The 121896-nt window shown below is 37.6% G+C and overlaps 4 protein-coding genes and 1 long non-coding RNA gene across 9 annotated transcripts; 3 read left to right on the forward strand and 2 right to left on the reverse strand.

Annotated features, from left to right (window-relative positions):
• Positions 1–22520: 22520 nt before the first annotated feature.
• Positions 22521–25235, forward strand: LOC137036128 (uncharacterized). Its single transcript, XR_010897141.1, has 4 exons — positions 22521–22671; positions 23276–23392; positions 23522–23592; positions 23804–25235. It is a non-coding gene; the product is annotated as an uncharacterized lncRNA (long non-coding RNA).
• A 656-nt stretch (positions 25236–25891) lies between these two features.
• gtf2f2b (general transcription factor IIF, polypeptide 2b) lies at positions 25892–51479 on the reverse strand. The gene is made up of 8 exons (XM_067410176.1): positions 51411–51479; positions 48925–48998; positions 48825–48843; positions 48503–48644; positions 28860–28941; positions 28680–28779; positions 28132–28275; positions 25892–26023 (listed from the first exon to the last, which is right to left on the reverse strand). The coding sequence occupies exons 1-8, from the start codon at positions 51477–51479 to the stop codon at positions 25892–25894; spliced, it is 762 nt and encodes a 253-aa protein (XP_067266277.1).
• Positions 34041–34817, forward strand: kctd4 (potassium channel tetramerization domain containing 4). The gene has a single exon (XM_067410175.1). The coding sequence runs from the start codon at positions 34041–34043 to the stop codon at positions 34815–34817; it is 777 nt and encodes a 258-aa protein (XP_067266276.1).
• Positions 51480–57713: 6234 nt separating the features above from the next.
• tsc22d1 (TSC22 domain family, member 1) lies at positions 57714–115429 on the forward strand. 5 transcript variants are annotated; one of them, XM_067408593.1, is made up of 3 exons: positions 57714–60841; positions 113137–113188; positions 113786–115429. In XM_067408593.1, exons 1-3 carry the CDS (start codon positions 58224–58226, stop codon positions 114044–114046), a joined length of 2931 nt encoding a protein of 976 aa, XP_067264694.1. In that variant the 5' UTR covers positions 57714–58223; the 3' UTR covers positions 114047–115429. The 5 variants fall into 5 exon arrangements, with proteins under 5 accessions (XP_067264694.1, XP_067264695.1, XP_067264696.1 ...); XM_067408596.1 differs by lacking the exon at positions 57714–60841 and adding an exon at positions 107214–107368 and having other exon boundaries at positions 113786–115161; XM_067408597.1 differs by lacking the exon at positions 57714–60841 and adding an exon at positions 112359–112687 and having other exon boundaries at positions 113786–115139.
• Positions 115430–117223: 1794 nt separating this feature from the next.
• On the reverse strand, positions 117224–121088 carry serp2 (stress-associated endoplasmic reticulum protein family member 2). The gene is made up of 3 exons (XM_067410439.1): positions 121005–121088; positions 117350–117422; positions 117224–117264 (listed from the first exon to the last, which is right to left on the reverse strand). The coding sequence occupies exons 1-3, from the start codon at positions 121086–121088 to the stop codon at positions 117224–117226; spliced, it is 198 nt and encodes a 65-aa protein (XP_067266540.1).
• Between the last annotated feature and the right edge of the window lie 808 nt (positions 121089–121896).

Below are 121896 nucleotides of genomic sequence, written 5' to 3' on the forward strand. Positions count from 1 at the left end.
TTTTTAAATATATACTTCGGGAATACCTCATTATGTATTTGTAGCCTACTTAGTCATTTTGATAGTAGGCTAATATAGCTAATATACACTTACAGCCTGTGTTGCCTTCATATAAGGCTTGTATAAGGCTTTTAATTTTTTTGCGGCTCCAGACAGATTTGTTTTTTGTTTTTTTTGGTCCAATATGGCTCTTTGAACATTTTGGGTTGCCGACCCCTGATCTGGGGAAACAATCTGTCATTTTCCAAAAAACAAAAAACAAAAAAACATTTATGTTCCTTTTAACCTCAAATGCTCATCTTGCACTGCTGTGCGATGCGCCATGCATGACGTAATCATGTTGGAAAGGTCACGCCTGATGTAGGCGGAAGTACCGATCCAGTGTCTACGTGCAAGGTCAAGCGCCCCTTAAAAAAAAAAAGGTAAAACAACGATATTTTGGCGATTTTGAAGTTGGAGGAGAAAATGATTTGGAGTTTTTCACACTACCATGGTACTTCTGGCTACTTCAAACGCAACCTTCCCAATGTGATTACACATCGCAGAGCTAGTGCAAGATGAGCATTTATGGTTAAAAAGTATATAAATGTTTATTTTCTTAGAAAATGGCCAATCGATTCTCTAGACAAGACCCTTATTCCTCGGTTGGGATCGTGTAGAGCCCTTTGAAGCTGCACTGAAACTCCAATTTGGACCTTCATCCCGTTGTACCCCATTGAAGTCCACTATAAGGAGAATAATCCTGGAATGTTTTTCCCCAAAACCCTTCATTTCTTTTCAAATGAAGAAAGAAAGACATGGGTGTGAGTAAATTATCAGGAAAATTTCATTCTGAAGTGAACTAATCCTTTAATGTGATGAGTATTTCACATATATGTATCACCTCATGGAGAAAGAAATGCTGATGACGTGCAAGATGTGACAAATGTTATCATTATTAGACAGTTTGTATGTCTATGATTTGAATCATGTACGCCACTTACATCAGCAAGTGTCTGATTTTGGTTCTTACTTAAACCAGGTACCCTAATAATGCAGCTCCTATAAAATAACCATCAGGCAAGTCAATCCATTTTATCTACTCACCAAAGCCATTTTTACTCACAAAACAGGAAATTCCATAAAATAAAATCCCACGTACATGTAAAACTTAAGACGGTACTTGACATGGGAGTTTAGGATAGACAGGAGTGCCAGACAGGCATCTGAAATAATTTAGAGGTCGTGGCTGAGCAGCACTGAGGTATGTAGCTGCCAGAGGAATGCTGCATTGACTTTGACCGCACTGTCTCACATAAAACAAACACATGTAATGACTCAACGCAGGTAAGAAGGAAGAGTGCACCAGCCAGAGTTGTAATATTCAAGCCAGTCATTCATCATTGGCCTGTAATATGCAGCCCAGTCATTCATCACTAGCTTCCTTAAGACCTCCAAGGGAAAGAGGCTGAGACCATTGCCCAGGCCATGCTAGATTACAGCAGCTTTAAGGTACAAGCAGCATGACAAATAAATGAAGCCCAGCAGAACACATATCTCATTCAGATGGCAATGACGTGAACTATCGGCATGAATTGCTTCACCTGTTGATGGACTGTTTTACTGGAATAAGTCAGCACTGCTCACATTTCACTATGTTGAATATAAAACAAAAGCATGAGAGTATAGTAAACCCTTACGATGGCCAAATGTTAAATGGAAGATATTGTGTCACATTCTTCATACACCCAAATCTAAATATTTTGTCACAATTTACAATCAAAGCAAATGGGAACTGATGCTGTAAAGCTCCAAAATAACAAAAATCACCATTATATAATATTACTTGTGCTGGAAAAAGTCAGTCATTTTTGGGTGAACTATTCCTTCAATTAAAAGTGTTGGAAAGATACTATGCCCGTGTCAGTGTCGTGTTGGGTTGGTGTTGGGGGGTGTTCTCTTGTCCTCCCCTTGTCATTGACCTGCTGGTTTCTGACGGCCCCCTGTAGATCCGAATCAGCCTAAATCTACAAACTGCCAATGCACTCTCACAGTGGTCCCACACTCCACCCTATCCCTACAAACACGGCCATTGTCAACTAACTGAGTTAGAACAGACGCTAAGGTTCATGCAGGAAGTGATCCGTCAAAATCCTGTCTTGTCCCCAATTAGGCTCATCAACTGGACCGGCCTTTAGCAATTCAACTTTGCAATTTAATAATGCACAGCATCTACTGCATGTGCTGTTCATCTGTTCTGATATACTTCGGACCAAGACTCTGGCATAGGCTCTAGCATCCCCATGAGTGCTGCAGGGAGGACATATTTTTGTAGGCCAATACCCAGAAAGGAGTTAGCATTTTAGCACTTCCGTTTCCATCATCCTGAAGTCAATGGGTTTTTGTCTAAATTCCTGAAATAAGGCATGTGGTGAACACAAGCTCAAGATATTATGTTTTATGACACAAAATGAATACTTGGCTAAGTGGCTAAATAGGACTACAGAGGCTATTAGAAACATTAAACGGCATCATAACAAACAGGAAAACTCAACTACTCACAAGTCTGTTTTTCACAAAATCACTGTGTTTAAAATATTCTAACTCAGACTTTCACACTCTTAGCCCGGATTTTATATTTACTTAAAAATATAATTACAATATACTTAAAATATTTAAGTTTGGTTGCATTACTTATAAAATATAAGTAAATTCTACTAATTTGTGGGTGTATTTGAATGTGTTAATAAATGTAAGTTAAATGCACTTGAATTATGAAGTTTTTCTCCTGACCACGCCTCCTTCACACTGGTTTGCGGCAGACGCCATTTTGTCGTGGTGTGTATGAATTCAAGGAGCTGTTGATGAGCAGTTGGAACATTTGTTTTGGCTGTTCTACAGACATTTTTTCCTAACATTTACCTTTTTATAGTTTTTCACCAAAGGAGAAAATCACAATTTTTAAGTTACCATCATCGAGGGTCAGGGTTTGTTTTAGTTGAGCTCTTGACCCTTGACTTTTTAATATTAGATTTTGTTTGGGCAGTTTTAACTGCATTAAAACCAACCAAACAAGCAAAGTTAAAAGATGATCAGGTGATGTTGGTTATGTTTTCACATAATCATTATTTGATCTGAATCACTGAACTCATTTAGAGCCCAATCTCTGAGTTAGATTTACATTATTGATTACAGAAGCACTGTGATTCTACAGCGGAGGATCAACTTCTACAATACATTTTTTTATTTTTTTTTAAAGTTGTCCTTATTACAAAAAAATAAATAAATATATATATATATATTTCAGGCACACACAGACATCAAGAATCAGTCTGTGAATCTCAATGACGGTGACAAGCAACATGTTCTGATAAACAGATCAACTCTGAACATTAGAAAACAAGCTACTAAAAAGTCACAGAAAAACAGCAAAATTTAAATAGTTAGAATAAAGAAAATTACTAAGACAATTCAGCTCATAATTTATTCATGCAGCAATGCATGATGGGAGGCATGGATGAATTTTGATTGGTGGCAAGTTAACTTGCTTAGTACATTGAACTTAAATATACTAGTTGTAATAACTACAAAATAATTAATATTACAAAACATTTTAAGTTAAATGAACTTGAATTATTAAGTTCACATTACTTAATCATTACTTAATTTTTTTAGGGCAACCAGTTTCCTCAAATTTTTTAAGTAAATTCAACTTATCCGGGCTAACAGTGCAGCGAAAATGCAATCATGTTGTAGTTTGTTCACAGCTTACATTTAGCTTTTCACTTCTGCCGACTGTTGTGTTCACTTGTGAAGATTATCAAAACATGTAAGAATCAATAGCTTTGCCTGGTCAAAGAGCTTGTTTTCTGCAATAATCCAAAAGGCAATTAGTTCACTTTAAATGAAAATTACACCAAGCTTTACTCACCCTCAAGCAATCCTAGGTGTATATATGACTTTCTTGTGAACAAAATTGGAGTTATATTGATAAATATCCTGATGCATCCAAGCTTTATAATGGCAGTGAGTGGGACCATTGAGTATGAAAGAAAGTGCATCCATCATAAATGTACTCCACACGGTTCCAGGGGGTTAATAAAGGCCTTCTGAAGTGAAGAGATGTGTTTGTGTAAGAAAAATATCCATATTTAAGTAAGAAAGGAGTAGGATGTAGCGTAAGCGCTTTGAACTGCGAGAGTTTTACACTTGTAAGTTAAATATGGAAGGCGGTCTGGAGGAAGCTAGATATTTTACTTTATAACTTGTTAAATATGGATATTTTTCTTACACAAATGCATCGCTTCACTTCAGGAGGCCTTTACTAACCCCCCGGAGCTGTGTGGAGTATGTTTATGATGGATGAATGCACTTTCTTGAGCTTCAAACTCATTGGTCCCGTTCACTGCCATTATAAAGCTATCAATATAAATCTGAATGTGTTCATCAGAAAGAATAAAGTCATATACTCCTAGGATGGCTTGACATTGAGTAAAGCTTGGGTTAATTTTCATTTCAAAGTGAACTAATCCTTTAACCTACACCTTCAATGGAATATAATTCACTATGACTAACAGTGTCTGCCAAATGCATAACATTGAAAAATAATACATTACTGGGCTTTGTTTCCCAAAAGCACTGTAAGCCCAAGAACATCATAGAAACCATTGGCACCAGTGGTCTAGTTATCCTTATGGTGAACGTGATTTCACCAAGTACAACATGTTCCTGGATCAACATCTTTGTTGACCCTGGAACAACATTCCAATCAACCAATCAGATTTGAGGGACAAGTTTAGCATTTATGACAAGTTTAGGCTTACAACCTGGGTTAGGTGCGTCTACAACAGTGTTATTCAACTATCATTTCCCTCTGATTTTAGGGATAAGTTATGGGTAGGTTTCGGTTTAGGGGTTGGGAAAAGATTAGGACTAAATTTTCGGATAGGAATGTTGTTCCAGAATCAACAATATATGTGGATCCAGGAACACGTCTTACTGTGACCTTATAGGGACAATGATTTTGGGAAACAGCCCTGGTGTGGTCGTCCTTGTTCATCACCTCATTCATGTAACTAAGTACACTGATATTTACTCACTTCATAACCCATGCTGCCACCTGCACTCATTAACACAGTCAGGAGGGCCAGGGGAGGGAAGACATGACAGGAAGGAGGCACCTCACATATGTCAAATGTCTTCATGAAGCCTAGGCCCCTTAAACAAGTGTCAATCAGTTGCTCTAGGAGCCAAGAGGAAGTTGAGTTGCGGAGGTGGGTGCGTGTAGAGCTGGGCCGGGGCTCCTGTCGCTCACTCTAAGACAAGCCCGGCAGGGAATCTGATCCAGACCCTACCTCAACCCAGCAGGCTGGGCAAACTAGGAACAAGCTCTCTGTGGGTAGGCCAAGCCCTAAACAAGCAAACCTGCCAGGACCCTAAGAGAGCAACCCTGTTGCTGTCGAGGACTGAAGCTGGATGGCAAGACAATGCCTGGGCGAATACAGGACAATGGAATTAGCTCCCAATTTGTATCACTTCCCCGAAGGATTGAGATGTCTTATCCTGTTAGGAGCTCCTCTCTGCTGAGCGACACATCCTTGCTTTGAAGCATGAGAGGGATAAGCAGGCTAAAGCCCTTGTTATCCCACTTTTTCCTCAAAGAGATTACAATCTTAGCTGCGGTGCGGCTTTTGGGTGGCGTGCGCACATCGACTGGTGCTTCCCACGCTTGACTGACACCGTGCCCCGGGAGGCGTCATCCCTTCAGGACACATCAGCTGTCATGGCACTTTGAGAGAGCGCAACTCTCTTCAGGTGCCGAGCGCTCTTTGCGACACCCAGGAACCGCCGATTTCCGGCAGCTTCTGTCCCGTTTCTTGCGCGACAGCTGGAGGCAGGTGTAATAAAGAAGGGCCGAGAGAGATCGGCCCCACTCAAGGAGAGGGTGAATGGAGGGGAATGCACTCTCTTGTGCATCAGGGGGCAGTATGAGTGGAATGTGTGAGTGATAAAGACTCTTGGCGGGTTGGTTCTGTTCGGCTCATGCCACAATGGCGTCTTTGACAGCTGAGAGAACAGCGCTTTTGTGGAGCCCTTCCAGTGACACTACACATTGTTGTGAATGCTCCGCATAGCCGGCATTCTCCATCATGCCTTCCTCTGTGCTCAAGGCTTATCAAGAATTCTTTCTTCTTTCTCTCTCGCACTTCTTTTTGTGAGTCTGTACATTGTGTTGCCAGCTACTGTGGAGGCTGAAGGACGAGCACAGAATGCCAGCTCCTGCTGATGACCTCATTCACACATGAACAGTATACAGTAAAAGACTGGCTAATATGCTGCCATTCCACATCTCAGATGCTATGTCCAACAAACTAAAGACAAATTAACAAGTTAAATTTGATCTTAATCCGCTCTAGAACAGGGTGTCCTGAAGTACTTGACAACAGAAGTGTTTCTTTTAACTGAAATTACTCTTAGCATGTTATTAAATAAATAAATAAATAAATAATTAAAAGGAAATAATTAAATTAATACATTTCCTGTGTGTATATTGTCAGCCACACTAATGGAACTAATACTATTATTATTATTATTATTAATTTATTTATTTATATAACCCATTGTGATGTTAATTACAAAAAACACATGATTCTTTTTTTTTTATCTCTTGACCACCCAAATTTTTTAATAACATATTAATATTTTAAAAAGTAATTTTTATAGGGGTAACAAAGCAAAAACAGCAATCTTTCAAATTACCCACAAGTCTACATATACCCTTGGATGATAATCACAGCTTGGAAACGGATGAAATGCTTTTAATTCAGAGAAACTTAGCTCAGCTACAGATGCATGCTGCATGCATCTGTGATCCACAGCTGCTGAACGGGAAAAACAGGATGAGTAATAAAAAAGAGGATAGGTTTATACTAGTCTACCAAAATGAAGCACAACACTGGAAAGTAGTAAAAAAACACTTCAGTGTTCTTCTTTTATAATATCTCTGGATGTTTCTGATTAGAAGTAGATCCTCAGTGCAACCACAAGGGTCAAAGCTAATTGAGTTTCCATCTTATGTCTTCTGAGTGGATTTGATCACACACACAGGTTTGTTTTGCTATCAAAGTGAGGACATTCCATAGGCTTAATGGTTTTTATACTGTACAAACTATACATTCAATACCCCTACTCCTAAACCTACCCATCACATTGTCTAGTATGTTTTTAAAGCTATTTTAAATGTGAGGACTCATGTTTACGTCGTAATACCAGTGTAATACCCATGTCATTATACAAATTTGTGTCCTCATAAATCATAAACACACACACACACACACACACACACACACACAAAATGTCCCCACACAGACAAGGATTTTGGATAATGGCATCTTTGTCCCCATAACATTGGGTATACCTGAACTGCACACATACACACACACACTTGGGATGATTTAACATTGGTTCCTGATAACATTTAAAATAAATGATGCCTAAAGTCATGCTCTGTGCACGTAAATATTGTGCATAAGTGTGATGTTTCTTACATTTTAAAATATAATTTTTGCAAAGAACATGTGTTACTAAGAGTTTAAATGATAGCACTTGCAACATTTGCATTTTGGGTAAAGGCAATTAAATGAATCAACAAGTGCTTCAGTTTTTAAAAGCATTACAGTCATTAAGGGACAAACAAATTTTGTTTGTATGTGGAAGACATGTCGTGAGATGCTTAATCTAAAACTGTAAAAAAAAAAATAAAAAAAAAAGTTATAATGTATACAGCTCTTATATTATGCCAAATGCTTATACTGAGAGACATGCTGTAGAATACTTAAAATGAGAATACTTAAAGTTCCATATTAAAATATTATTTTTCACACTGCAGAACCATTTAAAAATAACTAATGAAGGCAAAAGGCTGGCCAGTAACAGGACTTAAAATACACACTTTCTCTATTCAGTGATATATTTCAAAGTCTTGATGCTGATAAGAGCAAGTCTACAGACAAATTATATTCAAATTATCTTGTTTAACTAACAGATATCACTACTTTCCCCAGTTGATTAATCATTAAGTCGTTTGTTTTGTATTATAATTTTTCTGAAATGCTGTTTAAATGTGCAAATAATATAAAAATATACCGTATCTACTTTAAAAATGCACTAATTTGCATACATTTCCAGAACAAAAATATGAATATTGGCCAGGTTTAATTTTTTTTCTCTCATTTCTTTGGATATATTTTTTTGTATTACTCAGTAAATCAGAAAATACTGTCAACAGCCAGACAAAAATAAATAAATAAATAAATCTGCATATTTTTAGAAATAGAATGGATATGAAAAACCTGTAAAACAACAACAACAAAACTTCAGAATAGCCTATAAGAATAAAACTTTAAAGTTTGGTGTGTGTGAGTGCTACTGAAGTAGAGATTTGGCTCAGTACATGAGAAAAAAACTAATCTTGACAAAACATCCTGTAAAGATATGTATTGTAATGGAGAACTAAAGACGCAAATAAATTATCCCCCTGTTTCACAGTATAGTCCCAGACTGAAATACATTAACTGAAAGCAACTTGTACTGGCAAATCTTAAAATATGACAGTACCATTGTTTTGTCTCAAGATGCACATCAGTAATGTTTTTTTTTTTTTAAAATGCCCTAATTGAACTAAGGCCTAATCTTGGCTCAATCTAAGCCCTTTCTGTGAAACCAGGCCAAAGTTTAATAAAATAAACATTTAAATGTGTTTGATGTTTCTTTTTCCACTGGTCTGAAAGTTAATGAAGCAAAATAGCCCTAAATCTCAAAATTATCCAATAATGGAAAAAACAATGATTTTGCCTGCATGTATTTTGTCTTTAAAGCACTTAATAGACAGAATCAAACAAATGTGTTTATATAAGGAACCCACAACTGTCCCACAAAGCTCCTCTGATTCTTGTTTAAATACTTTGACGAAAGTCTCTGAATACAGTCTAAATGCAAGTTGGTAGTGAACAGACATGGCCCTGCTGTTGTGAGGAGTCACACTGTGCAAATTGAAGCTTTGCCAACAAAGCTGACATTATAGTAGTCTGAACCCTATCCAAAAGAGCATAATGAGGCTGGAATTGGGCCGGCTTCATGTCCTTTCACCATGCGACAGAAAACAAGGGATTTTATTAAGAGAAACATCATTCTTTGCCATGTTCCAGGACTCCTCCCTTTCTCATGTTGGATAGCTCAAACTATAGCCTGTGTATGACACCCACATGTGTGCTTTCTCTCTCTCTCTCTCTCTCTCTCTCTCTCTGGTGTACAGCTATGAGGATGCTGAACTTTCTGATGTCATGTTCACAGCACTTCTGTTAATGTGCTTGGAGCAAACGCACCATATTCTCTAAATTAGGAACTAATGAGATTCTGCACATTAGAGAATAAAATACATAAAATGGTGACAATATCAACGGATAATTAACATGATGCTCAGTACACACATAAAGTGCTAACAAATGTTTTCAAACACAAGCAATCATGCTCAAGCCTGGCAAACATACATCTCCAGCTGCTGGGGTTTGACCCCTTTGCCAGCTTGCTGATAGGCACATTGTTTGATCTTTTCGATTGCACAGCTGTAACCTGAATCTGCTCTTATTTAGTGTGTTTATGTCTCATTCACATGCGTTCCCTGATATATGGTACAGATGTGACAGATAAAGCACATCAAAGACTTTGTGCAATGCCAGTAATAATACTGCACTAAAAGAGACACCCAGAGTGCAATGTTCTTCCTTTTAAACTTGGTTCTCCAAACCAGATCACTTCTGAGGGGATCTAATTAAAACTTTTATATTTTTGTATACTTTCAAAACAAGATTTTGCATTAAACATGTTCTTAACCTTTGTACTAATGATGTGGTGCTATAATTGTTAACGGGAACTCACTAATAAAGCCATAAACTAGTATTAGTATTCATAGCATTCTCAATGTTAGTGGCTCGGCTGGCACATGCGATTTTAATTTTGACATCTTTGCTCATGTGCAATCAGTTTTATAGTTTTTCTTTGGTCAGCCAATCATTGAGCTTACTAATAAAACATATTATGTATAGGCAAGCAGATGAACCCAAAATATATGAATGCAATGCACAAAACGAGTTCTTGCACCATAAATAATAGCCCAACAGTGGAAGAAAGGTGGGGGTCTTGGAGGTGGACAAGGTAGAGCTGGTAGAGGACAGGACCCTTGGGAAGCCGGCGGAGGAAGAACCGATGGTGGAGCTGATGGAGGGAGGAACCAGGGTGAAGCCTTGGGGGATGGTCTGGGTGGAAGCTGGGGACAGACTAACGGAAGTGGACCTGGGTGAGGTGAACACCCAGATGGAGCCGAAGGCCCAGGGTGACGGCGCTGGTCTGGAAGGCCTAGGTGGAGCTGTTGGTTTACAGGACTGAGGTGGACCTGGTGGCTTGGAAGACTGGGTCAGCGTCGTAGGGAGCAAGGATCAAGGTGGAGCCGCAGGGAAAAAAGGAGAGCAGTGGAGCTGAAGGGTTGGAGGGCTGAGGTGCTGCCGGAGGCACTGAAGTCCACGGCGGAACCATGACGATGATTGACCAAGGCAGAGCCGAGGATCGAGGGAGCCCGGTGGAGCCTGAGGGAGGACGGACCTCAGTGGAGCCAAGAGAGCACAGAGCCAAGGCGAAGTCTGGAGGCCTGAGGTGAAGCCAGGGGATCCGTCTCACATGGCCGAGCTGGTGGTGGATCAGCAGCAAGAGTGGAGCTGAGGACATGAGCGACACAAGCAGAGCAAGGGTGAATCCAGGGATGCAGACAGAGTCAGCGAAGAGGACAGGAACACTGGAGGAAGAAGAACTCTGGGCAGAACCAAATCATCCAAATAGAGGGACCTCAGAGAAGGAGAGAGTTCAAGGGTGGGGACAAAGGTGGGACCTGGGTCCACGGACCACAAATCAATAAGGTAGTGGCCTGTTCCTGGCTCGGGGATGGACTGGGCCGCAAGCGTCATTATAGTATGACTGCGTAGTGAACATATAAACCTAACTTTTATATTTAAACTATCAATTATCACTTTGTTTTACACATATCCTTACAAGTACAATTTTGGCTGTATTATTTGTGTCCCCTTCAAAAACTGTCTTGAGAAATGTTATGTTTATTGTACCCCCCAACTGTTAGATTAGATTTATGCCCATGAATCACAATGATAGAGAACCCACTCCACAAATTCGATGAAGGTGCCTCGAGGACCTATTCCGGGCAGGTGTGCCTTGGACCACTTTTTGAGGCTGGCATGGTAGCACACAGATAGTGTGGTCAGGGTAGTGTGTAAGGCATGCCCGTTCTAAAAAATCCCTTCCGTGGTCCTCGAGGGAACAATCCTCTTGATTGATGAGGAGGAGATCTTTTTTTCTTTTCTTTTTGTGGTCGTTTATTCTGTCAGCATGTGGTCAGCATGCATGAAGAAGAGGGAATATCCAGAAACAAAACAGTATTCATTTAAATTCAACTAGGAAGACATGAGATTGCAGGATTAATAATAGTCAACATAACCACAAAAAGCAAAGACGATAATCAACAAGCTAGGACTGCAAACTGAGGGCTATAAATATACATGATAAACATGAGAACTAAACACTTTTGAGGACATAATCAGAAACTAAGGAAACTGAAACTAAACAGAGTGGCAAAACAGGAACTAAAGGAAATGGAACAGAATGTTAAAATAGAAGTAAACTGAATAGAACATAACTATGATACCCTTGTTTTTTATTTTAAATACTGTGCCATGTGCTGTACATGGTTAACAAGTGCCCAGCACTTTGTGGCTTAAAACCAACAAGTTCTCCAACCAATACGACCATACAGGTCGTTTGTCACTTCCACAAAGTGGCGCCCCTATCGACAACAGAACACTTTCATTTTAATTCATGAAATACGACCCATAGGAGCGTTTGCTAAAGTTGCGCCCCATCTACAACAGGACACTTTCATTTTAATGCATTGTTCCCTTTTATCTGCATCATATTTCAGGTTTTGTGTAGCTCAATTGGCAGAGCATTGCAATAACAATGTGATCGTGAGTTCGATCCCAGGGAACGCATGTGCTCATAAAGTGTATATGAACTATAAATCATTAAGGTTAGGTTTAGGGATGGGGGGGGTGTAGTTGTTAATAAAAACATTTTGCTAAATGGAAATAGGAGAAATTGTGTAAAAAGTCCACACATTGCATTTAAATGAACATGCATTTTGATTGGTAATGACAGTCATACGTTATTTCATGACGACAGACGTAACACGACACTGTCATTATTTTTACGCCAGCTAGAAGGCGCATGACTTTAAAACGTAATAGGTCATAATTAGGTGCTTGAAAAACGACCTATAGGGTCGTTTTTTTTTTTTTTGGTTTGTTTTTTGGAGGACAATCTCCTTTAAACAGATGGAACATCGACAGGCCTGTGTTTTTTTGTTTTATTGATGTTTTACCCTCCAAAACTCCACGCCAGTCATGTGACAATTATGAATTACGCACACAGTCCTTTATTAGAAACTATCCAGAGCTGAAAGTAGACAGGGAAAATAAGTATTTTTCATGATTTTAAGAGCCCTCTCAAAAATTGGGCACTGGTAAACATCTAATATGATATAATTACTTGAAAAAAGAAAAATATTTGCTACTGCTGCTTTTGAATGAATGATGTAGAAGTCTACTTTTAGCAGGGGATAACTGGACCATACTAATAAGTTATGTTTTTGCCATACTGTAGGTAAGTGGTTCTTAAGAGGTTTCTTAGGTCCTTTAAATAAAAAGTCAAAGTGGTACCTTCAAAGTGGTAGTTGCATATCTGACAGAAATCGCTCAGATTTCATCAAAAAGATCTTAATTTGTCAAGGATGAACGAAGGTCTTACAGGTTTGGAATGACATGAGGGTGAGTAATTAATGACAGAATTTTCATTTTTGGGTGAACTAACCTTGTAAGGGCAGGAACACACCAAGCCAACGGTCAGCCGGCGGGCAGTTTTTACTCGTCAGCCAACTAAGTTTTCTCATGTGTTCCGCACCGTCAGCTGAAGTTGGTCCTTGTCTGCTTTTTTCAGCCGATTCCACATGTTGAATCGGCGTCGGAGCTCATCGGTCCATCGTGCCATCTGATCATTGTGATTGTGTTTTTCAGCTACTGCCACCTGCTGGCTCGGAAAGGCATTTCATCTTACGCACTCGCAGAATGGACGTGCTACTTGGCTGTTGGCTGTCGAGCGTCGGTTTGGTGTGTCAGGGCAACTTTGGACCCAGATACTGCCGCCGTTAGCCAACACTGCAGTCTGCTTTCATCACCAGTTTGTCGGTTTGGTGTGTTCCTGCCTTTAGTCTTACTTAAGTGGGTAAAAAAAAAACACTTTAACATTCAATAATTGCATTTAATAAAAACGTAAAATATTACTTTTTTTTATTTAATTGCAGTTAACAAGCAATGAAGTGTCCAGTTCATTTAAGTGTTAAGTTCTTTTTGACTGTACTTCTTTTTTACAAGGAACAGCTTTCAACAAAGCGTCTGTTAGCCTACCATTAGACATCCACAAGTTTATTTCTCCCTTACCTCAGCTACGGTGCTGGAATTTATTTCTTTGATTGCAATGCAGTTTTTTATTTTAATGCCCACTACAAACACCCAGCAGCATGTGATTACCTTGACATCACATCCTCCCAGATACACTGTGGTGATGATAATGTGTTAATGTCCCACTCCTTTCTCATCCTCCAATAGCTGGATGGCCCTTACCAAAGATAAGAGCATGCACGCTTCATTAAACCTTAGGGCTACCCTGGGAGATTCTGGAATAGTTTCAAGACGACTTAAATTTATAACTCCCTGCAATGGGAATAAAATAATGAAAGGAATTAACTGTTATTGTCCTCCTGGGATTTGGCTTGTAAGGCAGAGTGTCTGTTTCTGCATGGGTGACTTTTTATTTGCAGTAAGACATGTTAGGCAGTTTACGGAGCAAAGGGAAATGGTCTTTAAAGACATGTTTTGAAGAAAGAGATAAAAGGAGGTGCTTTGCTGCGGCTGCCTACGTGGATAGTTCACTTTAGTATTATCATAGAATAGTCAGTATCTTAAATTTAGTTTTTTTCCTCATAACAAGCTTTGCAGAAGTCATGGAATATAGCATATGGACTACTTTTATGGTACTTTAATGGTGCTTTTATGGTCCACATTGACTTTTGACAAATATTGTTTAAAAAATATATTTTATATATATATCATGATAATTCTTAGAGTGTTTGGCATTGGTATGAGCATGTTGATATGTTTTGTTTGGCAGAATAGATCTGCTACGCTGCTGTTGCTGTTATTGCTGCTGCCTCAGAACAAGTACAGGACTTGCGACTGCCAATACATTCACGACACGCTGCTATGAGCAAGTAAGACACACTGCTGCTGCTGTACAATATAGCGTACATGAATTACCCGTAGCAGATCTATACAGGTGGAGCTGGGGAAGGTGGAGGGCGCGCTGCACTGCTAAGGCAAATGCTACCCATGTAAATGTGTGTTCACGCTATATCGTAATTACTGTATCAGTGAGATTCTGGATCATAAAAAGCATTCACATCCTCGTAGAGCTCGTAATTACAGTTTGTAAGCTGTGAGTTTTCTGAAAGCTCCTATGTGTACCAAGTGGCCGCTGTACCACCTGACCGCTGTATATTCATTTAGGCGTTGATAGTGGTGCCACAGAAACGCATAATTCCCAGTCCGAGGACGTGAACAGCTCTGAATATAACGTCATATATTGTCATATCAAGATTACGGTAATTACGCATATTATTTGAAGTTTAAGTACACAAGCTCATTGGTTACTAATACAGCAAGAACCAATCAGCAAGAACCTATGGATAATGATGTGATTACGAGTAGGTTGAGTTAAAGGACCTAATAGCCTGCGCCATCTAAAGTTTCTTGACAGAACTTTGTATAGTAGTGGCCAAAAGTGGTATCTGGAGGGGATGTTTGTTTTTAATGACCCTGCAAGTTATATTAAACCATCAAATTCAGAAAAAATACTTTATACTTAACTTGGTTAAGGTATTTGACAAAAATATTTGGCAAGAAATGGCAAACTGCAGTTACAGGTTGGTTTTGTTGGTTCGCTCTTGTTTTTGCATGTTCCTAGTCTCTTTGTGACAACCTGGCCAAAAATGTCAGCACAATTTTGCGTGTTTCATTGTATTATATATATATATATAAAAAAAAACAAAAAACATGAGACCATATACAACTACTCAACATGCTAACAAAATAAAAATAAATATTAAACGGTGAAGATGTCAATTTTCCTATAGGTCAAACATCAAACATCATTATTGCAAAGTATCATTGAGTTGATTATATTTGTTTTATATAACTAGCAGTTATTAAGCCCTTTATTAAGAAACCACAATTAGATCAAAAATGTATTAGCAAATTACAGACCCATGTCTAAATTACTAGAAAAAGTTGTGTCGGCCCAAATGTGCTCCTTCTTGTAAAAAAACGCTATCTATGAAAATTTCAGTCAGGATTCAGGCCTCATCATAGCACATAAACTGCGCTCGTTAAAATTACAAATGACTTCTAGCATCTGCCCAAGGCTGTATCTCAATACTAGTTTGACTTTATCTTAGTGCTGCGTTCGACACTATAGATCATAAAATACTCCTAGATCGACTACAAAATTACACTGGTATTCAGGGCCAGGCATTAAGGTGGTTTAGGTCGTACCTATCAGACCGTCACAATTTTTTCTATTTAAAACGGAAAAATCTACGATAACGGATTACGGAGTGCTGCAAGGATCTGTGTTAGGCCCTCTGCTATTTTCAATATATATAATTAGTTTCCACTGCTATGCCGATGATACTCAGTTATATATTTAATAATGACTAGATTAAATCTGTAAATTATCCAAATTGACAGAGTGTGTTAAAGAAGTAAAACATTGGATGACCAGTAGTTTCTTCTATTAAATACAAATAAGACTGAAGTATTACTTATTGGACCAAAAACTTGTACACAGAATCTCTCAGAATACAATCTGCATTTAGAAGGATGTACTTTTACTCCATCCTCGACAGTTAAAGACCTGGGTGTTATATTAGACAGCAACTTGTCCTTTGAAAATCATATTTCATGTGTTACAAAAACAGCCTTCTTCCACCTCAGAAACATTGCTAAGATACGGAATATGTTATCTATTTCTGATGCAGAAAAATTAATTTATGCATTCATGTCCTCCTGCTTCCTCAATAAACAAGCTACAATTAGTCCAAAATGCAGCAGCTAGAGTTCTTACCAGGTCAAGAAAATATGATCACACAACACCAATCTTATCATCTCTACACTGGTAACCTATTAAGTTCCGTATCGATTATAAAGTATTGCTAATGACCTATAAGGCTCTAAATGGTTTAGCTCCTGTGTACTTAACTGATCTTCTATTGCCCTACAATCCTTCACGCTCTTTAACATCACAAAACTCTGGACTTCTGGTTGTACCTAGGATATCGAAGTCCACTAAAGGAGGGAGAGCGTTTATACATTTGGCTCCGAAACTCTGGAATAGCCTTCCAGATAATGTTCGGGGCTCAGACTCGCTTACCCAGTTTAAATCTAGATTAAAGACACATCTCTTTAGCCAAGGGTTCACATAATGCATCTCATATCAGATCAATTGCACATTAATGTTATAAACAGCAGCTACGCTAATTATTCTCCATTTGCTTTTTTGTTTTATCTCGAGACGCCCATCCTGAGGTAACTAGAGACTGCATCTGCTTCAGTTTGGATCCAGCCTTCCCAGACAGCAACATAATGTGGACCAGATCCGGCCTACATCTGGTACATGTGGATTACACACAGACCAGATGCGGGCCGGATCTGGGCCGACACTATGTTGCTGTCAGGGTCTTATGAAGACTTCAGATGACCAACACCTTGGAAGAGACGGCGCAAACTCCTGACTTCAGATGACTCTGGATCAACATAATTATTGTTATCATGTAATCAATACTTCCACAAGCACATTGTTTCTAGGCTAAATGAATTTGCTAACAGTGATTGTAAATTCAATTATTACATTCTTAGCTAACTGTGTGATTATATATGTACATTTCTGAAATTACATAATTTGGACAGTCAACTCTGATAACAGATCGCTCTAAATTATAATGTTGACATGTATTCTCTGTAAAGCTGCTTTAAAACGATATGTATTGTGAAATAAATGTGAATTAAATTGAATATCCTGTAGGTTTTTGGAAACAAAAGAAATATTTATCCAAATATCCCAAATCTTTGTACATATATCATATATAATTTCTTTTTGGTTCAGTATCTTCTTTGTGAAAATCATCATACAGGTTTTGAGTAACATGAGGGGGAGTAAATGATGACAGAAGTTTCATTTACGAGTGACTTATCCCTTCAAGATTGCAGTGGGAGAAGCTGAAGACTGTATCTCCATTAGTGTCGACACTTTGCCAAAGGGCATCGTAAAGCAATGGTCCTGCAACAAGAACATCAGCAGCACTGTCCTCCCTTCAACAGAAAAAGGAGCTGTCATCAAATGATGGACCTAAGCGTTTAGATTCACAATATTGCTCAACTGTGATAAAGGCTATTCTTAGAAGTGTTTTTCCGTATTGCATACTCCTCATGACTGTGTAGATGTGGTGGGAGGAGAAGGATGAAGATCAGCGGTACCTGCCTCCTGTCTGTCTGGGTGTCCCTGAGAACCCTGCTATCCGGCCCGGTTGACTCCAAACACAGCGCTGGCCCTGAGCCTGCTACACATTCCACAACTTCCAGACAGCTCCAACTTTATTTTCAGGCAAAACGGCATCAGCGCTCTCACATGACATTCCCAAAAAAGGCACTGCGGCCCCAGACTACTCCGATTCTCAATATGACTTAACCATCGAGGAATTAAAACAACATGAGTTATGTCAAAACCAATAGAGGAGAGTGACCAAAGTCTCCAGTGTACTAATAATACGTTGATGAAGCTAAAAGATTGAGTTAGTCTGGGGCCACTATTTTGCATATATATTCACAAAATTCCATTTTTAAAGTCTAACAATTTTGCCTTTCTATGGGCACTTTATAATTCTGTGATTAAAATCACATTTTCTGACTGTCCCTTACAGCTTAGGGGTATAAATACACATTAAAATATTCATATTCCAATTAAATACAGTAAAATTACTGCCATAAATATAACCTGACAGCGTGCATGAACAGCCAATAAATGGTCAAAGTAAATCTTTGAAACCTTTAATATTTAAAAACTTTAATTTCCCAAAATCTGCATGAACGTGGCCATTGGTTTCCCCAAAGAGGCGAGATTTTATGCCATCAGACGAACGTTTGAGTTTTAAGCAGGATATTGACTGGTTTGCACGATATATCAGTTTATATGAAGGGGTTAAAGGTCTAAAAACTGGAAAGAGGCTTATTTTGATAAATCACTTGCGGTCTCATCCCCATTTTGAAGACTTTAATTGCACTGGGCATTTATGACCCACTGCATCTCTTTAAGCAGCTCATCTACATATCTCTGAGGATGCACAAACCAACACTGATTGAGGGACAGTGATTTTCAGCCCAGAGTGTAAGCATTTTATTGTAATTGAGTCACTGAGTGCTGTATCAAGGGGCGACAGATAATTGGACAGTCAGCTAAACATGGGAAGTTGTTGGTAATTTGAGAATTTGATTGCTTTTTCTTGTTATCTCTCAAGTGAGGTGCCATGAAACAAATGGCACAAATTGTCAGCGGTTGTATTATCACCAATCACTGCTGCAGGACATTGCAAATCAATTATAAGTGAAAAGAAACTACATCGAATAAAAAGCAGGTACTGAAACATTATAATACTTTAAATTAGCATGCTAGTCTTTCTTTCTGAAGATCTCATTTAAAGGTAATGGTCTTTCTATCCATATTTTAAGGGATTTCATAAGTTCTAAATGCATTAGTTCCAGAAGTAAAATCTTTCATAAAGTGTGAAATGTAGCTGTACTCTGCCTCTCTGTAAGTTCAGACAGTAATGTACTACTGCCCTCATCTGGATATCAGTGCTTACTGTATGTACAAGTTTTCCTAGTGCTTTGTTATCTGTAGGCAATGAACAACACACTCATATGGCAATACCTCGCCTTAAAACAGAAAAGCAGATTTTTTTCCATACAAAATAAGGTTTACTTTATCTATATCCCGAGGGAAAATGAAATCAGTTGCAAATGGCTTTATTTTGCCCAGACACTAATTAGACAAAAAGGGGCAGCATTAATCATCTGTCTGTGCTCAAAAAGCCCCCTAAGCAAAGTCTCAGCATTAGATTAGATTGTGTTTACCCTAGTTCTTAAATTGTTTCAGTATTATGCGGGCGGTTGATGATCAACATTAATGAAATTAGTTGGAGGCTGAAGGTCTAACTATAGGACGGACTTCTTCTTTGAGTTAGACCTTTTTCACAGCAGCGCCATCTTGGATTTTTAAAGGGAGTGAAAGCGAGGCTGTGAGGGATACTATCTCTAAAGTGGGTTATTTAATGTGTTTTGGATTGTTCTGCTGGCGAACATTGGAAAAAAAAAATATTTATATATATTTCAGTAGATAAAAAAACCAAACAACATGAGCTGTGGAAAATTATAAGGAGCTTATACAGCTTTATACAGCGAATGATATTATCGCTCTCATACCTGTCATGGCGCCGCTCTGAATAAGGTCTATGCTATGTTCAATGATCGTATGGCTTGTTGAATAGCACCACCTGCTGAAACTGAGAGCTCAGGCAGGACTCTAGACACAAGGAGCCTGAATTATAAAAAGCAAGATTATGTGATTAAACATACATATTACCAATGAGAATTATGTGATATTTAATGACTTGAGATTTACAAAGCCATATGAACACAGTGGCCAATGGCCATAGTCTTTTTGCAAATAGAAAGTAGTAAAATGTGTAGCTGCTTTCAAAACAGTGGCTTAATTTCCGCTAAATGCGAATTTATTAAATAGATTAATAGATACTCGGTTTAGGAGTTTTCTGATTATTACTCATCCTAAAGCTTTCAAGTTTCATCAAATACCTTCACAATTGTCCTATTTAGGAATAGTTATGTCAGGATAAAGCCTTGAACCACCTAGATATTGCTGAACATTTTTTAATACTTGTCTCACTGAAATAAGCAATAAGCCCCAAGAAGCTGTGGTTTACAGTGAATTTATAACAGCTAAGGGGCATTGTTGGGCACGAAGCAGGGCGAAAATCCCCTTAGTTGTTAATAAATTCACTGTAAACATTATTGCTTTTAGAAAACAGTTACCACACAATACAAATATTAAAGCCAAAAAATATGTATAAATGCAACTTTCTTGAAGTAAAATTACTAAAAGCCTTCCTTCCGCTGGAAAAAAAATAGTCTCCAACTGTGAACAGCAACAGACGTTACATTATTATACCTAGATGCTAGCAAAGATTCTCTTTATAAGCGAGCCACTCAGTTGCAAAGCCTTTTATATTGAAACTTGTTGTGAACACGGAACAAGATGCAAATGACAAAAGCTTTGACTAGCGCTGTCAGTGTCAGCTAGACTTGTGCCGATATTCGTTAATGTGATATATCATATATGATCACATAACATCACATATATGACGATATTGTTACCGTGGGCACCTCAAAATACAGTGAATAATTATTTATTACGAATAATTTCAATTTTTATATTACATTTTAAGAATACTTTACCCATCAAACGTATAAAATCCACAACACCGCTGTATGTGGCGTCAAAGAGACACGCGCACTATGTAAACAAATCCAACGTGCATGAGAAGCACATGGCAGAAAGAGTGAAAGAGACGCACTGAATAAACAGCAGAAAGGGTGCTGATGGAACAGCAGAAATACAGTGGTTACCCCGGAAACATAGCAACTGCGCTACTGAAGTTTTTAAAATGCTTCAAACAGCCATTCAGTTTTTTGTTTTCGCAATGTTGTCCATCACAGCATAAAATACTTAATACTTGAAGACTTAACTGGTTTTCAAACTTAAACATTTTATATTTTAATATGGACTACAACATGCCCTATAATGGTTGAACATTTTCTGATTATTTGTTATTGTTCAGTAAAACTTAGTGACATACGGCTTTATTAGTTAACATGTTGATTAATTATTACCAAACTGACATTGAAAAATACTTTTATTATAGCATTTATTAGCATTTAAAATAGCATTTATTAATCTTAGTTAATGTAAATTTCTAGTTGATGATTATTAAAATTAAATTAAATCAAAAGTTGTAATTAATTGACCTAAAACTAACAATGATCAGTTGTATTTTTAACTAACATTAACAAAAAATAAAAAAGTGTAAGCTATGTAGCTATTTCTCATTCTTAATCTTAGTTAATACATTAACTAACGTTAAATAATGAGACCTCATTGTAAAGTGTTACCTGTTTCTTTATAATTCTTTTGCACTTTAATCAGTTTAATCAGAAACATTTTACTTTATAATTTGTGTAGGCTACTGTGTTATTGTAGCTATTTAAATGTTCAGAGTTAATTTTGTTACAAGAAAAGGAGTTCTTAAACCTGTTATAGTATGACAACACTTTTTTGCAACTTATTTCAATATCGTGATAATACCGTATAACGCATATACTTAATTATCGCAACATGAAAATGTGATATACCGTCACATGCCTAGTGTCGGGCATGGGAAAAACCCATTAACTGTTAAAAGGACAAGATCGCAGCTAAATCACTAATAGTTACCATCTCTCTCACAATACTCTTCTACATAATACAGTAAGCTTCAATGAACAATATCACATGAGAACAAACACTGAGGGTGTTGTACAGTGATACATAGAACCGTTGTATTTAGAACTTTTTTTAATAAATAATAAACGAGTTACTTTGTAATGAGGTCACAGGTGTATGTTTGTAGAGTAATTTACAACGGCTTTGAACACAGCTCAACCAATCAGAATCAAGGGCCGGAACTATCCGTTTTATAAAAATAAATAAACAACAAAACAACAACTTTAATTTACTGTTAATGTTTTTTGGTGATTTTTTTATAAAGTCTTTAGCAGTGTTATTTTCATTACTTTTTTTATCAATATCTTGAATTCGTTTTTATTTATTTTTTTCATTTTAGATGTTTTTTTTTATTATTTATCTATACAGTTTTTATTCATTATTATTTTAGTTTTATTTTTTTTAACAGACCTACATCAAAACTAAATGAGAAATGTTGGCAAGTAACTCAAATAAAATAAACAGTTTTTTTATTATTATTTTATTTTAATAAATTAGAGATAAAATTTATTTTATTTCAAATGACACGTTTTTTTAATGGTTTCAGCTTATAATTTAGAATATTATAAGTTTAAAACCTCCAATAGAGGGCGCACACGTCCAGTCGATGGGCGGAGAGTGGCGAGTGATGCATTTCCTGCCGCTTTTAAACCCCGGTAGCGTGAATATTCTCCCCCTTTTTCGAAGAAATAGCAGAAGAAGCAGAGGCGGCTGAAGCAGTGGAGTCTCAAGTCTTATAATATCAGTGACCGAAATTACAGTCCGCTACAATGATTCACCAACACGTCATACCAGGTAACTTGAACTTTAACAACAATCTCAAATGCACACATATTTGGAGGTGACCAACAGACGGTTTTGGTGATCCACACTGTTCAGACTCAGTGGTGGCCTACGGAACACGTGTTCACCATCATGCCCTGGCCATTATGAACAACTTTATTTATTGTAATATTATAAGTTACAAACCCATTTTGTGCATTTTTATATATAAATGTTTAAGCTGAAATATCTGATTTAAAAACACTAAGGCTAATATTTTCTCTTGGTATAATCGGGCCAAGGGTGCACGTGACAAGTCTTTAGAAGTGTAATGATTAAGTGTATAAACCGTTTTCTATACATAACCGTTAAAAAGGCACTTGCAACTTTACACGTGTGTACACTATCTTCAAATTTTTAGTTTTGTCATCTGAAAACAAGCTCACTAAACATGTTTATTGAAGTTTTGTTTGTATGAATCGCGTATTTTTGAATTACTGACATAAGTTTAACTTCCCTGACCCATAATCATTTCTTTGAGTGATCATTCATTTGAGAGTAGATTATGGGGAATTACTGATTGAATGAATTAAGTTATGAAATGACTAATTGACACACTCCTCTTTTCCCTCACTAGATGGGCTGCAGCACATGGGATATGTGCCGCTCTCTCACACGGGGGTCCAAACGCCAATTGAGAGCAGAGGGAAGGTGCCCATTAAATGAAAACGTTTAATCTGCAGGAGGCTGTCAGGTACTGCATTAAGCATAGGAGTGCTCACTGTCAAAAGCCCTCCTGCCTCATGAATATGCATTAAAACTGATATTATACCAGTTTGACTTGTATGAGGAATGAGCTTTTTTTCTTCTCTTTGGTTTACAGCATTAAAGCCAAGATGAAATCAAACTATGAATGGCACAAAGGAAATATTAAATAATGCAAAGGATTGTAAGGTATGACGCTTCAAACTATCTTAAATGCACCTTTATGGCAAATAGTTTAGCAACATGAAATGCATTAAGATGTGCAATGATGACTAGAAATTGTTGAGGTCACGACCAGTGAAACTGCATAATAGCATGTATTACCTGAGCACATTTTCTATGCAGGTTTGAATGCTTTAAGGTTCAAGGGCTCTGTTTTTAACTCCTCTTCTTTTGCCAGTTTTTCCACAGGCATAACTATATAAATCCAGATGGCACAGTGGATCAGCCCAAGCTGAAGAAAAATAACAGTGGAGGGCTGAAAAAAATGTATGAAGGTGGTGATAGAATAAGAATTTCACACCTCCAGTATACCACACTTGGCTTTAGCACATCAGATAGGGCTTGGAGAGAAAGCACAGATGAACACAAATGTAAATGTAGTATACAAGACATTAGGTAATGTTATTGTCTAATGCTTTCCACTATATTTCTTCCCATTTCATAATAAACATTTAAACAAAGCATGCTGCAGTTGTTTAATGCTCATTGTAATGACAAAACGAGTCTGCCTTCATCTTAATAACTGTAGCTCATTATTGAATGGCTGTAATTTAGAAAATCCATTAATACACTATTGTTGAACAGGTTTTTTTTTTTAATACTTTATTTATTTGATCAAAAGTGACAGTAAAAATGCATGTTACAAAAGTTTACTATTTCAAATCAGTTCTGTTCTATGTATAAAAGAATCCTGAACAATGTTTCACCAGTGTCACACAAATATTAAGCAGCACAACTGTTTTCAACATTGATAAATGTTTGTTGTGCACCAAATCATAGTACGACGTCTGAATGATCACGTGACGCTGAAAATGAGTAATGATGCTGAAAATTCAGCTTTGCATCTCTGGAATAAATTACCTTTTTTTTATTACAATTGTAAACTTATTTAAATTGTAGTAATACTGTTTTTACTGAATTTTTCATCAAATAAATGCAGCCTTGGGGAGTGCAAGAGACTTCAAAAATCTCAAATTAGCAGTTTTTGAATGGTAGACTGTGTTTTCTATGTTCTTGTAAATGTGACCAACCGTAAATGCATTTATTTAAAAGTGCCCGTTTTGGTGATTTATCTAATAGTAATTTGGGTGTTGAGGAAAAACACTTTATAAAGTAAGAGGAAACTTGCAGATTTTACTGGGTGAAAGATATTTTGCTTTTGGAAAATGTTTACAATTTTCATGATATCTCCGTTTATATGTAGAGTCTCTGTTGTGTTGCCTTCATGTTTATTTAAATTATATGGTAATGATTTTAGGGGGCAATGTGCTTAAATATAAAGATTATGTAACCAATTGAAAGGCCTTTAAACTTGCAGTGCAAAATCCAGTTTTTCATTCAGTTTTGTGAATTGTGACCTGGGGGGTACTCCAGAAAGCGAGGTTAACTTACCGTCACATATACCCTGAACTCTCGATTGATTAACCCAAACCTCACTTAAATCGAGGTATGCTGGTTCCAAAAACACGTCTGGGAGTAAGATCAGCCAACTTCAGCCATATGTTCCCTATTAACACATAAGACATTCTCAATAGAGCAATAATTCACCATGGAAACAGACGTTGAGAAAATGCGTGCCATTCTACTACTTGTATATATATATATATAAAAAATACACAGAGAGAGTAGTCAACATCTGAAGTGGATCAAAACCTTCTAAGGACAACTTTGAACTTTTTTGATCCACTTCAAATGTTGACATCTATATATATATATATATATATATATATATATATATATATATATATAATGTGTAACTAACACATTTAGAAACATTAATATAACTATATTAATTTTATAACATCTGAATACCTCTTAAGCAAACTAACCCTGGTCTTGTGCAATTTACTTTTGTTTGTGATTATTCCTGCCCAAGACGCATCGGTTTATTAGCACAGCCTCTGAAGTGTTACTGACAAGAGTTATGTAAACTATTAAACTAATGGGGAAAAAGTCCAAAGGGTCTCTGTGTTTTCATTAATGTTATTAATATGCTTCTGTAATCATAAATCATAAGTGCTCTTAACTCAGAAGAATGCAAGAGTCATATGCAAATTACAGTATTCGTTTCATAATGCTCTTAGAGAAACACTTTATGTAACCCAAGAAAACAAAACAAAAGCATATCTTCATTTCTTTTCTACTGACATTCATTCCACCTGGGAGAGAACAAGGCCCATGATACAAGAGACCAAAACAAATCTGGCACAGAAAGAAACAACAGTTACATGAAACAAAACAGACCCCCAAGCTTATGTAAACCGGATTACTCCATTTTTTCCTCCTCCTCTTGTCCTTCCTCGTAGTGGCGATATTCAGGTTTCAGCTCCCAGGTGCTCTTATGAGGCCCTCTGGAATTGTACACGCAGATCTCCCTGAGAATCTCCTTCAGGTAAATCTAGAGGAAAAGTAGATCGGCAGGGTGAACACATGCTGCTAAAATCCAATCATGCATGCAACTCTTAAGACTCAGACAACTTTGTGAAAAGTATTACATTCTTTATTTAGCCTCACTGGTGTAATATACCTACTAAATGGCAAAACCACTGTGGGAAGTTATTTTCTTCCTCAGTTTAGTTTCTTTTTAGTTATGACTCATCTAACTTCAATCACATTTATATTTCTCCAATCCTTCAGGGAGACAGAGGCATTAGTCAAGTGGCATTTATTCATAGGAGCTCACTTATGTATGATAATATAATCAAGACCAAGTCCATGTTAAATATTTGTGATTTCATTAATCACTCTCATGTACATTTTCTGATTAAACAGAAAAAAAGAGAAGATTTAAAATTCAAAACTGCCATCATTAACATCAGAAAAAAAACCTTTTGAAAAAGTCCCTCCAAGTATATAAAAAATACTTGTAGAATTAAAGGTAGGCTAGGCAATTTTTTTCATAAACACTTTTTGTTATACTGGTTGAAACTCCCTTTACATCCTGATAGTAATCAATAATAGAAGTGGACTAAATATTTAAAGGTGCCCTAGAACCAGTTTTTACAAGATGTAATATAAGTCTAAGGTGTCCCCTGAATGTGTTTGAAGTTTCAGCTCAAAATACCCCATAGATTTTTTTAAATAAATTTTTTTAACTGCCTATTTTGGGGCATCATTAACTATGCACCGGTTCAGCGCGCGACCCCTTTAAATCGCGCGCTCCCATGTAGTTTCAAACGAGGAAAGACGTCAATACAGACCATTTTTCAAGTTCAAGTCCACAAGTCCTGACTGCTTTGTCGGACAAAATGGAGGATTCAGCGTTATGATTGGTTAGATCGCTTATCAATCAAACTCCTGCCGAAAGGTCAATTGAAGTCCACTATAAGGAGAATAATACTGGAATGTTTTCATCAAAACCTTAATTTCTTTTCGACTGAAGAAAGAAGGACATCTTGGATGACATGGGAGTGAATAAATAATTTTTATTTGAAAGTGAACTAATCCTTTAAGGCTATGCAGAGTTGTAGACAGACAGTCGCCAAGCACTGCAAACAAACAGCAAGCTTATGTTGTATTCACGTCAAGCAGTAACCATCATTATGTGATGGCAACCCGTGACGTACCCATAGTCATTCACTTCCAAAGACTCATTTATGCTTTTATATATCAACACTATCAATTTAACGCCGTCCCTCATGACGCTTTGCAGACTCTGCTCTGGCTGTGCGCGTTCATGTGTATTGAAGGAGGCGTGGCTTTGGAGATGCTCTGAAGGGAGGGTGGGATCTTATGCTTTCAAAGCTAGCTTGCTATTGCTAGCCTCTCTGAAATTGCCTACCCTATCTTTAAAAAGAGCACACATTCATGACTATGTTTCTTATGTAATAATTAAGACAGCTAGCAGATGGGTACTGCAGTCCAAATTCAAAATATTAGAGAGAACTGTTTCCCCCTCCCCCGGGAAGGGTCTGTCTGCATCCTGAGTTTACAAACCTAGGGTTTGTAACCTATGATTTCTCATGGTGGAATACGGGATGAGATGGAAAGTATATTTTAGTTTGAAATTATTATTTTAATATTAATTATATTAAATTATATTAATTTATATTAATTATTTTGTTTTACTAATATTTTAGTTTGCTTGTCAGTACACTTTAACCATATTTCAAAGACAACAGAATTACGTAATATATAAAGATGTACTTCAGTCCTACTGTGGTTCATAAAAAGTGGTTCATAAAAAGAACAGCCAAGTTCAGCTAATTGCATTTATTATAAATGTTAATGTATATTTTTAATATTTTAATACATTTTATATAATTTAATTTGTTTAATATAAATTTAAACTGTAGTATTTAATTGCAATTAGCATCCAAAAACATTATATTCAACTTGCATTTTTAATATATTCTTTTTAAAAGCATATTACTTAAAAAAAAAAAAAAAAAAAAAAAAAAAAAAAAGTTTGCAAAAGTGTTCTTTCTTTTCAACAGCAGAGGCACTAGCTCTTGTTCCTATGGCACAGTGTTTGCACGTTCAGTCGTCTTGAGTTGAACAACTCACCACCGGTTGTTTTGTGATGTCCACCAGGTCTCTGATGTTGTAGTACTGGTGCTTCTCAAAAGCAGAGAAGAGCATTTCCAGAACTTTCTGTTTGTCAGCTCTTGCACGCTTGCCTTCCTCTTTCTTTCTCTTCTCATATTCCACCTGAACAGAAGCATTAGCAAAACAGAGCATTCATTCATTCTCTCTCACACTCACACACTTGTACATCTATCTTTGTGAGGACATTCATTGACACAATGCAATCTCTAGCTCCTATACTAACCCTACCCATCACAACTAAGTGCCTAACCTGAACCCTTACCCTAAACCAACCCTTAACCTAACTATAACCTTATCCCTAAAACCAAGTCTTGACCCTCAAACAGCCTTTAAAGGGGTCTCAAAATGTGAGGACCAGTTCAAATGTCCTCACTTTACTCTCTTTGTCCTCACTCCGAAGGTCTAAATCTTGTGTCCACACAAGGTTTTTGGTATTGCCATCCTTGTAGGGACATTTTATCCCCATAACGTAGGGGAATACCTGAATTGCACACAAACACACTTACATTATGGCTGTGGTTGGACACAGGTTTGTAATTTGTTGTGATGGCTTTCTCAAGCTTTTGAGAAAAACGAAGAGGTTTGGTGGATTCTTCAATCTGCAGCCTGTGAATAAAACACATCTCCAGATGATCAGATGAAATGCATTTGACAGGATTAAAGTGTTCTGAATAACTCTGACTTACTTCTTTAATTTCATGTAGCTCTCACTGACCGCAGGTCTGCATTCAGCTCGCTGCACAACCATGCCTTCAAGAGCCAGCTTGTCTTAAAAACAAGGACATTCGACTTGGTATTAAAGAATAGTTCACTAAAAAATGACTTTTTTGTCATCATTTACACACTTAGTGAATAAATTATACAAGTTTTTGATAAATGTATCCATTTTTAAACATTGCACAGCCATGTTCATACACCATGTGTCATGCATTACACTCTATGAGTACAAAGGAACAAAGGTGAACAAAATGACACTCGTTTTTTGACAAATCATTCTTTTGAATGTTCCTACAGCATGTGTCATGCATTACACACTCATACAAAGGACGAACAAATCTAATTAAAAATGTTTGACAACTAATGGCCTTTACTTTGTACTAAAACATTAACATACTTCAACAGCAAGCGCTCTCTAATAAGCGTTGGCACAAAACCCCTCTTTTAAGGTGACAATTGAAATACTGTGATTCAACCAGGTGGTTTTATGGCACTATTCTGAAGTGTTCGACTCTTATATGAAAAGCGACATGGTCAACCAGTCATGAGTGATGATTTTAATCAGACCCCAAATAGCCTCCCTCCTGCAGAACATCATTGTGTTGCACCGCTGTCATTTGTTGGTGCACCGTGAAGCCAGTCTAATGGTTCAGCATGCTTCTATTGATTGTATTAATTGTACAGCGGTGCCTGTAATACCTTGTGGTTACTGTCCCACAGGCCTTTTTAAAGGGCAGAAATATTTCACTCACAAAATCCATCAGAGCAGCACTAATGCGCACAATTATTGGCAATTATTGCCAGATGAGTGTTAGAGCACTTGTTGGAGTAACTCCATAAAAACGCCCACTTGTGTTTCAAAACTTCAACAAAGCATCCATTTTCCTCGCAATTACCCGAAGGCTATGAAGAGGGGTCAGGGCAAAACAAGACCTCGAGGTTCACATCTCTTCTGCGCGGTCCCTCCCCGAACGTCACATGACTCTCGCATCTTACGAGGCCAGCAACGTTACATAAGTATTTCCACACAGGAATCATATTTAAATCAGCCGGAGATGCATTAACGCTGGCTCTGAATGGAGTAGGACTGTGTTTGGGGGTGGCGTGAGTTGCTCAACCAGTTGGTGGGCAGAAGATCTGATGCTGAGATGATAGCGAGGTTACGGGGTTCGGTCTTCCACCTCCTCGCAAGATCCCACCAGTTTGACTTCCTCTGAGAGCAATAACATCCCAAGCCCTCAGCAGGACACAGCCTCTCTACCTCCACTCACACACCCACCTGCAGGCAGATCTTCAATCTCCTCATGTCTGTTCATCAGCATTCAGCAGCAGAGAAAGAAGCCTTTCAAATGCCTCAAGGTCTCTTAAACTCACTCATCGCTGGCTCGCCGCCTGTTGGTTTTGAAATGCGTCTAGCATTGAGCACTGTCCAAATACTGCATTTTATGACACTGTAGCATTTAATTTATGTGTTTCAATTAAGATTTTTCATAAGGTATCGCTTCCCGACGGACTTTCAGCCTAGTTCTTTTCAACACTGAAATTTGTGAAGTGCCATAACACTGAGAAGATTTGCCAAAGCACAATAACAGTTGTAATCTTTTTAAAGGACACTGAGGGAGTAGAGGGAGATATTTTGGGACAAGATATGACAGTAAAATAATAATAAGGCTCTTAATCATATGCCTCTGAGGCTTTTTAAATCACGTCTGTGGCACAATTTCTCCCGATCTAACTCTGCTGGTTCCATTTCGGTTTTGAAATACTGTGCACTTGATAATTGTGTGTCTGCAAGCACTACTACACAAACATCAAGCAATTGTACTTTTTTCTCATGGATGCCAATTTCACACAATAGTATCCAAATGTATTTTGGCACTTAATTCACAATTAAAAATGCATGAATTTCCCTGCATTAGTTATAAAAATGTTTCCCCTTTTCACAACTGGTCTCAAGATGATGCTAATATCCGAAGGGCAGATCATTTGAAGCGAGCGCAGGGCATTACTGTCTCATACAGTATGTGGCCATTTGGAACAGCCATAAATCACTACCACTTTATTTTGAATCAGAATGTTTCCATGACAACAACATAAAAGCAAAATTCATACTTAAGAAAATTCAGATGTTCAGACTGTGGTAGAAAATAAACAAACAGAAAATGAATAAACAAGGAATATTTCACATTGCTTCAATTCCAAGGTAACTTGATGAATAAATGACCTCAGTGTTCAAAATGAATTGTAAGGATGCACCACTCAGGATAATGCGATCATAAACATAAAATTGCTTTCTTTCCTGAAGAGATTTGGTTCAACCAAAAATGAAAATTCTGTCATCATTTACTCACAGTTGTTCCAAACCTGTATAAATTTGTTGTTCTGCTGAACACAATAGATATTTGTAAGAATGTTTGTAACCAAGCAGATCTCGCCCCCACTGACTACCATAGTATTTTCAGTAGTCAGTGGGGGGGGGTGAGATCTGCTTGGTTAAAAACATACTTACAAATCTTCCTTTGTGTTCAGCAGAACAACGAATTTATACAGGTTTGGAACAACTGTTATATGGTAGGGGGCCCTATTATGCATCTTCTGAAAGAGTAGTGAATCTCCGGATCAAAACACGCAAAAGAAAAGGAGCAGAAACAAGCAATAAAAGCATTGCTTATGCACGTTTTAGTCTTTGGAAGAAAAAAATAAATGCGATTTTTGCAGCTTTTTGTTCAAAATGTTGCTTTTTTATGAAACTTACAATTAAGTGTTGATAAAAAAAAATGCATGAAGCTAAAATAAAACAGTTTGTTTAAAAGCAGAGGCTCTGTTCTTTCTTTTTTGATATATTGCATGTTCAGATATTCATACAACAAATATTCTGCGGGCCATGAAGTCTTTGTGAAAATTATCAAAAACGCTGCTGGCAACATTTTTTGTTAAAAAATGCTGGATTGGAAAGAGTTAACTATAAACATTAAAACATTTGACAACCACATAGTGGTTGTCAAACCACAGCATCAGTTTTTTTTTCATTTGCATGTCATGTGTTCCATACAGAATATCTATAATTTAAAGTTTCCACATTTAAAGCCACTCAGTTGCTATTTTGTTTGACTTAAGCATTCAAATAGTTTTGGCTACCGTAGTTTCATGAATATGGATAACAAATTATGAATCTGGCCACAAAACACAGCATTTGCTCCACTTTGCCGTCATTCATTTTTTCTGTGTTTGTCAAGACTTCATATTCTTCTGCACAGTTTAACTAGAATAGCTCCTATCCAAGGGCTCTGATCTACATTTGCCTGCTTGTGCCAGTCCGTCACTGATGGACTAAACTCAATTTGGGCCTATTCAAGTTGAACAAACAAGTGCACTAATTAAAACAAAAAGATAGATGAGAAAAAGCAGGTCAGCCACCCACTATTTTCTCTGGCATAGTTAAATCCTGTTTGCAATTCAAATGTAGATGAATAAACCCAGTAATCACAGGATGATTAAACCATGGCCGAGCCATCATCTATAACAACTATAATCAGTCATATATGACCATAATGAACTGTCACTGCATCTGTAATCAGATAGCTATATGCATGGGCGGCATGGTTAAAAAAAGTGATGAGGACTGTGGCGGCGGTGCCGGGGGTTGCACAGACGTGCCGCACATTTGTGACATCACAACATGGAGAAGGCTTCTGAATATTAATTAGGTGTGTAATCAATACAAATGTGACATCTGACATTAATTTAGAGATCTAGTTAGCTATAACGATTTGACACGACCCTTAGATTGTGCCTGTGTCCAAGAATCTTAGCAGTGATTCACTGACTTAAAACTCAAGTGATTTAATAAACCAAAATACCAGCTGTCAATGGAGGTATATCAGAAGCAAGGTCAAATTTGTTTGAAAAATGTAAATTAGATTTAAAATATTCCTTCAGTGAACAAAATGAGGAGTCTGTGTGAAAACATCCAATTTAAACCATCTGATGAATATGTAAAGCCAAATTGACCCCCAGTGCTCGGACAGCGAATTAGCCTCCACCCCGTCTCAACTGCTAATGACGTACATGGCACAAAACGTAGCTCAGAAGGGTCCATCTCTCCTGTCCTGGGGCTACAGCAGAGTTGACGTTATTCAAGAATGATTGACAGGTTGTCATCTCTTAGGGACATCACTGAAAAAGATGTCATCAATTCTGCTGGTGTTTAAGGGCATATCTTCTTTGAGACAGACGAAGGTTTGAGCTCTTTGTTACCAACAATATTATAAGGAATAATATTGGGAATATCGATTTCAGGTTCTCTTCTCTGGGTGGTTTAGTTGATGAAACAGCACGATACATCTTTGTTGCATGTACAACACCCTTAAAGATGGCTTGGGGCCAATTACGGGCTCAGACCCCACGACTTCAAGCAAAGACACAGGCTTCCTTATCAAAGGCTCCTTCTTGGCTTTGCCGTTAACTGGGTCACAGAGAGTGCCTCAAAGCGAACCCAGCCTCTCAGAAAAAGCGAGAAGGTTTCAATGCATTCATCCCTTTTGATATGAAGACTAACAAATAATTTACATAACTACACCTACACTCTACTCGATGTGGCTCGTTTGGCGATAAAGCTGGCAGTTGTCGGCACATCACACAGACGGCTTTTCAAAGCAACGACTTAACACGATAGACGCGAACGCATTAACATCTCGCTCTTCTCGCACTTTCATTGGGGGGAGTTCATTATGTGGGATCCCTGTGATTTGGCCCTCTCGGTGAGTTCACGTGCCGCCACCCAACCGAGGACTCCTTTCATCACAGGGCAGCGACGCTAATTGCCGAGCCAGAGCCAGAGAAGCGCTGAAGTGGAAAGGTGATTAAATTCAGCCTTTAGAGCGGAGGGCAGCGAGCAAAGCACTCGTTCTTTCCGAGCCCACACCGCTGACGCAGTAGAGCCCACCCTTAACACCCCTCCTCCCACTGCGAGTGTATGCGCGCACACATATATTGTGTTTGCGTGGCTGTGAAAGGCTCAGACATTGTTGGCAGCGCACACTGCTCCCGCGCTTCATGCCAGCGCCGCTCAGCTGCGCTCCTATTTGTCCACCCGCCCGCTCACGCGCACGCTCCCCACACACTCCGCCAGGCTGGGTGTGAGGAACGGCATGGAATGGAATCTCAGAAGGATGGAGAGCGAACTGAGACAGATCAATCCTGACTTGCTGCAGCCCAGCAAGAGCTTTAAGAAACCTTCCTCCGGCACAATCACCATCAACGTGGGGGGCTACCTGTACGCCGCACAGCGCCAGACCCTGGCCAAGCACCCCGGCTCCCTGCTGGAGGAGATGGTAACCGGGAAGAAGCCCGTACTCCACGTGGACTCCATGGGTAACACCTTCATCGACCGTGACGGGCCCATCTTCCGGCACGTGTTGAACTTCTTGCGCATGGGCGAGCTGGTGCTGCCCGAGGACTTCAAGGAAGCCGAGCTGCTCCGCCGCGAGGCCGATTTCTATCGGCTGAGTGAGCTGGCGCAAGCCCTGCAGGACTGGGAGCAGCAGCAGGCCGGTCAGCGCGAGCCCGCTTTCCTGGAGGTGACGGACAGCCACGAGCGCTCGCAGGGTCTGAAGGTCTACTGCAGCGACAGCAGCTTCATAGAGAAGGTGAAAAACCGCCTAGTGCAGATCTCCAAAAGTCGCTTGGATGGCTTTCCGGAGGAGTTCGAGGTGTCATCAAACATCATCCAGTTCCGGCATTTCATCAAGTCGGAGCAGGGCTCTCGGCTTGTGCTGAAGCAGGACAGCACATTTTTGTGTACACTAGAGTGTCTGAAGCTGGAGACGGTGATGCTGGCACTCAAAGGAGGTTTTCGCCTGCTCACCAGCCTAGACAGCAGTCGCGGATCAGTGGTTCAGTGCGAGGCTCTGCATTTTGTCAAGTGACCCGAGCAGAACTGTCACCACTAACCACATGACCTGCTGAAAACCATCTTGCATCAACAAACACCAGCGCCCTCAACCGAAAACCTGTTCTGGAATATTCTGCTAATCTGCTTCTACATGACACACTCCAACACGGACTGCCTTGAGAAACAAGAGAGATGATATGTACTGTGATGTGGGGTTTTGTTTGGTTTGTGTATGTAGTTGTCTTCTGTTTACAGTTGTTTTTACAGGAAGAGCAACAGTTTATGCAGTGTAGATGATGATGATAATGATAATGAATCTGAATTGCAGAGTACTGTGGAATTAAAAGGCTGAGTGTGATGATCATTACATTTGTGAGCAAGTTTTGTGATTTCTGGTAATGTGAGCACATGTAGTAAACAACAGGTTGTAATTTTGAGTCTGTGAATGTTTTGCACAATAAAGCCTCATTATAATTTATTCAAAGCACTGTTGAAATGTTTATAAATGAGACTGTGGTTCATCTTCAAGGTGAAATATACACTGACAAACACCGCATATGGTTTTGTCTGTGAACTGTGGAATGTACGCTGACAAATTACAGTGTGCTGTATAAATATAGCTTTATTTTTTTCTGATTTGCAGTGATAGGCTTGTAAGAAAGATACTCTGTCCTAAATTGAAGGTTTGCTACATTATGCAGCAAAATGTGACCTACAATTAAATTTCCTCCAGCATTGATCCAAATTCGAATGGGTTTGATCATTTTTAGAGCACATGGCATACATACACAGATATTCCAGTATGTGTGCACTGATTCATAAACAACATCTGATGCAATTCTTCTGTATTCCCAGAAAACTAGGTGAACTCATTTAGCACAGTAAAAAAAAAAAAAAACTTGTCAACTTAAGAAAATATATTTTAAGTATTCAAAATCTCGCAGTAACATTAGTCAGAGTCAAGAACATTAACGTGGGAAAATATCAAGTTCAAAATAGATCAATCACCTTGTGAATGTTGCGACAAAAAACATTCAGAGCGCAGTCAAGAGCGCTGAGTAATCTGCTCAACACATCTAAATTCAGTTACAGTCCAAGTCGGCCGTTTCAAAGAAAGGCAAAGGCAGACATATGGTTACACTCACTTTGGATTAGCCGACATCTCCACTCACTACTATCCATCTGTTTCCATCGAATCTGTCATGCACTCTCATGCAATCTCCCACTAAAATGAGTCAGAAGCACATTTCTGACACAGGGAAAAAAGAAACCATTTCAATCTCCACAGTCTGTCATGTGGACATCAAAACAGGGTTCTTTTTAATTGCAGATATCAGTCATTCATATTTGATGAGACACGGCAGGGCTTATTAGCCGTCGTCACTGGCTGATGTGTTTCTAAATCGCTGCCAGCAGGGGACTGGAAACCTGCGGGAGGGTGCTGGTAAGCAGGAGCATTTATTTCAAATGGAAGAAATCCATTAACAGCTGAAATATTCATGGATTAGTCTCACATCCAATTGTTGCCAGGCAAATAAGACTCCTACATAACAAAAAAGAAGCCAAAGATTCTCATCATGTGGTCCCAAGGAGGCATGACTAATGGCTCCCTCTCAATTTGATCAAAATTAATGGTCAGGCGAACATGTGACTTCAAGGACTCATATGCCCTTAAGAGACCAATTTCTCAGCCACACAGAGAGTGAATGGAGTGAGAGCAAAGAATATTGTACTTTTCAAAGTCTGAGCTTGAATAGAGGCACATCGCCATGTTAGAACAACGTGAAATGGGCAATAGTCAAGGCCATCTGTAAAAGAAAAGCACAAATCAAAGCAAAGAGTTGGAATAAGAAAAATGCAAGTTTCAAATGCTTAGAGAAACAAAGTCTGCATATCTTCATGCTGACTTTTGATATTCAACAAATATTCAAAAAACCATCCATTATTACTAATACTCAGATTAAGAAACTATGGATTTTAAAATAAACCCCCTGTAATCAAGAATGTGCCAGCTAAATGCAACAAACATGTTTACTGTGTATATCTAGAAAAAATTACCTTCTCAACCCCCAACATCCAGCCTTGATTACCACAGTCACATGACTCTTTTGTGCAAGCTGACAAGTGACATCTCTATTTCAAGCTGCAGATGGAAATCTGTGCCGCTGCGTGAACAGAAAAAGGCTTTCACGACTTTCAAAAGAATAGCACACACGTGTGTGCAAGTGTCCAACTCTTTGAGTCTAACTTTAACCTGGCAACAGGCTTTAAGTGCCCATGTCAATCAATTCAAGCTGCCTCTTCAACCTATCCTTGTGAAGGACTTAATAAGTAAGAAAAAAAATGTTCGACCCTGACAGCTTAAAGTCTCAGCAGCTCCTCCGCACACCGCTGCACCTGGTCCATACATGCGCTGCTGCTTTCTGACAGAACGACTGCTCACAGAAGAGCATGCACATTGCACAATTCTCTGAAAAGCTTTTACAGACCAAGACTTTCTCTCAAAATGAGGTTATATAATAATAAAAACATTTACTATTTACCAATGATAACCCAAACTCTGCTGATACATTTCTGTGCAGAACACAAGGCTATGTGCATCTTAAAGTGATAGTTCACCAAAAAAAACTTACTGACTCTCGTCATTCCAAACCACTAAGACTTTTGTTCATCGTTGAATCTGAGAGATTTCATTAAAAACAGAGCATTCAAATAAACTGAAAATCTCAACTGCACGTGCTTGATATGCGAGAATGGACCTTATTGGTTCTTTCGCCTCAAGCAATCATGTTTGAGGCAAATTTACAAAACATTTACCACACTTACCAAATTTGAGTTTTCTATGTACATTCGATGATTTTTATATGTGTATAAAAGCCTAAATGAAATCTCTTCATCACATAAAGTGATCGTGTCTCTTCAGAAGACTTGGCTTAAACTGCTTCATTCATATGGATTTATTTTACGGTCTCTTCATGAATGTTTTGAGTTTTGGGTGAACAGACTTCAATGGAGGGAAAGACATCTCTCTGATTTCATTAAAAATATCTTCATTTGTGTTTTGAAGATAAACAAAAGTCTTAAGGGTTTGTATTTTGGAAAAACATGAGGGTGAGTAAATGATTACTACATCTATACTATACTATATTACTATATAGATATTTTTTATCAAATCCGATGGCTCAGTGAGGCCTCCATTTCCAGCAAGATAATTTACACTTTCAGATTCCCAGAACTAAAGACATATTTAAAACCGTCCATGTGACTACAGTGGTTCAACCTTTAAAGGTGCTAAAGAGGATGTTTTGTTTTATACATTTTTGCAATATTACTTGAAACTGTCTTTACTAACTGATAAAAGACTATTTATTAGGTGCACTGAAAGTAATAATATTAATATACATCATCTGTGCACAAGTTAGGGCCTTAAAAACATCAGCCAATCGTTTACGCGTTCATCACGTAAACGATTGGCCCTCTGGCTTGTCAATCACTGCCATGACGTTCCTTGTGAGAGACGTGCGCGGCTGCGCGCTCCAGTAACTTTCCACACTCCACAGGCGTCGCATGCAATGTTTTTGTCAGGAGACAGGAGTAACAACTGCAGATTATGAGTTACCTGCGGTGAGTCCGACATAATGAATCCACTAACCCGACACAGCGAATGCCGATGGTAAACACTCGTGTTCCAATATTCGTGCACGAGTTTTGGGAGGCGTTCGGGTTGTTCTTACGCATGCGCTCATTTCACTAACAGTCTTTGGTTTCTCAGTCGACGAAAAGATCCTCTTTAGCACCTTTAAGATGCAATATGTAATATTTTTGCAGTAAAATATCCAAAAACCACTAGGCCAGTGTTATATATTTTGTTCACCTGAGTACTTACAATATCTGAAATGTTTCCAACTATTTGTAAATCGTGAGAAAAATGCAATTTTAACCAAGGCTCCGGGACGTGTGAGGAGTCGCCTGTCAATTGTGTCATACCCGCGTTACCCTCGGGTCCGGTTATATTTTGTAGAAACCATGGAAACACCAAAGACGCTTTAATATATTACACGTTTTAATAGACAAGGGAACAACTGTTTTGATATATTTATAGACAGAAAACTATTTGTTGTTATATAGCTCAACACGTTTAGTCTTATTGTTCAAATCTAATTTTCTTGATTTTTTGCGAGTACCATGCTTTACCATGTCTCAGAGAAAAACACTATTTTGTCAATTAGCTAACATAGCATAATCAGATGCAACTTTATTTTTAGTAACAGTAATACAGCATTTTCTCCATCATACAATATGTTTTAAAATTAATTACATGCCATTTATCAACACAAGACATCCAATATTTAATATGATATTCTTAAATCGATCTATCTTACTGCAGTGTGTAACAGTGTCTCACAGCAGCCGTCGAGCGAACGCACAGATTAACGTTATAACATCATTTTCAACACGATGAAATGTATCTAATATGATAAACAGAGCTGTGTTACCTCATACTCATGACCAGAAAAGTGGAAGCAGCGCCGGCGACTGTGACATAATAAAAGTTCAGCTGCTCGCGGTGTGTTGCGCAATCGCTCCAGCGGCCTCATTCAGCTCCTACAACACTCGGTCCTGCTCTGCTTCTTACTACAATAATGTTAATAATTGCATCCATGAACATGATGTCTTCCCGACTCCAATCCCTATTCTTTTGCACCGTCCATTGAGATGGAGACCACATGTCCCAAGATTCTGCGCTCAAACTTGGCATCAACAAGCTACGCTTTTGTTTTGAATAGGCCTCTAGTGACCTTTAGCGGACAGAATTCTTACATACTGCACCTTTAATGTTATGAAGTGACAAAACTGCCAAAGTCATGTGATTTCAGTAAGCAAGGCTTTGTTACATCATAAGTGTTTCGAAATTTCAATGGTTCACCACTGGGGGGCGTGACTTTGGCAGTTTGATACACGCTCCGAAAAACTGATTCGAAACAAAAGATTTGTAAAGCTTCGAAGCTTCATGAAGCAGTGTTTTAAAATCACCCATCACTAGATATTGTTGTATAAAGTCGTTATTTTGTTTTTTTGGCACACAAAAAGTATTCTCATCGCTTCATAACATTAAGGTTGAACCACTGTAGTCACATGAACTGTTTTAAATATATCTTTAGTAGCTCTCTGTGTATCTGAAGGTGTTAATTATCTTGCAATGCAGGCCTCACTGAGCCATCTGATTTTATCAAAAATATCTTTAATTGTGTTCTGAAGATGAATGAAGGTCTTACAGGTGTGGAACGACATGAGGGTGAGTAATAAATGAGAGAATTTTAATTTTTGGGTGAACTAACCCTTTAATTACTCACTCTTGTGTCGTTCCAAACCAGTAAGACCTTCGTTCGTCTTCAGAACCCAACTTAAGATATTTTTGATGAAATCCATGAGCTTTATGTTCTCCGATAGACTGCAACGCAATTACCACTTTCAAGGCCCAGAAAGGTAGTAAAGACATGGTTAAAATAGACATAACACCATTACGTAGAACACATCACTTGTCTTAAACCAGCTGTTCACACAGAATGCATAGCGCCTTGTTTTTAAAATGCCTTTTCATGCTGCAGAAACGCGAGTAGCAAGTGCGACCACCAAACACATCTGTCAAGAGAATGCTGACATAGAAAACAATGGAAAAACAGCTCAGTGGAGTGTAAAAACCTGTCAAGAACTACTACAGTATGTTTGATACTTCATGTTCACGTGATGATGACAGGCTGAATGGTTCGGTTATTTTCTGTTTTTTACAAAGCATTTGCTGTAATTTGCTGTTGACCTAAAACTCAATGTGTACTTTTTGGGTAATAAATGTTTAGCATTTTTCTTATTTTATATTATATTTGAGCACATAGGATATGTTTAAGATAAGTTTGTACAATATTTGCCTTCACATTTCATGCATATTTTCTGCAAAGATATTTGACAAATAAGTAATTTGTTTTACTTTTGCATGTGCACTTGGAATTTTTTTAACAAGATGGTTAATAAAGAGAATGTTACTTGAACCATATTGTTGTTACATTTTTAAGTTGACTAGTTAAACAATCATTCTGAAAATATAATATAGTCCATAAACTATTTTAACGATGTCTTTACTACTTTTATGAGCCTTGAAAGTGTAAATAACATTGCAGTCTATCGGAAGTCAGAAAGCTCTAGGATTTCATCAAAAATAACTTAATTTGTGTTCCGAAGATGAACAAAGGTCTCACGGGTTTGGAACGACATGATGATCAGTAAATTTTGACAGAATAATAATGACAGAAATTTCATTTTTGGGTGAACTAACCCTTTAAAGCCAAGGACACGTGTCTGAATCACATGCTTTATACCTAGGGTCACTACTATTAAAAACATAGATGTGCACTCACACCCTCGTTGTGGAGGTTTTATGTTGGCCTTTATTTCAGAGAATACAAAACCGTGATCTTTCTGCTACCTGATTACACAATGATGTATGACCTCCATCCCTCAAATAGCCCTCTCTGTCCTCTTCAACACCAAAAAAGAAACTTATACCAAAGAAGAGTGTTTATGCTTCGCATTAGCCAATAGAGAGCTTTTCATTCCCTGAACCATTTCAATTCATAACTTACTGAGAAAAAGACACTGTTACCCTTCCACCCCCAGAAAAAGCTTTTAACTGTCCAAGTAGAGCCTCTATTCATTGCCAACTTCTGTGGCCAACCTGTTGCTTAGCAACCACTTAATCAATACCTGGGGCTTGTGAGCGCTAAGCAGACAACTGAAAAAAAAAACCATCATAAGTGAACAAAAGCGCACAACACAATGATTGCAATTCTGCACTTAGCCTTGTGTGATTTTCAGTAAGACTGCAATTATTAAGCTGTGCATACGGGCTGCACTGTTATATGGCGATCTTCAGTGCAGACACTTATTAAAGATCTATATCTGTCATATTGCAAATGTAAAGTAAGAGAATGGCCCTTCAAGTCCACAAGATTATACAGTGTACAATGATTCCTGTCCATAATGAATGATAAAATGCTGCATGGCATGATACAGTCACGGCCAAATACAATAAAAACAGTAAAATTGTGAAATATTACTACAACTTTTTTATTTAAATATATTTTTGATAAAATATATTTAGAATATATTTCATTTATTACAGCAAAGCATCATTACTCCAGTCTTCAGTGTCACATGATCCTTCAGAAATCATTCGGTAACACTTTACAATAAGGTCTCATTCATTGACATTAGATAGTGCATCAACTAACATGGACTAATAAGCAATACATTTGTCATAGAATTTATTAATTATAGTTAATGTTTGTTACTAAAAATCCAGCAGTTCATTGTTTGTTCATGTTAGTTCAAATTGCATTAACTAAATGTTAACAAATACAACATTTGATTTTAATAATGTATTAGTAAATGTTGAATTTAACATTGACTAAGATGAATAAATGCTGCAGAATTATTGCTCATTGTTAGTTCATGTTAACTAAAGTAGTTACCTAATGTTAACTAATGAACCTTATTGTAAAGTGTTACCAAACACTATAATATTATGATTTATATTTCTTATTATTACAGATGTTAAAAAAAGTTGTTCTGAATTTTTTTTAGGATTATTTGATTAATAGAAAGTTCAAAAGAACAGCATTATAATTTATTTACTACAGCATTCATTTACTTTATAACATTACATTTACTTTGTAACATTATAAATGTCTTTACTGATCAATTTAATGGGTCTTTGTTGAATAAAAGTATTGATTTCTTTCACAAATGTTTGAATGTGTGCCTTTTATCATTTTTTTGCATCCTGTCAAGTTAAGCCGCACACACACTTAACGATTGTAAGGCCGATTATGAATGTAAATTGATACTTATGACTGATCGCGCTCAGTCAGCGCTCGTCCAGTCAGAGCCAGTTCCGTTCAGTCTGCGATTACAGTTGGTGTTCAAATTCCATGTGTAAGTATATAAATCTGCTTCAATCGCAGGAAACAATCGCTGTGTGTTGAGCACAGTCTCAGAATGTAATAGCTAGTCGTTAAATGTGTGCCTGGCTTTAAACACATTGTAAGGCTCCTAAAACTCCTACAGTTCTATATAAATTAGCTGTTGCCAACTGATTTGTTTTGGGTTTTTTTTATATTTAACCCTCAGGGGTCTGAGGCTGATTCGGGGCCTGGAGAAGTTTTGACATGCCCTGACATTTGTGCTTTTTTCAGTTGTTCATAAACATATTAATGGAAAAAGTGTCATTACACTGTATTCAGCACAAACTAGGCTACAATAATATGTAAGGAACATGTATGTACATGTTTGTTTTTAAGAAGGAATAACGTTTATGCGTGGTTATTGAAAAAACAAAAAAGTCACTGAAATAAAGCCAAAAAATATATATTAAATCTGTGTTCACAAGACTTCTGGGTATTGGAGGTTGTAGACTAGAGTTTTTGCTTCAAAATTATGTAAAAATTATCATTCCTACTCCTTCATATAAAATAATAGAGAGATTTAAATTTTCTAAAACATCTTTGGTCAAGAAACACAGTATGCGTGGAGGCGTGAATAATCATGAATAATGGATGATTCTCACCTGAGAAGACAAAAGAATTGCATAAAGAGCTCTAATGACCTGCATAAATAATGCGCTCTTTCAGTCAGATAGGCTGTGAAAAAACCCTCTGTTGATCATGTCTCAAAAATCATCATAATGGAGATCAAACATACAGAAAAAACAGCAATACTGTGAAATATTATTACAATTTAAAATAATGGTATTCTATTATTAAAATATAATGCATTTCTATGATACAAAGTGTCTGAACAGTTATGTTACCTCTATGGCATTTCATATAGGCTTTTAGCTTAAAAGCATGCACATTTGGAGAAATATTGATGGATTCTCATGTTTATGTCAATTTTCTATACAGAGGAGTATTTATTCATTATTTATTGTCATCTCTGTGAACGCTGGATACTGTTTTCAATTCATACTTGCAGCCAGACGGCACTCTGTGCACCTTTAGTCCACAAATGCCTGAGCACTAAAGAAGAATAGGCAATCCAGGAAATAACTGAACTAACAGAGGCCAGAGATCGCTAACTATGGCTATTCAAAACACTTTTCCAGACAATAAATACACAATTGAGATGATGTATGCATGTATTGACTGAATTTGCGTCTGAATAGCGCTCGCTCCTTGGGCGTGGCCGCATTAGCGGATAATGAGCTGAATCACGGACTTCTGACATGGCTCTCTTTTCATACAGATTAGATAAACACAGAATGTTTGTTTTCGATTTAACTTACACAATTTAAGACCTGACATTTCAACGTTTCTTTAGACACAAGTCTAATTTTTTTGTGATTAGTATTCACTAAGTTACAGTTCATTTTCTGAGAACTATCAGATTGGACTTCGTTCAGAGGGAGACGAGAGATCACGCATCATGTTAGTTTTCTTTATTTTACAAAAAGCACAACATTTTGTTGTTACTCTGAGTGTACACAAATAAAAGAAGATATTCCACAGATTAAAATGGTGTATAACTCTTAATTGTATGTGCAACATTGACGGAGTATTTTGAGTCTCTTTCACACTGGTTAGAAAAAAAACGCGGTGATCACGCCGGCGTGACCGCCGACCCAAGGGAATTAATAATATGTACAACAAAAAAAAAAGCGAAATAAATTAAGCAAGCAGATGTGTTAAAAAATAATTTTGCACATTAAAAATATTTTAAAATTATCCTTTAACAAGTCTGTTTTTAGATTTTAGAACTAACACTAGATTGTTTATATATATTATATATATATATATATATATATATATATATATATATATATATATACACACATTATAATATTTATATTATATATATATATTTATATTATATATATATATATATATATATATATATATATATATATATATATATATATATATATATATATATATATATATATATATATATATATATATATATATATATATATATATATATATATATCCTAGCATAAGTCCTAGCCGGATGCCCTTCTTGACTGCGAGTGGTGTGACACTCTCACACACATTCCTAGAGCCAATTTGACAAATCCAGTCCACCTGACCTGAACGTCTTTGGACTGTGTGGGGTAAACCGGAGCACCCGAAGGAAAACCCATTCCAACATACAAACTCCACACAGAAAGTACTCCTGGCTCAGGCGGGCTCAAACCATGGACCTTCTTGCTACCCACTGAGCCACCGCACCCTCACTAGATGGATGATTAATTCTGTTATTGTTTGATGGTGATAATCTCAACATCGCCAAATATCATCCAATTATTTGGACTGGCTGATGTACCGGCTTACTGGATATAAATACTTCAGACATATGGCTTCAGACTTATGACTGGATATAAATACTCTAGACTTATGTACCTCCAATGTACGCTTGTGGTGCCATCCCAAAGTGGCACAAAATCACTTTCACGGACCTTAACCTTGACTGTTCCCTGCTGGTGGAACGACCTGCCTGACTCAACCCGAGCTGCTGAGTCTTTTAGCCATTTTCAAGAAATGGCTGAAGGCGCATCTTTTTCGTCAATACTTGACCCATTAATACTAACACTTACTATCCTACTCTTTTTAAAAAACAACAACACCTGCTAGATGTACTGTGCTAGCCCAGTGCTTCTAAAACCCCACCACTGCACATTTAAAGTGGAGTCCGAAACCATAGTGGACGTTATTGAGGGCACTCATTCAATCCCATAATGCACTACAATAACAAGTGTGCAACCAATGTAAGCTCAAAGGCTAGCTAGAGAATACCCATTATGAACTATATTAGTGGAGTAATGTAGGGAATAGTGAATGAAGGTATAGGGGGTGATTTCAAACACATTTCTCCCTCATCTAACACACCTGATTTAACTCATCAGCTTATTAGTCGAGACTGCAAGACTTGCCCTGCGTCTCAAACAGCTCCCTAGGTCGTGAATCAGTATATCATGAAAATGAATGTGGCTGATTCTCTGATCAGTGCCCTGACTACTGAACTAGGGAGCTGATTGAGACGAACCCATCGGCTGTGTCTGAAATCGCCCCCTATACCCTCATTCACTATTCCCTACATTAGTCCCCTATTATTGTTATTTGAAGGAGTAAATGAAAACGAGCGAGTGAATTTGGACACTGAGTATGCCGGAAGGGCTGCGGCTTTTGCAAAGTTTGTGCTTGCTGTTTAATAATAATTTGAAACTTGGCAAACTTTCAGCTCCAGTAGTAATGAAAAGAACTCTGTCATGGAAACTAGCATGTATAAACCTTAATTAAACAATTTAATAATCAATTACAAAAGGAATTTATTACATTATTATCTTACGCTGTAGCCACATTGGACCAGCGGTTTGGAAAATGGATGGATGGATGGATGATTCAGCAGCAGGCGCCATCTTCTGACCAAATGCGAGAATTCATTTGGCACATGACTCTCACAATACTTTATGGGTATTCTCTAGCCGCTGAGCATACATCGATTGTACACTCATTATTGTAATGCATTGTGGGATTGAATGAGAGCACTCGATATCATCCACTATAGTTTTGGACACCACTACACAGGCTGTCCCCTCAAATAGAACCCTTTTTAAAGGTAAAGGGGGCGATTTCGGACACAACGATTCCGCTTTTCGCCAGAAGATGGCGCCCGCAGCTACATTTTGTTCATCCATCCATTTTCCAACCCGCTGATCAAATGTGGGTACAGAGTAATATCATACTGGTAGGGATGCACCGAAACCATTTAAGGACCGAGTACGAGTACCGATACTTTTTTTTACTATACTATTTATTAATTTCTCTCTCTCTCTTTTTTTTGGTGATGTGGCAGTTTTCCAAGCACAACACAGTGAGACTAATGAATGTAGGACAGCTTCCTTATTGTTACTCTAATGAAAAAAGTAATAATTTTTATGTGCTTGTCACAAACAAAAATTTCATAGTGTCCAATAACCTTCAAAGGGCAATATATACCAATATTACCAATATATATGTAATTGTTGTTATAAAAACAAATTTACAAACAAATTACAAACAATACAACAAATACTATAGAGATACAAATTAAATAAACTTGTTTTTCAGATACAGTAGGTTTTATTTACCATGAATACATTTATTTAACATAATTTGTTGTTTTATTAACATTAATGACAAATATTTAAGATCGAATCCATGGATACTACACATATCCTGTTTTCACCCAAATGTTTACGTCCACTTAAGCAATAACCGACTGTATTTACGTGAGATACTCCACACGATGGACATTTTGACAACTATGTGTGCATTTGACCATTCAGGCACAAGGAGAACTGATCGTGCGAGAGTACTGGGATCGAGAGCGTTTCTGGTCTGTGTCATTCAGCGCGATTACGCCTATCCCACCTTCACTAATCGATAAAGAATTGTGATTGAAAGCATGCTGTTTGCAATGTGTGGGTTGTCATCATTAATTTTTAAGTATTTCCACACCTCTGAAGCTGATGTTGTTTTTGCTGCTGCCGCCGGTGTCTCTGTGCACGGAAAATTCTGTCAGTTATGTCACTTGAGTAGGGCTGGGCGATATATCGCATGTGATTGTCACGCGCATTTCCTCAGTAAAGCCGGTTCCCTGATTACCGCTAAATCGCCATCACCTGCTTTCAAATGGAGCGGCGTTTAATAGACAGAGCCGTAGATCACTGACAAGCTACGCAATATCACGTTCATTATCGAAGGCGTTTCATCTACGATAATGAACGCAATATTGCGTAGCTTGTCAGTGAACTACGGCTCTGTCTATTAAATGCCGCTCCATTTGAAAGCAGGTGATGACGGTTTAGCGGTAACCAGGGAACGGGCTTTACTGACGAAATGCGCGTGACAATCGCATGCGATATATCGCCCAGCCCTACACTTGAGGTATCGGTCTTTGGTATCGGGGGTATTTTTACGAGTACAAGTACATGAGCTTGGTGTTGGGCCGATACTGGTATCGGTGCATCCCTACATACAGGTATACACTCCTTTTTAGTTGATTATTAAATTGTTTAATTAAAAGGACAGTTCACCCAAACATGAAATTTCTGTCATTAATTACTTACCCTCATGTCATTCCAAACCTGTAAGACCTTCGTTCATCTTCAAAACACAAATTAAAATATTTTTGATGAAATTCAAGAGTTTCTGAACCACACATAGGCAGCAACGTCATTGCACCTTTTGAGAACCCCTTCCAGAAAAGTAGTAAAGACATTGTTAAAATAGTCCACGTGACTACAGTGGTTCAACCTTAATGTTATGAAGCGACGAGAATACTTTTTGTGGTATGGGGGCGATTTCGGACACAGCCATGAATTGGGTATGTCAGATAAGGGAGTCAAACAAAATGTGCAATGCTGGGGGGGTCCCCAGGACAGGTTTTGAGAAGCATTCTGCTAGACTAACTGGGACTAGTCAAAACACTTTCATATTGTTGCTCCATTGTTGTTCGATTGCTTCTATTGTTCTCCTCATTTGTAAGTCACTTACAGATAAAAGTGTCTGCTATGTAAATAAAGAAGAACTGGCTACAGCTCTCACGTAACTGTTTATGTTGATCTTGGATAGAAAGGTGAGTAAACCAATTACTCCTCACAATATCAGAGGCCATCGTCATACTGACCTGAACTCTCAGTAAAGACAGCGAGGCTCTGACCTCCCACCGTCTGCATGGTGAAGGGATGTTCTCTAGGGCTGCGCACCGATGAAACCTTCTCCCCGGAGCACTCCACAACTGTCAGATCCTCGTTTAGATTGAAAGACACCTGAGGAAACAATCAATCAGTGTCTACATCAGCAACAGCACCATCATCAAATGTTCTCTCTCCCCAGCCCTGGGTCTGATCAAAGTAATTATGCAAATAAACGGTGACATCTGAATAAAAGATGAGGCGCAAACACTACCCCTCCACAGTGCATGTCTTTAAAACATTAATAAAACTTACCACAGTCTTTCCTTGAGCTCTAAAAGACAGAACAAAGCATGAGTGGAAAGATTTCAGAAAATAATTTCCATTTTGAATGGGGTTTTAAAATAGAGCATACTTCCCAATTTTAAGTTTGCCTACTTCTCCTCGCCCAGATGCTTTTGCCCATTGCTGAGAAAGATATTTGGGAACCTAAAGAAAAGACAATTTATCTATTGCTCCACTTTCCTCTTATTTGTCTGAGTATAACTAAATATTGCCTTAGTTTATTAATTCAACTATATGTTTCCATGTTTTGAAGCAAATGTTAGTGTAAATCTGCTACCACCATGATGATGCATGTAGTGTGAGGTTGCCATGGCATTGCTGTGTTGTTGCTAAGGTGGTTTATAGCACATCGCTGTATGGTTTTCAGGTTACTCGTCTAACAAGTTTAACAATTATTCAGGTCCCTGGATAAAGCTTGGGTCCATCCTTCAATGTTAATCTAAGACATCTGATCACTAGCATACCTCTTTCTTTAAAATGCCTCCCAATTTGAAGTTTTACTACCATAATTTTAAACAATTATACACGAGCTAATCACTGATGTATAAATATAAAAATTTTTTGAAACATCATCATTTTGAGATAAAAAAATATATAATGCATGTAAAATGACACAAGTCTATTTTGTTTTTTAAACTGTTAACCTGGGTTATGTATTTGTCATTTTTTTTCCCCAACTTGTTTGCTATTCTTAATTAAAATGTTTTCTGTTTGTTTGCTTTTTTAATTTAAACTGCTTAAAATCAAATGAGTGTAAATGAGGGTTGTACGAAAATAATTTCGAACTATTAAATCTTATTAACAAAATACTGAATTTAACTGATGTCTACAGTTGCATCTCAAATTAGAATGTCGAGGAAAAGTTCATTTATTTCAGTAATTCAATTGTGGAACTCGTATTTTAAATAAATTAAATGCACACGGACTGAAGTACTTTAAGTCTTTGGTTCTTTTAATTGTGATGATTTTGGCTCACATTTAACAAAAACCCACCAATTCACTATCTCAATAAATTAGAATACTTCATAAGATCAATAAAAAAAGGATATTTTAAACAGAAATGTTAGGCTTCTGAAAAGTATGTTCATTTCTATGCACTCAATACTTGGTTGGGCCTCCTTTTGCATGAATTACTGCATCAATGCAGCGTGGCATGGAGGCAATCAGCCTGTGGCACCGATCAGGTGTAATGGAAGCCCAGGTTGCTTTGATAGTGGCCTTCAGCTCATCTGCATTGTTGAGTCTGGTGTCTCTCATCTTCCTCTTGACAGTACCCCATAGATTCTCTATGGGGTTCAGGTCAGGAGCACAGTAATCAAGCACAGTAACACCATGGTCATTGAACCAGCTTTTGGTACCTTTGGCAGTGTGGGCAGGTGCCAAATCCTGCTGGAGAATGAAATCAGCATCTCCATAAAGCTTGTGAGCAGAAGGAAGCATGAAGTGCTCTAAAATTTCCTGGTAGATGGCTGCGTTGACTGTAGATTTCAGAAAACACAGTGGACCAACACCAGCAGATGACATGGCAGCCTAAATCATCACTGATTGTGGAAACTTCACACTGGACTTCAAGCAACATGGTTTCTGTACCTCTCCACTCTTCCTCCAGACTCTGAGACCTTGATTTCCAAATGAAATGCAAAATTTACTTTCATCTGAAAAGAGGACTTTGGACCTCCGAGCAACAGTCCAATTCTTTTTCTCCTTAGCCCAGGTAAGACGCTTCTGATGTTGTCTTTGGTTCAGAAGTGGCTTGGTACGTGGGATGTGACAGTTGTAGCCCATTTCCTGAAGACGTCTGTGTGTGGTGGCTCTTGATGCACTGATCTTCTCAAGCCTGTGGTCATTCCTTTCACTTGTACACCGTTTCCTACCACACTTTTTCCTTCCAGTCAACTTTCCATGAATATGCTTTGGCACAGCACTCTGTGAACAGCCAGCTCTTTCAGCAGTGACCCTCTGTGGCTTACCCTCGTTGTAAAGGGTCTTGATGATCGTCTTCTGGACAACTGTCAAGTCAGCATACTTCCCCATGACTGCTGTTGGGATTACTGACAACAAGCTGATTACTGTAACAAGCTGTAACAAGCTGTAATCATCAAAATGAAAACAAAAAAGTCTGGAAATATTTTACTTTATGTCTAATAAATCTAGAAGTTTTACTTTTTGAATTAAATTACGGAAAAAAAGAAAAAAAAAACTTTTCATGATATTCTAATTTATTGAGATGCACCTGTATATGTTTCTCTCAATCCTGCGGTTTACATCTCTCACCTGCTGACTACTAACTTCGGTTTGGGGAAGGTTTAAACAACAGCACTCTTTGTACTTGACATTAATTTAAACAGTTTAGGGATCCGTTGAAGACTTTCAAACATTTGAATTTAAAATTGGAGAAAATATATCAAAGTTTGTTACAAATGACGGCGCCTTCTATCATTTATGTCTACAGTATAAAGAGTTAGTTACGCGCCATAGTTCAATATTCCAGAGTTTGTTCAAATGTTCAGCTCCAGTGAAACTCAGAAAGCAACTTCTGACTGATAAATCACCAACCTTCACCAGCCAGACTCCAGTGTTTTGTTTGGCTCTAGTTAAATCGACGTCTTGTCCTTTGTCTGACATGACTGAAGGGCTTTGTGTTATGAACAAAAAGCTCTTACTGAAAATACGTCGTTAGTTTATGAAAGGCAAATCGCACTGTACATAGACAACACGAACACTCCAGTTCACAAGCTTGCTGAACACCTCAGAGACTTATATATCTATTTACCCCCATCTAGTGGCCATGCGAAGAAATTATATTTACTTTAGATTGCATCAATCTGAAGATAATCACAAAAACAGTTTTTGAGCGAGCTAGTGTAGTTTAGCCTGCCAAGTTTCATAAATAGTGAAATGAATTGAACTATAGACAATGTAGCATACAGAATATAAGTATGTTACTTCTCACTACTAATATTATAGGTTACACAAGGGTGCAAAGCTAATATGAATACATCACACATCCTCAAAAACCAATATGGAAATCTTTTTTGACACTTTTTTTTTTTATCTCTGAGTTTTCAAGGCAAGCAAATTGTCTTTATAATCTAAATATAAATGTTTTAATAATTTTTTTCACATTCTATTTATCCACACTGTCAAATGACTACACTAAATCTAATTAGTTATCTAATTAGAAGAAATATATACTTTCCTAAACAGCTAAATCGGTTGCAACTGTGGTTTCAACTGTGAACTGTGAAGGAAAATCTCATGAACATGGGAAATCTTATGTGAAGGAAAATTTCATGAAGTCGCCACTAGATGAAGCAGTTTGACTCTTTTGTTTCAATAGTCCTCAAATCCAGGGCCTGTTTCTAAAGGCGTGAGATCAACATAGCAAAGCAAACCGCATTCAGCATTTATTGGTCCATTCAAATATCATGTGAAGACATATTATAATAAAATACTTATAGTAATTAGAAAGTCTTAATAGTGACTACATTTGTATCATCTTAAATCTATATATATATATATATATATATATATATATATATATATATAAAAAAGATTATTTATACTAGTTATGAATATAATTCAACTAAAGAGAAGCTTAAAACATCAAACTGGCTCATTTACATTTTTTTTTTACCTCACACTTACTAATTATTACTAATATGCTATGTAAAATGTCTTAAAAATGTCTTTTTTAATTCCAATTCATTAAATCTGGTTTGAGAACGTAGTTTACCTTTGACACAGGTGGTTTACACAGAATATTTTCATTGGCCAAAATGCTTTCCTTTCACCACATGTTCATATTTCATGTGAATTCAAACCTTTTCTGAACAAGTAGCTTTGCAAAGATTATTCACATATTACAGAGTGCTGAAATGTTGTAGGCAGAGCCGTCCTTCCTGTCACTGTCAAGGACACCATCTCACCAGACTGGAATGAGATACATTCGTTTATCCATATGAAATTGTGCACACTCCGCATTTTAAGATACATGCAAGGTTATGATTAAAACAATGTGAATACATTATTCAAAAATGAAGATGCATATTACTCAGCAGGCCTCACAGAGTACAGAAGAAGAGTTTATCAGGCTTTCAAGCAAAATAATAATAATTTAATGCCTATAATCCTTCACTTGCCTTGCCTATTCACGTGCCCTATAAATAAACCGGCTTGTAAATCCTTGCTTGGGTATGTTGCATATTTATCACTAACTTTCAATGCAGTTAACAAACTAGTTAGATGATCATATTCATAATTGACTTTTTTTTTTTTTTTTTGCTTGGTTTGCTCATGCTTCCTTCAGTATTTTACAGCTTCCTGGGCCTCTAAGTATTGAATAGCATATTGTTTCGGATTTATGTCAGTGGTATTGTGTGTCTAGGATGCTTTGTCTTTAAAGTTCCTGAAGAAATGTATGAAACTACTTTAAAACAGTCGCATTTCCTCATAGAGGAGGTCAAATGCTTATGATTATTTTGCAAACGGAAGAGCAGCACTGTCAACTGTAAGTCAGCTAAGCATTTCCTTTCATTTAGAAAAAATAAGTCAAATCAAATCATAAACATTAAAATAACAGTGTTGCAAAATTAATCAGTTATGAAATTACTTAAATTTCAGCTGTAAAGCAAAAGAAGACAGAAGACAACAGTGTCATTATTCAGCTCAAGTCAGTTCAATGTTGATTCAGTTCAGTTCAATAATATCAATGATGCAAGGTTCATCAATTATGAAATTAGTTCAATTTAGCTATAAAGTAGCTCTACAGAAGACGATATATCAAGTATTGATATCAAGTCACTTCAATGTTGATTCAGTTCAACACTCAACATTTATTAATAAGTTTAATTAATAATAATTAAACAATAAACATTTTGATTATGTTCACCTTTTGTTATTAGTATTGTTGCCACTAGTAATAATGAGTCGGATTTAATAGTTAAGTAAAACTGCCCAGCACGTTGGGCAAACATTTAACCCAATCGCTGGGTCCATTTTCAACCCAACTTGGGTTGTTTTTAACCCAGCATTTTTAGAGTGAATAATAACAGTATCAGTGTCGCAAGGTTAATCAATTATGAAATGAATTCAATTCAGCTATAAAGCATCTCTACAGAAAACAATAGTGCCATTATTCAGCTCAAGTTAGTTCAATGTTGATTCAGTTTAGTTCAATAGTGTCAAAGTTGATCAATTATGAAACAAATTCAATTCAGCTCTACAGAAGACAAAATAGTATCATTATTCAGCTCAAGTCATTTCGATGTTAATTCAGTTCAGTTCAACACTAAAAAATGCTGGGTTAAAAAAAAACCAAGTTGGGTTGAAAATGCAAAGTTGTTAAATGTTTTCCCAACTGCTGGGTAGTTTTATTTAACTCAACTATTTTTTTAAAATTGCTGTAGTTTTTGCTTAAAATGAACCCAAAGTATGTTGGAAATTAACATTTATTATTATGTTTAATAAATTAAAATGTATTAATAAGTTTAATGAATATTAATTAAACAATAATCATTTATTAAATTGCTTATTAATAAATGTTCACCTTTTGATTATTATTGTTGCCTCTTATGTGACAGATTTTTAATTTCCAACCTATACTCTAAAAACTGCTGGATTAAAAACAACCCAAGTTGGGTTAAAAATGGACAAACCCAGCGATTGGGTTGTTTTAACCCAGCGGTTGGGTTAAATGTTTGCCCAACCTGCTGGTTAGTTTTATTTAACCCAACTATTGTTTAAAAATGACTGGCTTAAAATTAACCCAAAATATGTTGGAAATTAAAAAATCATACACATAATTAATTACTAGAGGCAACAATAATAATCAAAAGTTGAAAATTTATTAATAAGCAATTTAATAAATGTTTAAATATTATTTATTAACCTTATTAATAAATGTTTGTTCATAGAACATATTAATAAATGTTAATTTCCAGTATATTTTGGGTTCATTTTAAGCAAGCAATACAGTAATTTTTAAAAATAGTTGAGTTAAATAAAACTACCCAGCAGGATGGGCAAACATTTAACCCAACCGCTGGGTCAAAACAACCCATTCGCTGAGTTTGTCCATTTTCAACCCAACATATTTTAGAGTGTATTTTGGGTTCATTTTAAGCCAACCATTTATTCATTTTCCTACAATAGTTGGGTGAAATAAAACTGCCCAGCAATCAATTAACCCAACTGCTGGGTCAAAACAACCCATTCGCTGAGTTTGTCCATTTTCAACCCAACTTGGGTTGTTTTTAACCCAACATATTTTAGAGTGTATTTTGGGTTCATTTTAAGCCACCCATTTATTCATTTTCCTACAATTGTTGGGTTAAATAAAACTGCCCAGCAATCAATTAACCCAACCACTGGGTTAAAACAACCCAATCACTGGGTTTGTCAATTTTCAACCCAGTGAATAATAACAGTATCAGTGTTGCAAAGTTCATCAATTATGAAATTAATTCAGTTCAGCCAAAACAGCTCTCCAGAAGACAATAGTGCCATTATTCAGCTCAAGTCAGTTCAGTGTTGATTCAGTTCAGTTCAATAACAGTGTCAATGCTGCAAAGTTCATCAATTACGGAACAAATTCAAAAGGAGCTCAACAAAAGACAGTTCAAGTTTTGTTATCATCTGAAAGTGTCAGTGCAGTCAAATCAATATTATTTCTGAATATTAAGTGTTTTGAACTCCAAGTGAGCAAGCCAAAGCCAACATAAAGAAAAAAGAAAAAAAAATCTTCAGTTGAAAGTCAGTAGTGGAGAAAAAAACCTTCATCACCTTTTAATTATCGCTATTTAAAAAAAGTTCATATCATACATGACTATTTTAAAGATCCGTCCTTTCACCCTTTATTAAACTGGTATGTAAACACCTTCTTCACATGCGAACTGAGCAACAGTGCTTTGGTTTGCTGTCATCTCCAGTAGCTATAATTTCCCTATCATTTAATAACAAACTTTCTGCAAGGCCTGAATTACATTGCATCAGATATCTAAAAAAAAAGAAAAAAAAACAATCCCACTTAAAATGTTCCACACAAACTGTTGAGATCAGACTGAAACGATCAGCAGCTAAAGTAAACCTCGGCCACCCTTTCCTAACACTGGCATACTCCAGAGGGATAAGCTTTCATTTCGGAGTTAAATTACACAGAACAATGGCAATTCTCATAGAGGATCCCTATTTTTTTCCTATATCACCAAAGATACCTGTTTTAATAAGTGTTTACAAAATGAAAGCAGACTCCAGTGTATAAATTGACCATTATTGTTCGGGAGCACAATAGCTCTCTGTGTTTTTTGTTGTGGAGTGCCAGTGTGATTTAAAGCTGCTGACAGCACCAGACGCTTACATTGCAATCAGCTCTCGCTGGCTCTCTCCCTCTGAAATTTGTATGGATGGGCACAGCCTGTCTGCTTGGTCTGTATATCAGGGCACACGCCCATTTTGGGACTGTCAGTCCCCATTTCCTCATACTTAATGTGTTACGCTATGATCACTCACTTGGGTCAATCCATTTCACATTCAAGTGCACGGGTTTGGCAAGGTCAATAGGATGTGTCAGCCTTTTCTAATGGGACACTCATAAATCGGCAATTTGATGTAATAAACAACAAGATGATATGCAAGACATTTGGTACCTTGTCATTATGTGACATCCACACATTTTATGTTAGTCTGTCAGCATTACTGAATATTATTGCATATCATATCAGCTTTTACACATTAAATACACATAATATTATAATAAATGGTACTTTAGGAATGAATCCTAAATTAACTTTCTTTTCAAATGTCAACTAAATATTAAACCTAATATTAAATATAAACTTTGAATATGTTCTCAGCATAATTTTTTATCTTAGTCATTACCCTTTTCTGCCAAAAAGAGAGATTTTTTAAATAGTAACTGGTTTATAAATCTCTACAGTTATTCACCCAGGAGCCGTGATGGCAAATCATCAGCGATATGCATATCTAGTGTTCATACTTTTGAAAATGTATCTTCTTCCACACAACAAAGATGCTATTCTCACTGTCACAGCTGAAAGCTAAATATAGTTGGATCAGCGCACATGAGATACATTCCTTGTTGTAATTTTATAACCGAGCTTTCGTTGTCTGAAATAAAACACATATTTTGCAATTAAATTATACAGGTTAAAAGTAAAACACATGAATAGTAGACACATAATGTATTCTGTGTAGGACCTAGAACTTTACTTCTCGTCCCTAAACAGAGGTGATCAACAAACAGCATTTGTAAAATAACTGTGTCAGTGCAGATGTGTTTTGGTTGTCTGTGGAAATATCTGGCTACTCTTTCAGACTAGCTGTTTTGTAAAAACAGAACAAATCTCTGTGTTGACAACGTAGATGTCACAGGGTCTGTTTACATCTTGTTGAAAACAAACACACAATAAATACTGCTGTTTAGCCTACTAAATCTTTCAGAGGTTCAAAATGTTTATTTTCTGAATAAACAAAATTGGTTTTTGTACATAAACCAATGTCAGCCAGAAATCCTTTCTCTTCCCTCCTTCAATGTCAAATAATAATAACCACAGCGGACAAAAGATGTTATTCTGAGTGTTTGCTGCCACAGTTACCGAAGGCTATAATAAGAAACATCCCTCACCAACACAGTTGGCTGCACTCGGCTTCGTTCGAGGTTTTTCGGAACTCTTCGCCAGCCGTCTCTAGGAAACCCCCCTCCCCCCCCTGCCCTCCGCCCATCATTGCCAGACTCTCTCGGCTTTATGTCTGGCCGCTGTGAACGTGAACTGCCATGCGCGGTCGCCATGTTATCGCGCTCTCCTCCCCCTTTCGGGGACTCGTCACAGGCTGATAGCACTAGCACAGGCTACATTACAAGGAGGCAGCTGGTGAATAGGACCAGAGTGGGAGAGAGACATAGCGCTAACACAGGACTAAAACAAAAGAAAGCACGGGATGGAATAAAGCAGGGCTGCGCTGAGTTGCTCGGTTTCTCTCTGTCATCTGACGTTGGCTGAAGGACTTTGTTTCGTGTGATTTCGTGCCCTGGTGACTGCGATACAACAATTGAAAATGCGCCTGGCAGCTTGAACTGTGATGGGGAGAGACACTGTCGTTGTAAGGTTGGATATCGATCTCCCTGGCCGTTTGTGTCGACTCATTCACGTTTAAACTTCACCGTTACGGTGTGCTGAATGGTTTTGCTAGGATACACGTTTGAAAACAACAACAGCTGAAGCGAATCCGTGTCAGCTAGCTCGCTAGCGACTGTTAACTTAGCATTGGCATTAGCCTGCTCCTCATGGTGGACATTTAAATACACCTCAAGTGGAATTATCGTGGCAGTTACTGGAAAGTGTTGGTTTTATGTGGAAATTACTCGAGCGGCTTCAAGTTGCTTCCCAAAAAGAGCTTGTTCTCTTGAGCTGTGTTTATAACTTTGTCAGAGACTATCCGTCAGAAATGAATCACCACGACCGAGCAGGAGACACCGGCAGCGCCCGAAAAATGGTGTACCCCATGAGTTTACCCAGACGGGAGAGCAGTAGCAGCACGGTGGGTGGATCCTCCTCATTGACAACTTCGGGAAGCACCAGCCTTAATAGCAACAACTTAATGCTGGGGGATGAATATTCACCACCGGTGCTGCTTCAGTCTCAAACACCGGCCGCATCCTCGCTCGGGCCCCAGAACCCTCCTCAGAGCCTCAATATCCCTTTGCAGACCACCATTTTTCCCCAGGCTCTGCCCACTGCAGTGGCACAGATGAAGAAGAAGAGTGGCTTTCAGATAACCAGTGTTACCCCAGCTCAGACATCTGTCAGCACCAATAACAGCATTACAGAAGACACGGAGAGCTGTGACGACCTGGACGAGTCCCACACCGAGGACTTGTCATCCTCAGAAATCATGGACGTGTCGCTTTCCCAGCCCAACAATGCAGGAGGTCCAGAAAGGAGCTCCTCAGAGGAGACGCTGAATAACTTCCATGAGGCGGAGACCCCGGGGGCCGTGTCGCCCAACCAGCCACCCATCCTCACCCAAGCACACCTGCATGGCACTATGGTTAATGGGACAGTTCACCATCATCAACATAATCCTGCTTCCTCTAAAAAAGCCCAGCCTGCTGGTGGGACACAGATTGGAGTTCCTTTGGGAGTTGCAGTCACATCTGCAGTGACCTCAAGTTCTGGAGCTTTAGCCAGCACGGGCCAGAAAATGCCTTCAAATGTGGTAGGATTGATCGCGAATGCCTCTGTTGGCACAACCAGTGTCATCGGTCAGCCTTTGGCTACTGTCGCCTCAGGATCTGGAATGATCTCTGTGACTTCAGGTGCCACAATTAGTACTGGTAATGCTTTAACGAATAATGTTTGTATGTTAAATTCAACCAGTGTGCCTGCTGTGGGTGGCAAGAGTACCAATAGTAGCAGTGTAAACTACTCCCCTGCTTTGAATAGTATTAGTAACCAAACTGTAAACTTGACACACATTCCCAGTGGAATAATCGGCATGGGCATCACCGCTGCTACCACAGTTTCCGGTGGTGTTGCTCCAACAGGCGCAGGAGGGCAGGTGGGGTCAGCTGTCGTGGGCCAGCATGCGATGCCTGCTCCCTCTGCCCCAGTGATGAACGCTCAGCCTCAGCAGGCCCAAGTGCCTACTCCAGCCTCCACCAGCTCACGTTTCAGAGTGGTCAAATTGGACTCGACCTCTGAGCCTTTTAAGAAGGGTAGGTGGACGTGCACAGAGTATTACGACAAGGAGGCTCCGAGCGGCGCGGCATCCTCTGAAAATGCCCCCAGCACCAGAACGGTCGAAAGCATTCGCCAGTTTGTGCCTGAGAGTGTTGTGTGTCCGGACCGAGAGACTGTCAGCGGGAGTTCTGTCAGCAGCTCGGTTAGTCATTATACCGAAAGTCTGGGCAGTGGGGAGACGGGCGGCCCCTCAGCTGTGAAACAGACCTTCCAGCAGCCCGCTGCTCAAAAGCATGACTACTCATCTTCTAGCTTGCCCATGTCTCAGATGCAACCCCAGGACTTAGTTCACACTCATCTTAAGACTAATGCGGTAGCTCCAATGCCGGCAAGCATTCAGCCGCCGGCAACTATCGGAGGACTGCAGACCACAATCGGGCATTCGTCTGCAGCCGTGCCCACTCATATGCCCAAACTGACATATGCCCAGGCAGCACAATCGTCTCCTGCTCAAGCTCTGCCTGTGGTGACCCAGCAGCAGATGGGATACCCGCCCGCACCGCAACCAACTGCACCGGCCCAGGTAGCACCAGCACATGTTAACCCCTTAATCCAGGGAGGCAGCCTGCCACCTGACTTCCCTCAATCCAAGCCGATCATGAACACTGTGCCACCTGGGTCAACACAAACACTGCCCCACCTCTCCGCCCCTATCCCAGCGGTGGCAGCGAGCAGTCAGCTGATCACAACTTCACAGCAGCCTGTGGGCGCTGTGCAACCCCCTGCTGCTCAGCCTCTTCCGCAAGGGCTCTTGCAGCCACAACAGACACCCGCCCCGCAGATGGTCCAGGTCGTGCCGCAGCTGGTGCAGTCCGCCGGCACCGGTCTCATACAGCAGCAAACCCAGGGGCAGCAGCTCACCTCTCAACCCTCCATGGAGCAGCAGCAGTCACAGCTCGGCAGTCAAGGCCGCGGCACCCAGTTTGTCCCGGCCGTGACCTCATCAGGCGTGCCGCCTAAACTTCAGAGTGATCCCCAGTCCAGTTTGATCCAGAATGGCTCGAAAGAGACAGGGCCGCAGCCTGCAGTTATGCCCACATCGTTGGAGGATGCCCAGCTCCTTCTGTTACAGCACCAGTCTCTGCTCATGCAACCCAAGCCAGCTGGTGGTGAATGTGCCTCCCAGACCGGCACCTCCCGTGGTCCAGAGGGAAGCAGTGGAGTCAGTGCCTTAACTGCCTCCGCCAGCCTGCTGAAGAGCTTACCTGTGGATGGAGAAGAAGATGGGTAAGCTTCTGTATTTTTTTTTATTTTCTTTATTGCATTGCTTGTTCAGTCTTGTTTCCAATTAATTTGCATTTGTAATTACAGTTAGAATAGCTTCATTAAAAGGCAGTGGGTGGTTATCAGCGGTATGACTTAATGTAGTGCTATAAACATAAAAGGTGGTGTTGTGCATTAAATATCACAGCAGGTAGGTTTAAAGCAGGGCTTTTAGGCTTCCAATATAGCGTAGCTAGAAGTGTTATTCCATATAACACACAACTGTTACTTTGGTATTACAGACAGAAAGGCAAATGCTTTGCTTTACAAAGTATCTCAGCCTGCCTTTAAAGACCCCATGAAATCACTTCACAGTGCAGTATTTTTGTACTGTTGACATTTACTTTTGAAACAGGAGCCAATAGCCTTTCGATTACATCATGACAACAAACGTTATTAATTTGTGCTTGAGTTTCTGTATTAGTGGGAGGTTCCTATTTATTCTAGAGAGAATTTGATTGGACAAAATGCGTGATGAGGCATTATTTTTGGTCCATTTTGGAAGAGAACGATTGGACATTTTAAATGTGTATTGTATTAGCTAAAAGTGAAATTTAAGTGTTTAACCGCTACTCTGGTATATAGGTGGCATTTAAAGGACTAAAAGCTGTAAATATGCTTTTTAGGACTCAGTACTGACTAAAAATTATTTTGCTGCAGATGCTTTTTGAATGATTATCCTTTGTGACTTATTTACTTCAAGCTGTAACACCGTTAAACCCAAAATAGATCAAGGAAGTGTGTCTGTTTAAACTTAGGTTTTCTCAATATTTTTTTTTTTTTTTGCATACAGATAGTCTGCTCTTTTAGTAGACCTCCAGCCTTTTTAAAAGTCAAACTAGCTTCAGTTTGTTTTGTCTTACTACAAGGGCAAAAATGTAACCTACATATGAAAGCAAGTTCTGCATGCCATACTTAATAATCTAGGTTGCAATGCATATACATACTTTTAAACATACTGCTAAGGCTGTGTGACATATGTTTGCATTTGTCTTAAGCTGTTCAGAAGAAACAGGCATGCGTGTTTATACTGTGCTATGTTTATGAGTTGTTCATAAGTAAAGTTTCCTGTGCTTGACAGAGCTTGTCTAACAGATGTCCTAGGGATGACAGAGTGCTCTGTAATCTAACACTCCTTATTGAAACAGACAGTTTTGACACATATAATTTTCTTTCAGGTGTTAGTCATAATCTTGCTTAAAGCTTTAATTGTCTGGCTTTACTATATAACAGTGTCAGATAGCAGACCAGATCTTTCAGATCTATGTTCAGACACAATGTAAAATTTGGTGGTCTCAAAACAGTAGACCCTCACTGGGATTGAGATCACACTTGTGTTGCACTTGATGGACTTATAAATTGTTGCTCAGCAGCACTTATTGTCAGCTACAACTAGATGGTCCTCTGCATTTTTCCTGTCTGGCTAATATATCTAAATTGGTGGCATATTTTTAAGATTTTTAGCGAGATTCAGTATATATTTATGTATTTGCTTTCAAATGACTTTAAATGTTTTTTTTTTTCATAGTAATGCAAACAATCCATTCAGTCAGTTTTGAGTTGATAGATAGAAACATGCAGTTTGAATATTCAGCGAATTTATAAACTCTTAATGTTAAATTGGATGCTATTAAATGGGGCTGCAATCGCGATTAATCGCGATTAATCGTTTGCAAAATAAAAGTCTGTTACGTAATATGTGTGTTCTGTGTATATTATGTAAATACATGCACATACATGTATATATTTAAGAGAAAATTATATATATAAAATATTTATATAATCTAAAATGTATATAAATATGTATATTTATTTATACATGTATATATGTTTTTAAATTTATACATGTATGTGCATGTATTTATATATACATAATTATTATACACAGAACACACATTACGTAAACAGACTTTTGCAAAAGATTAATCGCGATTAATCGTTGTGCAGCCCTACTATTAAACATCTGTATAAACAATCTAATGCTTAAGTATTCTGAAACTAATCTAATGAAACACTCTTCATGAAACTTAATGGCCGTATTAAAATCATATGGTAACACTTTATTCTGATGGCTCACTTTTTTTTTAACTACATGTCAACCAAATCTCATAACATCTCATTATTAGTAGACTGTCTGCTTAATATCTGGTAACACTTTATTTTGAACAGATATTCTGATTGTAAGTAACTTTGCAGCTACATGTCAGCTTATTCTACTAACCTGAACAGCACTTAAGGTGATGATACACAGGGCAACTTTTTGAGCAATGTTGCTGGGCAATGTTGCCGTCAACGGGCAACCTGATGAGACACAGGGCAACTAATTAGGGAAACAGACAGTTGGTAGCAACCAATCAGAGAGGGGCAAATCTATTGCCAACTCAATAAATACTTTATTATAAACACTTATTAGGCACTTTATTTCAACTTTTCAAATATTTTCTTCATTTTTATTAAAAATAAATTCCTTTCGATCTGATTTGTGACAGGAAAAGGGAGAAGAGCGAGTTCGGCAAAAGGCGGATTCGAACCCGCGTCGATCGCATCAAAAGCTATTCAAATGTCAAACGCCCTACAGCCTACGCTACTACAGACGTTGAAAAATACCGTCATTTTAGTATTTAACTGAAATCATTCAATAGCTTCATTACAGCATACACACATTACTTTCGGACAGTTGTTGGTATTTTAAGCAATATATGAGGTAAATTCCCTGTTTTGGGTTGACGCATGACAACTTACTAGCGTAAAAAGATAAAAGTTCACACTCCTTTTCTCCGCTCCACTGCCGCTGAGAGGCCGCCATCTTGTTTGAATTTTTTCTGAAATCTCCGAACCGGTCACGTGATCGGCTGCTAACATTCTGATTGGAAGATCTCAAAAAATTGCCCACAACCGATCTAACGTATCCAGATATAAATTTGTTGCTCATTCTCAATGGGAAAGTGCCCAAGCAACGTTGCTCGGCAACATTGCCCGGCAACATTGCTCAAAAAGTTGCCCCGTGTATCATCACCTTTAAAGGGTTATTTAAAGAGTCATTAATTACTCGCCCTCATGTTGTTCCAAACCTATAAGACTTTCGTTTATCTTCAGAATGCAAATGAAGGTCTTCCTCTTTGGGAAGCTCAAAAGTGCTGTCTAACCAATGAGGTTCATTCTCATGTGTTATGCAGCACGTTTGAGCTTCCAGAAAAGGTTTATTCTCGGGCATCATTCAGGTTCAGTTGAGCTTCTGTTTATGTTCGCTGATCAGTGTTTATATGTGAGTAAAAGACCAAGTTAAATCTGTTAATCTTAAAAAGGGATAGAGATTCTTCAGAAAATTTGGACTAAAATACTCAATTCACATAGATAAGTTTCCGGTCTCTTTATGAACGGTTTGAAGCTTCAAAGTTTAAATTGCTCAGGCTGTCTATGGAAGGACAGAAAGCTCTCAGATTTCATAAAAAAACATTTGCGCTCCGAAGATAAACGTAAGTCTTACAGGTTTGGAATGACATGAGGAAGAGTAATTAATGACAGACTTTTCATTTTTGGGTGAACTAACCCTTTAACCCTAACCTAACATTCTGCTCAGAGATAGGGTGCATTCACAGTTGTTGTTCGATTTTTGTTTGGTTCATTTGGTCCATACCCAAAAAAAACAAAAAACAAAAAAAAAACATTTAGTCCTGGTCCAATTAGCGTTCAGATTGGCAATTTTATCACTTAGCCAAAAGATACCGAACCTAAAAGCATAAGGATACATTCACAACCTGATTGGTCAGACTTTATGACATATTGCCTATTTTGAAACAGAACTTACCAAACATCCAAAACTAACATGTGTGCTAAGATAAATGCTCTTGTTGTGTGTGCGGAGGCTGCATATGATTGTATTTTGGCTAGCTGGGAACAGGGACAGGAATCCCTCCGTCATGTCTGATACCTGTGATGGACAAACTCGTGACTATGACGAGAAAAACCGATATACGTGAGGATTCTGTCCTTTTTAGGGTCTCATCTTCCTGTTTTTGGTTCGTTTACATGTCTTTGGTCCATGTTGCGTTCATATAATCATTCGAACCGCACCAGAGTTCGTTTGGAAGCGGAGCGAGACCCATCTTTTCAGCGGTCTCGGTCCACTTGTTTGCTGCGCACCAGGGTTCGGATGGCAGCGTTCACATATATTCAAATGAACCGCACTAACCGAGCAATCGCGCCAGGGTTCGTTTTAGTCGAATTCAGTATATTCTCCAGACCTGCAAATAGCCAGGACCAAGTTTGCTGTTAAATATAACTTGGTAGATTAACAGTTCATCACTTATATCCTTTGAGTTTAATCATGTGATCGACATGATGTGGAAGACTAACACAACTGTTGGATTCAAATCCATCCTCCAAGGCTTGCTGTCCTGTGGGAATTGTGTGTGTCATAGGTTTGCTTTTTGATCGGTGTCATATTTCTGGTGTGATTTGGGTTTGGTTGAAGGACTGCTTACAAGAGCCAGTTATTTAAAATAAAATACAGGAAGAGCATTTTCCTCTCAGTGAGCAAACAATTTAAATTCAACATGTCTCATTGTTTTATTTCTTTGCTGTGAAAGACTAGTAGCTGGTGCTGTTTTGGTATAAAGCATGAGGCGACTTATACAGGATGAGATCATTCAGTTTTCTCCCTTTTCGCTCTTGCTCAACAGATTGTCAGCGTAAATTATTTCGACTTTTATTTTTTTTTTTCAATACTGTTCTTAGGTCACAGTGTTGACTGGCAGCCTCATACAGAAAGATTATCATCTCACATTTGCTTTTTTTTTTTCAATGTAATCTGCTCTTGGCAGTGATAAAAGCCACACATGTGAGTCTCAATGAATCACTCATTGTGTAGAGATCAAGTAGATTATCTCTCCAATTAATGACCCTGTGGAATGGGAGAGGAGAGGAAATGCTTTCACTCGGCCAGATCGGGCCAGAGCAGATAACGTGGCAGAACTTAAAGCGGCAGTTTGTGTATGCTTTCTCTCTTGGTCCCTTAGTGAGATTCATTTTCACTGCTTTCATCATATCCATTACAGGGATAGTTCACCCAGAAATGAAAATCGTCATTTACCCACTCTTGTTTCTTTTCCATTGAACATAGAGATGTTAGGCAGAATGTCCGAACTGCTCTTTTCCACAACATTGACGGTACCGTCAAGCTCCAAAAATGACAAAAAGCACCATAAAATGTGACTTGGGTACTGTGGACTATTCATAAGCCATACAATAATTATATCTGAGGAACAGAGTGAAACTTAAGTCTCTGTATTTCAACAAAATACTCATGAGAACATATGATATTTGTCGTCAATGACGCACACCTTTAGACGAGTTGCACATTACGAATTAAACTATGCATAAGGGAACAGTGAATCTATGAGCAATGTAGGGCCCTATGGAATTAATTAAATTTTTTCCCCAAATACTTTTGATATGAAACAAAGTCTCAGCTTTTGAATTCTATCAATTTTATTACAAAATTGAAACAATAAATCTAGTTTTGGTGCTGTTTAATGTGATGTGACAGATCGCTTCTTCAAGTGACAGTGCGGAGCATACATGAACTGATCATCTCTTCCTCTTTTACTACTAGTTACAGCACAAAATAAACATGAATGAACATCAGAATGTATGTTGAAAGATATAGAATGAATTACAGAAATGTATCATGTCTCATGTAATCATTCAATCAGTGTTTCAACAGCTTAAAGACGTCAATAACAGCTTGTAAACAATGTCACCCAATGTTCTATTTACCTCTGAAAAGCCATTTAATGTCCATAAACTCATTAGTCAGCTAGATAAATGAACTCTTGAGAGAAGCAATTTGATATATGCACTACATTGCATATTCATTGTATTTTTACTTAACCTGTTCATCAATATTGTTTGAATATATAGGTCTTGTTTTTTTTATGCCAGCCACCATTTAAATGTATGTTTAAATATATATATATATATATATATATAGAAAAGAATAATTATCTCATTAAAAAGTTGTTCTACCATTATTGTTATTATAAAAATCTTTATGTAGTTTAAATTTAAGTATACAAATCAGTTCATTTTAACATAATGTTATATGATGCACCAATTGGGCTTCCCTGTTTAGTTTATAACATGATGGATTTTTATGGTTTAATTCAATTTTGATAATCAAAAAGCATGTCTGATCAATTTAATTCATCAAACTTTTAAAAACAACAATAATAATATATATTTTTTTAAAAAATATTTTTTTTAGCCTTTTAAAATGTAATCAAATGAAAATGTACCAATTCCTTCAAGTTCTACTGTTGAAATGGAAATAAATTGTGATATTTCTTAAATCATCTTTTTTAATACTAATTATTATTATTATTATTATTATTATTATTATTAGTACTACTACTATACAATAGTAATATTTGTCACAATTTCTTCAAGTTAGCCAAACTTATTTTTACGGTTGTTGTGAAGAACAAAATGGTGAAATTGCAGTTCTGGAGATGAAGTATATGTGGAGTGTTATAGGGCCCTAATAAAGGTTTACATTTCTGCCTAATCTTCATTTTAAGCTTTTGAATGGCTGCAGAAGACTTGGAATATAGAGCATAAGCTCTATGGCCCATGTTTATAATGTTCCTTTATTTTATTTATTTATATTGAAGCTTGATGATATTTTTTTTTTTTTTGTTGACATTCTGACTAGCATCTTTTTTTCATGGATTGGTAACAATGGCTAACGGGTTGGAATGACTTGAGTAAAAGATAACATTTCCTTTCTTAGCAAACTTTCCTTTTAATGTGGTTTTTAGCCACATTATTACCAGACATCAGAAGGGTCACTCTGCATCTGTAATGCAAGACAAGATCCTGTACTTTGAAGTTTTTAGACCAGAGAAGGCTCTTTGAATGCACATGTTTTTTTTTTTTGTTTTTTTTGTTTTTTAAGGATGATGTCATTTGGATTAGAACCTGTCCTTCCAAACCTGAGAGCAGAGAGCACAGAAAAGTACTTTAGGGACTGAAAGCTAATAGGGGCAGAGACCTCATGAGCTCAGCTGAACTGGTTTCTCACATTCACAACAGGCATTTGCGCTTGTCTCAACTCTTTTTCAGGTTTGAAATCTGCTGGCTTTCATATTCTTTCCCAGACGTGACAACATACGAGCCGCAAATGCTTTTGTGCTGCCTATATCTCTTGAAATTAAATTCAACATTTTAGTTATGAAAACTACAAATTTACATCATAACTGTTATGTTGGATTTTTCTTTGACCGTGTTCAGCTCATCCAACCAGAATCTGGACTGCTGCTACGCAACACATTCACATGTAAACATTTCATTATTTTGAAGCCTCTACAAAAATCTTAAAGGGAAGTGCCAGGGTGCAGCAACACGTTTTATTACTTGTAAAGCATATTTGCCAAGTGGATATTTTCATCTGGCCCATTTAGCCAGCCCAATTTAAGTGCTCTCTGAACAGCAGAATGGAGAGCAAGCAAAACAAACCTCCTGGCTGTTGCATTGTCATGTTTTAGCGGACAATTAACGTCCTGCTTTGATCTGATGGGTGTAGTGAATGCAGTGCATGGCCTCCTTAATTTTATTTTCATTGCTTTTAATAATGTTTGTTCAGCAGTGAGAGGAATTGGCAGATTGCATTCAGAGATCATTGGGGACGGGTATTGTTTTATTCTTCTCTTCAGTAAATCTGTTTTTAAATGTATGAGGTATTTGCATAACCAAGCCTCGGCCTTCTGTGTTTCATTATGCCCATGTTTTTTTTTTTGTTTTTTTTTTTCTTCTACTATTATCCAAAAACTATTTTGAAATGGACTAAATTAGTATAAAACAATAGTTAAAAAAGATCTTGTGCTTTTATTGCACAAATATATCTGACGTACATGTAATGGTAAAGATTAGGGATGTAACGATATCAAAATCTCACGGTACGATGATACCTCGGTATACAGTCCAAGGTACGGTATTTATTGCGATATTTATTTAAAAAAACAAATGAAGACTTGGAAAAAAGTGCCATAAGTGTTTAACAGTGATTGAACATTACAATAATTTACAAATTAACCATGTCATATCCAGTCTTCTTTTCTTTATCCTCTAATCATAACTGTTGCTTATAGGTATGAGGTATAGTATGAGAGGGGTCAAATGACCTAAAACTCCCTTTTATAAAGTAAAATAATTGCACCAGCTGGACCTTAACAAAGGCAACATCGATTATTTTTTTCTAAAATTCTCAAGAGTTGTATTTGTTAACATTAGTTAATGCACTGTGTAGTAAAATTGACAAACTATGAACAGCTGTATTTTTATTAACCAAGGTTAAGAAATATTAACAAATACAGTAACAAATGTATTGCTCATGGTTAGTTATATTAACTAATGTTAACAAATGAACCTTATTGTAAAGTGTTACCACAAATTAAACAAATAAAACACGCATGTAAGATCCAGACAGGTGAAACAGAATATTTTTGTAAGTTGGATTAATAAAGACTTCACTTGTTTCTGAAAGAATGATTCAGTGACGGATATATTTTTAACAGTAATTTATTGCCACCTAGTGGCATAACCATGCAATCGATAGTCGTTATTAGAAGCACACGGTTACTTTTCAAAAGGTGATTTATTCTGTTTTGATCTGTAACGTAGACATCAGCGTTTATCTGAATAATAGACTCTTGCATACTTCTGTGACAACTGGAATATTTGTAACAAATGATGTTTGAAAAGATTGTTTGTGAAGCTGTTTATATCTACACATGACAACTCTCTCTAGATCAATGGCAGCGCGAATGCAGATTTGAATATCGCGATTTTATTTTTGTCAAGGGTTTAATATACATGGGCGACTCGTTGTCATTTAGGAATTAGATCATGTGGGTGATGAAATCGAGAACGAGATCTTTTAAAGATTAATCGTGCAGCTTGCCTTTATGTACCTCTCTCTTCGTTGATATCTGACGTATATGAGTCACTTGAGGGCTTTTCAGTACATTCATTGGTATAATATTCATGAGGTGAGATGTCTCTATTAAAGGATATGCTCCTCGCACTTCGCGAACCCATCAGACCAGTATAGTTTCATACAGTCATGTGACCACGATAATATTGAGACAATTTTGCTATCGCAATACCACAAAATTGATAATTCCATTACATCCCTAATAAAGATGCGTACCTCTTACTCAAAGCTGCAGTGTGTAACTTTTGGCGCTCTAGTGGTTAATAAACAAAAATGCATGTGGAAGAATGGTTGTGGAAGAACATTGCAGCCGGAGCTACTTCTCTCTGTTTATGTCTATGACGAGTCACACAGGTACTAGGCTACTCTCCAGACGTGGCAGCTCGACTGGTCTAAAATAGTCTGAATATAAACACTTATTATAGGTGTACCGTAGTGATTCAGGATAAGACAAAAACATGGTTTGGTAAATGGATTCATGATGAACTCTCTCATTATATACATTTTATAACTTTTGAACACAAAGTTATGTACTGCATCTTTAAAGGTCATTCCTTTGCTAGCTGATTAATGTGCCTACAGAGAAATCCAGATTGCTGCTCTGAAATTAAACCACTCCCCAACCCAAGTCGTTATTCATGCCTGAGCTACAGCCTGTAGAAAGTTTGATCCCTTCCTATTTTGGCTTTCTAAGAGCAGTCGGCACGTGAGTCAGCAGAGTTGGAAAGCTGCCTCTCTCTGTGGTTTCAGACTGGACAGGAAATCTTGCATGCAACCTTGAGCATGTGCCCATGCTGCACTCTTGCTCTGTTAAACATGTACAATGAGAGATCCTCTTCTTGTATCACCAGGCTGGAAGGAGTGAAATGAGGTCACCGTGGAAAACATGGCGACCGCTGAACAACACATTTCCTCGACTCTAATTTAAATAGGATTTATTCTTCTCTGATAAATGTGAAACAGTCTTTTCAGCTGACATTTATTTAATTGCCTTTTAGTGCTTAACATAAACTTTTACAAACTGTATTAATGGCCTGTCAGTTGAACGATTGATCATCCATGACAGTTTTTTCCCACCAATCACCTTGCTCGTTCCCTGAGGGATTGCTCCATCTGTGCGGAGTGTCTTATCTCCACTTCCTCCCCATCCCTGCCACAAACACCATGTGTGCCACAGATTATCTGCCAGTCAAGTTCTCACCTCTGCACAATTCTAAACTCCTAATACCAGATAAAATGCAAGCTGTTTGGACTTGTGCACATTAATCGCTGCTTCAATCCACAGACACCTGAGTCTAGATCATTCACCATTTGTGTGCCGTTCTTCTATATGTGAGTGTGAACATTGTTGATAACTTATTGCAGCTGGGTTGAAAATATCAATGAATCTATCTTTGTGTATAATGCGAGAACACAACTTCACTAAACATTTGTAGCGCCCCTACCATCTAATAATCACAATAAGCTTTATTACTGTTGATGTGAAACAAAGTGTAGGGCCCTGTGATTCTGTCAAAAGACAGTAGAACCCATTTTAATCAGTGATATTGTCTACACTGGATGTGGCGTTGTACAACGTGATGCAAATTCCTGCAGTAAACAGATTCCCTGTTTTATTTCTGATGTAGTCCAAGTGCTTTGCAATGGGGGGTTTGTCAGATCACAATATAGACTAGTGTCTCTGAATATTAAACCGCAAAAAGACTACTTAAATATGATGCCTGCATGTTCTGTGTGTCTCTGTGTGAATGAATGACGCAGACTCCCTGTTTCATTTATCACACAGAGAAGAAAGTGTGACGCTCGTGGTGTTTTCGGCCTCTGAAGTTACTTCATGAGCATTTTACCGTTTTTAATTAGAGAAAAACTATCGTCATGTCATATAAATGCACAGAAACTCAAATGTCCTCACGGCATCAAAATAAAAGTTTGGTTTAACTTAAAGAAATTGTGACAAATGTTTTACTGTTGTATAGTAGAATTTAGATATGTCTCAATGTAATAATACTAACACTAACAACAATAAATTATTAGTAATTTAAAAACTTTTTTTTTAATAAATAATCACACTTGTACAGCTTTTTGCTTTTGGCAATTTTTTTTTTTTATTTCTTAAATTATATGATTGAAAGATAAATTAAATAGTTGTATCTTAATTTGAATGCCAGAAAATTAAAATGCACAACACAGAATTTTTAAAAAAAAAAAAAAAATTATTTATTTATTTATTTATTTTTTTAATTCTATTAATTAGACATAAAAATTTAGATTACTAAAATGTAATTAAACCATTAAAATGGAATCCAGAAAAAAAAACAAAATAGAATTTGGTAAAAAAATTGGAATTTGAGGGGAGAATTTTTCAGTTGTAATTTTTGTAAAATGTTTTAAATAAATTGTTAAATTGGATGTGTCATTATTTCAATTAATTAGACAGGCTTTTTGATTACTAAAATTTAACTTAAACATTCAAATAGAAATGGAATTTAATAGAATTTATTGGAATTAATGGAATTTGATTTAATGTAATTAATGGAATTTAAACGGGAAAAAAAACCCAGAAAAACAGAGTCCAGAAAAAATCAAATGGAAAAAATGGAATTTGGAAAAAATAAAACTGATATAGGGCCCTAAAAGTTTCAGTTTTCAAAGTGTCAATTTTACTATGAAATTTAAAAAAAAAAAAAAATTATGTTTTGTCACTCTTTATTTGTGGCATGACAGATCATGTAGGGCCTCGGTTCAAGAGAAGCCGTGTCGTGGAGCGTGAGTGAACTGACCATTTCTCCAACCTTACATCTTATGGAGTTGCCTCTATTTGATATAATCCCATCCAATGGCAAAGTATGCTTTAGCCACGACGGGGTTTATCGTCGTTCTCCCAACACTTTGTCCAAAGTAATCCCTCTCTCTTATGCGAGGAGGCTGAATGAGTGCCGGCCTCTGTATTTAGCATACAGCGTGCCGCTGTGAGCCATTAGCACTGAGTCATTGTTTCAGCCACACTGCCAGTGTCGCCTGGCCGCCGGCCATCTCGCGCTTTCTGTGCAAACCCCCGCGCGCTTGCCCATCCCTGTCCTTTGCGCCGGTCTGCCTGCTCGTCTGAGCTGCCACCGAGCTGCTATAGCAACCGGCAGCCCTAAAAACCCCCTAACATAGGCCTTCCAGAGACAATTGTGTCTTCACTCTCACACTGGCTCTGGAGAAGCTGCTCTCATTCTTCAAGGGCTGTGAGTTCCCGTTTTAAAACCACGCCATGCTTCTTTGTGCTGGAAATCTGAATCAAAGGACTTAAGAATTATTGTTTGCTTAGTTGTTTGTGGATTAGCTGCAAAATACATGCAAATTTATGCCTAGCCTTAGTTTGGAGTCTGGCAGTATTGGAGTTACTGTGCTCTGTCATGGTGGTTTTCAAGGAAGCATGAATAAACACATCTACAGAGGCTTCTGGGTTGCTTTCATATCCGGGGTCATGTCAGTTCTAGTGCTGAATCAATACCAACATTTTGCCTTGTACAATGGTAGTAAAAATAATATATTTATTACTTGGACAACACACAAATGGCATTGGGCAATGTCAGTAGATTTAATTCAATGTCAGTAATTTGCAATTAATCCTATTTATATTTTTAGTTCCTTTTTTTTTTTTTTTTTTTTTTTTTTTTTTTTTTAAAAAAAAAAGTGATAGAGCAGAAAATTTCGTATGGAATGCTGTTTTTACAGGAGCCATTTTTGTAAGTCATTTTCATATGCTTTTCATATTTGTTGAGCTTTAATATTTAAATTCCATCATACATAGTGCAGATGACTTTGCTGTTACCATATAGATTTTATTTATAGATCAATTACAATGTCACATTTCGTAAATGTAATTTACTGACTTTCACTGCAGAACTTTACTGACCTGAACTGCAGAACTCTAATTATCTGCACATTGTCTTGAGACGGCTACCAAAATTATGATAAAACAATGGCATTGCACCATGTCCCCCCCCCCCCCCCCCAAAAAAAGTACTGGCTTACCGCACATCCCTAATATATTCTCTCTCACTCTCTCTCTCACTCTCTCTCTTTCTCTCTCTCTTATATGCATGGTGGAAATATCCCAGGAGTCAGCAGAGTAATTATCCGCAGTATCAGTACTTGTTGTCTCGGGCAGTACAAGTTATGCAGGGTGAATCAGTGGGCAGTGCCACTGTTTGAAACGTTAACCATGAGCTTGTGTTCTCAGACAACCTCTTGCTACACTGTCCCATGGGTCCTGCGGCCATCTGTATTTGTAGTACTAGTGTCAAACAGGGACTTTCCAGGAATGGCCCCTTAAACAAATCAGGCCCTGTTTCTCTGTTTCTGGCTAGTGGGAAGCTATTCTTTTTGTCATGTAGCCTGGGCTTTTTTGGATGGGTTTTCCTATTCTAAACGTAAGATAAATGGTGATGGCACAAAAGCAGAACAGAGTATAACAATTGGTGATTTAAATAAGTGGCTTATTTAGAAGGCGGGACTTATTCCACCATATTGCGCGTTGCAATTTCTTAATTCATAATACGAGTGCACAGTCTTTCTATATATAAAGTCTTTGTTATCATTAATCGCAGACTGCTACTGGTTTATTAGGTTGCTGTCACTTTAAGACCTGCTGCACATGACACGGATCTGCATCCTATTTTCTCACAACTTCATGTGTTCATTTAAAACTTTATTTAACTCATTTAAGACTATTTATGAGGATACTCGACAAAATGTGCATTTTGGCATAATTTTGTGTGTTTTTGTCCATTAAAGTGCAAAAAAAAAACTACCCTTAAAACGATGCAAATATAGTGTTGAGGTAGCACAATCTAATAGGTAGCATTATTCGTCAGAACACAGACGTGCTGTCTGAAGCGGTCGTGCATGTCTGTCAAACAGACAGGAGAGTCACAGACCGAATGCCAGTACTGCACTGCATTCTCGTTTATCTTGTCGCACTCGAATGGTTTAAAAGCATTTGCATGAATAAGAGCATGATCATATAATGTAACACTAGCTAAAGGATGATGGAAAATATTGGATGCAGAGTTGTTAAATATTTTTAACGTAAAGCTGAAAAAATTAATTGCATGCGTTAACGTGTTAATTTTGACAGCGCTAATATGCTTACCATAGTGTGGTTGTGACAATGAGGTAAGCCTCCTTGTAGCATCCTTACACTGCATTCACACGGGGCATTGGCGTTAATGCTTCTCATTTACTTTGAATAGGTGATGTCATGCATTGCCGAACAGAATTGTGGGTTCGGTAGCATTGCTTCACTCATGTTGCACATGGCAGAAGTTGAAGATTTCTCAACTTTTCAAGCACCAACGCAGGCATCAGCCAATCAGATAACAGACACTAGCCAATCGCGTTCATGCAATACCGGAAAGTAATGCGATTGGCTGTTGTACTATGACGGTCGTGTCAGCTCAAGCTTCAGACACGCCCTCTGTCAAGCATTGACACTGACGCCACGTGTGAATGCAGCGTTAGAGCAGTCCTAAATGTCCTGATGGATTCTGACCAGGGAATAAGAGTAAATGTAACAAAGTGCCATATACTACAGCAAAGCTAAAATGTAGACAAAGGCCCTGATATACTCATGGCAAATTTGTTTTTTTGTTTTTTGTTTTTAAATTTCTTCGCATAGGGGGTGGAAAGAAGTTTGAAATACGCGACCAGTTGTATAGTGTTAAGTGAACATCATTACGCCGGCCACACTGCTGAGAGCAGCATTTAGACAAATGCTAATATGCTACGTGCTTTGCTTTCAATAACAAAATAATCCCACAACAAAAATGACAACGGTGAGAAAACAGTAGTTAAGAAAGCATCCAATCATAGTGATGTGGATGTTTGCACAAGCTCTGCAGTTCAGTGTTCCAGTATGTCACACATTTTATAGCTCTTTATACAATAGATTGTTCAAAAGCAAGCAGCTTTACAGTATTAACACTCTGAGGTCTGAGGGTATCGCCGGCGATACCACTGCGTTTTTTTTCTAACCAGTGTGAAAGAAACTCAAAATACTCCGTCAATGTTGCACATACAATTAAGAGTTATACACCATTTTAATCTGTTGAATATCTTGTTTCATTTGTGTACACGGAGTAAAAACAAAATGTTGTGCTTTTTGTAAAATAAAGAAAACTAACATGATTCGTGATTTCTCGTCTCCCTCTGAACAAAGTCCAATCTGATAGTTCTCAGAAAATGAACTGTAACTTAATGAATGCGAATGACAAAATAAATAAACTTATGTCTAAAGAAATGTTGACATGTCAGGTTTTAATTGTGCAAGTCAAATTGAAAACAAACATTCTGTGTTTTATGTAATCTGTATGAAAAGAGCCATGTCAGAAGTCCGTGATTCAGCTCATTATCCGCTAATGCGGCCACGCCCACGGAGCACGCGCTATTCAGACGTAAATTCAGAAGCAATACATGCATTCATCGTCTTAATCATGTACTTATTGTCTTGAAAAGTGTTTATTTGGATGGTAAAGCCATGGTTAGTGAACTCAAGAAGACATGCAGTTATTTCCTGCTTCTTCTTCTTTATATGGATTTGTGGCCTAAAGGTGTACAGAGCGCCCTCCGGCTGCAAGTATGAATTGTATCCAGCACTCATAGTGGTGATATATAGAATAAATATTACTCCTCTGTATAGAAATTTGACATAAACATATAAGAATCCATCAATATTTCTCCAAATGTGCATGCTTTAAGCTAAAAGCCTATATGAAATGCCACAGAGGTAACATAATTGTTCAGACTCTTTGCATCACAGAAATACATTATATTTTAAAGAATATAATAGAATACCATTATTTTAAATTGAGCTGAGACATGATTACATAGGGTTTTTTCACACCCTACCTGACTGAAAGGCCTCATTAATATGCAAGTCATTTCAGGTCATTACTATTTGATTCTTTTGTCTTCTCAGGTCTAAATGGCCCATTATTCATGATCATTCACGCCATGCATACTGTGTTTCTTGACAAAAAGTGACTTACAAAACTAAATCAATATATTGTTTTATATGGAGTAGGCAGCATAATTTTTACATAATTCTGAAGCAAAAACTCTAGTCTACAACCTCCAATACCCAAAAGCCTTATGAACACAGATTTAATATACTTTTTTTGGCCTTATTTCAGTGACTTAAGTTTTTTTGTTTTTTCAATAACCACGCATAAACATTATTCCTTCAAAAACAAAAACATGTACATACATGTTCCTTACATATTATTGTAGCCTAGTTTGTGTTGAATACGGTGTAATGACACTTGTGTCATTAATGTGTTTATGAACAAATGAAAAAAGCACAAATGTCAGGGCATGTCAAAACTTCTCCAGGCCCCAAATCAGCCTCAGACTCCAGAGGGTTAAACATGAAAAACAGCGTCAGTGTCTCTTTCAATTAGAATTACAACTTCAATTTCTACTATAAAGTGGCTCTCCTGTGTATTATTTAATTTTTTTTTTTACTCTGACGTATAACCTCAACGGACTAAACAGAAGAAATGAAACTGTGGAGCCTGAGAGCCACACCTACCTATTATGTCATCACCAATGGTAGTTTACCAGCAAGAATTTCTAACTCCCAAAACAAACACCAAACAAACTTTTTGTCTGGATTTAGTTTGAAATGGCATCAAACCAATTGCTTTTTTTTTCCAATTTCACTTAGTGTTAGTTCACCCAAAAATGAAAATTCTGTCATTAATTACTCACCCTCATGTCGTTCTACACCCGTAAGACCATCGTTCCTCTTTGGAACACAGATTGATATTTTTGATAAAATCCGTTGGCTCAGTGAGGCCTCCATTGCCAGCAAGATAATTAACACTTTCAGATGACCAGAAAGCTACTAAAGACATATTTAAATCAGCTCATGTGACTATGTTATGAAGCAATGAGAATACTTTTTGTGTGCCAAAAAAACAAACTAATGACTTTATTCAACTATATCTAGTGATGGGTGATTTCAAAACACTGCTTCATGAAGCTTTGAAGCTTTACAAATCTTTTGTTTCAAATCACTGGTTCGGAGTATCAAACTGCCAAAGTCACATGATTTCAGTAAACAATGCTTTGTTACGTCATAAGTGTTTTGAAATTTCAATGGTTCACCACTGGGGGCGTGACTTTGGCAGTTTGATACATGCTCCGAACCACTGATTCGAAACAAATGATTCGTAAAGCTTCTAAGCTTCATTTTAATCTATTTGAAAAATGTGTTCTACGTGGCAGTAAAATGACAGAACAGTGCTCTCAAAACTGCACTTACACAGCATTTACACTGGCACAAAAATCCAGTTTTTTTTTTTCTCGCATCTGACACTGATAGGAATTTGTTGCACACATACTAACACAAAAATCAGCATGAGATCGCATTCCCTATTACATAGATACACGCAGGTAATTCACACACAAGTTCTCTTTCTCTCTCTCTTTCTATAATTTCTTTAAATTCATTCAAATAAAGAAATCTTACCGTGCTAATAAAATAACAAACGGAATGTACCGTTATTTTCCAGTCTATTTCCGTTCATTCAGATTTTGCGCTGCAAACGTCCATGACAGCTTTTAACTTATCCATGCTGGCAAATAATCATGGCCACTCGAAGTTAATTGTAAAATCATTTTAGTGCAGCCATTTAAAACTTAAGGATCAACCATGTTGCGTAGTAAAGTGGTCACCAGCAGAATCATTTTAGTTGGGGATTAATGTAAACACAGATATTGGATAACAGTCGTGTCTAAAGTAAATGTAAACAGGCTGGACAAAAAAAAAAAAAAAAAAAAGGATTTTGTCAAAAGATCAGCTACGTGCATTAAGACTTGCTGTGTATACTGCCTTCTCGTTCTTCTCTTATGGTCCTCTGATGACCGCAGATGACTGGGGTTTCTGCCTTGGCTTGTTTGAGTGCACAGTGCCAGAAGCTCCCTGGCTGCGCTGGGTTTGGCTCTTGTAAATTAGAGCCATGTCCCCTCAGGCAACCCACCCACATGCATCAAGAATCCTGCCTTTTCACTTACTGCAAACCTGAAACACTACACAGAGCCTTTATTAGACCAGACACAAACATTACAAACTTCTGAAAGAGACTTGTATAGCACTCATTTGCTCAGTCTTGCACCGCGTCTACATCAGATTTGAGGCTGTCTACACTGGAAGCTGTCCATCACCTCAGAGTCAATTATATTTGAGCAATACTAAAATGAAAACTAGATTTTTGCAGTTTCAGGTGGTGTTCTGGCTGGTTACTAACAGAGTCAAAAGAGTTTTAAAAATTAATTTCTCACCTTGACCCTATGGTATAAGGTATCAATCCATTCATCTCCTTAGCAGGCACCACTGATTTTATTTATTTATTTTATGAAAATCCATTGGTCTACAAGTAGACATTTGCAATGGTTAATTTTGAATGCTGCAATGATTTCTCATCTGATGTAGATGCTGTGTTATACAGTTGCTTTATATAGGTGTTTTGTAGTCTACGATACCACACAGGTGGAGCTGATGCAGAGATTACTCGTCTTTATATTGTAATCTGTCATCATGGGCTTTTTTTGTGTTGACTATTGGCTTCCGAAGCTCTAAATGGCTGTGGTTATCATCTAAGCTGTTGTGAAGCTGATGCTTTGAATTACTGGTTAAATTGCAGAAATTATTTTAAGCCCTCAGTGCTGAAATAGGCTCATTCTAGCTGCTGTGAGTGGATGTGTACTGCCGTATCAGGTAGGCTGTGTAAATCGCAGTGAATGGGAGCATGTTGACAGTGAATGGCGTCTTTTCAAGATGTGCTCTGCAGTGTCAAACCTTTTTTTCCCACTCTCTCTCTCTGTAGATCTTGTTAAAGATTGGCTTGACCTCAGAATGGTGTTTAACAGAATGAGGTCCGATCCAAGAAGAATAGCTATCGTCGTTCTGATCTCATCTTAGCTTTGTGATCCAGCACTGCCTAGATGGAGTCTAATGGTTAGTTATGAATGTCTGACTACTTTCCTTAATAGTTTTGCTAAATGTGCACACAAATTGGTTTTCTAGCCTCCAGTTGATTTGTTTACAGGCCGTACACACTCAAGCTTTCTCAGAGGAGCATGAACGCACAGAAGGCACAGATCCAGTGACAGCCATGCAGTATTGATGGAGAACTTTCCTTTGGGCCCACACACAGGGCTTTCATTCACCCAGCCGTGGGGCAGAGTAATGTGAGAGTGTGTGTGTGTGAATAAGAGAGAGTGGGTTGGACGCGCATACACATGATGTGGTCGGCTCTCACATTTCCCTCACTTGTTTCCTCACTTTGTGTGTCTGTCACAAGCAGCACATAATCACAATGGACAAAACTGTCCATAATAAGACCAGTACTTCCCTTTACCATTAAATAAGCTCATTTAATGTGCTTTTACGTAAAACCATCAGTTCCTTCCTCATCAGTCCTTCAGATGAAGCAAGCTTGTGATTTAAGCCCACAGTCTTGCAAGTCAGCATGTAGGTGCTGGTGGATGTTTTTTAATGACTGTGTAGATGGCTTTTGGCCCTACTGACTGATCGACCTCTGGGGCTGTTGTGATGAATCACCATGTCCTCAGCTGTCATGATTTGTGAGGTGTCATTTATTGAATTCTTTGCTGCAATTGGTTATACAGGTTTAATTTTCTTCTAAGTTTCTGTTTCTATTTTTAGCAGTTTTTGAAGCATATGCATCATGCTGTTGGAGAGGGGTGTTCAAATGTCCAGTGAGGTGTAAAAACCTTTTTAAAGGTGAAGTATGTCATTTCTGCAACACCAGTGGCACCTAGCAGAATTACAAAAAGACAGCATATTTTGTGCGTTGCGCCTTTCCCAACTTAAATGTCACAAACACAGCTCTTATCGGTGCTTGTGAAAGCATGTCTTACAGGTAACTGGTAAAAGTAGGCTACTTTCAATAAACGTAGATATTAATAATACTTTTAGCTGTGTTGCTATGTGTCATGACTAAAACACTGCGCATGCAACAAAGTTGCATGCAATAAAAGTGTCTATGCTTAGTATTTTGATGTCTTCCAAATGGCCACTTCAGTCTCCTGCCCTTAAAACCAGAGTCGGCCTTTGCAATTCTGAGGCCCGTTGCAAAGAAATGCTTGGAGCCCCCACCCCCTACATAAATATTCGATTTCAGACACCGCGACTGTCTTTGAGTCGTTGAGTCATTCATTTTAACGATTCATTCAAAAACGTGGTTTATATTTTTTTGAACTATACTATATTGTGGATTTGTTTGGAATTATTTTAATCGGGGAAATAAAACAAAAACAGAATATTCTGAGTCTATAATGACAAGTTAATATTAGCTAATAAACAAGTTAAATTAGTTAATAAACAAGTTAATATCACCTATAATATTAACTTATTGAACTGTTGTATATCACAAAGTCACATTTGCTTATGCAGCATTGATTAACTAGCATTTTCCTTTATAAATATTAAAAGCAAGAGACTTTTTTTGCCCCATATTTTGAGTTTTAGGGGCATTTTTATTAATTTTGGTGGCATTCTTGCTCCAAGCCCCCGTCAGTTTCTAATGCTGGTGTGCTTTCGGTGGAGGGTGGGGCTTTTTTTTTTTTTTTTTTTTTTTTTTTTATATAAATGCAAGCATAGGCCTGTTCTGTTGCAAGGCCTGTTTCAAGTGAAACAGGTAAAAATAATTTAAAGTAAAACTATCTTTTATAAAATAAACTTATAATTTACATAATTTGATATAATTTCTGACATTGGCTTGAAGTCCTGGAAACAATTGTCCTTTCTCTTGTGTATTTATTAGGGAAAAAAATTGTTTTCTAAAAAATTTTCTTAAATTAAATCAACATTATTTTCTAAATTGCATATAACATATTTTTCAAACAGCTATTCATAGTTATGTTAAAAAAAAAAAGTTTTTTTCTTGCCCAAAATTCATGCACAGTGTGCATATGGCTTTAAATAGAAAGTTTCTGTGGGTTAAATGTGTGTCCTGGTGTGCCTCCTATGCCTTCAGCCTCAGCAGAGACAGAGCCTGTGGTTGTTGAGACAGTCAAACACACACTAACACAGACTGTGGCTCCTGGACAGACAGTATTGCATAAGAGTGTTAATGAGGACTAGATGTGATAGTCGGGCTCTTTCAGGCCACAGCAATGGCCAGGTCAAGCCATTCATACAATGGATAGATTTTTTTTATTTTTTTATTTATTTTTTTATTTTTAGCTTTCACATTATGGTCTGTACCTGGGTTTGAAGTTTGAAAAATTAAATCTGTTTTAGTTCTGATGAATATTTTTTGTTTTGTTTAAGATGTATGTTTAATCCTTTTTTAATACTACTTAATTTTTTTTTTTTTTATATTATATTATATTATATTATATTATATTATATTATATTATATTATATTATATTATATTATATTATATTATATTTATTATATTTATTATATTATATTATATTATATTTATTATATTATATTATATTATAATATATTATATTACTCCAGCAAAGTAAATGGAAATAATTGACTTTAACTTAGACATTTTAAATGGATTGTTCACCAAAAAAATAAACTTTGTCAACACCCTCATGTTGTTCCAAACTTGTATGACATCCTTTAATCTGTTAAACACAAGAATCTTTAATCTTTTTTTTTTTTCTTTTTTTTTTTTTTGTCGATACAGTAATAGTCAGTGAGGTCCAACAGTGTCAACCGCTCAAAGCTTTACTTATGAGGGTGAATAAATGACAGTTTTCAGTTTTGGGTGAGCTATCTCTTTGAATGTGGTTGAACTATGTGGTTGTGCTCACTAGCTACTTGGCAGGCAGCATAGTTTTCTTATGACAGCGACTGACTCATATCTTTCATTGCTGAGGTCATGAAACAAGTTTTATCAAAGCGTTGTTGTGTCAGACTATGATGGCATCAAGGTCACGTTCACATGATCTTCACCTATCATTAAAAATTAACCATTTGGGTTAAAAGTATTCCTATATATCTGACTGGATGTCTTCTCCTTTTGGGATTGGTTCTGCACCCAAACACACATGAAGGAGTTCTATTTGTTTTAGGGCCGGTTATTTCGCATTACCTTAAATGAACTCTTAGAGCGCTGCCACTCCCTCAGTTTATGTAATAGAGTTGAGACTTTATTGGAAATGGTGGACAAAATGATTTTGGCTTTTGATAAATGAGTTTTGGCAGGAGAGGTCAGTGTTGTCACAATCTGTGGATGTGGCAGCAATGAGTTGTTAGTAGCTTCACAATGCTTGCTTATATTGCCATCTAATGGCCGTTTGTGACATTACCATGTAAGCTGCTCAGTTTTGCCATAGTAAGCTTTTGTTTGAGTTCAAAATTGGTTGAACCCCTGCAGTACCTAAACAAACTAGGCTGGATCGTTCAAACCTACCAAACTCAAACCCCTATGATGCAGCGTGATAATTGGATGATTTGTGTTTGGATTTTACCCCCAGCCCCTTTCTTTCACGTTCACATTGACATCAACATCTTTAAATAATGCAAAGTATTACAAGTCTTCAGTTGTCAAATGTGCTTCCAGCTGTACAGAGATTTAGTAGTTTGAGTTCCAGCACCAGGACAACCCCATTCATACTGTAACATTTAGGCACTAATGATTCATAAGTATTGTTGAAGCATGGGATTTGTTTGCTTTTTATATAGAGAGCTGGATATGGATGATAGGTGCCGTTTTTGTCATTGTTCCAAAAAAAGCCTCCAAAGTGCTCAGACAGGCAGGAAGATGGAATCACTTGTAGGGTGTTATAGTGCCATCTAGTGATGTCTAAAACAACTTGAAGATAACCATTTAAAAACAAAACAAAAAAAAACTAACAAAAAAAAAAAAACATTAACAAAGGTCTAAAAAAGCTCTTGTTAATGAAAAATAATACTAAATTCTTCATAAAGAGCTAGTCTGCCAGATTAAAAATGTGTAGGCTAATTTTTTTACCACTGTTTCCAATTTTGCAGTGGCAATGTGAATATTATAGACTGTTAATTTCATCACTAAATGAAGATTTATCTTCAGGGTTTACAAAAGATTATCTAAACATCTGAAATCATGATGTCCCAGATAGGACTTCTCCAAAGATTAGTTAGTCTAATTCTTTTAGGCCCGGTTTCACAGACAGGGCTTAGACTAAGCCAGGATTAGGCCTTAGTTCAATTAGGATATTTAAGTATCTTTTATAAATGTACACTAGAAAGAAACATAACTGGTGTTCATCTTAAGACAAACAATGACACTGGCTAAATTTACATGCACCAATGTCCGTCAATCCGAATGAATTGAATCCGAATGCAGATCTGTTTACATGTACTCTAAACATTGCAAACTGATTCAAATATCCGTTTATATGTGTTTTTATATGCATTCTGATTGAAACTTTTTACTTTCAATTTCTGTAGTGAATACTGACTGAGGTTGAGACACTTTCACCGGCATAACTCTTGCGCATAGTTTGCACGTTGCTTCTTGCGTGATATCCATTGGCTCCCCTTCTTGTTTTAAAATGGAAAGATTTCCAATATTATGACGAAGGGATACAGCTACGCCACTGCCTGTTGGCATACATCTTTACAACTAAAGACGTGAACGTTAACTTGCACACTGCGTAATGCGTGTCAACATTGAGCTGCGCCTGTGCCCCAGAGACTTGTGAATACTTTTTGTGAGACTTTTTTTTTTTTATAACCAGTACCAATATCGATCATTTTATTATACTGACATGCATAACCGATATTTGTTATTTACTGTTATACTTCTGTTTTTGACACGATTACAGCACCACTGAACAGAACAAACCATTTTATTTATAACAGTCACTCCTTCCTTGCATAGAAAACAAAACAAATCTTATTTATACAAAAATTTAAAAAATAAGTTATCGTGACTGGTGTGTTCAGTTATAGTTGCTTTATTTTAACGGTGCATTCTGTAACTTTTGTCCATCTAGCGGGTACTAAACAATTGCATGTATTTTGCGGAACAACAGTGTTTTGGTTGTGCTTCAGCTCTACATAACTGCATAACGCCATTTCTATGTCTCTTTTACAACATTTGAAAGTTAATGCTGATTCTCATTTTACTACGAGCTTTGTTGTTTTCTCTTTTTTGCTAACAGACTCTCTGCTTGATTCTTCAGAGGTCCGAGATTGTGTTCTTCATCATTTCAACCTTTCTCGCTTGTTAAGACAACTAACCTAACGAACCATCAAAGTCGACAGAGCAACTTTTCTCTATTTAAGGATATGACGAGACACACACGGGCGAGTGATGTGTACACAATTTCCCACGTAAACCATCACGACAGCTTTAATATAAACACTTAGGCTTACCATAGTGAGAGAAAAACAATTTGGAAGAAGGATTAACAGTGTATTGACTTGATTATTGATGATTTAAATTTTGTTAATTTTGAACAAAAATTTACATAAGCCGCTTTTCCATCGTCAGGCTGAACGGTTCTTAGAATGGTAAGGAACGGTTCCACTTGTGTTCCACTTGGTTTCCACAATTACAAACTGTTCTCGGCCCGGAATTCTTTAAATCATTCTGGTAGAATCCATGAAGTGAAGTCAACACATTGGTCATGAATTAATAATAAAATTAAAAGAAATATCTAATCATCCTCCATAACGTGGCCATTATTTACATCTCATATCATAAGTAAAACATTGCATTACCAAGGCAACGACTGATACTTTTATATTACATTCCAGAGATGTGGAAAATGAAACCGCAACCGTACCAGCTGGCCCGGATCGGCACGGAATGGAACGGTTATGCAATGAGAACCGTTGGGCCTGACGGTGGAAAAGAAGCTATATTGTACCTTTTTTAATTTCCTCACCATTTTGTTGTTGCTTATTTTTATTTTCAACCAGGCAAAATCAGTAGGTCAGACTGCGTTTAAAAAAAAAAAAAAAAGGTAAAGGTGTGGTATAAAGTGGAACATTTTAAGTTTAAATAATGTTTTGATCAAATCAATAATGATATAATGATTCTTGCCTTACTTTCTAGATGACATTTGTTGCCAGGAAAATGGTCAACACTATGTAAATTATGTAAATGATAAAATGCTACTGGTGACTATATAACTGACATGGTTTTAAATGTTTATCAGATGGTGCTCTTATACATCATATAGTTTTTCGCTTTCCTTTTGCTGTTGCCACCATTGAACACTAGGGGGCAAATGTGACCATCCAAACTGCTGTAGCGACACACTGTAGCTGTACACAAGCTTGGCTCCTTTGTGTGAAGTCATGTGATTTTAAATGTCTTCATTTAACCAGTGCAGCAGTGCCTTTGTTGATAACCTATATACCTCCATATGAGTTTTTGACTGTATCAGAGAGATGTCCATACAGGAGACTCTCGTTTATGGAGAGATGTTCTGCAAACAGCTGTTTAGGGAAGCATGGGTAATTCACAGCAGCTTTTGTGAAGCAATATGAATAGGCAAGCTTACAGAGGAGTCACAGTAATAGTGGGTCTATTGAGAGATATATATATATATATATCAGGTGAAGCATCTCAGAAAAGCTACTTTCTATTGCGTCTCCTCTCACTATTGTTTGACTTGATTAAGATGAATTGTTTGGAAAAAGCTCAGCTCATGTTGGATTGATGTTGTGTATGGAAAAGCTTTAATTGTCTTGATGACTGAACTTCATGCTGTGCTGAGCCTGAGATGTAGGAGCGATGTTTACAGTTAGATGGCAGGTTGATTAATTCCCTGATGAGGAAAAGTGAGTTTAAAGTTGTATAATTCCTTCTAGGACCTGTATTGTTGTAGAAATAACACACAAGGAAGCCTTACATTTGTTTTGAACAGTGCGTTATTTTTCAAAATGTTTTCTGTGAAATCGCTAATCACCCAAGACGGCATTCTGCTTGTTTCACCAGGTACGTCAGAAGCCGTGCCATTTGGAAAGTCCATTGAAATGAAATATCCCTCACATTATCACAGAATGACGTCTGACTGCCCCAGCACAGCTCTAAGGTCATTTTAACAGTGCCGTTTTAGAACTTTTGCACCCAACTTTAGCTCATGCTGGGAGATACTGCAGAAGTTTTTGAGATTTGAATTACAAAATGAAAGGTTACTTCTTCATAGTCACCTTTTAATGACCAGAACAACATCAGTTACTTCATGTTCCCTCCTGGACCTATTTTACAACCGCCTTTATCTAGATCTGTTTTACTAGTGCATACCTGCCTGGATCCATTCCTTGAAGTTCCAGTTCAGTTTTGTCTTCAGGGAAAGCATCTTCTGGGTAGAGACAGCTCATTATACTAGAGTTCCTAGAACTGCTGTGTAAACTTAATGGTTATTGTTTTTTGTTTTTTTTCATACAAGCATTCTTTCTCTGTGCTTCATGTTTATGTTTTGAGGGGAAAAAGTGAGTTCATTGGGTTTGACACACATTACATTACATTCATATCATGTTAAATACTTAAACAAAATTGATTTCCAGGGTATTTCTAGCTAAGCATATATTTAAGAAAACTATATCACAATGTACATTTATAAATAGCTTGTTTAATTGTTTCCTTATTGAGTTTATTGCATCTGTATGTAATGGCGTAATTTTTGTTTCATTAAATTTTATTTGTAAGCACTTTCTATTAAGTAGAGTGAGGCAGACCTGCCTTTTGTATCATTGAATATGTTCTGTTTGAATTGTGCCTCAGTAGATAGTTTCATTCATATGACGGGTTGGTGTGACTGAAATGTTAAATCACAGTATGAGCAATGGCATGTGTCATTGTGTAGATATTGCATGACAAACATTTTAAAGAAAAAAATCTCTCAATAAACTATACATTACTTTTAATTTTAACCTTCAATATTAGAGCAGTAAAAAAATTTAATGAAGATATAAGGTGTATATATTTGGCAAAATGCTCTTCTAGAGTTTATTTTTCTATCTGACTATAACGTGTGTGTGTGTGTGTGTGTGTGTGTGTGTGTGTGTATGTGTTTATATATTAGGGCTGGGTATTGCCACAATTTTCATGGTTCGATTCGATTACTATTCACATGCTTTCGATTCGATATTTTTGGATGTAGTATTTCAGTTACAGTACATGGCAAATTTTCTAGCGGAAAAAAAACTAATGCTGTAAACTACACATGTGAGTCAGTTGGTACTACTATAATAATATTGAGTGTTATATTAACTTATTTGTATACAAACACTTAAATTACACTCAATGTTTTTATTATAAATAAAGTTTAGAATTGCATAATATTTCTACTCCAATTCATTATTTTTGAAAGATAAAATTTAAATTGCGGCTGTCATAACTGATTTATTCAAACATGCATTAAATATTGAACATTCAAAATTATAATGAATATGTAACAGTACATAGCTATCTTTATCAGAATGCTGCTTTCTAGAGTTCATTTTTCTAACTGATTAATGAGTTTATGGTAACTGAATGTTTTTCTGAGGTAAATGTGACATTATGTGACAAGCGGTTTTATTGACGTCTTTCCGAGGTTGAAACACTGATTGAGCTATTACACGAGACCTGATACGAATTTCAGTAAGTTGTACTGTATATTTTAACATACCTTCATACCTTTTAGATGTTTAGTTGATTATTAACATCAAGAAATCTATTTTTTTTTTTTTTTTTTTACCCAGCCCTAAAATATAATATAGTGTGTGTGTGCAGAATTTTATGGTCACTGAATGGCATTTCTGAGGTAAATGAAATGTTACGTGACATTGTTTACAAGCGTCTTTATTGACGTCTTTATGCAGTTATAACACGTAACACTGATTAAGCAATTACAATGAGATGTGATATGGGTTTTGGTAAGTTGTAGACTACTGTATCTTTTAACATACCTTCTAATGTTCATTCATGCTTATGAATGCAAAAGAGATGATCCGTTCACGTGAACTTTGCGCTGCTGCTTTGCTTGAACTGAGGCCTCGACAGCGATCTGTCACGACACATTAAAGAGGGCCAAAACGGTATTGATTGTTTGAATTACATAATGAAATGGACAGAATTTGAAATCTGGGACTTTGTTTCATATAAAAAGTAACAGCTTAATGCAATTTATCGTGCTACAATGTTCTGATCATTCATCAACTGAAAACCGCATTAGACTAAAAGATCAATTTTGGGGATTTAAGAATTGATATCGGTTCATCAAAAAGAGAATTGATTAAAATTGATTTTTTTTTTTTTTTTTTTTTTTTTTTTTTTTTTTTTTAGCCCTACTTTACATGTGAAAGGTAATTATTTTATTATCATTATTTGTTTGTTTCTTGGGGTATGTACTCAAACCAAAAGGATAAGATTATTCATAATGTCTAAATAAATCAGGCATCAGTGCATTATAACACTCAAGTTAAAAACAAAATGGTAAAAAACAATATTACAAATCAGTTCCTACTCTGAAATCTGATTGGATGAACCACGTTGTAAAATAATATATACATTAATGTGACCGCATTATCATATTAATGCAGCAAGTTGCATCATTACTTGGCATCATTAGCTCTGCAATAATGTTGCTTTAGTTGTTTGTCGTCTTTTTTTTTTTTTTTTTTTTTTTTTTTTGGACATCGCATTCTGTATTTTTATCCATGTTTTTCATCTGCTTAACATGTAAATTACATAAAATGGTCCTGCCCAATAAACGGCATACAAATATATCCATCTGTAAACAATGTAGCAAAATCTCTACAAGTTGATGCATTTCTACTGTCACTCTGTATTATACAATCATGCGACCCGGCCCTGTATTGCCTTTGTTCCTTTGTTTTTAGCTTCAGTGTTGCTGTCATCATCTAAGCACTGCTATTTGTATGACCTTTTTTGGGCCTTTGAGACCTTGTAGTCATGAAATGAAGCTGCTAGAGCTGGGTGCAGATGACAAAGACAAATAGAAAACTGAGGGATTTGAACAGGGAAATCCCAGCTGCCTTTTTGTAACTGTACTATAGGGACCGTGAGCTCCTCGGAGTCAAGAGGACCGGTTATAACCGGCTGGGCTCTGCCACTCCCTCTCCATATCACTGTCTGTTTCTCTCTCTTTCTTTCTCTGAGAGCTGTCGACCCATTTATTTTTACATACTTGAGACTTCTGGTATATTGTTTAGTTGGCCAACACCAAAACACCATTATGCAGCCAAACAGCGATTGAGGCCCGGGACAGCGCCCAACGATTAAGTCTTATTACAGTCAAGACGCTGTCGTCGTGGATTTGCATCTGACGTAGACTAGTAGTAATCTGCTACATTGGTTTCTGTCAGTGAACGTTTAACCCGATGGAAGGGTGATCAGGGTGCGTGGCAGGAAGAGTAGAACGAATGGTTTAAATATAGCCTGGCTTGAGCACTAAATGTACAGCGTGAGGTTAAGAGTCACCACAAACAATGGCTTTAAAATGTTCATCTGAAATGGCATTATGGTTCATTGTGTTTAGGTCGAAGGTCGCCTTCATTAACAAATACTGTTTTCTTGGCTCCATTAGCGTGAGAGGTAAACTGAATTCCCAGTAGTAATGTTAAGGATTACCCGAGCCACTCGACTGAGCTTTGCTTGTCATTACAGGAGCACAAAGTGATGAAACAAGCATCTTTCATAGACAATACCTGCTCTCTCCATCTTAAATACCAAGAATGACAGCCAATCTGCCAGTTCAGCAAACTCTTAATGTGATTCCTGAAAAACGTGACTGTTTTAAATCTGTTAGTTTTGGGCTCGAGGCTACATTGCTGAAAAATTTTGAAGGTCTGAGTGTCTCGCTGTACACTTCAGTACTGTAAACCTGATGAACTTACTGATAACATTTTGAACATTTTTGGCAGCTCTTATTTATGGTAGTGTGACACAAACACTCATTTGTTTGAATCATGGGTATTCACTACCCTAGTTTGGGGGTCAGTAAGATATTTAACTCTTTCCCCACCATTGACGGAATTTTCAGGCTTTCCGTATTTTCACTGTTATACAGTAGGGTGCTATTACGCGTCTTCTGAAAGTGTACTAAATCTCCAGATCAAAACACAGGCAAAAATGAGCAGAAGCAAGTAATAAAAGCATTGCTTATGCACGTTGTAGTCTTTGGGGGAAAAAAACGCTATTCTCAAGTATTCTCAACGATTATGCATGACACTATAAGAAAACAGTTTTTTTTTTTTTTTTTTAAAGCTGTTATTTTGACATTGCATGTTCAGATATTCATACAACATAATATTCTGGCGGCCATGAAAAATTTTCAAAAATGCTGGCCGGCATTTTTTTTTTGTTTTTTTTGTGCTCGCAGGTAAAGAGTTAAGCAGCACAACTGTTTTCAACATGCCAAACATGACCCTGAAAATTCAGCTTTAAGTCTTACCGACTCCAAACTTTTAAATTATAGTGTAGGTATGGTCAATATTCTGTTCTCTCCATTAATGTTTTGAATAATAACTTTTTTTTCTTGAATTTCCTCTTCAGTTTTAGATTATGAATAATACATTTTTAATTCAACATTTAGATATTACAAGACCCTTTATACATTATCCATGTTCACACAGCAGCAGAATACGGTTGTCAGTCCTGTTTTTTAGTCCTCAATACGGTTACGTTCACACACAGTGAGGTTATTCACAGGAGTGACAACCCTGTTCTCTAACCGGAATCTCACCCATAGATTTTCCGCGTTCTCAGAAACCTGCGTGAACTAGTGTGAGCGGTGGTAGGTAGTAGTAGTGGTAGGTAGTAGTAGTGGTAGGTAGTAGTAGTGGTAGGTAGTAGTAGTGGTAGGTAGTAGTAGTGGTAGGTAGTAGTAGTAGTAGTCTGGTTTATTAGAAGCAGAGACCGTTCTTTGTTAGAAGTAAGAAGAAACCCCATTTCTTGCTTGGCTATCTGCTGTCTCAGAGAACGACATCTTTGTCTTTCTGTCGCCACCGTAGCTCCTCTAAAGTGCTTCAAAAGGGAGGGGTGAGCACTGTGTTGAGCCATTGGTTGCAATTTGCAACCTCACCGCTAAATGGCACTAAAATTTACACACTATAGGGCTGACGATATATTAGTGTTGTCAAAAGTACCGACTTCGGTACCTAATCGGTACTGAAATTTTAAAAACGTGACGCTTTGAGCGCTGTTGAGTGGATTCGTAAACATCTCTGATTGGCCGTTGTTTTTACGGCTCATCGGATATGTCTGTGATAGGCTTCAATGATCAACGCTGTAAAAATGTTGTAAATAGTCATCAATTAATCTCTTCACTAAGCGCTTACAAAGATACACACGGGAGCGTTTGAAAGCAGGCGTCTATCGCGGATCGGTCCACTGTTAGACGCCTGCTTTCAATCGTTCGTGCTCCCACTTTCAAAACGCTGTCAAATTCAAACACTTCCGTGTGCTTTCAGATGCTCCCACGCGTTGAACATTGTAGCCCATCACAGGCATATCCGATGAGCGCGTCAACACAATGGCCAATCAGAAATGTTTATGAATCCGCTCAACAGCGCTCAAAGCGTCACGTTTTTAACATTTCAGTACTGATAGGTACTGAAGTTGGTACTTTTGACAACACTACGATATTTTGTCAGTAAAGCCAGTCAGCCCTATTACACACTGCACCTTTTAAGAACACCATAATGTTTGGACACAGCGATATTATACAGATTAAAGTCACGTTTATTACTTTGTTGCATATCCTTGAAGTCTGCAACTCAGATATCATCATGTGCAGAGTATCTTCTCTGGTGATTCTGTCAGGTCTGTGCTGCAGCCATCTATAGCTCCTGCTTGTTTTGGGGGCAAGTACCCTTAAAGTTCACCCAGAAATGAAATTTCTGTCATCATTTACTCAATGTCATGACAAGCGCATAAGGCTTTATGCCTCTTCAATACATAAATTAAGATTTTTAATTAAACTTGAGAGATTTCTGTTCTTTCATTAAAAGTCCAGATAGCCAAAACTTTGAGACTTGTTAAAGTAGTTATTAATCCAAGTCTTCTGAAGTGAATACAGGCTTTTATTCACATATAAACACTGATCAGTGCACATACATGAAGTACATCAAATATGGTAAATAGAAGCCCAAACACATTTGTTTTCATTTTAAAAAAAATCTTCAAAGATGAAGGAAAGTCTTATTGGGTTTGAAGCAACATGAGGTTGAGTAATTGATGACAGTTTTCACCCTTTAAGTTTATCTTCAGCTTATAAAAAGCATGTTCAAGATCAGATCAAGATGGGTCGCAACTCAAAAATGGGAAAAAGCTTCAAACAAAATGCACATAACCAAATCATATATTATACAAAAATAAGATTAACTTTTAAAAGGATAGAAAAACATTCTCGTATACATTATTGTTGACATCTAACAATGCACGTCCTATCAAACTACAATGTTTCATTGTGTGTTCACTTAAAATAAGAACAGAATTTAAAATGCAAATGTGGTAAACAAAAAACAATCATGGTTATTGCAAATATTTGTCATCAGACCTGCTAACTGATATCTAGGTCAGTGTATGAATGCAGTGGCCACTTCTGTCTTTGATCGTCTATTCCCTCTCCCCTGAGAGCACTGCTCTTCGGCACGAACAGCACACGAGTGCTGCCAGCCCTGCGGAAGGAGGCGGCGTGTCCGTTTGCCTTGTGCCCGTGTCCCCTTCCTGTTTAAACAAATGGGCACAAAAGGGAAGACTGGCAGAGGGAGCAGAGCTGCGTTCCCGCACAGTGATTAGTGCAAACGGGGGTCCCCTCGCTGAATGATGCAGTGGTTATGTAACGCACAATGAGGACAGGCTAGGCTTGAGGCTCCCTCAGGTTCTCTTCCGCCTGAATGGAGAAAAGGGGTTATGGGAGAGGGATGCATGCCGTTCGATTAGGAGGGAGGAGGGATTCCTGTAGTCTCCATTGAGACGGAGAAGCACAGGCCTCTGCTCCTACACACATACACTGCATTCCTCTGCAGATTTTTGACAACTAAATTATATACAGGGTATTTGTTTGATTTTATGTAGCTGATATGATTCAACATGGCCATTTCATCATATTGTTTTGTTGTTTTTTACATTTTAGCCTCATTTTAATTAACTGTATCAGTAGAGTTATTGGATATTGAGCAGAAAAGCAGAGAACAGAAGGGAATGACACAAGGTGGACTTAAACTTGCATCACCTGCATGAGCACTAGGGCTGAGCACTGTGACATTGTGTAACAGCTATGCAATACCTTTGGTTTGCGTCTTTATTTTCTCTTTATAACTGTAACTTTAATCAGTTACATTGTAATGTGTAAAATGATTATTTAACACTTAGAAGTACCAGATTTTTATTTATCAGTCCCTCCAGGATTTCGTGATTCTGTGATCACAGAATTTACCGCAAAATCAAACAAATGCCGCAAAATTCGGAGGGGCTTGCAATTTTTCTAAATTTCCGCAGATTTTCCACAGATTTTGGGCCTGAACAAGTCATGTGACGTCATCACAATGTACATTCAGCCAAAGGAAAGCCCATTTCGAAGTAGGCTATGTGTGCTGAACTTGAATCGATCGATAAACCGTTTGCGCCGTTGCTTCGGCAATGCATCAGTCTTTCACAAAATCATGTGGGAAACACTGCAATATAACATTTTATAATAAAAAATGGTTTTATTTGGTGTTACATATGAAATGTAATGTTGAAATTATATTTTCAGTTATCAGAGTTATCCTTTTAAAAATTACAGAGCCCAGTGGTTCTTGAAAAAGTAATAAAAATGTTAGAAGAATATTGATTCTGGTGTATTTTTACTAAAAAACTACACAAGAAATGCTGCAAATATTGCATGGTGTCTTAAAAACGCAAATATAAAGTTAATTTATCAAGTGCTTTTCCCAAACTTGGTTGTTGTACAGAAGAGCAGTAGTATTGAGACATAATGAGCACAATATAAGCATTTAAATAAATACAAAACAAGCAAAACATAACAAATGGCAATAACAAAAGACGACAGTCAGTAGAAGTGGTGGGAATCACAGGGTATGATACGATACATGGCTCACGATACTGATATCACAATTAGGGATTTAATTGTCGATAATATATTTAATCAATAAAACTTAGCGATCGTCGATTAAGCAGGTTCATGCATGTGCTTGCTGCTCAACTGTGAAACATGTAAAGCAGACATAAGGAAACTTGAAGCGAGCATGCCGGAGTTATGTTTGTGACCATTAACAGCTAGAGTTACACCATCATGACTATAAGCCTTTTGTTTTGTGCAAATGTAAGTTGTAAAATTGTTTTTGTATAGGCCTATCTATATTTGATTTATCTCATATAGGATACATTTGGCTAAGAATTAATGCTGTAGTAAAGCGTGCCTATGACTATGATTGGGACTGTCATATTACATAACATTTATAAAGAAAACAAACATTGTGAATTATTTGGGTTTAGTTGCTGTTTCATCACTCCAGGAAGGCGCATCCACTACATGAGTCACACATTCTGAATAGCACGTAACTTAGTACAAGTTCACTTGTACATTCACGTCATTTTGTGCAGATGTAATTTGTAATGTTTCTTTTGTGTATATATCTGATATAGGATGCATTACTTTGAGTTAAATAACTCGCAAGCAGCGTGCTCCAGTTTAACGGTGTTCATTCAGCGCACGCAGCTCAAACAGCAATACACGACTAATAATAACTGATTGGTACCGTTACATTACATAACATTTATAATGAGAACACTATTTTAATAAATCGTTGTGAATTCATTGGGTTTAGTTGCCATTAGGCATGTGACGTATCAAATTTTCATGTTGCGATTAATTGATGAAGTTTTTATCACGGTATACGGTATTATCACGATATTAAAATAAGTTGCAAAACTATTTTTGTCAGTTTAACAGGTTTAAGAACTCTTTTTGTAATAAAACAAAAACAACTGACTGAAATTTTCAAACAGATTAAAATGCAAAAGAATTAGGCTATAAAGAACAACAGATAACATTTTACTCTATTTAATGCATTAAGATTGAGCAATAGCTACATTTGTTACAGAAAGTGTTATTTTTTGTTAATGTTAGTTTAGAAACACAACTGATCATTGTTATTTTTATCTCAGGTCCATTAAATAAGTTATTTTGATTTTAGTAATGTTATTAAACAATAACTAAGAAATTAACATTAATTAATAATAATTAATACTTTATAAGTATTTTTATTGTCAGTTTAGTGATAATGAATTAACATGTTAACTAATGAAGCTGTATGTTTTCAAAGTTTTACTGAACAATAACAAATAATGAGAACATTTCTAATCATTAGGGCATGTTGTAGTTCAGATTAAAATATAAAAATGTTTAGGTTTGAAAATAAATATCCTTTTAAGTCTTTTTTAAGTATTCAGTATTTAGTGCTGTAATAAACAACACTGAGATTACAAAAAAATTAATGGCTGTTTGAAGCATTTTAAAAACTTCACTAGCTCAGTTACTTTGTTTGCACGGTTTCCGTGGTAACCGCTGCATGCTGCTGTTCCATCAGCGCCCTCTGCTGTCAGAGAGTGAACGCGCACTTTCATTCAGCTCGTCTCCTTCACTGGTTCCGCCATGTGCTTCTTGTGCACGTTGGAATTGTTTACATCTGAGCGCGTGTCCTTTTGACGCAGAATACAGCGGTGTTGTGCATTTTATACGATTGATGGGTAAAGTATTCTTAATTGCCTTATAAAAAATTAATAATTGGTAATAAATTATTTATGGTATTCTGAAGTGCCCACGATTACAATATCGTGCATATTCATTATCGCGATTCATCGCAAGTCTAGTTGCCATTTTCAGTTCATTATTGCAGGAAGAGAAGGAAGTTGTTACAGGAAGTCCACAACTGACAAGCACGCATCTGAGGTGGTGTTGGCGACGCGTTGTATTAGTCGTTACATTTGATAGTCGACTCATTTTACAATCCTACTAGCCCTTTATTTAGATTAAATACTCTTCTCAATTTGGTGAGGAACATGTCATTTTGAGCAGCGTTTGCACACCCTGTCACTATATGCCACTGCAGTAGACGCATATTGCAGTATTAAATCTAACGATTAATTGATCGTTAATTTAAACAACGATCGATCATGGGAATTTGTGTAAATTGACATCCCTAATCACGATACAGCAATTCTGTGATAATCAGTATATTGCTAGACAATCCTAAATAATACATCACAATATCAGTCTAACTATGAAAACAAAATGCCTGTGAAAAGGTTAAGTGCAGGTTTTCCAGACTTTGGACTTGAACGTGGCTGGGACATCTATTATTTTACTCACACTGCTGTCCGCCTCCCATTAAAAACCCGTTTTTCTAAGGGTAGCTAACTTACAGTATGTTCACTTCATACTCATTTATGTGTTGAGCGCCACCTCTAGGAGCCATAAAATAATAAAGTAAATCTATTTAGAGTGCCTTGATTTATTCATTAAAATATCGATATTTGGCGCCATCGTGTCGATTCTCATATCGCACGAAGGACAACGATTGTCCCACCCCTAGTCAGTAGTCAGAAGAAGGATGAAAATACTGTGAGAATAGTTTAGAATTGACTTGAAGGAAGAAATGTTGATCTTCATAGTAGGGATGTGCGAGAATCTTTGACTAGTCGATTAAACAATGCTGCTTTTATTATATTTTTCCCGCAACTTTGCTTTATATTTTTACAAAGGCTAGGTTTAAAATACCGTCAGGTTAATGTTACATTTTAAAGTTAATATATTATTTTGAAAAGTGTATATGTAGAGTGGAAAACAGAAGTCAGAGACAAAAGTGAGAAATAGAACAATAGAATATGTATGCATACCTTTACTTTCATGTAAAATGGGACTTTGCTATTACTCCCTAGTATTAAAGTCTCTTCCACTGTCTCCAACTTTTACTTAATGTATTATTACGACTGCCACCCCTCATTTAGAAATGTCAATGTCATTGTGATGTGTCATGTGCTTTCATCCCTCAAGGCATTTGCTTCATTTGTCTCTATGGCTGTAGTCAGTATGCTCCCTTACTCAGTGTCGGCATTCAGTGAGTCACGCATCTGTTTTTGCCAAGCATATAGAGCGGCTTCAGCGCTGATGCAGGTGTGATTGCTCACACAGGCCAGCACACGACTGCAGAGATGCTTCTGGTGTTTTTAAGCGCTGTGGAGGGAGGGCTTGGAACGCTTCCCACCTCATTGCCCGGACGACTCCGCGGCTCTCATCGTGGGCTCTTTTCCATAAGCAAACTGGATTCTGCCGGTTGGCGCTGAGCGTATATATTCTTCTCAGAATTAGGGCAGAGCAGTGAGAGAGGAACACTCGTCACAGGCTGACATGACAGATGGAGAGAGGGAGCAGGCGGGGGAGTCAGCTCAGTGAATCTGGAAAAACAGGCAGTGCAGTTTAGTAAGAAAGAGAGCCAACAGAGACGTTGTAAATTTTGGGGAAAATACACTGTGTGACCCCAGTGTTGTGTGTGCATTTACATAAAGCATTTCCCTAGGTGTCTAACATGGAAATATTTGGGATTAGTGGTCAAAATAATGGGATTTTTAATTGCTTATGCAACTACCAATATCTACAGCAGAGTGGCCTATAATATTGGCTGTATATTAATACTGTTAAATATTTTTAAACACATTTTTCACACTTGAAATATTTAACTCTGGGTCATTACAAACCCCGGGTAAATGGAATCCTGGGTTATCGTGCTTCACGTTTCACACTGCTCATAATTTACTTGGGGTTAACAATTAATCCTGGGTATTCATAAACTGATGTTTCACATTGTACATTCCTAAACCCTGGGTTCTTATTTGCATATTTGCGGTGTCATTGATTGGATAAACGCAGTATGTGACCCGTTTACGTAAGCTCTAGCATTGTGCATCCTCATATTGCAAACATATTGCGTTTATACTGAATGGACATTTCAGACCGCGAAAGCAGTGCTAACCCAGAGCAGGGTTTCATAACCCTGGGTAAATAATAGTGCTAACCCCGTTTCTAAATTACAAGTGTAAAACGTTCCTTTACCCAGGGTTAAAAGCGGTGTTTAGAACGACAATAACCCCGGGTTAAGCGCAGTGTTTAAAGACCTCCTTGATGGATCATGTGAAGACACAAATTCAACTAGGCCAATAAATAAAATGGCAACACTATTTGAAAGAATTATTAAAAACAAATTGCTTGGTGTTGGCTGTTTGGCATGTACACTAATAATAATAAAAAATAATAATAAAAACTTTCAACTTAAGTTCAGTTGCTGCCTTAGGGGCCGTTCACACAGAATGCGTTTTTTCTATTCCAATGCGCTACTTTCCCATGGTTTTTCTATGTAAACACGCGCTTGACGGACGTGCATGACCGTTACGCTTGCGTCTCGCGTCTTTTGCAGCGCCTCACACATGAGCGCCGCGTTTAAGATGCCATGTCAAGTTAAAAAAAAATTTCAACTTTTACACGCAGCGCCGCTCATCAATGTCAGTTCCAAAACAGTGGACCAATCAGAAGAACTTGGAGGCGGGGCAAGCGTTACGAGTTGGCATGACAAGTTTTATATAATGGCAACATGGCGGAGGAGGTGCTCATTATTATCTTATTTTCTTTTTTTCCATATCAGAACTTGTATCTGTGAATTCTGCAGTTTGCCCATTTCTATTATTTCCGTTATTGTCGTTATTGCATCACGTCTCAAAGGCGCGTCTCGAGACTCTCGTGTTCTATGTTGCGCTTTTTTTAAAACCACTCCTGAGCGCTGCGTCTCGCATTTTTAGGCGCAAAGACGCGTTCTGTGTGAACGGCCCCTTAGAAAGTTTAGCTTCATGTAACGTTTATAAATCAAAAGTTGACATTTCTTAAATTATTTTTATGAGTTGAAGTAATGTAAAATTGACTTGACTTACTGATCATATATATATTTTTTTTTTACAGTGTAGTTGCACATGAAACTGTAGTTGCACATGTTTTTAATCAAAATATTCATGAGCTGAGGGCAGGCCTGTTATCTCTTTTGCTACATCAGGGTAATTACTGCTCAGCCTGCGAACATGAACCCTGCTTCACCTGAGAACCGTGTGCTTTTTGTCCCATGCTTTTCACAGACTACCTGTCCTATAGAGCTGCAGTAGGAAAGTTGCGTTCCCCAAGTGCAGTCACTAGGAGATGCCTCTTCCTTTTTAGGCTTCTACATCACAGTAGGAAGGATGGAGATGATGCGAGGTCCTTCTGTTATTATCCCAGTGCTCATACTGCAGTTTAAATTAGATCAAGCATCAGCCTCAATGCTTCCTCCGCATGCCGTGAGACGTCTCATTTGTAAAAGTGGCTTAAAGCAAAGAAAAACATTCACAGAAGCCTTAACACTCCAATAAAAGATGGAGGGCTGCTGGGTGCTTTTGATCAGTTTTGTTGGAAAGAAAAAAAGTTACTTTTTCATAAAATATTTTAAATTAGTTTGTTGTATTTCGTTTTTAAGTTTAATGTGCTTTATTGTCTCTAAGGACTTATTCTATTTTATGTTAGTGTATTTTATATTTATATTTTTTATATTCTTGTTGGCAATTAATGGTCATTGATGTTTTTTTGTTTTTTTTTTGTGAGAATTGTTTACTAGTTTTACAGGATTCTGCTATTTTAATAACATCCTTTTGACAATGTAGAAGTGCCATGTGGAGATCAGACCACACTTTTCATTTGCGGTGCCAGTCCGACATTGCTACATCTTGACAGTGTCTGCAAACATACCGAAAATGTCCACAAATCGCATTAGGAGCTCGAGTGGAAGTAATACTCGTGCTTGACTGGCCGTCTGCATCAAGAACATCGTGTACAATGTAAACAACCCCCCTCTCAGATCCCCCTCAATTCGCCTACATCCCAGCTATTGTCTCACTCGATCAGCCCCAACGAACTGGAGCTTAACCGTACCATCAATGGCTGTTTGTCTTCACTGTACAGCTTTTGAAGTGTTCACTTGAGAAAAGTGCACTTATAAAGCTGTGAATGCTACAATATATTGCGTGCAATGGGGCTATAAGTTTCGCTCTATGCAAAATAAAACGGGTGTGTACATTCCCAGAGTCTTACATCTCTACAGTGCCTCGTCTGTCACTTTATATAAAGGCTACAATGCTTGCAGACAAAAGGAGAGGGCGGACCGGTGCAAATTTGGTGCATATAACAGCGGCAAGGCAAGAAGGCTTCTACTATTCTAGCCGCAGGCCTTCATGCTTTCTGTAGTGGAAACTACTTCAATGACTCTTCCCAGGTTTTTTCCGTGGCTGTTTTGCTTTTGGGCTAATCCTGCTAATTCCAGGTTTCACTCCACATTACTTATACCTGTTTCTTCTGTGCACATTACTAGAACAGTTACATAACCACAAATGTGTAAGGAAGTCTGTGGCCATTCACACTTCCCTAAACGCTGGAGGAACATGCTGCTCTACGGAAAATAAAACCACTCTGCTCACGAACCTGTGGGACTCCGTGCAAGATACAACCAACAGAAGCAAACGATTTTCCATTTTAAAAGGCACTTTTTACATGCCCATAATCTGTGCTAAAAATGTCATTTCATTAAGAGTGAATTGTGGAATTTTTAAATGTACGAAGTGCACATCTGTCTCCTCTTAGAAAAACGTCACCATATTAAGTCATTCTGAGCAGTAACTGTGCACCGTGCACACTGAAGCTGTTCTCACATGCTTCTTTTCTTGCTCATGGAGTGAAACTTGCTGAGGTTGTCCAGTCTATTCTGTGTGTGCTGCACTGTCAGAGTTTGAGCTGGAGAATACAGGATGAAGCTCTGTTGTGCAACCTGCTGCTGTCAGCCCAATTGGCAAAATGGTACTTTCTCTCACGCAGAGTGGCAGCGTGGCCTTCGTTTGTTCATGACGAAATCCCACAATGTGATCTCACCAATCTTCCAGCTACACCATGTTCATGAGACCAGTTCGCTGTTCATGTAATGTGTAGCGTTCTTGTATAATGCTTTAGTTTTTTGTCAGTTAATAATTCTTATTCAGGGTGGCAGTGGGTCCTTAAAAAGTCTTGATGTCTTAAAGTATTCCTAATAAAAGGCCTTAAATTGACTTTCAATTCAGATTCTATGGGTTTTAAATATTTTTGGTCACATTACCGCAAAAATTTCTCCAATCTGAAGGACCCAGTGACTGAAGTGCCAATCATTGGACCGACTGAAGATTTTTTTTTTTTTTTTTTTTTTCGTGGTAGTTAGTGCGTCATCAGAGAAAATTGAGAGAGCAGAATACAGGTTGAACTACAGCTAGCTAGTTAAAAATGGGTAAATGGAAGTTTAATGAAAAATGGCTCGAGAATGAGTCCACATGATCTCATTCCTAAATTACAATGATTCGCCTGTCTATTAAACTTCTGACAATCACACCGGAACATTCTGTGTTGGCGCTGCTGCTGATCCAGTGAGAGCAGTTGTCATGTACAGTATAGGTATGAAACGGCTTCACAGACACAGTATCATTATTTCAGTTACAAATATTCATATTATCATAGAACAACTGAGAGAAGTGTATAGAGGGTATGCACGTGACGTCACCATCGACCGTTACGACTGCGGTTACGCCTGCTAAGTGACAAAAGACTGAGCGGCAGCATTGGTTTTCAGCGTTGTACATTGTATTGTTATACATTATGTTGACAACTCATCAATTAAATATTTTCCATCTTATACTCTGCATAATTGGGTGTTTTTTAATAAACAACACTGACAAAAACTATACTATAAAACTATATATGTTTTAGGGTTGGACAATATGAAGATATAACATTGATATAAGTGATTACTCGGATTTAAACCTACTTATATTGTAGTTATATTCACAGGCAGATTTGCTTTATGCATTTCTTCGGCGTCGAAATCGGGCACATATAAATGTCACGAAACACAACTCCTGGCTGCATGTCAGTATCCATGGATTAGGTTTATTTGACAAGTTGTAAGGAACACATTCAATTCCAACCCTTAGTGTAATCCTTTGTTTTACTCGCGTTTTCGCAGTTTCCTCTGTTAAATCCAGTCACGCAGCAGGTTCTTTTGCCACTCTTTCCCGCCGAAAGCGCGCTCCCTCAGCTGGACTGTGACGTTGATGCATACCCTCTATAGACCCTTTTACAGCCCACATGATCACTTCCGTTGCCAAAATGCGCGCGCAACTATTTGGTGTTGTTGCCTATTGGTTTTAACGTGTTAGCAACTCTGAAAGTTTTTCAGGGCTCTCAAGTGTAACGCACTGAGCGTGACAGTCACTCATTTCGGTCTTTTGTCACGCACTCCCGCCACACATTGTATTTCTCACGCAGAAAAACTATTTTTCATATATTTAATATGTCGCTGCGCCGGGCAGGAATCAAGCGCGTCTCCCCTGGAGTAGCCTGCCACTTATCAGCCAATCAAAAAAAGAAAGAGGGTACACAGTAGCCAATCAGAAAATAGCACTATTGTATCTGGGTAAGATTTAACGCAACAGCCAATGAAAAAAAAATCCTGGAATTGTTCGCCATCATCCTCGTTCACCCACATATGAAAACACTGGAGCTCTGAGCATCACTTTGAGCACAGAATAAGTCATGATCTCCTATTTTAATGTTACAACAAATTCACAGCTTGTTTGACACAAACAATGACAACTTGACTGCTGTTAGAGAATGTTTCCCAGATACTCAGCATCAGTTTTTCATGAGTGTCTGAACTTAGTCAACAGTTTTACAGCCTGTTCACTGAAAACACCTGCTCAGTAGTCTAGACCTAGTTATATTTTCGTTATCACACGATGACTGACATTTTGTCACATTAAACATCTCTCTCTCCAAATAGGCTTAATAATTTTATTAGCACTAAAGAAATTATAGTGTGTTACATCGTCGATGTTATTGGTCACTTTAAAAATCATGTCATGTTGTTGGATATTTGTCATTCTTGCCGGTCTTTAAAACTTAAGAGCCCTGGTTTATGTATATATATCTGGCCACTGTATTTGGCCATCTGCTAACGTCTTCGATCCACTCAACTACACGGATCTGATAGCCGGATACCATTTGATAAAGTCAACTTTTTAAAATAACTTTATCTGTTTGTGTTGCTTAATCCGCTCGAGAAGCAACTTTTGGAGTTGCTAACACGTCAGAACCTATGGGGAACAACAACACCTTCCGTTGCCAAAATGCACTCGCATACGTTGCTACGTCATCATTGTGTACAAACAGTAAAAGGGTCTATAGATCTACGTTGGTGATCAAAATAGTGTGAACCATCTTTTGAAAGTAACATGGCGCTTCAAATAATGATTGTATCACTTACATTGTTACAAGTGTCTGTTAAAAAATTTATTTGGCATTGAATTCAAGATATTTGTTCAAAAAATGCTGATTCGTCCAGGAATGTGTATTTCCATTGCAGGTTTGGTCTCACATTTCATACAAGGTGGTATTAAAAATCTTAAGTCTTAAATTGAACTTATCTCTTATATTATAACTTATATCTAAATTATATCTGTAGACACCCTGCTATTAATTTCCAATTTGTATAGTAGTATGCAGGGTAAGAGTTCTAATATGTGGAAAGTTGGTGGACCCTTTCAGATGGCGTTGTGCTGTACCATTGTGAATCAGGCAAAATCATAAACTAGGCTCAGGTTGAAGACTGTGGAGAATGGCATCTGCACTCTGAGACTCAGATAAGTTACAGACACTGAGGGTGGCCGGTTGCCTAGGGACAGCCTTGCATGTCTAAATACACTGTTTGAAACATGTAACCTTTCTATAAATTTTGTGGCACTGAAGGCTCGGGGGTATCATGGAGCTGCTGACTGCAGGGCTTCTGTGAGCAGCAGTCCTCATCTGCAGCAGTAGCTCCAGCACAGCTGTTTAAACGGTGTCCATTTCAGCTCATCTCTCGACGAAACTCTCCAGGCTCTTATTCAAATCACGTTAGTCTATTTTACATGTAAATATTGAGGCTGCCCAGTTCTCAGACTAGGGCTGTCATGATTACAAAACTTGCTAGTGATTAATGGGCTCTCGTGTCACTTGCAGTTCAAGCTTAATACACATACACCTTTCACACATACAGACATTTATTTAGATTGAACTTGAAAGCACAAGATGTATGATTTCCTTTAAGGCTTTAACAAATGTTACGGTTAGGATTTTGACAATTTCATTTTAAATGATTGTTGTTGCCGTTCATAGTAATAAATAATAAGAAGAAATTATCATAAGAAATGTTAAACATTTAAACTTTTTAATTTCCATTTTTTGGAGAAGCACTGTCATGTCCACTAGACTAGAGATAGACTAGAGGTAACTGGTAATGGCTAAAAATGTTGGAATTATGTAAAAATATGAAAAGGTGAAACTCGTACTGCATCATGTGCATAATGCATTATCGTAATTCAAGCTGTGCTGTGGACTTAAAGTGAACTGTATTTAAACACACCTATTTTGAGGTCATATAGAGTCCTCTCATAGTACACTACTTCACCAGAAACAGTGGCCATTTCGTAGCATTTCTATATTCCCTTAATTCCTTTTGTTCTCCAGCAAATAAGTGCTGTATATATAAAATGTATATAATAAATATCAGTTATTAAATACCATGATTTGAAATTTAAAGGGTTAGTTCACCCAAAAAAGAAAATTGTCATTAATTACTCACCCTCATGTCATTCCACACTCACTTTGTCCCACCATAGACCGTTATGCAACTGAAACTTTAATGCTTCCAAATGTTCATAATGAGATTGTAAAACTAATCCATATGAATTGAGGTTTAGTCCAAATTTTCTAAAGAGACTTGATCGCTTTATATGATGAACAGATTTAATTAAGGCTTTTATTCACATATAAACATTCATCAACTCATACATCAGTTGTGGTAAACAGAAGCTCAAGCATGTTTGCTTGACGTGAGAACCAATGAGGTTCATTCCCGTGTTACACAGCACGTTTGAGCTTCACAAGAACCAATGAGATTCATTCTCATGTTACGCAGCACGTTTGAGCTTCTGCAAGAACCAATGAGGTTCATTCTCATGTTACGCAGCACGTTTGAGCTTCTGCAAGAACCAATGAGGTTCATTCTCATGTTACGCAGCACGTTTGAGCTTCTGCAAGAAGCAATGGGGTTCATTCTCCTGTTACGCAGCACGTTTGAGCTTCAACAACCAATGAGGTTCATTCTCGTGTTAAGCATCATGTTTGAGCTTCTGCAGGAACCAATGAGGTTCATTCTCGTGTTGCAGCAGGTTTGAGTTTCCACAAGGTCCAATGAGGTTCATTCGTATTATGCAGCATGTTGGAGCTTCTGAAAGAGGTTTGTTCTCGCGTGTCAAGCAGGTTAAGTTGAGCTTCTGTTTATGTTCGCTTATCAGTGTTTATTAATTGTTCATCGTAATAAAGCGTTCGAGTCAATTTTAAAAAAACACTCAATTCATATGGATTAGGTTAGTATCATACTTGACCGAAGATCACTTCCTTCTGAGTTAAGATTCTGAAGTATTATGAATCCTTGAATGAAAGCCTCTGAGCTTCAGTCAAATTTGAAGTTCTGTGGCTGTGTTCCTTCTGATCAGCTGTCTGAAGCCCACAGAAAGACACTAAGTACAGGAGCCTCACAATGCCATTCAAAGTTGTCACTGAGTGTTATTTGAACAGGTAAAATCCCTCCCATTGTTGGGATCCATATTGTTGTTTTTACTGCAAGCAGCCTAATCTAGAGAGACGTGTGTGCGTGTTTCACCAGCCGCACACGCTGTAAGCCTGCGTCGGGCTACGATACTGATGAGAAGTGACAAGATAAGTCCTGGCTCAAGTGCAGGGGCCCGCCTCTTCTCTCCACAGGGGAGAAATGCACGCTTCTGTGCCGGGAAAAATAAAGAGGGGAAAAAAACATTGGGACAGGATGGGTTTGGATAGCCGTTGAGGGTTGTGAAGACGGCAGCCTCCCTGAGTGCATGGGTGCGTGTGAGAAGCGATCATTGGGAATATTTTAATCTCTGTTGCTGGTTTATGTAACCGCCACGTGACCCTGTCAGTGCTGTGACGTCACAGCTTGCCCTACTCCTGTTTTCACTCAATCGTTCACCCTGTAAGATGCACAAAGGCAGTATAGTGGAGACAAACGGAGACAGGACCAGAGAGCTAATATAACCAGGCCTTGTGGTGGTTCAGCATTTTACTACTGCTGGAGAAGATAAAGGGATTGAAACAGTGGCCATGCCTCTTTGTGCATGTGCACGTGTGTGTGTTTGAGTCGTGTGAGGAATAGAGGAGCAAGTTCTGTTTTTGGAGGACTGCTGATTGACACATCAATGAGAGAAACAGTCCTCCCAGTTCACGGCCGAGACGAAATGGCCATGAAGCTTTTGTTCTGGGAGTTAGAGCAGCATTTGAAAAGGTAAAGTGTGTTTTACACTGCCTGGTCTTACATCTAATCTATACGGTAGTTTACACAGCATTTTCTATTCATATTCTTTATTGGAAGATATTTTAAACAGAAAAATGCAAATGCATTTGACATTATGAATGAAAGGTATGGCCTCTAATTGTTGGAGGGTCGCAGGAGGTCTTTGTTCCTTTGAGCATCATATACGTGTCAGATTAATCTGGTCATTTTAATGAGGAAATCATGTTCAGTCTAGTCTGTTGATTATCTGTAAAGAAAAAACAAAGAGAATCTAAGTAGATTTTGATTTACAGAAGGAATGTTTGTTCAAAATAATGTACTGCAATCTAAAAGCATGTCAATGCAGCAATGTCAAATGTCTCCATTATTTACTTATTTTCTGTCAGGTGTCATTTGATCTGTTTTAAAGTATGTTTACACTCAGGGCAGATGCTTTTATCCAAAGCATGCATTCCCTGGGTATTGAACCATTGACTTTGGCATTTTTAGTGCATTATGATCTTCTGCTTGAGCTACAATTGAACTTTAAGTGGAAATAGTTGGATGATTTGTTCTGTTGACCTTTGCACCAAGTTTCTGGACAGAAGCTTCTTTATCAATGACATGTTCTTCGTGTTCATTATGTGAGTACACACTGTCCTGAGAACCTTCTACTTGTCCAATCAGGTGTTCATACAAATTGTGTCATATAGCTTCAGGTACTTAGCTGGAATTTGAGTGTGTGCCATGGCCTGTTTTTTTTAATTGTGACTGTTTCAGTAGTGAGATGTTGAACTGCGATTGGCACACAAAGATGTCAATGAATAAGTAGGTTGCGTTTAGATGAGCGCTCTGAATGGTGGTTGTATGAGGTCAGGTCATGGACAGCAGAGGTATATTTGGACTCCATAATTGCTTAAATCCACTTCCAGTCAAAGAGCCTGGAACAACTAACAGCGTCCTGAGCTGCTTAGTTTGGGGCTTCATTTGGTGTGCCGCTGCTGCACTTAATTAGGATAAGTGATCTATTTTTACTGGATACACACTTGGTTTAAACGTTTCAGCAGTGTTAAACCCCACTGATGTTTCAAAGGTTTGTCATTCATGGAGAGGACTTATGCAGTGTTTCAGGAGAACTGAGGATATTTGTTGTCAATTGTCAGGAAATGATCCAGTAAGCTTAACAAAGCATTCCTCTGTGCTTACTGGTTGGGTGTTACACAACCTTTAATATAGTTTGCCATCTATGTGGATAGTACACACCTTTACAACAGATATTTATGTGGAAACCAACCTAACCACAATGACTTATGACAGGTTGTTGAAATTGCAAAGCTGATGTAATTAAGGCACATTATTACACATCTTTGTTGTCATATTTTTGTATTATGACAGTATAACATTTTTTATATATATATATATATATATATATATATATATATATATATATATATATATATATATATATATATATATATATATATATATATATATATATATTAGTGCTGTCAATCGATTAAAAAAAAATCTGATATTCACAATTAAAAACACTTGCGTTTTTATGTTTTTAATATATTCTATAATGTAGTAATTTCAGTTGATCTCCAAATTAAAACAACATGAAGAAACAATATAAAGACAGTATATTTTAAATACTTTAATGGGATCTTTTTTATGAATGAAGGCCAGTATCACTGATACTAATACTGCTACTGAATTTTAAACATGAATTATAGCCATTTAACATTAGTGTAATTGAAAGGTTTCTTTTTGTTTTGTTTTTTTTGCTTTGTTTTTTACATTAGGCTTCAAAAATATAACAACTTTTAATTTAAAAAGTGAACTTAAAACAATCCTCACATAAACTGATTAAAAATGTCATTTTTAGCCTAACTGTGCCCTGTCTAACAGATAGGAAAAATACATAAATTGAATAAACTTACCAAACAGTCTGCACTGCATAATTTATAGCCTAATTTAAATATAGATTAATCATTATTAAAGCTACAGAACTGTTTAGTCAAGAGCAGTGAGTCATTTTTTTTTTACCTTTGTTCTTTGATTCTTCAGTGACTTTGGTTGCTGCCGCGCATGACGTGGATCTCACACGCGTCCCACTCTCTCACAACTCTTTACTTTCGTTTAAGACTTTATTTAACTAATTCAAGGCTGCTCTTTTGAAGATACTCGACAAAACAGACATTTTTGGCATCATTTGTGTGCTTGTGCGCACCTTTCTGTTCATCGTGTGTGAAACAGGACATTCACAGACAGCGTGTTCTCTTTTTCTCTTTTGGTAACACTTTATTTTAGTGTCATTGTTACATGTATTTACTGTAGTAATAACTAGAAATTATGCATGATTACGGACAGTTAACCCTATACCAAACCCTTATCCTAACCCTATAGTAAGTACATGCAGTTAATCGTCATTGTCCAGTACTTAAATGTATAATTACACTGTAATACTGACACTTAAAATAAAGTGTAACCCGATTTCTTACATTAGGACTGTGCGATATGGGTTTAAAAAAAAATAAAAATAAATATGATTTACGAGTACGATTTCTTTGATCAATTTTGCGATTCCGATTTTAATCACTATTTTGACATACAGACACGCTTTACATTCAGTGTGAATTTGAAACATATTTCAAAAGGAAACCAATTAGAGCTGTATCCAAAAGCTGTAACATGTAAGACTATTTTTCCTATTTTTACCCAGAGTTGGATTGAGTGGCTTTACTTGGTGCTAAACGCATCTGTTTCATACTGGACTGAATGTACCGCAGTATAATGCATGTTGTTAAAGGAAATCCCCTATGCACTTCATAGTATTGCTGTGACTGAATAAAAAAAACATGGAAACGCTTTGATTAAACGAATATAATAAACAGGTGATTATGAAAATACATGGTTATCCGTCTTCAAGCCTTTTCTGGTATTTCCATTACATTAAAGTATATTTATAATGCAGTGGTAATCTCAATTCTATTTCAAACACTTCACTGATGTCATGAAGTAAGTTTGAAGTAAAAACAGGTTATTAAATGTTTTCTTTTGTTGGATAAGAGGTTCATAAACGCTTCTCATGTTTGGAAAGTTTGTTTGACGTGTTGCTTTTTCAAATTCAATGCTTTCAGATGACGCATCATTTACTACTGATCACAGAGCAGCTCTTCACTAACATGCTGTGTACATATTTATATAATTAAAAATCGAAAAATATCGCAGCCTTTGCGATGTTATAATTGCACTTGGCTAAATTACGATTTCGATTCCGATTAATCGCGATTATAATCGCGACCGATTCATTTTGGGTTCTTGCTTGCTTTTGCTCGCTCTTTGCTCATGTCCATTTGTTTAGTTTATTCTTGTTTTGTAGTTTATTTTGTTCACCCTGTATCAACTTTTTTTAAATAATTAATAAGACCATCTGGTCATAAGACCAGCTGATTCAAAATCTGAGTGTGTGTGTATCATCTCACAAGATTGAAGTTTGTGGTTATTGTTGAAGATTTTCTAATTTTTCAACCTAGTCTGCTCCATTATGCTTGTAAATCAACTTAAACTCACAGATATTTTCTTCTATATTGTGACGTACACCCAAGTAAAATGGATTATCGGAAAACACCAAAATGTATGGCGGGACTTGGTTCTGTCCATCAGTTGTTAATTGGATAAAGGCAGATCTGAAGGCGAGCTTGCATTGTGACTAAATGATTAGAGAAGTCCAGCATACGTCACTGGGGAGAGATCTGTAGTTTCACTGAGAGGTTGACTGAGATTTTGATTAGGAATTACAGGTAAAAAATAAAACAAAATGAATGAATTGTTCACAGTAATATCAATAATGTGCATTTAGAAAATACAATTTTCATTTCAGGCTTTGAAAGCTTTTTAAGTCTAAGATATAGTATAGTTAGATAACCATAGTGTGAGATGTATAACTGTCCTGTTGAATTAGTGTGCTTGGGTTTGAATTAGTGTTTGATCATCTGTCTTCGGTCTCTTCTGCAACTGAATTTGCATCACACTGAGCCTTTCAGACCAAGCACATGTGTGCGCTCGGATAATATGAAGCACGCTGATGTGTAGTTAAACATGTTAATTAAAGCTCACATGAGATTAGTTAGCTGCACCTAAATCATAGGGGACTGAGTTTCATCTAAACATGCTGCAGATGCTTTCTGCATTAGGACCTGAGCTTTCAGCCATATACCCCTGGAGGTCCGTGAGCAGATAGATGAAAAACATGTACAGATAGTTTGAATATTTAAAATGTGGTGCAACAATAATCTGTTAAATTGATAGTTTGCATGAAAATGAAAATTCAGTCATTTACTCTGATTGTATGACCTTTTTTCTGTGGAACACAATAGATTATTTTTATTTTGGCTGAACTGAAAAATTTCTTTTTATAATTTTTGCGGGAGTCCCTGAGATGGTTCAAGGTACTGATGGGGCTCCAACTTGCCTTTGTAAAAGTGGAAACCCCCTTGCTTTTAGGGATTCACTCCACTGCAGTTCCGCTGGCTGCCGATAAGTGGCGACATGTAAACACGGTGCTCACAGCTTAGGCATTGCCCTTCAAATATTGTTTTGCCCGTGTATTTAATAAAACTAAACGGACTGGAAATATATATTTCAAAAATCAGTATTTATAAATATACTTTTTTCCCAGAAGGACCATGCAAATTACATAAGGAGAAACAATGATTATTTCTGCCTGCATTCTGCGGTAAAATATAGATGCTGAACAATCGAAATGGGCTATTAAGAGCTGTTGGTGCCTTGAGATTTTTGATGGAAATAACATCAACTCGCTCCAACCGGATTTTCTAATAAGGCAAGTCGCGTTTGAATAAATTATCCAGAGCGAGTCGGAAGAGCGTCGAATGGGGACGTCGCTGCATAAATTAGTCAAATGCCTCCCGCGCGCCGCCAATAGCGTGCCGAGCAGTGCTGGTGTAAAATAAATTATGCAAATACCACAGGCTGCAGATATTCACCAGCGCAGAGATGAGCTGACCTTGGAGTTTCTTTGTGCTGCGGCACTGGATGTACGGTCTCTTGATAAAGCGAGCTTTTCTGCTGGGGAGTCACGGCATAATATTCCTGCAAACGCACACAAAGGATGTAATGCTCAAAAGGCTGTAGGAAGGACACGCGCTCGCTTCCCCGCTCGATTTCATATGGACGCAATAGCATGAATTCTCCATGCTATTCCGTGGCGATGGATCTTGGTGTTTGTCAGCTTAGAAATTTCTCAATATCTTTTCTCTCATCGTTGTTGGGGACAGAGACTTCGTCCGTCAAGCTCGACAATAGGTAAAATGCCAGACTTGTTATGCTTGTAATAAACCGTCACGAGGCTAAAGCTTGTGTCATGCACGAGCCTGTGTATTGTGCACGGTGAAAATGAACATAGACTCGGTGCTGTTTTGGAGAAATTCGGCTCATTTGCATCGTTTTTATTGCTGTGTTTTGCTTCGGTCGAGTAAAAACCCTAAGCTGTCAGCAGCTCTTTCAGCCCCTGAAAGATGGTGCTGAAGGCAGCTTTGAATATAAAGTGAATGAATACAGCAGCGCTTGACGACTTCTAGAGATTTCCACAGAAAACATTGTAGTAGTGTGTGATATTATATTGCCTTGAAACGATGATTTTCGGCATTTTATGCGTTTAGGGTGACATTGTTTTGCTGTTGCCATAGTTTCTCGTGTGTTGCTGGTGTATTTAAGCAGGGAAGTAACGATTCTCTCTCTCTTTTCCCTCACAGCTCATCGGGTGCCAGTGTTGTGGCCATAGACAACAAAATTGAACAAGCGATGGTAAGTCATCCTGCTTTTCTCCTCATGAATAGTGCCTATTTAAACAGATATTTTGTTTACATGCCGCAAGCAGTCTGTCGAGTTGCATCAGCGCCAGAGGAATGAATTATGTAATCATTATCAAATGATTTTTGCTCTGACAGCGTCGAGTTGTCAATTATTTAATTGTTTTGAACATAGTAAGCTATTTCGCTCAAGTTTGAACTAAAAAGCTGACAAGAAAATGAGTGAAGTGTTTGTTTGCTGACTTGCCTGGGGTTTTGCCTGCGTGCTCACGCGATCTGTGCGCCTTGTTACTGTTGCTAGGCAAACCCCAAAGCTTTTACACTTGGTTATAAATATCTCGGCTTCTGATTGGCCTGACGCGGCGTGGGACGGCCATTTTGTTGGTTTGGTGACGCCAAGCAGCATAAAGGGAGGGGGGAGGGACTGTGGGTAGCGAGTAGGATGCAGGTTAAAGCTTTTCAAGGCTTTATTCCTTACCGTGAACACAGCACCTCAGAGGAGAACAATATGATACATGTAATAAACAATGCTTTTGATGAATGATGAACGAACATAAAGATTTGACAATAATGTTTTGTTGTGCACTTTCAGGATCTTGTGAAGAGTCACTTGATGTATGCTGTTCGTGAGGAGGTGGAGGTGTTGAAAGAACAGATTAAAGAACTGATTGAGAGAAACTCTCAACTGGAGCAAGAAAACAACCTGCTGAAGAACCTGGCCAGTCCGGAGCAGCTCGCACAGTTCCAGGCGCAGGTTCAGACCGGCTCGCCGCCGGCGTCCTCCACGCAAGGAGCGCAGCCGCCTACCCCGTCGGCCCAACTCGCAGCACAAAACTCGGGACCTTCGGCGTAGCGCAGTACGAAAGCTGCCGTTGAGGACGACGAGTGGCTCGAACCGTAAAGGAAACGGACTGAAGCTTATGAACAAACATGCCTCGCTCACATGTTAGACTGATGAAATTTGCACACCTTTCAAAACTTGACAAATGTCATATACAACAGTGACAATCCAGTTGGCTGAGGTTGCCAAAATCCACAGAATGTGATTGTCAGGTTGAAGAAAACAATCGGAGAGGACGCTATATAAAGAATCACTGTGCCTGTGTCTAAAGTCACGTTTGGTTTTCAGTCAAGGCTGTTTTCCATGTCTCCCTTACCTTTGTAGTGTAAATGCTGACGGCGGTCTTTTTAGACCGCGAGCTTCTAATAAAGCAAGCACTTTTATGGTGACGAATGTGACGAAACTTTGAAGATCTGCCGATCTGTGCCCCAGCTGGCATGGGGAAGGCAGACGACGCAATGATGACTTCCATAGTTGCATTGGTGTAGTCATGATACTTTTTTGAATGAAGAAAACGAGGAGGTATGATGCTTAAAATCTGCATTCGTTCTCTGCACGGCGAGAATGACGGATGAGACGCAAGCTGAGGTGGACAAGGCTGTATATTATTGTATGATTAGTGTAAGTATTTTGTAAAATAGCGATATCATGTGAAGCGGTTAAAGAGACACTATATAGGTTGTACATATTTGAAGGGTAGCGAGGTAGTTGGCTTACCCAGGAGAAAACATCCTTTTTTTTTTTTATGCTGTTAAGCAGGAACAGTCTTACGATATTTATCTGACAAATGGAAAAGCTACTCATCTAACACCTGCTGTACACTACTTTGTGATGATTTTGAAGTATTACACCCATGTGATTTCTGTTTTCAGTTTGGACAGTGAAGTATTCTGGATCAATCTTTTAACTTACAGTTACTCTTGACTATCATATAGCTGACATGGATTTGCATTGTGTACAACTTGTATGCTTATGTTCTGTGCATGTTCTCAAACCAGGAGATAAGTTGTAAAATACTGTAATTGCACTTGCCAGTTGCACTTCACAACTCTCAATAAAGTCATGTTTGTGAACACCATTGGGAAGAATCCTTGATGCTTTAGCCTGTGTGACATGCCAGGTGTATTAATTTGAGCGGTCTACTGAATATATTAGACATGCTAGCCAGGGTTTATATCACAGGGACATGATTCTACATAATGGTGAGTATTTATATCATACTGCAGTTGCTTTTTTCAGTTCAGATGTTAGTTGGCCAAACAGCTGTCAGCTAAAATCATTGTTTCTTAAAGATGTGACGAAACTGAAGTATCGACAGATCTTTTCTTCTGTATTGTGATGTACATCCGAGTGTAATGTTACTGTAAAGGAAAAATAAGGTCAATGTCCACAGGCCTTAATAATAATTTAAAAAAAAACAAAGATATGACATCCAAATTATGTAAGGTAGCACAACTAGATCTCTTTTATTGAATCCAAAAGGTTTTAATTATATTTTGCTACATATAAAGGTATTTTAAAGATTTTGAAGTGTCAAAAGGTCATTCGGTTTAACCGTCCAAAGGCCAATACAGCCATTTCATTTGTGATTAAAATATCTTAAAATGTAATAAATGTAATTTTTTTTTTTTAATGCTGGCATGATTTTATATCATCATATATCAACATAGTGCAAAATGGTATTAAAATTTTGTAAAAGTCATTGCTTTGTTATGAGAAAGAATGTCCGGAAAAATGAATTTCATTGACGTCATTCAGAGTAACAAATATAAAAGGACAATTTTTGATGAAGTCATGCAGTCAATATCATGTGACAGGATGTGACATCATTCAGTCACCTGCAAAGGACCACATGGTCATGAAGCAAAGTAACTAATTCTCGTTTAACTATCTGAAAGATTCATGTTTTCACTTGCTCATACGCATGTCCCGAAACATCTCATTCGGTACAACCGCTATAAAACATGGAAAATGTTGTAATATTTTAACGTACTAAATATAAAATGATTGATTGTCCTAGCTAGATATCCGCCTGTTAGCATCGTTTGAAAATATCATCATTCGGTATAACCGAAAGTGTCACTCGGTAAACCCGAAATTTTGGTTGAACCGAATTACTTTTTTTGTTGACAAATTTTGTCCATTTTGTAAAAAATGACAAAAGCAGTGTTAATTGATTATAAAAAACACATAATATCATTGTTAACACTTAATAAAACGTCAAAATTAAATCTCCATTATGTTTTTTTACACTTTGAAAAACCTTATTCGTCAATGACCCATGAATCTAATGTTTTCACTGGGAGATCGAGTTATATTTTGATTACAAATTACGAGATTTAAAAAATAAAACATGCATCATTCACAGTAACATGCATTTAGAAAGTTTCATTCTGATTTCATCGGAAATTTGAAATTGGATTACTTTGTTGACCTTCATAGTACTGTGCCTAATTTAATCTGAAACTCTAACATGAATAATGGCTATATAACAAAGAAATTTAACAACAATCTTATCTAAATATGTCCCTCTTTATGACCCTTGAAAAATCTGCATGATTTAATTTAAATTAATTCCTCTTTCTTCAATTTATGTTTCTTATGGAGCTAGATAGTAAAACTCTGATGTTCAAAAATGAAGTCAAAAGAGTCAAAAAAGGTTGAAGTTTGAAATCCAGGTGACCCATAAACTTCATGAAGATGCCCGATCGAGTGGAGTTTTCTCTAGTGTGTACACTAATGTGCTTTCTGCTAATTTTACATAATCTACTGTAACATTTGAAAAAAATAAATAATTTAAATGACAAAGGAAAGTTTTGAACTGCTTTTAAAAAAGCAAAACATGTATGAGACATTATCCAAATGTGTTTGACGTTTATTTGAAAAAGGCTCACGCAAACACGATTAAATAGAGAAATAGATCATGGCAATCATCAATCACAAATAAATATGATAAAAATTATAAGATGCGTCAACAACAACAACAATGGTTCTGTAGAAAAGCGTGTGTTCCCTTCATCCAGGGACACTGTAAACATGTGTGACAATGTCATGTAGTATTGTACACTAGATCCAGCTCAGCATACAACCCTCTGACCCACAAAGAGGATTTCCACCTTCAGATTGTATCCAATCACCCAAAAAAATCTCATTCAGATGTAGGGCAGGGTATGTGAAGAACACCGGGGCTCACATTCCCATTCGGATACTTTGAATGATCTGAAAAATGGCTGAAAACGAGAAAGAAAAATGACAGAATCAGGAAGGAATAGCAATCAGCACATTTAATCTAAAAAATGCAGACTTTAATATTACCTGATCCACAAACAACAAATACAAAGAGTGCCAAAAGCCATGGCCCCACCGGATATTTCTCTTCCTGCGGTCGCTGAAACAGTGAAAGTCGAAGTGTTTCATAAATAAAAATATGTATTTCATAAACAAAGCACAATACCTCTGTGGTCTGGCAGATAAATCTGTTTACACATGACACAAATGTCTACATAATGTCACAGTAACAAAAAGAAAACAAACACCTGAAGATTTTTTCCTAGGTTGTGTTTGTCCATACACAAAATCAGTTTTGTGCATCATTTTGTTTGCATCATGATATACCAAATAGCCATTTTATCTGATATTAGCTATCTTTATATAAAGATATTGGGTTATTGGGTTATATAAAGATATCGGTTATCTTTATATAAAGGGGTTGGACAATGAAACTGAAACACCTTGTTTTAAACCACAATAATTGATTTAGTATAGGCTGCGTCCGAAAACCTAGGTAGCTGTCTTGCTGCCTCGCGGTCTTATAAGAGAATGACTTGTACGGCAGCGTTTGTGCATGAAGGCACCTCACGAAATTGATTTCGGACAGACTTCTGAGGCAGCGTAATGGTTTAATGATCTACAGCAATATAGCGTGAGCTTTGGTGAGAACCAAACAAATATTTAATTATTATAGTAATAACATCTCGACAGAAATGATATCAAAATTGAAATATGTTGGTCAAAATCACACATTTACACACAAACTGAGCAGCAAACGCAACTTTCGGATGCCATCTTTGTTTTTCTAGCTCAACTGTCACAGAATGGAAAGCACAGGGATATCAAAGGCAGCTAAGGATAAATCTATGCTTCCTTCAAAAATCGATCTGAGGAAGGTATCTCATGAGAGAGGAAGTGAAGCTAACTTTGGATTCGGACGTGCCTTGATGCCTTACTACCTTGTAAGGTGTCCTCAGAAGGCAGCGTTTTCCAGTTTTCGGACGCAGCCATGGTGTAGGGAAGGGGTGTCCAACCCTGCTCCTAGAGGGCTACTGTCCTACAGATTTCAGATCCAACCCTGCTCCAACACACCTGTCTGTAATTATCAAGCAGCCCTAAACACCATGATTAGCTGGTGTAGGTGTTTTTGATTCGGGTTGGAGCTAAAATCTGCAGGGCGGTAGCCCTCAAGGACCAGGCTTGGACACCCCTAGTGTAGGGCTTCCTTTCCCAATATGGCATCAATTTGTCTTGGTAATGACAGATACAAGTCCTTAGGGACTTTACAGGGATGTTGAGTCATTCTTCTTCCAGAACAGTGGCAAGGTCACTATGTGATGCTGGTGGAGGAAAATGTTTGACTTGCTGCTCCAAAATTCCCCAAAGTGGCTCAAAAATATTTAGAACTGGTGACCAGGCCATGGGAGATGTTCAGCTTTATTTTCATGTTCATCAAACCATTCTGTCACAAGTCTCGATGTGTGTATTGGCGTATTATCATTCTGATACACAGCACCCGCTTCAGGGTTCAATGTTTGAACCATTAGGTGCACATGGTCCTCCAGAATGGTTCGGTAGTCCTTGGCAGTGACGCGGCCATTAAGCACAGTAGGGAATGCCATGATATCCAAATCTCTGTTCTTCACTCTGGGCAGCAACAGTCCGGTGTTAAGCCTCTTTGAGGCTTCTCCACACTTTAACTCTGACAGAAAGACAGTGAAGGTGGACTCATCAAAGAACCATACATGTTTCACATTGTCCACAGCCCAAGATTTGCACCGTTGGCACCACTGAAACCAACATTTGGCATTGGCACGAGTGACCAAAGGTTTGGCTATAGCAGCCCAACCATGAATATTGACCCTGTGGAGCTCCTGACGAACAGATTTGGTGGAATCAGGAAAGTTGAGGTGTGCATTTAATTCTGCAGTGATTTGGGCAGCAGCTGTGGTTTTATGGTTCTTGAGATGCAATCCCGATAAGTACCTGGGCATCTCTTTCAGACAGCTTCCTCTTGGGTCGACAGTAACACCTGTTGGATGTGGTTCGTTCTGCGTGATATGCCCCTGGATATACTGTGGCTCTCGATACACCACAAAGACTTGCTGACCTGGTCACAGATGAGCCAGCAAGAAGCGAAACAACATTTTGTCTTCTTTTGAACTCTGATATGTCTCGCATTATGTTGTGTGGATTGCAATATTTTATGTACAGCTGTGATATTGCTCTGATAACTCAACCTTCACACTGCTCTTACTGATGGAATATAAAATCAGTGATGATTGGCCATCAGGCTGCGCATTTATAGGTTTGAAACCTCCTTTCAGTTTCATTGTCCAACCCTACGTATATATATATATATATATATATATATATATATATATATATATATATATATATATATATATATATATATATCTTGTCTTTTTGTTCTTGAATGGACACATATTCACAAAATTATGTCAAAGTGCCCGTCTTGGTGAGTATCCTCGTAAACACTGTCGCTTATGTCTTAAGTGAACGAAAACAATCGAGAGGGAAAAAAACCGATGCGCATCATTATATTGGATCTGTGCATTTGCTCTTAAAGGGACAACAGCCTAATATACCTGCTGCCATCTGTCATTAATGTTAAATAAACAAAAGAAATGACTTTTGTCGCTTTAACAAAAAATTATTATATATAATTTATACAGTGGAGACTATGCAAAGTAATTTTACATTTGATAATTCAATTTATGTACCTATACTGATAGACTTACCTAAAGCACATAAAGCACTGTTTTAGGCCTATTTCATTTGTATCTTTGTTTTATTGTATTTATTTATTTTTGTAATTTATTTTTTTCTATGCAGATGCACTCCCCTTCAAAATCACCCCAATTATATATATATATATATATATATATATATATATATATATATATATATATATATATATATATATATATATATACATCCAACATCCAATATATATCAACATCCAAAAAGTCCTATGTGGATCTGATTTATATATATATATATATATATATATATATATATATATATATATATATATATATATATATATATATATATAAATCAGATCCACATAGGACATCACAACTGGTTTTATTCCTGTCATCATGACCGAAATACTCCTTAACATATATACACCATAGGTTCTTCATCATGCATTAACCCTTGCCACATTCTCACAGCAAATACAACAGCAGCTTACCATACATGGCAAAATGATTTCATTGGCGCCTATGGCAGATGTTGTGACCCAGTTTAACCGCACCTTTACAAGGGAGGGTCACCAATGGTCAGATTAGTTATGTGCATCTGTCATCAGTTTCTACAACTGTGGCCATGGCAACAACACAGGCGTCAACGTTAACTAAATCTAGATTGCATCAGGCTTATTGACTCATAAAGCTTATTGAGCAGATTGTGATTATGTCAAACAATAACACGTTTACGTTGCATGCGATTAAGCCTAATTTAAGATGATCCCCGATACTGAACAGAATTAGGTGAAGAATTAGACTTGCACTCGCCTCGTATGATGTTTAAATAAAACACCATCGTGAAAACTGACGATGGCCTCGAAATGAGACACGATAACCCCAAATCATGCACATAAAAGCGAAATCCATACATAAATGGCAAGAGCATCATTGATTTACGTTTATACAGACGACAATGACAGTCTTACCAGGGTCTTCGCCACGTTCCCCCTCTGAGTGATGTTTTTGCTGTGCTTCTCGTTTGCCATACGGATCCTTTGTTTTGCTACCATCTTCCGACCCAGCGTATATGTATAAATTAAGCGCTACAGCAAATCAAATATATTGCTTTATCTAAGGTGATGCTTCAGTCCCCTTCCCTGCACCTGCTCCCCTAAACCGATTTATGCGGGACGGAAGTGCGCCTCCATGTAGCCTAATAACGTCTAAAGGGACGAGCTCCCTTTTTAGCTCAGCTCCATCTCTCAGCTCCATTAAACTGACATATTTCTATATTATATATATATATTTTTTATTCACAAGTGAACTTAAAACCTTGATTTATTACACTAAGGGTTAATATGACAACAACAACAACAATAATAATAATAATAATAATAAATATGTAACTAAATAAACATGTTATTCCCTGCTGGGAAATGCAGTGGAAACTGGTAGTTGTTTTGGAACATGATAGTTCCATCCAGCTGTTTATTAACAGATCCAAGCTGGTCATAGCTGTGCAGGATGGTGGTCCGGGATGTTCACTAGCTGGGCCAAGCTAGTTATTAGCAGGTCCAAGATGGTCACTAGATGGACCATACTGGTCATAGCTGTTCCAGAATGGTCATTAGCTGGTCCAAGAAGGTCACTAGAAGGTGAAACCTGCTGGTCCAAGATGGTCACTAGCTGTACCAAGTTGTTTCTGTTCCAGAATGGTCATTAGCTGGTCCAAGAAGGTCACTAGAAGGTGAAACCTGCTGGTCCAAGATGGTCACTAGCTGTACCAAGTTGTTTCTGTTCCAGAATGGTCATTAGCTGGTCCAAGAAGGTCACTAGAAGGTGAAACCTGGTCATTTGCTGGTCCAAGATGGTCACTAG

This window comes from Chanodichthys erythropterus, chromosome 14 (genome assembly GCF_024489055.1).
Source record: "Chanodichthys erythropterus isolate Z2021 chromosome 14, ASM2448905v1, whole genome shotgun sequence".
NCBI lineage: Eukaryota > Metazoa > Chordata > Actinopteri > Cypriniformes > Xenocyprididae > Chanodichthys > Chanodichthys erythropterus.

Excerpts from the sequence above, each read along its gene's own strand:
- serp2 (XM_067410439.1), bottom strand. The coding sequence starts at position 121,088 with ATGGTAGCAAAACAAAGGATCCGTATGGCAAACGAGAAGCACAGCAAA. Across the intron at positions 117,423-121,004 it reads GGAACGTGGCGAAGACCCTG|CGACCGCAGGAAGAGAAATA; the intron begins GTAAGACTGTCA and ends TCACTGTTTCAG. Across the intron at positions 117,265-117,349 it reads ATTTGTTGTTTGTGGATCAG|CCATTTTTCAGATCATTCAA; the intron begins GTAATATTAAAG and ends TCTCGTTTTCAG.
- tsc22d1 (XM_067408593.1), top strand. The coding sequence starts at position 58,224 with ATGTGGAAATTACTCGAGCGGCTTCAAGTTGCTTCCCAAAAAGAGCTT. Across the intron at positions 60,842-113,136 it reads GTGGATGGAGAAGAAGATGG|CTCATCGGGTGCCAGTGTTG; the intron begins GTAAGCTTCTGT and ends TTTCCCTCACAG. Across the intron at positions 113,189-113,785 it reads ACAAAATTGAACAAGCGATG|GATCTTGTGAAGAGTCACTT; the intron begins GTAAGTCATCCT and ends GTGCACTTTCAG.
- gtf2f2b (XM_067410176.1), bottom strand. The coding sequence starts at position 51,479 with ATGTCAGACAAAGGACAAGACGTCGATTTAACTAGAGCCAAACAAAAC. Across the intron at positions 28,780-28,859 it reads AGCTACATGAAATTAAAGAA|GCTGCAGATTGAAGAATCCA; the intron begins GTAAGTCAGAGT and ends TTTTATTCACAG. Across the intron at positions 28,276-28,679 it reads TGTCCAACCACAGCCATAAT|GTGGAATATGAGAAGAGAAA; the intron begins GTAAGTGTGTTT and ends GCTTCTGTTCAG.
- kctd4 (XM_067410175.1), top strand. The coding sequence starts at position 34,041 with ATGGAATGGAATCTCAGAAGGATGGAGAGCGAACTGAGACAGATCAAT.